This window comes from Chaetodon auriga, chromosome 9 (genome assembly GCF_051107435.1).
Source record: "Chaetodon auriga isolate fChaAug3 chromosome 9, fChaAug3.hap1, whole genome shotgun sequence".
Classification (NCBI taxonomy): Eukaryota; Metazoa; Chordata; class Actinopteri; order Chaetodontiformes; family Chaetodontidae; genus Chaetodon; species Chaetodon auriga.
Genome location: NC_135082.1, coordinates 4,079,523 through 4,201,418, shown reverse-complemented (window position 1 = coordinate 4,201,418; position 121,896 = coordinate 4,079,523). Strand labels below are relative to the sequence as shown.

Below are 121,896 nucleotides of genomic sequence, written 5' to 3'. Positions count from 1 at the left end.
TCGTTTTAGACCTTTTATTTATTTTATTTATTATTGATTCATCATTGTGTGAAGGATAAATGTTTACTCATTTACCAAATCATTATTATTTGTCTCCATATGGGTGTGGAAAACATTGTATTTTCCTTTTCAGGGAACAATGGTAATTGTAATTGTACTGACGAGTAACGGACACACGGATGTGATTTTGTTGCAATTTGAAGACTCATTGTTCACATCCCATCCCACCTAAATGACCACATCTTTGTTAACTCTCCGGGGCTGTTCTGTGACCTCATTTCTGTTTCTTTTCATGTTTTGTGAAGTACTTTGTCAACTCAGTGCCACACAAATAAAATTATTATTCTCATGAATCCACTTTGTTGATTTGTTGTTATTATTGCTTCTTACTCTAATTAGCATTTATATGTTAAAGGAGACTGTTATAGCTAATCTCAGCAAATACACTGAATAATGATTAATGTCAACATTTTGAGTGAAAATATCACATAGTTCTCATATATATCTGATCTACGGTCAAGATTACAGAATAAACTTTACATTTCATGTGTTGTCTGTGCTTTAGCAATTGCTAAAAGCGCTGGTATAATCCACTCTGTGTGCTGATGAAGATCCTGTCTTGCTGAGACTTGCAACTGGAATGCTTTTCAGGAAAGGTGGTGCATTAAAAGGTTCACATTTTTTCAAGTCTTTCTTAATACAGTACACACATTCAGTTTGATTCAATTATATTTATATAGCATCAGATCATCACAGAGGTTCACTTAGGACACATTCCATACAGAGCGGCCATCTGCCCTCATGTACATTCAAAAAGTTACTGATGTAATCATTCCATCTGCCCATACTGACTGCAGAGAGATCCTTTCCTGTAGTGATTTCAATCACCGTAATGGTAACTAAAACCACAGTCCAGTTAATATGAATGTTCAACAGTCTGAGTGAGACAAACCAATGAGTTTGGACAGGACAGTGTTTCCTTGCTGAGTCATGGTAGATGGAAAGTAACACAAAGGGGGGATTTGGTACCAAATGACAACATTTTAAACTGTCACTTTTGGAAGCGGCCCTTTAGCTTTATTACAATCAGCTGAACTATGAAATGCATATTTACCCTGAACGAGGACTGTGGATTTTGTCCCCATTCACTTCCATCAAAACTGCTTTGAGGTAGATGTCTCTGAGCCAGAATGTCCACAAGAGACAATTACAGTGAACCTAAACTCTACATGTAAAAAATGTTCATGTATCCTTTAAACATGTGCAGTGATCTGTTCAAGGCAACATAGTAATATGCAATGTTTGACAACATTTCTTTTGGTGTCTCTTTTAGAGTTGGTGACTGTCTGCCGCCCTCTATAGGCTGTCTTCACCACAGCACCACAGTGAGAGAGAGAGAAAGAGAGAGAAGAGAGGGGGAGAGAGAGAGTTGTACTTGTGCATACAGAATGTGAAAACAGTGAGGAAGCAGGAACTTGCACAATAACAGCGACAATATCGGACACTATCAGCATCCAGCCATGCAGCCACCACCCAGAAAGGTAAGGTAACACCGCGAGTCTGATGTGGAGAGAGAAATGATATTAATAGAAAGAGAGTTTACTGCTTAGTCACATTTTGAGTGTCTACTCCACGACTTCCATCAGTCTTCCTATAGACCACGTTACTTTCATTTCAGTGAAAACACTGAAGCAACAAAGACATGTCACATAGTATGCTTCCAAATATGTCTTGGAGATGGATGAGATTTCTCTACATGTCTGCAAATCTGCAAGTACTGAAAATGTATTTTTGCACATTGTGTGAATTTGCTCCATAGTACATGCGTTGATTCTTCAAGGAACTGGTTAAATTTTGATAAATGTACTAGACACGATCATTTAGCGTGTTTAAGGTATTTGGGATCTCACAGACATTTGTGACATTACATCTTGCACTCCAGTCAGAGCTGGTATGTGTTAATAAATGTAGTAGAGTAAAAAGAATATTTCCCTCTGAAAATTTAGCAGAGTAAAAGTATGAAGTAGCAGAAAATGGAAAAACTCAAGTAAAGTAGAAGTACTTCAGAATTGTAAGTAAAGTGCTTGGGCATGTTCACTAAAAGTAAATGTACCTTTTCGGTGAGCATTTAACAAGATATAACCTGTGTTTGTGTGTGTGTGTGTGTGTGTGTGTGTGTGTGTGTGTGTGTGTGTGTGTGTGTGTGTGTACATGTGTGCCCATGTGTGCGCACAGGTAAAGGAGAGCCAGCAGGTGAAACAGGTATTCTCAGAGCAGTTCAGCAAATTGCAGACCAAACAACATCAGGACACTGAGCTGCTGGAGGAGATCAGGTACTGTCCTCTCTGTGCCTCACCAGACTGTGGATATCTGCATGAAATCCTCCCATTGGATTCATCGATCTGCATAAATTACGTTCCTGCTGATGTTGTTGATGGCGTGTTTTCCTGTGTTCCAAAAGGTCCTTCAGTAAGCAGAGAGCAACGATAGAGAAAGAGTATGGTCAGGTGAGCTCACAGAAGCTATTCTAGTCCACTATTAGTCCTCTTACTGGAACCTTTCATTTTTTTTACTGGAAATGCTTTATTGATTTGAGGTCCCATCAGCGCCTGAGTGCTGTGCTGTGCTCTGTCTTGTGACACAGTTCTGTACAGTATATGTGTCAGTATGTTTAAACAGTTAGGATGTGATGCCGTCCTAATTAAGGCTTTATCTGTGTTTTTCTTCTCTTTCCACACTTTCATTTGAACTCTCTGACTAGATGTTCCATTTTCCACCTTTTCAGCAAAACTCTGGAGAGAGCTTTATGTGTTTTTTTCACCATGGTGGAGAATGTGTCACATACATGTGCATTCACACTAATGCTGACAAATGCATACCCCACCTTATGGGAGAGGAATAAAGAAAGCATCATGCTATTTCCTGCAAAGCTATAAGCTACTTTAAAATACTTAAAATACTTGCAGTGACCCAACTGAGTCATGAAAATGTCTGGCACTTTAAATCATTTACATTGATGGAAATCCATAATTTTAGATTTTATTTTTATCATTGTTACAAGCAGACAGAGCTACCCAGAGCCCACACTTTTACAAGAAGTTGGAGCCATGAGACAAAAGAGGAATATATAAGAACTTCTTTCCAGCCACACTAGTGGTTCTATGAGACTGTGCTTAGGTACAGCTGTGCTTGCTAAGTATGTAATGTATACCGAGTACAGCTTAGGCTCATGGAAACTTCACGTTCTGGTTTTTGGTCATGAACCAAAATATTGGACAAACTGAAATTTTGATGACAGAAAAACATCTTACATCATATCAAAGCAAAAACAAGGCCATTGGCGATAATGACAATACTGAGCCAAAGAAGTAGCAAATAATAATAATACTAAAAACTGGATTCTTATCATGAATGCTAATTAAGAACAGCTTAATACAAGTTTAGAAACAAAGAGGTCAGAATGAAATGACATGAAAACCAAATGTTCTCCGTAAAGAGGCATTGCAGGTACAGGAATGTTCCTAGTCACACTAAACCGGGTCTAGGCAAATGATAATGAATGAATGCAATAACCAAATAATGCCCACCTGGTCCTCAGTTAAACCTGAATTGTGTCTTCAATAAACTGCATTTGACTGTCTTTTCTCAGTTGTGATCAGTTACAAACTGCAATTTTCAGGCTCTTCAGAGATTAGCTGCCCAGTACCAGAAGAGAGACTGGCAAAGAGGAAATACAGATGCTATTGCCTCTGGGTAACTGCACACACACACTGTACACAGTCTCTTGCCTTCTGTTTCACTGTTTTGAGGGTGATTTTAATTTCCAAAATCAGCCACTTGACTTGTGTTTCTGGCTACTCCAATGTCATTTTCAGCAAGTACAGAAGGTTGCTTTAGCCAGTGTGGAGCAAGTATCATTTTAATAGTTTTGCAACGGTTGGCACTGAGTCACCAAGTTTTCCTATATTTGGATGAGCTTAAAGGAAATGATCAGTAGAGGAAATTGTATTTGATAAGCTAACTCACCTCTCTTGATCTGTAGAGTACATCGGAGACATGTTGCCATTTGGTGGCTCATAAGCAGGCTATTTACATAAAGCGCAATACGTAATTTCAGATGAAACTTGAATAGTTATTACATAAGTTGCACCACGATAGGGTTCTTCAGTGATACATTTACAGCTGAGCAATGAACAAATGCATAGTTCCCATGTAAAAATTGAGGTATACATACAGTATGTGCAGGAATATGTCTGATATATCTTGTTCTTCAGTGCATTATGGCTATTGACCTTGCAATATAATAGGAACACAATACAGCAATGTGTCTTCATAGCACGTATTAGTATTCGTATTATGTGCATGATCTGTTTCACACATATTTACAGAAAGCTGCTTGGATGTGCACTGTTAGCTTTTAGAGAGTGTAAAGTACACTTCATGAGTGATTGTCAGTGATTGGCGTGCGTTTTCAGGAGTGTGTTTGGCATGTGGCGGTCAGTGATAGATGCAACAGCTCAGTCTGCTGCATCACGAATTGCTGCTGCTGAGGAATACCGCCACCTGATTGGACAAGCCTCCAGAAGTCTTCGCAATGCAAAGGACATTCGAACTAAGAGAGTGAGAGAGCTGCACACAGTAAACACACACACAGTGGTCGCATATTTTCAGTTTCATTATTGCAACATGACCATGACCATGAAATATGAGCAAACTCTTGGCTGAATGAAGTGTCCATGTGTGTGTGTGTTTGTTTTAGGGCCTGGAGAGGCTCCAGAGGGTACAGGGGGAAGTGGTGGATGCTCTGCGAGAGCTGCACAGGCTCAAGAAGAGGTACAATCAACTCAGTCAGATTGCCAATGTTGCCAGAGAGAAAGCTGCTGATGCACAGACCAGGTCAGTGTGAGTGTGTGTGTGTGTGTGTGTGTGTGTGTGTGTATGTGTATGGAAAAGATTGGCTTCATTTACATTAAGACACATCTTGTACATAAAAGCAATACTGTATGTGTTAAAAAGGCCTGTAGATCTCAAGTCATATGTTAAGAGATCTTAGATATATAGTGAATTCTGTAGAAGATCAGGCCAAAGCCGGCTTTTCAAAACACTTCTGAAAATGTGTGGACAGAAACAAAAAAAGTAATATGGTCACTGTGTTTGGTGCTGATACATTCAGTATAATCTAGATTGGTAAACTGGGGCAAATCTTTTGACTGACGCTAGAATTGAGAGCAGGATGGTGCAGTTATCACTTAAATCTAATGAGGACATGTGAGCAGTAAAACCATTGATGGGCCCCAGTTTGTTCTGTGACGTGAACTTCCTCCTACGCAAAGGTAACATCTGATCTTAGCATCATGTTTCCACTGAAAATGTGGATGATAGGTTTCAACTAATATGTTTTTAACCCCCCTTCCCATACCAGTAAAATGAGCCTAAAATGCCTATCCGAAGAATATCCAAGTCAACTGATACCTGTTCTTAAACCATTTGCAGTTTTTCCATGTTTTTGTTCTCTAGTGATTCTGGCATTAAGTAGTAGAAGTTTGAACACACTAAAGTAGAGGGTTTCATTTCCACCTGAATTTTTTTATTTATTTATTTTATTTTATTTTATTTTTTTGCAAATATATGCCTGTAGATCTGGGACTTATTATTTAGGAAACATAATGAGACGACAGCATGAACCCATACATTAGCCAAAGTTCAGTAAAAATTGATAACAATTCCACAGAAAATGAATATTTTACACACTTTTTTCAAATGTATCTTTCAAAAGTAAGCATTTTCCAAAAAAGCTGATTTATTATTTTTATCAAAGTAAATATCAACATTTACATTCAAGTAATCTGTATTTAGGCCACCTATCCATCAAATTTTGGCATCTATATTTATATTTAGGATATATACCTTTATGTTGAGGCCATTGACTATATTCATCATTCCTGCTTTGTGCCGAATTCCTTGATTTGGCAGTAAATTACCCACTGGAACAACACATTCTCATTTTTGGAATTTCATTGGCTATGCAAAGAGCCAGTCATCTGCACAACTGGTTACAACTGGCTCGATCTTTACGCAAAAGAAGAGAACAATGCACTTCCACTCAAAGCAGACTTTTGTTGGCTATTGTCAGGTGTGAACATGACATTGTCAAGCCAAGTCATGGTCAAAATTGGTGGAGTGAGGTGTCAATCAAAGGTCAGAGCGCAGCAGGCAATTTGAGCCCAACATATAGCCTCTGTATACATTCCTACTGGAGTTAGAATGGAGAAAACATGGAAGATTAGCACATCGCTGGCTGTTTCATCATCATAAAAACAGCTTTCCATTGATTATTACATTGATTTGGACAAAATATTTTACTGGACTGGATCGTGTGGACTTTTGCCAATGTAACCTGACTGTTTTTTCTCAGTTATTGATCAGTGCATTACTATGCAACGTCATTGCTGAGTTGCCTGAATTCTATAATTAATTCTTTGTTTGTTGTTGTCTTTGATTGTACCTGCTGTTGTGATTATATCTTGAAATGGCTTGCATCAGGCGAATCACAAGAATCTTAGTTTTCCAACGGGAATGGAATGAGTGCAAAATTATACGTAGCATATGTGTCAATAGACGGGCAGACCATACTCTGGCAGCCTGTGGGCTGTTGGAGTCTTAAGAGGATTTATTCAGGGCTGACACCTTTTTTGTGACATCGATTGAAGTTGCCCATAGCCAATATTTTGACCACAAAACACTAAATACATTAAAAGCTCTGTTATATTGCTATAATAAACCATCAAACTGATGTATCAGACCCATTGTGCAATACTGACAGATTCAACTGTGGTGTGAAATGCTTTCTAAGGCAAACATTACTCAGAGTCTATACATAGAACAGAACTTTGGCATAATGTGTGGCAGTGCTCTGTATGTCTTCTGTTATCAGTATGTTTTACCTTTGTCTTCCAGAGCCAGAAAAAGTGAACATGGGATTTTCCACTTTAAAACAGGACCACATAAGATGGCTACTAAGGTATGAATCTGAAATGAACTATGTTATAATTGACTGTATAACAACATCACCCACATAACAAAAATGACAGACCAAAGAAAAGTGTTTTTGGGGGGCTTTTGTGAAACAACAAAGCCAGCTGAGCTTGCATTGCAGTGTGAAGTGTGGAGATAACATTAGTTCTGCCTATGGGAGCCTCCTACTCTGGTTATTTCGTTAGCTTCAAGTGAGGCTAAAGTTCATACAATTCCAACTTGACTGTCCCTCAATATTAAATAATCCAACATTGCTCGAGTGTGTGTGGCTACAATAGATGCCACTAGCCACATTATCTACTGAATATACTTACACCAAAATCAACTAGCAAAATAAACAGTAAACATAAAAATGGCAAAACTGAGAGCTTTTGAGATTGAAATTGGTATCAATCCATCCTTGAGCTTCTATATACATACAACTATACATACAAAGCAAATCCTGCTTTGTATGGATAGTTCTTGTTGTGCGGACATTTCCATCAAGTTAATCCACTGGATCTTCTCTTCCTCTTCTTCATGAGTCAGATACTGTAGTAAGGAAAACACTAAGTACTTGATATAACTCCAGTTCTATGAGTGCATGCATAGGTCTCTATCTGCATGTTATTGCAGTCACATTAAAGCACATTGTTTTTAATATGCTAAAACATTTCATTTAACGACAGTATTGCAAAATCCACATTGTGGCAGAATGTGACACTGGTGATGGTGACAAAACCAGTTTACTGCCCACCCATACAGTGATAGGTTTAATTACCATTGGGTGAATTTGTTTGGTAAGAGCCTGAATGTAACAGATTTATTTATAGATTAGATTTCATTTATATGGAAAATACAGCACTCCAGCTTTAAACACAAACTGCAGGCTGACAGTGTGTTTAAAAAACATGTAAACTAGACATTTGCTATGTTACGTTTGCATGTATATTGCTCATATTTCATGTTTAAGTTTGTGATGTCTGTTACATGCTTCGCCACAGCTCGGCACCAGATTGAAAGAGTGTGATGACCGTTTGACTGAAGTTCGGAATGAGTATCTGCTGGCATTAGCAGCAGTCAATGCCCACCACCAACACTACTATACTGATGACTTACCACAAATTATGGAGGTAAAACACACACACATACACACACTGTGACACATACAAATTGGAGAGAAGGAAGCTAAAAAACATTGTATCAGTGATGTATCTGATAAAACACTGGCCACATCATTTCATCTTGCAGTCTGATGAGTTTGCTCTGCACGCACGGTAGATTTTCCCCTTATCCACTCAGTCTGTGAAGTTGTGTTGCAGAAATGTAATTGCTGTCATCACCACTTCCTCTTTGATGTTTTTTTTTTTTTTTCAAACAAAAAAAATGAAATCTCACCAACATCCTCTGGTTTGTTTTCCTCATAATTCGCTGTCACCCACTAACACTGAAGTGCTCACAGGCACTGTGATAAGAAGAGGTAGAAATGTTCACAGGAGAGAGAACTGACTGATATTGATCCACCCCCTCCAAACTGAAATAAACATGCTTTTACAGTATGTCTTTATTTAGCCTTTTTTTGGGGGGGGACAGTCCCGGCCTACATGTCAGCACAGTTTACAATGAAAATAACACTCTAAAAAATATGAATTTGTTAGTTTGTACCTCTACAGTACAATTTAAACCCCTGTGTCAAAAGACAAATTGAGTTTATGTTGTGCTCATGCAGTAAATAGAAATGAATTGACAACGTAAAAAACCAGGGGCCAGGCAGTATTATCCCAGCATAGAAAAACTGGTCGTGTTTTGCATTTCTGAAGCTGTAATGTAAATGTGGGTGTTCTGAGAAGAATTGCATACTGCATTGCAAGATGGTGTCCATTCACTCCCATGAAAGTTGTTCCCTCAGTGCATACTTGCTCAGTGCATACAGCGTTTTTGGGTCCATACAGCATGTCCACTGCAGTCCCTCTCTGGCTGCGGCAGGTGAGAGCATGAGCATCCCAGACTTCTGCTGGCTGAGCTGGCTGACTTGTTCTTACTGTCCCTGCACATGAGAATGACATGAAGTCATTTTATGATTCACCTCCTCTCGACTGTCCATTATTGGACTGAATGGATCAAATTCTGATAATCACTTCATGGCTTTTGTAATGTTCAGAAAAAAGAATTCACTGTTTTACAGTCACTTTGTTTGTCATGATTGTGTATGGGACTGACTCTTGTGCTGTCCTTCCCTCATTAGCAAATGGACGGTGATGTTTACGAGGATTTGAGAGGACATTTTACCCTGCTGTGTGGGACAGAGATGAACACTTGTCTTGCCACACACAAACAGTACAGCAGCATATGGGAGAGTGTGGCTAAGGTATGTGTGAGTATGTGTATTGAGTTCTCATAACAACTGGTTTCAATGTCCAAACCACTGACAGCCACATTTGAGCTTCCTTCCAAATGTATTAGATTGGTGACAGGCCTTCAAAAATCAAGGTCTATCCAAACCTTTTGTTGGCTGAGTTTTACACATGCAAAGTGTCTCACAGTGGGGAGAGATCAGACATAAGACATTTCTCACTTTGTTCTTAGGGGGGGCGTGGGTAGGGGCAGAGGGGTTACAGGGAGGTGGACTGACAGAGAGAAAGTTGGAAATGAAGAAAGAAATGAAACAACAAAGAAAAGTCAAACAAGAAGACTATTTTTGAAAGTAAGGATAAAGAGAGATGCGAGAAAATCTTAGCCAAGATATGTGCATTGAATGGAAAAAGAATGGAGGCTCGCTGGTACAGCTAGGTCTTAGAAGGAACAGTTTCCAGACGGAAATTCAACACACAGACAAAATATCTAGACTAATGTAGCAACTGAGTGGAATCTGAGGGTGGACACTGTTTCCTTCTGAATGTGAGTGGGTAGGTCTTCATTTTGGTGATGGTACAAGGCTGGCACAGGCGAGAACACTGGGGTTTTATTCATCTGCACTTCTTTGGTGTTTTCACTGCTCACAAGAAGTTCAACCACACACCAGTGACACCATCCTGTTTGCCTTGAAACTGCACTACAGCAGACTTTGCTTTGTTTGTTCCTGGTTTACATTAATGGGTTGCTGGATTGTCAGGTGACCAGAGAGAGAAACGTTCTGCAGTTTCTTCAAGAATCTGTGTCCTTCGGCAAAACACCTGAATTCAGCTTCCAGCCAGCTCCACGTGACAAGGTGTGTGTGTGTGTGTGTGTGTGTGTGTGTGTGTGTGTGTGTGTGCGTGTGTGTGTGCGTGTGTGTGAGCTCCTGGAGCGCAGGAGCTACTTTCAAATATTGGCATGTGGAGAAACATACAATGAAATTGATTTAAAATGCTTTTTCATCTGCCTCTTATGTGATGAAAGATATTTTAAGTCAGTAAAATACAGCTAAAGGAAAAACTCACAAGACTGTTCATCATTAAGAGAAAACAAGAAATAAGCGTGTGTGCGCATGTACAGGGATGGACATGTTAATATTCTTTATATAATGCAGTCTAGTGCACAACATAACCTGTAGCTTCAAAAAAAGACTAAACAGTTGAATCAACACCTCTGTGGACACACTGTCATTAAACATTAAGCTGTTGCACTGAGTTGCATTATGCTGATGAAGATGAGATGACGCATGGAAAGCTCCAGAGTGAGAAATTGAGGACGTTTGTCTCTCTTCTGAGCAGGTGTCTGCTCTGCAGGAGGTTTGTGCTTCAGAAGCAGAGGGATGTTTGGTTAAGGAGGCCAAGAAGTGGGCTACAAAAGCTGCTAAAGACTACAAGATCATCACCCATGGAGAGAGGGTGAGACTCCTGAGCTGACACACGCTTGTAGCAGTGGAAATGTTGACACTGGTTGTATTGGTCAGTTTTGATTGAGATATTTTACATCTACATCTTGAAATGCACTGAACAATCACAGCAACAATGTTACTTCATCAGTTTCTATTCACAGATTGACCTTTTGCATTATTTTTTGTGCTGACAGTATTTAGAGAATTCACACGTGATGTGTTCTGGTATCTGCCAAATATTTAGAATCCTATCAAGACTTTCTGTGTCAATGCATTTTTGTGAATGGATCAGACAAATCTATAAGCTATGGAATGGAAAAATTAGTTATTGACATGATTTGAAGTCAGTGATGAAAGTGTTGCATGTTTAAAATGCCTCTCTAGAAAGGACTATATTGTATGCTGTATCCCCGCCATGTTACTCCCTCAGGCCCTCCAGATGTTAGAGAGTCGGCTGAAGCTTTTATCAGGGGAGACAGGGCTCAGTGTGGAGCAGAAGATAGCAGAGGTGCAGGACAGCGTCAGGAAAGCCAAGGTACTTGTTTTTGATTGGTTTTTAAATGTGCCTTGTCCCGACAGGTCAAGAAACCCAACATGTGAGTTTGACCGAGTGCCGTTTTTCTTCTTTACTTCATCTGTTATTATTCTGCTCTCAGCCTCTCCTGTCTCTAATTACAGAAGAACCCCCCCCCCCCCCCCCCCCCCCCCGAACTGGCTTTCCTTTCAGCAGATAGTCTGAAAACATGGTCACCTGCAAAAAGAAGGAAATAAAGAGTTCATATACAGTAGTGCTGGACTTGCTGGTCTACTGTTAATTTGACAGATCAAAATGGGAAACTGAGAACAAAACCTAGCTACCGCATGTCTGCCTGTGTGTCTGAGTGTCTTGTTTTTACTTCCTGTCTCAGCTCAGCAGGGTGAAGGCCGAGGCCCGTCTCACTCTGCTGTCAGACAGCGTCACAGGAACTGATCTATGGCTTCACAATGCCATGACCCAGGCAGAGGAAGAGCTGGAGAGAGAGAGACACCTCAGTGAACAGAGGAAATCTACCGAGGACTTTTCAGTATGCAAACACACACACACACACACACACACACACAAAACCAGCCCTGTAGAATTTCTTCTGAAGCTCTGGTGGCTCAGTGGCCTAAGGTGGAGCTAATCAGGGCCTGAGACCTTTGTCACATCCCACTCCCCCGCTGTGACATGGTTACCTTAGCTTCATTCTAAATGCATATGCACAGCTGCACATGCACTTTGTACATTACCAGGCCATCGGTCTCCCACCTGGTGTCAGCCAATGTAGTGATTTATAGTATATTAAAATGAGCAAATAAAGGATAAGGCTGCTGATATTCTGTATCCCTGTTATTGCCAGTGAAAGTATCCAGTCATTGGCTTTCAGCCCCAACCCCCCAACTGACAACATAAATATTTAAACAGCACAAATACATGGTTTTATTTTTTAAGAAAAGGTCAGTGATTCCCTGAAATAGCTGGTCACTGTAGTTTTCATCAAACGTTACTCAAAGAGGAGGAAATAGTCCATTTGTTGAGGACTATTTTCAGTGGTGGATTAATCCACATTTGATGCTCTGGTGAGCATTTGCAGCCGCGGGATGGTGTATGTGGGATTGAGTAAAAATAAACTACACATGTTCACTGCAGGCCTAGAATTTCATAATATTAGGTCAAGTAAGTTGGAAGAGTTGCATCATTATACAGACACCCAAGCAGCGTTCATTACAACACTCATACCACATTTGTGTTTATTGTGTGTTTTTTTAGGAGGATGAGTTTGAGCTGACTGACTTTGAGGACTATGATGATGAGAACGGAGACATCTTTGCAGATCCAGTGTCAGCATCTGGAGTGTGTGTTTACCCTGCAGCCTGCAGAGTTATCTATGGCTATCAGGTAGTGTCTTCAAAAGTATTCCAGCAAACCCTGAGCCTTGGGCTTCACATGGGAGACTTCTGAGAGTGGATTATTGAGATTTCAGCACGTTTTCCTTCAAGAAATAAGAATTTTCAAAAACAGAATTTCAGCATGCTTTTGAAAGAAACAAAATATGTGAACATGTCAGCTTGACACCTCTCTAACTGGTCTGACCATGAAATTTTTTGGGGAAGTAAAATGAAGTCACAGGCAGAAAATGTTGAAAAACCAACCATGTGTTACACACGGACAGATCAAGAAGGAGGAAGACGAAAAGTTCAAATACTGTTTGGTTGTTCGATCTGTATAAATATATCATCTAGATAAGTAGATTAAGTATTTCTGATGCTATTGAAAGCATATAGTAGAATGTTGTATTTCCAGGAAATACAACATTCTGCAAATGTACAGGTGATGTTCTCTGCTGTGTATGTACATGTAGCACTGACGCTGGATAATGTTCTCATTTCACTGAAGAATTCATCAAAATGACAAAAGGATGTTACTTCCTGTAGGCTAGCCAATCAGATGAGCTGTCAATCATGGAGGGGGAGGAACTTCAAGTGATTGAGGATGGAGACATGGAGGACTGGCTGAAGGTAACAGCTGCTCTGTTGTTTTCTGACATACAGTATCAGGATAATATCAGCCATTAAGAAAAGAAAAACCTAATTTTTATTTGGAAAAATGAATCATCTTTGATTTAAGATTGAAGCGCAGTCTGTGCTGTGTATGTTCTCCAGTGTCTCATCTGTGTCTGTGTCTGTCCAGGTGTGTAACGCCTGTGGTCAGGTGGGGTATGTTCCTGAGCGTTATGTGCAGTTCCTGTGTCTACCAGCAGTGGACGCCACTCAGCTGGACAGTTCTTTCAGCTCCACCTCGTCCACTGAGAATAAAGACAGCGCAGCAAACAGAGGTCAGCAGCGTGTGTTATTTACAGAACCACTGAATATATCAACGTACTAACTCTGTCTGAAACACGGACACATGGAGATGTGTGAAGTGTATGCACAAATGCTTCATAACAAGCTGATGATGTTAATAATGCAGTCTGACTTGAATCCTGTGTCAGGTGTCGTCAGAGCTCTGTACTCCTACCAGGCCCAGAGTGCAGAGGAGCTTTCCTTCCAGGAAGGTGCACTAATTCAGCTGATACGCTGTCGGCATGGAGAGGTGTGTATGATATGTACCAATTTCGGGGCTGAATCCCTCAGAGACTGACTGCTTTGCCTCCATGTCTTCATATAACAAAGGCAGACAGCGAGGTGGGTGGGATAGTCACCTAGGTGGAGGATGGTCACCGAGCTGGAGGTGGTGCTGTGTTACATAGTGATGTGGGCAAGTAACGGAAGAACAGACTGGACTACTGATGAGGAGTCTTGTAGTTCAGGAGCAGTGTCTGCTGGATCGTAACAGCTTCACAATGTAAACTCTTCACACTGTCCACCCAAAGTGATTCCCATTGTCCAGTCACAGGACACACTGTTGAGAAAGACAGGATTGTTAGTGATGAGCTCAGTTTGCTTATTTCTCAAACAGAACCCAAAAGCTCTGGTTTCACTGAGGCTCTCTTTGGCTGGATTTGGTCAGTCTGGGCTCCACTTTCATCAGTCTCAGCTTGATCTTTGTATTCTGGCCAGCAAGAGATGTTGTGCATTTTATTGAGAGCCCATTAAAAATCTGAGAGAACATGATGCAATAAATAATAACTACTGATGGACATTTTCAAGTGTAAACAGGAGTAGGTGTGTGAGAAACTTAACAGCTTTTTCCAGACCTTTCAAATTAACCTCCCCATCAACACCAGGAAGGCTTGTAGTTTGCTCTCAGTTGTGATGGAATTCCTTCAACTGTCATCACATGACAGAAGTACTACAACTGAGTAAACTCTGATTGCTGATGAAGACCATGAGATGTAGTTTAAAAGCACTGAAAAAGCTAGTAAGTGAACTTTGAGTTTAGATTATTTTGTGGAGGGATTAGATGAGTTCATGAGGCAGTGCTGGAATTGTTAGTTGTTTTCTTACTTTATATTTTCATTTTATGTATCTGACTGCATGATCGAAGTGATTGTTTTGCTTTGCAGGTGGATGATGGTTTTTGGGAGGGAGAACTGAATGGACGGGTCGGCGTCTTCCCATCACTGGTGGTAGAGCTCATCCACGATGAAGGGGAGGAAGAGGACGAAGAGGAGGAGGGGGAGGTGAGACGTATTCTCTGTATGGTTGTCTGAATAATCCTGATCACATCTGCCCAGCTCATCCTATTGTTCATTTGTTTTCTGAATGACCTTTCACTCCTCATGTTTATTTTTTTCTCCAGCCTCTCCCCACCCCAACCATGCCTCCTTACTTACCCCCCATCCCAAGCCCTTCGAACCCTGGCTGCAGTTCAGCAGTTAGTGCTGCTCCCTCTAGTTGTGTGGAGGGCAAACAGCAGGTCTTTCCCCCTCGGCTTGTAGACGACACAAAAGGTGAGTGGTGTCAAACTTTACTTTTCTCTTTTTGTCTGCTTCCATCGCTGTCATTTTTTCTAACATGAAATATGTTAATTAAGATGGTACGGTTGTATTTGTGTGTGTGTTGTCCCATCAGAGGCTGGAGGCAGCAGCCATAGTTCCCCAGATCTTTCCAGCACTCGACTAAGACCAGTATGTTTTCTCTATTTCTGATGATATTGTTGGGCGTAACAGCATGCCTCAGTGATAACTGATAAATGAGGATTGGGAAAGGCTAATTAGAATTGTGGAGCTGATTCTTGAACCATCAGGGATCACTGATAATAAATCCATCTCTCTCCTCACTCTGGACTGTTTCAGTGTCGGGCACCACCTCCTCCTCCAACACAGAAGCCTTCACCTCAGCCTTGAGACAAAGACTGAGTCACCGTCAAGGTTCACCACAATTAATGACTTACTGTAGCCTTAAAGAAATAACTTGTAATTGTTTGTAAATATTTGTTGATTTATCCGTTGGTCAACTTGGGTCACTTGATGTAACTTACGGCAGATAGCAAAGTCATCCATGTCACTCCAGAATAGTGGAAGTGTGGACTATGTGGACAAACTAGTTTATAAAGTGCACCAGCATTCAATGTAAGAGTGATATAACATTAAAATATAAGAAGAATTCTAATCAATTTCTAAAACATGCTGTAATTGGGGGGAAAAAATCATAAATACATCATGAATTATGACACCTAAGAAAAGTCAAGTGGTGTGAAGCTTTAGCTTTACTGGCTACTGAGCTTTTATGTTAGCTATTAGCATAAGACCCATGAGAGCAAACAGTTAAGAATGTAAAACAACATGAAATAATGCAGCTGTAGCTGGAAAGAAAATGTATTTTATTGTATATATAAATGTTTCTAGTAATGTTTCATTATATTTAATGACTTTCAATGAAGTGCTAAAAAACTGAATGAATATTGAAACATTGAATTTTTTTTACAGATGCTACCACAACTAACTGAAGAATAACGTACTGGATTGTGTTCTGCTGGTAGTAACTTTACCAGTAAAAGTACTAGTCCAAGTAAACATAGCACTGCACAGTTACATTACACTATGAGATTAGATTTTATCAAGTGACTGCAGGGAAGTCCAACGAGGATGCTTTTGTTTATATTTCATTCTGCTGAGATGTGAGTATTCATTTTCTTTTCAGTCAAATAAAACCATTTAATTTTTGAATAAAAATCATTTCATTTTGCATTTCCCTGTTTTGTTTTGCTGTTTTTGTCTTGTGTTTATCATTAGGGTTTTAAATGGCTCTTATTGGTGAGGTTCATTGTGCACTATACCGATAGTATGACTATTTCTCTAACATGTATGATGCACAGCTCAGCTATCTGGGTCACTGACTGATGCCATGTCGTGACATTATCAAGCTCATCAAAGACAAAACACACACAGGTTTGAAAAGCATAGTTCTGGTATTTTATTTCATCAGGTTAAATTATGATACATTTGCATATTTACAAGGCTCTCACATCATGTGTATTATGCTGCCATTCTGTGTGTACCAGACATTGATCACACTGTTTGATCAACGTCATAGTGATTATGGAGAATAATGACTTTAAAGGCTTTTTAGCTTTTGTGGGTTCCAGTGGTTCTTCAGTGTGCATAGTTCAATAGCTGCTGATGTGTATAATGCTTGACCTCTGACCATTATTTTTAGTAGTGCCACAAAATTTTTCCATTTATAATAAAGTGTTTTCTCTACATCGTCAGGAAGCAACATGGTGCATACAATATGCTGCACGCTGACAGAAATGTGTTTATTACTGGTCCCACTGTCAAAAAAAAGAAAAAAACAAAACATTGTGTATATTGATGGACCACGCAGTGTTGCTTTTATTTGTCAATTTGAGGTCCAAGCAATGTTTAGAAGCAGCTGACTTGGAAAGTGTAAGGAAAACAACTGGATTTGTCCTCTATTCATACAGCACGTTCACGTTGTTGCCCTCACTAACCTTTCATTTTATTTCCAGGTATGAATCTGCACTGTCAATGCCTCAGTGGAGGCATATCATTTCCTCATACTACTTTAGCCAAATTCAGTGTCAGAGGCAACTCAATAAGCCTCTGAGTTAGTTCCAAAAATGCTGAGTAAGTAACAATATCTCCTGACTACTGAGTGCCAGTTCTTTCCAAAGGACTCCATTTATTGAGATTGTGCTATTATTACACTTTGTTTAAGTACTATAATACAATATCAATTTAGCATTGTATCTTAAAATCTTGTTTTTCTATAAGAATAAGTTTTTCCAATATAAAGCAGCTTGTGGCAAACTATTTCTTATATTAAGTGAATTTAACTTAACCCTTGTGGGCCTCTCTTCATACATTGAGGAAACTGAAAAGATGAGAGGAAACTCTGCTTTCCAGACTAAAATGACTCTAGATGACCTCTGAGATGGGTAATTCAGAGTGCAGCCACCAGTTTGATTTTACATTTGCAACCTTATTACTTGATCTGGAGAGTTGCTCCATGTTGTAGCATGCTACTGGCAGGACAGGCCTTTGACCGCAGCTGCTAATTTCAACTCGGAGACAGTCAATGCAAATTTCATATCTACAGCAAACTGCTGTTTATTGGAGGGAAGAAAATACAGACCCACAGAGCTTTACATAGATCTGTGTTGACTTATGTGGTTACTGATAGCTGCACCATTAAGACATCTCATACCTTGTTTATCGACACGATTCTATGTGTGTGGTGCCATGTACATATAAGATGCATGTAATTAATTGTTATAGTTCTAAAATGGTTTTAGATATAGTTGCGAAGTACAAAACAAACAAAACAGCATGGCTTTCTTTACACACACTTATTTGAAGCAGTATAATTTACAAGATTATTATGTATGCTTCAACAGGTGAACACATGGGCACGCATGGTGTTGAAAAGTAATACAGCAGCATGTTGTTAATAGAATAAATATGCTGAAGATGACACAGCAGTTTAGGAAAATGCACTAACATGTGAAGGTGTGATGTGCGTGGTGACCAGCAGAGGGTGACACACAGTCTATCATGATCACACTTTCATTCAAAATAACAAACATGAACAGATCCTGAAAAAAGAGAAATATACTGTAAAGGTCTGGATGAGGATAATGTCCTGTACTTCCAGCTGAACAGTGTTTTAGACTTCAGTTGATGAAGACATGTCAGTTTGAGGAGAAGGAAAAGAAGGAGAACAGAGGAGGCTTGAAAGTCAAGTTTGGGGGCAGAGGAAAGACACGGAGTGAGAGGAAAGCTGAGGCAGCAGACAGGCCTCCCAGCTGGCTTCCCATAAAGACCAGGAAATGACGCTGACCTCTGACCTGAAACCTTTGAGCTGTCTGGTAAACTGCCTCTGTTTTAACCAGAAAGAGTCTCCAGGGCCAGTGGCTTGAATGTATACTGGACTGAATGCCTGCAACTGCAAATCCTAACAAATATAGATTCTCTTCAGGAGTTTAGGAACAAGAAGGATTCCCATGATCCCTGCAGATATGCATTTCTTAAAGGTTCAGTTCAATCAAAGTGTAGAAGTTACACACATATGTTCTCACTTTTAATTTTATCTGCTAAGGACATTTCATTGAACTTCACTATCCAGGTGGTGGTTAAACGTCTCCAAACCTGAGCACATAAAACCAAATCTGCGTGCATGGCCAACCACTGAGGACGTGATCGTACGTGAGTTTGTTTTGAATGGGTGAAAAGAAAGAAAAGTGAAGACATCATGAGAAGTCAGTATTACGAAAATGTGGTTTCCTCAGGAGCAGAGCGTCTTAAACTAGGTAGACTGAATTACTTCACAACTTCCTTTTTTCTTTTTTGCTGAAGGAAATGACACCACTATTATCTCTGTTTTACTTTTTCTATTTTCTTCCATCTGTTTTTGACGTGCTACTTGTCATGTACCCTTGTTGGTTATGGGAAGTCAACCAACAAATACTTTAAATGTTTTTGTTAATATCTCGGCAACCCTGAGGCGTTGAAGAGAAATTCTGGTTTCTATGGATTCAGTGGATGCTGCTGAATAGCTTGATATAGGCCCATTTACCTCAAAAGTTTCCCCATCATTCCCATGCTTTTGACTCTTTATTGGTACATATTTCATCCAGTCTTCACCAAAATTGGTACACACCTTGTTTGGACCCCCCTGAGGACGGCCCATATGTTTGACTTCATGCATCGTTTTTCCATGATTGGCTAACAGACTTTTGTGGGTGTGGTCAAATGACTTCAAACTGCTTTAACTCACAAGTGCCTCATTTGCAAACAAATTTGTCTCAAGATTACAGGCTGAGACCATAATTAAGATTAAGAAATTTACAAAAAAAAATAAAGAAAACAAAAATTGCTTAATACAATTATTACTCCAGATACTAAAGGCTCAAAACCTGGTTCCACTTTAAAAATGTCACAGCCACATTAAGCAGCAAGTAAACAGCTTGTTGACATCTGTTAAAATGAAAGTTATTCGTTTTTTAATGAGGGCAGCAGAAAAACACCAATATTTCACAAACTGTAGAAAAAAACACAGAAATGAACCTTGGCAAACAGCTGGAACATGGTGAAATAAATGCTCCACAGCTTCAAACAAGCTGCAAGAGCTTTCAGCAGTCCCACTACCTTTTCTTTAGCAAATGTACAGTCTGGTTAACTTTGCTTCCTTTATTTCTTGGTGCTGGTTTTTGTGACGTTACTCAGTGCAAAGTGTGGTCAGAGCTGTGATGTCGTCTTATGTTGAACTTTTTGTTGATTAGTAACTATGTCATCCAAACAAACAGATAATGTACAAACTTTGTGAACTGAATGGGGGCTGACATGGAAATGCTTCAGATTATTACTTATGTTGTTTTTAGTTACAATTATATTGAAAAAGGTATTGGAAAGTCAGTTTTCCCCCCTTTATCTATCAAGGGTGCTTTTGCAGCCTATTTGTTTTGTTCCATTGTTTTTACAACCTAAATCATCTTGTCTATGTAATTTTAGCCACCATTCCTATGATCCCTCTTCTATCATCTACACAAGCAGTCAGACATTCATACAGACTTTAGACAAAACCTTGTGAAACCAAATTTTGTGCAATTACTGTTTCTCTGTCTTCAGATTTTCATCATTACTTCAGTGAATAAGATTCTACCCAAACTACAAACATGAAATTGATGTTGTAAATTGTAAATTAAATTTTCCTTCAAATTTTGTCAAAATTGACAGAATTTCACACCACATGCACTCTGGATCACACCTTTCAATTGTTGCTGCAAGGTATACAATGTTATTGTCATAGAGTATAGAGAGACTGTACAGTGAAGGTGAAATGTGAAGTTGTGTATTCATATTTAATTAATGTATAATGTTATAGACCTGTAACTGTGACAGATCCACACCTCTTACTGCCTAAAACCATGGTGGAATAAGTTGATTTTTTTTTTTTTTTTTTTTTTAATCCTTCAGAGTGAATAGTTTCACAGGTATGACAGACACAAATGTTGTGTCGTAACATGTTACAACCTAGTGAGTTCTACTGTATAATCAACAGAGCGGGAAGAAAATACATATATGAATGGAGAGTTCCACTGTTGTCACGACTGTACAATCAGTCTTTTATCCAATGTGGAAGCTCTCCAAGTTAGACTTTAAAATATTCCATTATACTTCAAAATACACATCATATTTTAAAATACATTATTTTCGAAGTTTCACAGCTTTAAGGACTGGAGAGTTTATTCTGTGGAAGTTTCATGCCTCTGATGTCCGAGAGCTTATTTCACATATGAGACTCCCACACTATCTTTAGTGGTTTTGCACCCTCCTCATAAGCATTCAATTTATGTGAAACACATAATGGAATGGCATGAGCAGAAAGAAGTATTGTGAATAATAAGACTTGTAAAAAAAAAAGCCATTGTTTTACGAGATATATATTAATATCGCAAAATGACCTAGTCTGGGACTGGAGTGACTGATATACAGATAGTGTAGTATATTTACCAGTGGAACTACATGATTACATTCATATAACAACAATATGTTGTGACTACTCTACATGGACTGCTGGCACTGTGTTCGGTGGTGCCCTCCACCAGACCAATGTTCACTACAAGTGTTAGTGTTGGTATGGTGGAAAGCCAGTGCTTCACTAACAGGGAGCCTGTGCAGGACAGGGTGGATCTGTTGAGGGACCATCCACAAGGGTTACACTCTCATGATGAAGCTCTTCACTCTGCTATAAAACAAAGCACATGAGAGAAATGGCCCTACCAAATGTGGAGAAAGAAGGGGGAATTTGGAATGAAAAGGCTGTTTTATCTATCTGGCAATATACTGTACTTGCCAAATCAACTACATTGTTGGATGGGGTTAAACATAATTGCAAGAACTTGTTGCAAATGCACTACTTTGATACATCGTCATTGGCCAAGCTGCTCATAGAGCGACTGTTGCTCCTCTGTGTTTGTGCTGTTAATCTTGATTCACAATCAGGAGGATCAATAGATGAGATTAGAGGTTGCCAGCCCTTAGCACCTTTATACATTAATAAAGCATCATGACAATAAATGAATCACACACCTCAGGTTAAAGAATTGAATGTAATCAGTCTGTTAGCATGTCATCACTTTGACGTTAACTATTCAATCAGCCAGACAAGTGGTCACATATGAAACAATTATCTAAAGGAAAACTCCACCCTGCATTACTCATTTTATGGTCCATAAACAGAAAAAAGGCTGGGTTAACGACTATTCCAGTGAATAACAAGTTTTACCCTCTTAACTACAAATCATGAATACTTCACAGTTTTGCCATTTGCACAATGCATTCTGTATAGTTTTAAATTTGTGTTTTTATAGGCAACCATTTGTTTCCATTCATTTCCATATGGTATGAAAATATTAAAACTTTTTTGAGCTGTGTAATTCATGACAACATCAAGTTCTGTAATTGATTTTTAGCCATAGCTGTGCTATATTAATGGCAATGCCAGTCTGTGTTCAGTCGGTGGGTGGGCCCACCACTTTGGTCTGGACTGAAAAATCTTAAAACTGTTGAATGGATTGACAAAAGTGGTTACGGTTCGAATACAGTGTATGCCACTGATTTTGGTAAGCCCCCTAATTTTCCTGTGACGCCACCATTGGGTTGACATTTGTGGTTTTGAGTGACATATATACAACTATTTAATAGACTGACATGAAATTTGGTACAGACAGACATGATTCATTTTACTAACTTCTTCCAACTTAATTCTGACAAATGATATTCCCATCAGCCTCAGCTGTACTTTAGAGTTACTGCTAATTAGTAAATGTTAGCATCCTAACATTGTAAACTATGGTGAACGTGGATTTCATTGTCATGTTACCATACTGAAATCATTTATTAGGATTATTAATCATTGAAAGGTGGATCTTATTTAAGTCTAACCACTGCTATTCCTCAGTACAAACCCACAGTGCCTCTACCATGGCTGTAGACTCCTCGTTAGATTTTGTATTATTGTATCATGATCATGGAATCTCACAGTATTTCTAGATTCCAACATATCAGGCTTACACTTTTATTCTACTCCCTGGAAATAAATGGAAACCTGCCTGCAAAGTAGGAAAGAAAAGCCTAGGAACACAAAAGCAAGGTATGCAAACTGGTTATCCATTATGTAAAGTATATGTGACTTGTGGTGAAAGGGCTAGAACATGCAACAGCCATTGCATGATCCTTTAAATCTAGTATCTGATTTGATTCTCCATTTGTCAACCAGCTTGTCAGGTAACCAGCCAGTCCAGTCCTGCTGCAACATATCCACTGCTGTGGTTAAATGATTAAAGGCATGTTCATAATTGCTTAATTCTATTATGACTACAGTTCTTTTGCTCTTCACTTCTTTCTTTGGATTATCAGAGGAGAATTTGAACTCTCGACCATCTCGATATGAGACTTGACCTGTCAGTCATGTTTCGACTAAATGTTCACCATTTTCTCCAACTCCTCATCCACTCTCTCTGTTTCTTCCACCTGCGTCACTTTGCAGTCTCTAATATCTTCCATCTCAACCATATCATCCTTCTCTTGGCTTGCCGTTGGCCTATGTTCTGTTCCAGAAGTCTCACCACGTTGATTTTCAGCTTGTCCAACACCTGAAACAGAAATCCTTCCTCCTTGACCAACCGCTGGACTAATTCCTGCTTTTTCTTGTTCCACCTGAAGTTCAGAAGTCTCTCCTTTCTGATCTTTTATTGAGGTAGAGGACTCTTCATCTTCCATCATAGTGACAACAGAAAACTCTCGCTTGCTGTCAGGGCTGGCTTTAATGATGGTCACATGACTTACTCTGCTTCCTATAGGTGAGGAGGGGGACAGTGGACTAGAAGCAGACAGAGACAAATTGCTCAGTCTATCTTTAGAAAACTGATCAGTGGGCAGAAGGGCAGCACCTTTAGAATCTGCCTCAATTGGTGAGAGTTTAGTTGTTTTGAGGATCCCAGCCCTCTTTATTTCTGTCGTCCCTTCTGTCTTTGGGATTCCGGCTCCCTCTAGCTGTTCTTCCTTTAGAGATAATGGGCTTGAAACCAAATCCCCTTTGGTTATAGATGTTACAGACGTCACACTTTCTGACTTCAAAGTCAGACGAGGTGAACTTCCAAAGGACGAGTGTTGGCCAGCTGGAGAAAAAGAGGGGGTTTGTGGTGATACTGGCATGGTGTCAAGTTTGGGAGTAGCAGTAAGAGCAGGTGAGGGAGTTCGGGCTTGTAATGGAGTGGCACTTCCTTCAAATGATGAAGATGAAATAGGGGATTGGCTAGACATCACACTGCCTGATGGGATTTGGGGGATTGGACTGGTTTTTGTAGCCTCTGATGGTTTATTTCTAGAACTTAGTTTGGGGCTTGGTCTGACCACCAGGGGTGAGGTAGGAGTTTTTAAGGAAGAGACTGAAGATGGCGGAGATGAACCTAAGCTTATTAAAGCTCGGCTAGCACCAAAACCTGGTTCCAGATCTGGGCTGGATCTGTGGTCAGGGGGTGTTTGGGTAACTGGAAAACCTGTGCTAGAATGGAGTTCAGGTTGATCAGTAGGAATGACAGAAGTAAATCCTGGACTGGATCCACGAATGGGGGAAATGGGTGTAGAGGTCTGTAGCGGCCCAGGATCGTGTGCCTCTTTATTTTTTAACATTATATCCTCAACATCTCCTCCTTTCTCCGTTGTCTTAAAAGTCTGAGATGGAATGGGAAGAGAGGTGGGGGCAGAAGCTGCTGTACTCCCAGTGGAAGGTTTAATCAAAGGGTTCACACAAGGTTCAGGACTGAGCCCATGTTTAGAGCCATCTTCGGGTGCAGAGCTTGAGTCATGAGCCTGAATCTTACTTTGGGAAGAGAGAGAATTAACAGAACCTTTAGCCTCACGCTGAGGTGAAGTAGGTGTTTGATTCTTTGTTGGCTCAGTTTCGGGTATGATAGCAGGTTTAGTACCACGTCCAGGGACGTTCTCTGTCTGAGACAGTTCCTCCAACACTACAGGTTGCTGCTGAATAGCGAATCTAACACCTCCAGTCTCCCTACCTGTCCCCTCCCCTCCTTTAATGCCAACAGGGTCACTGCCCCGCCTCAGCCCAAATATGGTTACACTCTTCCTGCGTTTCCCCACATTTGTAGCAATCCCATTGGAGTTCTCTGACGGTGGTCGGACATCCTTGAACATGCTTCTCAGATTGTACCCGCCCTCCTTCCGGTCCTCACTGTCCTGCGATAGGTCCAGGCGGTCCCCTGAACTGACCAATGGATTAGGACCTCCATGGACCTTCTTATCATGATGCGTCACCCGGAACCTGAATAGATAATGATACATTTAGGATGAATCATTTCTTCCCCTAGATCCAAGCATGCACTCTGTACTAGTGGTTTAATTGTGTGTCTTGTTACCGGCCAACAGAGAAGACAGTCTGTTCTCCAGGTCGTTGTTTGGAGCGGGGGGTTCGGCTTTGTCGTCGGCCCTTTTTAGATCGTACCTGCGCACAGAGGTGGCAGGAGTTGTGGTCGGTGCCTGAGTGGACTGTGTGGTGATGAGGAGGAACACCACCAATGGACTCCTTACGCAACCTGGATATCAGTATTAGCATTATTATTATGAACACTGCTGTGCAATAAAACATGTACATAACAGTCTGTAAATACTATTTACAATTTTTTACAACTTTTTAGGATGACGTTTCTTTTTATTTTTTATTTAAAATTCCCACTCTTTTGTATATACTTGTTGTTTTTAATTTGCATGCACTTGTCATATTATTCTATCTGCTTTATTGATGCTGCTGTAATTTGGAATTTCCCCTCGTGGGACTAATAAAGCAATATTGAATTGAATTGAATTGAATTATTCTTATATTAGTATTTGTAATAATATGGAATGTGTACAGTCTAACGATGGAATCATGCTTCTTCAGGCTACATGCAAGCAGATGCTCAGATGTCACATGTGTGACATGTTTGCATGTGACTCTTTTCTACATGTACAGATAACATACATGTCCACTGGGAAACAGTATCAAGTTTACCATACTGCAACATAAAAATGTAATAAGGAAACAGAAATCCCTGTGTTTCATCCCTGTGACAGTCAGAGAGAGTAAACAACAGAGTAAACAACAGCCATTGCATCTGTGAACAACTCTGAATGCATTTGGATGAATCACCATAAATGACAACACAGGCAACAATCAGCAAGTGCTGTGAACAGGAATTTCTTTTTCCACCTCTGGGCTAGCAGATCATCTGTGGCAGTGCTACGCTGAAAGGTACCCCCGACTCTGAAAAAAACTTCCCAAGAGGATGTTTGCTTGCTTGACATATTGTTGAAATTGGGTGGTGTGTGTGGCAGTTGAGAGTTCGCAAAAGCTTTAACATGTATCTCTGCAGAAGCATAACTCCAGGTTAAGAGTCTAACCCTGAATGTGTCATAAAGAACTTGTCAAATTGACACATTGGGAATTTTGCTTATGTTAAATGATTTAAATCACTGGGTTTAGTTGGTCAGACTATTTAAAGTGGCAATGGAGAGGAAAAATCACATAATCAGTGTTAAAAATTCAAATTGTTCACTCTTGACATTGAAGCCATGAACATGTAAAGTCATGTAAAAGTGAATGCTGGTTTTAAAATAGCTGATTATATTGCATACAGTAGTCAGATTCAGGAAATAGTTTGGTTATGTAATATGACTGCTCTGTGTCATTCAAGCTACAAGAGAGGTAAAAATCCAACATTCATTTTAATGGATTCCACTATTTGTGGATGTCATGATTAAAATGAATATGCTGTTTTCTTGTGACATTAACATGCAGTGAATAGACAGTAAAAGTCTACATTAATACAGACTGTGTTGGATGAGCTTACCTGGGGTCATGGCGCACACAGACATTTTGGTTTCCGAACATCTCATTGAAGGCTTCCATGTTAGCTAAAGGTGACAGCAACAAACACATGTTTCAGAGTATAACTAACCAAGTACTGTCAGATCAATTTGCTGATCCATACTGATCTAATCTAATAAGAATTGAATTGCAGAGCCCTGGATATGTGTGTCATTTTTGTATTTTCTGGTATGAAAATGGTCAATGGTCTAGAAATCACATCAGCAGCTCTCATTCATGTCATGTATCCTGACAGTATAGCAGAGAACAGCACAATAGAACACAGTGACGGAGGAAAATAAACCAAAAGATAAATGATAAACTTTAACTTGAATAAAATGAAACAGAATTCAATTCAAAATACTGTTCAGTAATTCTTAAAAGTTTCACCTTCATTTTCAATAATGCATTTGAGGATCTGCTCCACTGTATCCTGATTCCCCTCATCTTCATCTGAAACAAAGCAGAACAACAAACAGATCAAATCCACCCAATTTTAATGTTGTTGTCTTTCTATTCAAACACCAAACCCAAACTGTCTGCCAACCAATACAGAATAAAGGGTTACCAGAGTTCACAGAATTTAAAAAGAGAAAAAGAGAGGTTTGGAGATACTAAAACAGAGAATGAGAAGCGAGAACTCGCTCATGATGCACATCCTGAAGTCCATCTCGTGTTGTCTTTAGTCGTCTAAGCATGAGTCTGTCTGTGTTTACAAGTGTGTGAATGCCTATATGTGTGCACAGAAAGTTTTCTGGATCAAAGTGAGTGTATGTTTGAATAAGGCTGTGTGTGAGAGCACTTGTGACACCAACTTTAAAGAAGATCACATAGGTTTGTGAGTGTTTGTGTATTTCTCTCCGAGTGTTGTGGTGAGACAAGTTCAGCAGGGAGAGAGACAGAGATGGAAAGAAATACGCATTTTTTTCTTTTAACTTACATCCAAGTCATCTTCTTTCTGCTCCTGCTCACCAGCATTATTACCACGATCATTTCAATCCACTGTTCTTGGATGTGATATGACTTTTAAAATTGAATAAACATTCAACTAACACACAAATAAGACAGCTTCCATACACAACATTAGACAATGTCACGCTATCCATTATGTCTTTTATTTCAAAGCTGCTTTATTATCACCAACTCTGCACTTCCTCTCACATCTAGGGAGTTTTTTTAGCCTCTTTTAGCTCATTGTTTTGGTTTTTTTGGTCATAAATTCAGCTCCTATGATTCTCATGTCCACAGCAGCCAGCTGTTTCTGATGTAAAACCTCTTAAAACCCACTGTGCACTTCCTGCCCAGCAGGATGCTGAACTAGATGTTTTTCTGATGGAGATCACAGTGTAGCTGAGGGAATACTGGACTTCACCTGGTGGACAGAAACATGACTACAAATGTATGCTAATGCTGCTGTGTGTCTGCTTGATGTGTAAATTGGCAGCAGTTTGCTAACATGTTCTCCATATCAAGGTAAAATATGATAACATGTCAATATTGTGTTTACAGTTTGAGCCACTGACCACAAGTGGCCAGAAACCAACACAGCTTTAATTTCTTTCTTTATTGGCCATTTCAGATTATTGCAAAGTCATAATATAGTTCATTATTTGTCTTAAAATATTTTGTCTTTAAATATTTAGTCAATGTCAATTTCACTGTGCTCTATGCTCCACTTGTTGCTGCATCATTACGATACTCAAACAGGTCACTAGATGGCGCATACAGTTGAAAGGAACCAAAAACCCCTCCGGAGCAAGTGCTGCCAGCAGAACGAAAGCCTACGTTTTCTGCCTCTGTTTTTAACTACAGGTTGGTTAATATTCCGAATGAGAAGCATATACCTCAATGTTTTGTGGATCCCTGGTAATAACATTATAAATAAAGTTAATGGTCAGTCATTTTACAGTAATATTATGAAAAAGATGTTTAGCTACACAATACACTAGTTTGTAGTATTTTCTCTCATGTTGAAGGAAAATACAGAAAAGAAAATGTCTCTCTACAGATACAGCGAATGTGGACATTTTAAATTGAAATGGGGACTTTATTTTTTATCTCCACACAGTTATTCACAGCGTCTGCACCACTGCTCTGCTGCACAGCCAGTGAACAGGCCTGTTGATGACAATGCACAGAGTGTAGCTGCTTCTTACTCTGTTCTGTTTGCCTGTATATTGTTCTCCACCTCTTCATTGATATTACATGCAAATAAAAATCAAATTTTGGCCATATGGCCCACCTCTATTTGACATGCAGGCTTTCTGCTATGAATTTGTAATCTATCTTCAAGCACAAGATAAGCCTGATGACATCACCCGGGTTATATTTGACATTATAAAGCTCCTCCAGACCCCCGAAGAATGCAATTGTTTTCACAAGCTGAACAACACTGCCCAAGACAAGTAAACCGGTCTTTTCTCAACTCACCATCTGCATTTCCTTGAAGCTTTTCTTCCTCCTCCTCCTCCTCATCGTCCATGTCTCCGGTGCGGCAGCGGTAGCCCTTCTTCTTCAGCAGGTGGCAGATGAGGAAGCCAAGGAGTCCGGTGAGGAAGAAGAGGAAGACCACCACAAAGATCATGTAGGGCGGGGGATGTTCCCCCAACCCTGAGGCTTCTAGTTCAGTCATAACGCAGATTCAAGCTGAGTCCTAAAGAGAGAGGTTAGTTTGAATAATTTAGCATTTTGAGTTACAACTCCTTCACTGCAAACACTCTGCTGATGACACTATATTGACACTATTGTTGAATTACTGTTTGGTCCTCACTCCTTTAAAGGCTACTTGGGTATAGACACAATGTTAGAATTCAGTTTAGGTGAATAAAACATTGAGTCTTTTTAACAGATATATAAACTGTGACATTAGATTGTTAAAAAAAGGATTTGTACAACTGTTTTGTAACTGTATCATCCATTTCTGTTTATGCTGTTTTGTTTGTTGTTGTTTTGGCTCAAATCCAAAAAAATGTGAGAATGTTATACAGCACCACATATTACAGACACGTTCTAATTACTGAGATACAGAAAATGGATTTCTAAACCAATTAAAGCTGCACTGATGTGAGTAATAATTAATGACAATGTTGTCTTTATGGGAAATAAAGCTGTGAGGGTTTCAGTAACTGTGAGGACAAAAGAAACAGACTATGATGAAGAGTTTTGCAAGAATGAGAAGGAAGGATTACAGCCATCTTACTTGTAGTTGCTTAAATATACTGTAACATCTCCCATCCTAAACCTCAATCAAGAGGAAGAAATACAAGTTAGACATACAGGCTTTCTGGTTGGTTCAAATCATCTTCAAGCCTTCTGATGCCAAGTGGTCAGCGGTCAGTCTGTGGGAAACAGAGAGAGGGAGGAAGAGATCCCAATCAGATTATGTAACACGGATATGTAATATGCAACATTCCTTTTGTGTTTTTGTCAAGGCAGCATTTTGGAGCTGTCATCGTAAGAGAAGCACAGACCTGATAGGCCTACCATTAATGAAGACCATTTAATTGTCCCACTGTTTCACAGTCTCAATTGATTACAACAGAATTGCGGATTAGTGACGTCACTTGCAGGGGTTCAATAAATCCATGCAAATTTTTAAAATCAAGTTCAGCTTTTGGTGAACTTTGACCTGCAAATTTGCTCGGTTGACAAAAGAAAGTTGTCTTGACAGTGCTGACCTGTGAGGGAATGGACAGCTGAGAAGTCCAAAGTGGAGGAAACTATTGTAGCTTATTACGTAGATTTAAATTTACTGATTGAATATTATCTGTCATAAATGCCAATAGACGAATACATTTTTAGTGTTCTATTTGCTGCAATACCTGTAATACCACCACACCCCCATCGCCACCCCCGATACACAACAGTAACATATCTCTAAAATACAGTTTTGGAGACTTGATCCAATAAGCTAAATTACCCAGTGAGCTACATTAGCGTAATACTGAATGACTCTCAAGGGTGTTAATGTAGAAACTTCACATGGTAATATTTGGTACCTCAAGTTAATGTTTCAGAATTCAGCCATGCCTATTTATTTTTCTTTTCTTTTTTCATTGGGTTTTTTTTTTCCTTTTTTTTTTTTTTTTTAATATTCTGATGTACTTCTACCCCTTCTGCACTTGGAATAACATATTTTTACTATGGAAATAAATCTAATTTTTATGAATTAACAGTTTTGTACATAACAAGCCACCATAACTTAGTAAGGTAAAATAGGCTAGACTGCTTTAAATGCAAAAGGTTAGTTGGGACATCGATCATCCCAAAGCTCTGCTAACTAGCTGTCTGTGTTCAAAAGATGGAAAAGCCTCCCCAGGTTCCTCTGTGGCTGCAGTCAGATCCTGCTGAACCAGTGCTGCACGTCATGGATCATCCTGTATGAGTTAAACAGTTTCAGGGTCTGTAGCTGAGCGGCAGACAAGGACAGAAACAAAACTGCACATCGAATTCTATGTCTGACTGACTCTCAAACACATGCTCACAGCAATGTTAGAAACACAGTGTGGTCAAGACCAGATTCCTGACTCCAGACCAACAGAATCCCTGAAACCCAAGATTCACTGTGTGTCAGTGCTTTGTGGGAGTCTGATTAACCTTAAGTTTGTTTTGGAATATACACCGCTCAGGGACATTATCCACTGAAATGATAAGGGGCTTAGGACAGAGCCTTGTTTATTACCTAACATCATGGATCTGTGTCAAAATGTCATTTTAAGACCTTCCTTGTGGTGCATATTCCTAAATAAACATGCTGCATTATATTACAACAAACTGATTTGACACACAGTAAATCCATGTACAGGTATTGCTCCAGTACGACTACTGGCTCAGCAATATACTGTACAACAAAGCTGGCTTATATAGTCTGTTGTAGCCATTATGGGCACTTGCAGGTGACAGGGTGTGCAACTGCAAAACTTCATTGTAATTGTTGTCACACAGAGCTGTAGGCGTTCATTCAACCATACCGTACATAATAGATGGTCCACCATATTCTGGTGAAAGGATGTTTCTGTGAAGAAGGTAAAGTTAAGGATTTGTAAAAGTATGCAGCTAGCTACTTATTTACAGTATACAGAGGTAATAACTTCTCAGGAGCTAAGACATGTTACTGATGGTAATGTTACTTCACCTTACTGTTGAACATAATCAATGGATTGCTATTTCTAGACTCACTCATTCATTTTAATTTGACCTTTATTTATACAACTGGTATGCCACAGCCACGGCTTTCACCAGCAGGGAAAGCATGGCCATGCATCGATCATGCTTTGGGCTTGTGTTGCAGCCAGTAGCACAGGAAACTTTCACTGGTGGAGGGACAGCATGATTCAATTTAATACCTGGAAGCAAACACCACACTGTCTGTGCGAAAAGAGGATGGATTCTAGAACAGGATAATGATCTGTGGATAGAGCTCAAAAGAGCACTCAAGATAGCTCAAGACTGAGAAGCCTTTTGAAAGGAAGGAAGCATGAAAATCTCCCAAACAAGAATAGAAAGACTCCTGCTTTCTGTGTTCCTGTTTTGTTATTTTGAAACACTGGGGAGAAAAATTAATCTTTCTGAAAATAATATATGTGTTTACTCACATAGTTACTGACAGAAGTTTTGACCAGGGGTGCTCAAAGTTTTTCATGCCACTGCAAGTATGGATACACCTGTGTAGCCCATTTAGCCATAATCATACTGGCCTGTACTGACTTTAGAAACTGGTTTTAACCTTGCCGAAGCTATAATCTTTCCAAAAAAAAAAATGCACAAGCATTGCGAAATACAGTATCCTTGTAACATCTTTCTTTATGCCTGATAACTGACAAATAGATCATTCTTACCATTTTCCTGCATGTCAACAGTGGACACATCCAAACATGTCAGCATGGTCAATTTTAAGTGTGCCAGCAAGAACACGAAAAACAGCTGTTGACATTTGGTTGATAAACCATCGAAAAATATGTGCGTAGGATAAGACGCTAAAGCGAGTGTGTGCCCCTCCTAAACACTATGGGTCCCCCTTAGCCCCACCTTTCTGTCTATCTACAGAGGATGGAGGCTCAGAGTGTGAGCAGGAAAAGACAACAAGACAAAACGAGGACACTCATCTTCACTGGTTTAACAATGAAAAAACACACATTAACATGCCTAAAAACACGACACTGGCTTACTGCTGTAATACATTTTCTCCATTACTTGAAGGTACTGTACATACTAGATGATACAGATGTTTATATGTACATAATTATGTGTATATGTGACATAACATGTCCTGAATGTGCATAAATATGTAAATATACACATGTATGCACACACGCAGTGTAGACTAAGTTCACTAGTTCACATACATCACTTATCAGTGTTGGCCTCCCGCTGGCTTATCAGCGTCCATTAGCGACACCCTCACACACACACACACACACACACGCACACGTACACACACACACACACACACACACACACTTATCAGCACTTGTTCCCTCTGAAACGTTTTTAGGGTGGTTAAGCATTGATAGTACATATCATCACCACTCACCACTGAAAATTTTAAAAACATCTCATTTTTATTTCATTATCTTTCTGCATTCAAATATTTTTTGATGATATTTCATAATAAGTAAAATGACTAACTGAATGGTCAGCTCCATCCATGCACTGAATGTACAGAATGTCCGTAGTATGCATAGGTCATGTAACATGGTACACAACTTGAGCTGATACACACAGCTGTACAGTACAGTTATATAATTGTCAAGGAGGGAGGGACTTTTTCAGTTTCCCACCTATTTATACAAAACTTAGTACAAAAGCATAATTTTTCAGGAAAATTATTCTTCCAACTTGCAACACCAAGGGTGCAGATTTATTTTTGTGGGGGGCATAAGCCAAAAAAGATAATGTTGTATTTGCATTATCACTAAAATGAACTCCATCTCATGCTGTCTGTCTTTGTCTGATGTTCAATTCTTAACTCTTCAGTATGTCTTTAGTATCAAAATTTCAAAAAAGTCATGGAAATGTTTAGAAGAGGGGGAGAAAAAATTCCCACCAAAATCATTCAGCGAATCTAATTTTGTCAGCCCTGTGCAGTGTCTGCAGTTTGTCCTCTCAGGCTGCTTTCGGCGCCAACAACTCCCACCAATCAGAGGGTTAGTGTCCATGTGTCCCCAGAGGCACAACCCAAGACAAAAAAAGAGCAGTGACTGCTGGTGGAGTTTATGCTGTGAGTCACAGTAAAGGCAACAGAGGTGAGTGACTGAAATGTCTCAACAAATATTTGATGGATTTCTCTAAAATTTCATACACACATTCATGGCTCCCCAGGGATGAATCCTAAAGACAGAGGTGATCTCCTGACTTTTCATCTAGCACTACCAGCAGTTTTGCCATTTTTGGCCTGTTGTGAAAGATCCTCACAAACAGTCAGATGGATTGACATGAAATCTAATGCAGACATCCATGGTCCCAAGAGGATGAACCATCCTGACTCTGCTCATCCCGTTTGTTTAGTGCCACCATGAGGTTGACGTGGTTTTAAGTGAAATGTCTCAGTCATTATTGGATTGGTTGACATGAAATTTGGTCCACGTTATCATGGCCTCTTCGGTATACATTACCTGCAAAAGTAATGACATTCCCACCAGCCTTAGCTGTAAGCATGCTAACCGAACCTGCTAAACATCAGGTTACTGACATTCTCAGTGTGAGCAGCCTGCCCTGTTAAGCATTTAGCTCAAAGTGCTGAGTCGAATCCACTCGCATGGCTATAGACTCTTAATCTCGTTATCAACTCGGAGCTCCTCACATCTGGAGTATGAAAACACTATCTAAAAACATTTTAGTAAACTGAAACTGTAAATGCTGGCAGGAACAAATGAAGGATCCACTGTAGAAAATACACCCTTGAACAACAACGTCATCTGCTCCAGTTAAAATGCATTATTATTAATCAATTAATCAAAACATGTATCTTTGATTAACTCTTATGTTAATGGTCTTAACCAAGGCACTAAGCTTAGAGCAGGAATTGGTCCCCAGACACTGCAAAGTGATTGGCTCTTATGAGACACAGAGGGATCAGCATTTCTGCAGCAGTTTTTTTTTTTTTTTTTTTCCATGAATCCATAGGGGACCATTAAGGCCATAACCATAAACAATGATATATATCTGACATAAGATCACCATTACCTGCAGTGTACATGGCCAGATAATCTAATGTCTGTGATTGCTCAGGTGCTATGAAATTCACAGAGCTATAAAGTAATCCCATGACAATGAACACAACAAATTGCTTTCTTAAAGCTGCTACACTCAACAATTTAATATATAAACAACGGATCAGATGACTACGTGTAATGTGAAAGATGTTGCATGCAATGACGACCCAGCAGAGCATCATCATCTGACTGTGCATTTCTTCTCAGCTCCACTGAGCCGTTTAGTGTCTTTTGGTCTTTGTTTCACTCGTATGACTCTCACCAAGCTCGTTTCCAGCAGCAGCAGGCAGCTGTTTGCAGTGAAAAAGCTCTAATAAATCCACTGTGCACTTCCTGCTCAGCAAACAGGCAGAGAGACTCACTGGTAAACACAGAGGAACATTTAGTTGTTAAAGAGACAGATATTTTCTCAGAGGTTGGTGGAAACCAAAAGCTGAGCTAAAAGCAGAGCGAATATTGGACTTAAATTCAACATGTAGACACAAACACGACACCACATCAATGAAAACGCTGCTGTGTGTCTGCTGACTGAGCTTCTGTTTTTTACTAACATGCCATATGTAAATGCTTACAGTTTTTATTCGGCCATCAAAAATAGTATTGGTCAAAAATAAATGAAAACAACACATTCAAGAACACAGACGCTGCTGTTCAGGCCGGTGGTTGCAGACGGAATAAAAGATATTTTGTCGATGTTTTCCCGGGCCAGTGTAGAGGTGACCTGATTACAGTAACTGGCCTGATTAGTTATGCAGGAGAGTTTTGTTTTGTGTTCAGTGGTGAGAGTGTACCTGGATGAAGGTGAGCATAGAGTCAGTTGATTTCCTAAATGTATGAGAGTTAAAATGTCCTCACTGACATTAAAGGTCCTGAGCTTCCTCAGCAGATGGAGGTGCTGCCAGGCTTTCTTATACAGAGTCAGTGTGGTAGCGAAAGGACACACAATCTGTTGTTGGAAAATCCTTTATTCTCTCCCAAACCTCATTTTTATTATCAATTCCATCTCTGTCCCGCCCCTCTTACTCCCCTTCTCATGTAAGCTTTGTTTTTCAGACTGAGCACCCCTGGGAGTCGTGAGAGGATGAATGAGAGTGACGCAAAACATTTTATCTCTTTTATTTGTCTCATTCATCATATCGCTGAGTTGTTTTTTTTTCTCTTTTATGGGAAAATATTTTCTTATTTTTTTGATATAGATGTAAGATAATTCTGGTAGTTTGACAATAATTAATTAGTACAGTGGAAAGTTCTCAAGCTTGGAGATAAATTACCCTCTAGTCTAATCCAAGTCCCAGCTCACAAGTTTTCCACAGACAGTTTGCATCTTCTTATCTAACCATGACCAAAACCTTCACCTGATCTTAACAATATTGTTCTAACCTCGCTAGTCAAGCTTCACTGCCACCTTCTTGATCACATGACGTACATGCAGACATGCCTCGGGTTGCCATTGTCACGTGGTTTTCGTCTCAGAGGAATCTAACGTACACATTATCCACAACATTTCAAATGTATGGCCATGTTTTTTAAGACTGCACTAAATATTCAGTACAGATATGTTATGCATGAGCTGCCATGGTCAACCACAATTTCCTGTTTTCTTTATGAGAGTAAGGGGTCACTCACTCACACACACACACACACACACTCACACACACACACACACGCACGCACGCACGCACACACACACACACACACACACACACACACACAAACAGCCATATGAATGAGCTGCTCTCAGTTTAACAGCAGCTCACACATGCATACACTGCATAGTCTCCTTTAAGACTGTAAAGATTCCTGACTTCTTCGACCTCCTATTTACTGATAGCAAGAGTGCAGAACACCAGAGATTTTGGACTACTAGTATTGAGTTTTCCTTTAAGCATTGAGTACATTTACTTTCAAAGATAATGCTTAAAAACTACTGGGTAATGTAAATGTACATTAGCCAGCAGCATTTCCAACAGTTGAGTGAGTCATGGCAAGCACTGTTTTCATCTATACTGTAACTGAAGGAGGATCCACACTAAACCTAAACCATCCGTGAAGCAAAAGCAACACGTCAGAGGAACAAAAGCAACCGCAGTCCCCTGTCGGTGTCACACTGGCTCTGTTCAGCTCAGTTTAAAAATACATTAAGGTTGTTAAAGGTCTGTGTAGACAGCTGTACTCATCAAGACTGAAGCATATCTGTGTCTGCTTCTGAAGCACATCTGCATAGACAGGATGGTCCATAGCAACCACTAGAGAGGGCACTTTTCCCTACACTCTACAATACCGTTGGACAACTTCTGCTGTAACACAATGCAACGTCACCATGCAGGCATGGTACTGCTTTGGCCAATCAAATGCAAGCACACATTCCTGGTCAAGTACCAAAAGTCCCGATGAAAAAGCATTTCGAGAGCATCTAGCTTCCATATTCGAGTGAAGCAGGCAGGCGGGACTTCATGTTGGGAGGAATTTGATTTGAACATTGAAAAGAGAGCATGTCATAGGTTGTTTGCAGATGACATCACATAACTCTTTCGTTGTGGCGCGAACTGCAGATGGAGGGCCAGAAGTGATTTTCTTCATACAAAGCACTATAACAGGCACTCAAAAAGCCGATGTTTTGTGTCATTTACAGTTGCTCAGATTGATCAAATCAAGAAACCACCAGGAGCTTTTATTGAGTACCAAAAGTTGTTGTTCATAAGGGTGAAAAATGCAAGAAATGGACCGAAAAACCACTGGAAATAAATGTCTTGTTTACTGTCTGTGATCTGGAGGAGCCAAGCTGGCTAATGGTGGAAATGGTGTAACATTAGCTATTGTTTTAAATCTATGGTGATAGAATAAAGTTATAGCTACAAGCAACACAACACTTGTTAAATCAGCCTTAACAGTTTCACATAAGACAGGTGAATGGAGATAATGTACCCTGTCCTCTTTCGAGATGATCCACATCTTTAGGAACGTTTCACTGGACCTTTGAGAGTGGTTAACCTAGCAAACAACCGTAATGTAAACGTCATCATTCAGCACCGCGGCACTGAAAGTTTGCTGCTCGGTTAATCCACTGGAAAATAAAAGCTACTCACCCTAGAAAAAAAAAAAAAAAAACGACAGTCATCCCGGAGCACTTTGGTACCAAGGTTGTGGACCCACCCGCTAACAAGAAAGTTGTTTGTCTCCATACTTTTGTCTGCTTTCATTTGCTTTCTTAAGTAGAACGACGTCTGAAGGAAAGAAGCGTAGTTTGTTATATCTACTGGCTCAGTAGCAGGCAAATATTCTAGTTCAGTTAAAAAATCATTTTGTGACCCAACAAATGTTCAGATTTTCCGTGTGTACCTTTCTCTTATAATTTCATCTAAATTAGCCCAGTAAGTACTTTCCTTCATCTCATCCATTGCAGTTCTCACTTCTGGCCCTCTGTCTGAATCTAACAGCCTCTTGCTCTGTCAGTCAAACAGCATTGTCACACCAGAAACAAGAGTAGTATCAACCTCTTTGTTAACAGGGCAAACACTAAATCAGTAAAAAAGGTCCAAACCAGCATGGAGGAGACATTTATTCTCAATAAAACCTCTGACATTTTTTAATTCTATGTTTCCAAGGTCTTATACAGCAACTATTATATATGTGGATAGTAACACTTCCTGTTATACCCACTTGATGGAATATGTCTGATGCTGAGAGGTAGCTGATGTATGCCCACTCACACAGTCTCTCGCTTACACACACTCACCGCTTTAAGAGGCAAAGAGCTGAAAAAAGCAGAGAGATGACTCAGCATCAACATGACCTCGAAAGAATTACCTCCAGTGACGCGCGCGTGTGTGTGTGCAGTGTTCGAAGGAGGGATGGGGATGTGTGGTGTGCGTGTGAAGGGGTGGGTATGCTTGGTTGCAGTCATTACGTCAGAGAACTCTGACGTCACAGGGATTTAGAATAGTTTACGTACATGTTGACAGAGAGGAGAGAGGGTGGGGCGGAACGCCATTTACTGTAGCGATGCAGTAAAACCCGACAGGATGTGTATGGTCAGACTGACAAGTTGATTAAACTTGAGTTTATGATTCATTACGGCATTCCCTTCATTGTGTGTTAAGTTCAAAATGTTGAACGTGTAACATTATACAAAAAAACTATTTTCTATTCTTTAAATGTGTCCTTTGTGTGCTAGAAAAGGTCACATAAACTATGAATAGTACAATGGCTATTAATAGTTTGGTCGTGCAACTCAGCAGTAGTATTGATTGCTTCACACAGGTGAATTGTGAGTTGCTATCGTGTTCTTTCTCTGTTTTGTGGAAACAGAAAAAAAACTCATATCAATCATTTTTTGTCTTTCAGTCCAAAAGTCTACATGTATTACACAGACTACAACAATTCTTTAACAAGAAAGGATGCATGAAAACCCCAATCTGCAACCTGTCATAGTTTGTGGATGTGTGTTCTTAGTTGTTTTTGGTTAGTGTGATGAAGCAAAGCAACGTTGAATCATATAAAACCATGAGCTGCTACTCTTGTCCCAAACGCTCACATATCTGCCCAGTCAACCCCAACAGATAATCAGAATCAAATGAAATTTACTGCTCATCAACCTCGCTTTTGCACACGTACTGGCGAAAAAATATAGTTGAGGTGAAGTAAACACTTCAGCTTGCAGAAACACCTATGAGGCACAGCTGAAACGTGAGCATGACTGGTGCTGGTACAGACAGCTGCACAGATTGAAATGAGAGCATATCTGTTGCCTGACGTGCAAGAAGGCAAAAATGCAACTGATAAAGTCTGTCAGCAAAACTCCTGTCAAAACCAATTGTACAGGGACCAGGTTATGCTGAGGCTGGCTATAGTAGCTATTGCATTATTATTACAAACCATAATATAGCTGTAATGTATAGTGATGTTGCACCACCATGTTTCTACATTAGCCCAGAACAAACAAACCAAACACTGATTCTAAAGAGTAAGTTGGTTGCAATCTGCAAACTCACCACATTAATTCCTACACAGGTCCATGAACGAGGGATGCAACTGCTTGGATTGGGAAGAAATGTGAACGTAGAGTCGGTGACTAACAAATCTTTAAATCTTTGAATCTTTGAACTTAAGTGAACAAAGTGATAAAGACTTGCTAACGCTTCATCATTGTCAGCTGAAATGAGGTTAGAGCAACTGTGTAAGACAACTGGATAGTGCATATGGATGGACACTAGCTCTATGTTCCCTCAACTTAGGTGACTACTGCATGTCCTCCAATGCTAAATGGTAGTCAAATAATGCCCGGTGGCACGGTCAAATGAAGGGTTTCTGTCTCTGAAAAGTTAGAGGGCTTTTAATTTGAAACAGATACAGGTGTTGTTTGTACTGATGTAAAGCAGTAACTTTAACAGGGCAAACAGGAGCGGGCTTTGTACTAAAATATGATCAATTCAACTTATCAAACAGAGGGAATTAGAAATAAAGGCCTGACTCTAATGTAAGCCTGCTGCAAATAAAGGCCCTGGTCACTATTTGAGAAATTATGATGCTTGTCTTTATGGATATCAATCAACACTGTAACATTACACGTCATTTCTAATAAATGCTTTGACTTCAGGATTTGGTGTGTGTGACATGTCTTTAAATTGGCCAAGGCTGTATAAAGGGGTTAAATATGCAGGAGGTGCTACATGTGTGAATCCTTGCATTTGTTTATAATCTAGATTTAGACTGATAAAGCCACCAAGCCACTATAACAGCTGATATTATCTTATCATAGACATATCCCCCTCTGCATTAATGCATTAGTGCCTCCAGTACATTGTTTGTCCACAAGAGAGCACTGGCAGTAATTTGTGCCACTAAAAATGCTTTTTGTTTAATAATCAAATTTAGGGTATCTTTTGTAAAAGAGCTGTTTATGTTATGTGTTTATGGAAAAATTATATTGGCTGATTGTTTTTTTTTTTAAACTTGTAAATATGGATGTCAGCACTGGCTTCAAAATCTAGTATCCGTCTGGCATTATGATGTTCATTATTTGCCTATAAGCTGTTTAATTTACTGCTTGTCATTCAAATTTCAACTTTCAAAAATATCTGAAATCAATGCACAACCGTATACAACATGTATAGATAATTTATGCCAACGATATTTGTCACTCTGGAGCAAGCACTGATGCTAGTTTATAGTTCATTTAAAACACACAAAAAATGACAACGCTACTTTGTTATTATTACGTGAACATCACCCATCACCATCGTCAGCCATACTTTCATTCCATTTCACCATATTTCTCATTTACAGTGACACAACACTTGTGATCGAAATAAAAAAGAAAACTCTTGGATTCAAAGGAAGAAGAGAAACCGTTCCAGCAAACCCAACTATCCCTTTAAATATTCACCTGAATATTTTGCACTTAAAAAGAGTGAATCACCTACTCAATGCATAGGATTAGGGTATTCTAGACATAGCACAAGCAAGCCTCCAGACCACCCACACTCAAACAGGAGTAAGCAGGTTTGATGGAATGATGGATAAACAGAAATAAACAGTAATTATTCTCATATGTATTTGTTTTACTGGTCAAACAAATCCACAAGCAATAACAGGAAAAATGTACACAATCCCTCTCTGAATGAGGTTATGAGCATTGGCTTTCTCAGACTCACACAGTGCAAACGTGAAGATTTTTCTATTAAATACGTGCAGATGGGTTGGAAGCCCTAACTGCGTATGACAAGTCAGTTATATGTCAAGAGTATGTGCTGTATGCAGGCTTTGCTCTTTCCTTCCTCCTAAATGATGTATACGCTCGACCATATTATGTGTTCATGTCTTGATGTGTTCATGCTCATTTTTTGAGTTATTCCTTTCATTTTAAAGGGGAAGCTTGTTGTGGAGGGGCTCCTTCCATGAGTAAAATGTGAGGGGACTTTTCTACACATTAAAGAATGATGATCACTTTTTCCACACACACACACACACACACACACACACACACACACACATACACACACACACACACACACTACGTTTTCATCACTTGTGGGGACATTACATAGACTTACATTCATTCCCTGGATACTTACACTAACCATAACCGCTAATTGCCTTACCTTAACCTGAACCTAAATCTAAGCCTAACCTTAACTCAAATCTGCATCCTGAAATGTAAAGATTTGCGTTATGGGGCACAGAGAAGCGCACAAACACCCACATCAAATAAACAACTGGTGACAGAAATTGTTCCAGCAACATTTCTGCGCATGAATTCTGCCTTCCAGCATGCACTACATCTGAAATAACACCAGTGCTCTGATAAATATTTGACTAACTTCCTGTGGGAAGACTGGGAACTTTGTAGTTTCGACCCTCGGCTACATTCCAGAACAAGCGAAATTCATCCAAACTGTCCACAACCGTCCGCGGTCCAATCACTGAAGACTTCCAACGAAAAACCACAACCTTATCCAAAGCGCTTTTGTGGGCCCACTATACCCCACTTTGACGACCCTCGCCATCAACAGCTTTTCTAAACTGCTACTGGTCTTTAAGAAGCTTTACAGCGCCGTTGTGCGTCAGGTCAGGCTGTCGTACTGTTGAACAGTCCGTAGAATCACTCACACCAGACGTCATTCGAAAATGTTCCAACCTTCCTCGGTTGCACTTGTCGGCAGCGACAGAGCTCTTAAAAAAAAACATCTGAACACCTGAATCACATGGGGTGCTCTTAAAATTCGGCTCACACAAAATCCGTTAATCACCTTTTCTTACTTTATCTCACCTTTCACACGTTGAAACTGGCCGAGCGAGGCGCGTTTTTTTTTTTTGGAAGACTTCACATAACGTGCGAAACATTTCTAAAGTTTAGGACACTGACATTAGTTGATTTTGGATATCAAATGCCGAATTTTGCAGTCGTCCCAATATATTTTTTCAAAGTACCTTTCGTTGTGGTTTATTCTGTGAAAGCACATTCCAATAGCAGAAAACCATCAAGTGGGAGAAAATTCAATGGAGTTTGGTGTGTCATTTTCCATGCAGGGTACAAGACGGTGTATATCGAGTCCATACTACACCACCACGCTTATTCACTGCATCATCTTCCCCACCCAGTCAATAACACCCAAGCCACACCGTCCATCACCATCTCTGTAGACACGATCACCCAAAGCAAAGCGGCTCTTTCACTGAGCCAGCACGGAGCTACGGTGAGACCTTATCTGCATCCTGAAGGTTAAACATCTAATGAGTCAGTATGTTAAGACCACTGGTCCTCAGGCATCACAAACCAGAGACATGCAGCCGAGATATTCACCTTCAATCAGGCAGGGACACGCGGTCCGCTCCAGTGTTCCTGCTGGCGCACTGCTGTCCCATGGCTGCAGCCTCCTCCGTGTCCTCTGGCTGGAGCAGGAGGATGCGACTGTCTGCTGAGGAGGGCAGAATGACAGGAAGCTGGGAGGCATCTGTCTGTCTGCACCATGGGCTGCTCCTGATGCAAGTTTGCATGTAACCTTTGTTTATCCAGAGAAAGTGAAATATGCTGTGCTGATCTGTTCTATTTATAGGTTTCACCCTCCACCCATGCAGCACACACCCTATTTTACAATGTCTGTATTATTAAAGCAAATGATTATCCATGAGGTTACTACAGTGTAAATAAATAACTAAATAAATAAAAATTAATTATAATTACATTTGCAGTTCATCAGCTAAACTGATTAATTGCTTCAGAAAAAAGTAACCAGGTCTCACTGAACCCTTTATAAACTGATAAAAACTAAGAAAAACTGAACTATCTATGGGAATGATATCCTCCCTCCAAAACTATCCTGATGACCCTGAGGTTTGTGTGTTGATATCAATAATGATTAGTATATAAATAATGGGATCAGTGATTGAATACCCATTTATTTCAGAGGTGGAGACAGTGAGTGCTCTAATGTAATTCGAGACAACAAATCATCACAGATAACAACACTGTGAGAGGAGCTCTTAAAAAGTTTTAGCTTGAATCTGTCGCCACTATGTGGCTGTGGCAACTCACCATGTCCTCTCTATTTCACAGTATTATATCTATTCTGTTCTGTCCTCATGCACTGTCACACACACAGGAAACCCGTTTTTAGTAGGGGTTTTTTTTGTTTTGTTTTTTTCACAATTACTTCTGTACATTTGGAAAGCATTTGTATTTGGCCTTTGCCACCTGCATACAACTGATGACTATAAGTAACTTTTCCTTTTTTGCATTTGTCATCAAGTTTCCATCCTGGCTCACTCTCCTTATGATTACACTCTTGTTTTCATGTGTGTTTGAGTCCTGAAGCTCTTGGGATTTTCTAAACCTATTTAACCTTATTTCTTTGTTTAAGTTAAGATCTTCACCTGCCACTCTTTCTTAACCTTTATTTAAGAGACTAATCCTGAGCCATTTCTACTTTTGTTGTTTAAAAACAACTTCTCATTTTCCATCCATTTGTGCCTGCAAAACACCGTTGCTGCCACTCTTCAATGCCATTCATTCAGAAGTAAAAGGAACCTGCAGCACCTGAGTTGTTGTATCGACTGAGATGTTGCTGCTGTAATTCACGAAAAGCTTTATTTGTAACTGTGCCTTTTGCTCCAAATCTCATCCCCGGAGAGCTCATCACATCATTATCTGTTGAGGCACTGTTCCCAAGCTCCACTGTTTCTCAGCTCCAGGCTGGCGGAGATCCCCTGTTGCTCCTATTCATTAATAATGTGCTGTGTTCTGCTCACAGGGATAAACAGAGCATGGTAGTGTGCGCTTTACCTGTCAAGGTGTCATTGGTAATAATGTTATCAGCCAATGCAACCTCTCATTTTATCTAAAATGATAAGTCTCATTAGAACTTTTTTGTTAGTTGCAATATTAACACAACATTACACTGTTATCATATAGAAGTCTCATATTAGATTTTTTTTTACTTCACCTTCTCATTGCACATGATATTTCCTCACTTACAGCACCAAGGATGTGCCACAACAGGTATCAAGGCTGAATAAAAAGTCATAGATAAGAAATCCAGGTGAGTTTGTTGCTACTGTAATACATCATAGAGTACAGGCCTATGAATGTTGACATGGCATCCTTAGAAAACAGATTGCTTTGTATTATTTTAGGAGGCTTTGTGGAGAGACAAGGTTTTTATCGGTATGATCATCATTATTATTAACATTCTATTTTCCTCACTTGCCTTGTTTGCTAAAAATATTTTTTGCAGTCACTGGCACGTAATATAGTTTGTGACGTTGCACTTTCATTTTGAAAAGCCGAACCGGATGTGATATTCAAGTTCTGCCACAAGTAGCAAAGTAGCTAGTTTGTCGCTGCAGCAACAGCTGCGAAATTAGCTATTATTTTCTGCTTTTCTCGAGTTTGACACACCGGTGATTAGCTGTATGGATGTTGAGCAGCGCTAAAACTTGGCAAAAACGAAGCCAGGAAGCCTAAAACTAAAAGTGCACTCTCGTTTTTGCTAGTTACTAGCTACATTTACAACCTCGCCCACTAGCATAGCTAACAGTTAACCTTGGTAGACATCACCATTGGACTGCTGACAGTCTTTGAAGTGTGGCTAGCTAATTCGGCCAAGCTAGCTGTACCTAGCACCTTTAACAATTAAGTGGAAGTGATGCAACTAAGGTATGTTGTCGTTTAATGTATCCATGGGTTCACAAATATATTACAACGAATATGTTGAGGATGCTAACCGGACAGCAGCAATGCCAGTGTCGTTAGCCGAGTTAAGGTTATCTCACTTCCGCTTTTGTCTTAACGGGCTCTGTATTAAGGTATTTACAATAATTATGATTAGAATGTGTCACCAGGTTGTTGAATGTACAGTAGATGTTTATATTATTTTACTGGCACAGATCTTCTTGTCAAGAAATCCGTAAATCCCAGCGGGGGCTCAACAGTCGAATCCAGTCTGTAACGTTAAGATGTAAACAACTTATGTTAGCAGCAACTTAGCTCAGCTGTGCTTAGCTAGTGCTAGCCTGCAAGTCTTGTGACTGCTAAGTTGTTATTCACAATGGCTCTGACTGCTCGTGCTCGGTGAGTCGATGAAGGTTCTGTGTTGTAATTCTCAATGATGCCGTGCTGGTTTTCTGCACGATATTAGTATTAAGTCGAGAAATGCATTTTAGTCAATGTAGATACAAATACACCTTGTTCATTTTTGACCCCAAAATGTTGACAGGAATCCTCAAAGCATTGTTGCTCATGTACAGTGCATGATAACCCTTCTGTCCCAGGATATTTTGCACAGAATCAGAATCTGAGGAAATACTTTCTCTGTAAAAATGCTTTTCTGTTGCAGTGACGTTGTTCTGTTTTGTGTAGGTGTATCCATTGATGAACCATCATGACGGCAGGTTCCCAGTGGGAGCTTCCTCCAGAGCTATGCTGTCGGCCCATGGCCTTTGTGGCCTTAACTGGTCTAGATGTGGTGTATAATGCCGTGCACCGGGCCATTTGGGATGCCTTCTGCGCCAACCGGCGAGCTGACAGAGTTCCTATCTCTTTCAAAGTCCTCCCAGGAGACCACGAGTATCCCAAGTGTCGCACTAAGGTGAGCAATGAGTAGAAAGATCTAGAAGTTCATCAACAAACAAAGACACTATAATGTCCCAATAAACCCCAACCTATGGCATGGAATTGGAACATAAATTCATTTTGTGTTTGCTCACTTGCAGATTACTACATCAGTGCTAAATGGAAAATACCCTCAAAAAAGAGCTGTGAAGTCAGTGTCTCTAAACAGTTTATCTTCCCTGTCTGCCTGTCTAGCGAACATCCTATGAGTGGTACATCCCTAAAGGCATCCTGAAAACAGGCTGGATGAATAAGCATCTCAACCTGGTACCAGCTCTGGTTGTTCTCTTCTACGAACTGGACTGGGACGACCCACAGTGGAAAGAGAAACAGTCTGAATGTGCAACTAAAGTGGAGATTGTCAGGTTGGTGTACCTTTAATTCGCCTTCACAAAGAGTTTAATAGGTGATTAAGAATGATAGAGCAGGTAGATGCTTTAGGTTTTTGTTTTATCACGACCAACTGGTAGATTTTCTAAACTGGTTTTATGTACTGTATATGTGTGGGTCTGTTCTACGCAGAGGAATCCTTGATGGTTCCAGTTTCTGCTGGTTGGCTTTTGTCATCTGACACAACTTGGTCACATGGATTCTCAGCATTCCAGTTATCCATTTTGAAAAGAATAACTCTTTTAAATGCTACTGCGAGAAGGCTGTCGTCTCATAGTCAAAAATGTTTATTCAGTCCTTTTTCCTGTTATATTTGTACTGATAGCATTTTTGACGGCTGTTATACTTTGAATAAACATGAAATAAGTGGGAATGGAGTGGGATGTGTATAACTGATAGTATCCTGCAGATCAGGAGTGCAGAACCTTTACCATTTAAATTTTTATAAGGTCCTTTGAGGCCCACACTAAATTATTGAACACATATATCACACTAACCTCTACTGCGAAGGCTGGAACTGCTTCTTTTATTTGAGGCGCCTGATGTCAGATTGTAGTGATGATGATGACCCATCAACCCATCTGGTTTTGCAGGTTCGGGCCAGTCAGTCTTGAGCAAAACTGAGTCTTTGCAAGAGTCAGTTTTGAAAAGAACTGCTCTCAGTAGTACAGTGTTTCCTCTACATTCATTTAGGAGTGGCGGGCCACCATTCCTAAATCCTAGCCGCCGCTCCTTCAAATTTCTTTTTTTTTTGTATTGTCGCAAATACACCACCACCGCATGTCTCCAGCTTCACAGCAGAGTCCGATGTTCATTACTCGTGAGAGCGCAGCCTTGAAGTGACATCACGTCAAGCACCCAGACACCAGGTCAGAGAGTCAGAGAAGAGTCGTCTTGGAAAATAGGGCAGCGACTTACCGGAGAAAAGGTTGACTTATTAGCTTAAGATAACTCATAATAGATTTTACAAGTTAAATAGACATTCGCAAAATATTGATGGCCAGCTAACTTTACGTAACATATCGGTAGCTTAAGTTATTTGGGCCTGGTGCCAACTCAGTGTCACTAATGTGAGTAAAATAGTTGATAGCATTAAGCTAATATCTACACGCCATGATGTAACTGCTGGCTGCATTTTCAGATGAGCTTGTTGAAATATTTCTCTAAGAAGAGAAAGACAGCTGATGAAGATGACACTAGTCAGGTATTATTAGCCTTTTACTGACTCATAAATGATGATGGTTAGGTAAAAAAATGTGTCCACACTTGTAATCAGATGTGATGTGAGTGTAAATTATCTAACGTTAATGTTTTGTGTAATTGTATAAGACAAGTAACATTAGACAGGGAGGAGCAGTGGAACAAAGTGAAGGAGAGCAGAGTACAGCAGGGGGAGAGCTGAGTGAAGGAGCAGGAGAGCAAAGTGATGGTGCAGCCTCTGAGCCTTAGAGCTCTTCTATAAAAAACCCAGAAAAATTAATTTTATTTTTTATTTTTACATTCAACCTTTAAAAAGCAATTTTAATCTGGCCATTCAATAAATAGGTTGTAAAAGTAAAATCTGCAGTCAAGTGTCACTTGTTTAGAGCGCCTGCCCCCGCTGCTGAAAAAAATCCTAGAGGAAACACTGCAGTACGTTGTCCCAAACAGACATGTAGACTTCTGTGCATCCTCAGGCCATACATACAGTTTGTAGAACACAAACACAGGGGGGTTGTTGTACGTAGCTTTGAGCTCACCGTTACTTTGCAGCGCGCTGATGTGTTGTAGGCAGGGTGGGAAGTTAGCACCAACCACCAGCCAAATGCTGGTTAAAACATGAAATTGGCAGGTAAATTGTGTGCCTGGTGAACTTGAACATTTGGGTGCCAGTGGCTGGTGTTTTAAAAAGCAAATGTCCTACCCTGGTTGTAGGTTGTCAGGTACATCAGCTGATTCCCCATTAAACGACATACCAAATATGCTCCTTGTGTTTACTTTTCATGTCCTGAAATCTCTTGTCAAATGCACCCCTCTCCAGTTGGACTAGCCACAACTCAATTTTACTTTGTCCAGTTTTAGCAGCTCCACAGCAGCAACAAGACACTCCTTCATAAATTCTCCTTCTGAATGAGGTTTCAGCTTCTTAGCTGTTAGCTCGCTCACCACAAAACTCGCTGCATTAACACAGTCTGTCATACCCAGACTCTGCTGAAGTCTTAACTTCATCCAAGCACACTCACTTTTGCTGTTCATCCAGGTTAACATGTTTCGAACTGTAATGACACTCAAGGTTTTGTCATTACTGCAAGCTTGTCCCCACAAACTAACTTTGGGACATCGGCTTGCCTTTTATGTCAACAAAAAAATTATTGTTTGTCCATTTCTCTTGGAAAATATGACACTCTGCATCTACTATTCTTTTCTTGACAGTCACCATGATGCATGTTATCGAGTACATGCATCTGCTACGTAGGACCACCTACGTAGGATGTGTTATTCTGCTATCTTATGTTATTTTCTGTTACTGCAGGAAAAAAGTAATTGATGTCTTTGGATTTTTTTTGGTATTTTTGTATTTCTAAATATTGTCATGGACTGGATCAACCTGTCTCACGGGCCACATATGGCCTAGAGGCCGGACATACCCTGCCCCACTGTAGATCAGCCATGGACACCCCGATCATAACTGTAAATGCAGTGAATTTCATCTGCAGTCATCTGTGTTGTGTTTGTTTGACTGTAGGACCAGTCTTCAGGGCAGGAATACCAAGGTGGCTGTGGTGCTCATCCAGAAGAAAACTCCTCTACCTCCAGGTAAAGATCTCTACTGAGTCACATTAGGTTATGCACATGTGTCACATCTCGTCCATGCAAGTTTCACTGTGTATCTCCAGTATATCCCAGTCTCTCTTTGTGACTGGCAGAAGTATAAAATTCTGTTGTACACTTTATAAACCAGGATCCCATGTGTGCTGGAAAACCTAAAGAACATTTCAGCAGTTTTATAATTATCTCAAATTCATAAAGGTCCAGTGTGTACGGTTTAGTGGCATCTAGTGGTGAGGTTGAAGATCACAACCAACTCACCGTCACCTTCCAAGTGTGTAGGAGAACCCACGGTAGATAAGAAGCTTATTGAAAATGCAAAAGTTTCTCTCTCGAGTCAGTGTTTGAACTGTCCATTCTTGGCTACTATAGAAACATGGACCCGCTCCCTCTGCAGATATAATGCGCTCATTCTCAGGTAACGAAAACTCAACCATATTTTCAGGTGATTCCTGTGAAGAGGTATTTATGAATATTATATTCCATCTCTGCCACTAGATGCCCCTGAATCCTACAGAATGGACCCTTTTAAAGGTGAATTTAGAACTGTCATCCTGTGGTCCAAAGCCAGACTAGCAGAAGACATTATGCAACAACATTACATCTACTGTTTAACACAACATAAACAATCTGGTCTGTCTGTCTTTAGTTGGTTTTACCTGCCAAAACATCACTGAGCTCTTCTTGTTTGTACAGGAGAGGACCTGGTGGCATCAGAGAGAGCAGCAGCTCTTTGTAACGCCTGTGATCTGTCTGGCAAGAGTCTCTTTGTACTGCCACACACCGACCACTTAGTGGGCTACATTATACGGTAGTTACCATTTCACTAATGCTGTATCGATAAACATTTTACAGAGATGTTTTGAATTTGTGTGTGTGTGTGTGTGTGTGTGTATTATTAACAGTGTGATATTGACAGCCGTTCAACTATGTTGTTCTAATGTGGTGCAGTCTTCACACTCTGAATTTAATCAAAGGCATGTCTAACAGTCACGGCAGGTAAATATCTGAAATCTCTCCCAAACGGTGTATGTTTATTAAATTGTATTCTGCCCTGTGATTGTCTAGGTTGGAGAATGCTTTCTATGAACATGCTCAGACATACTACTACACTGAGATCCGTCGAGTGAAATCACACAAAGAGTTCCTCAACAAGACAACACATCAGGTAGGAAGGCACACACACACACACACACACACACACGCTGTTGTGTGAGTGCAACCATTGGGTGTACAAATAAAGCTGCTTGGGATGTAAGGTAAACTTGTGGGTAACTTTAAAATGCCTCCTCCTCACACCTGACCTCACCTCCTCCTCCTCTTCATCTCTTCTCTGCTTTGTGATTCTGTTCCCAGCTGCTGTTTGTTAGACACCAGTTTAAAATTGCCTTCTTCAGTGAGCTGAAACAGGACACCCAGAATGCTCTCAAGTAAGTCTGAGCCCATCCATTCATAATGGACATAATGATACTTTCTTGTTTGTTGTGATCAGCTCTGATTTGGACTTTATGAGATTGAATGTTTTCAGCAGCAGTGTTTTTCTACCAGTAGACTGAAGGAAATGAATACTGTCAGACCTCAAGAAAAATGTATGCAAAGGAAGACCAGAAAGTCTTTGAAAATGTCTGGACACAGGGATCTTGTTGCTCTTTAGCTATTGTCAGCTATGGTGCTTCTTACCAAAGCACACCGTTTTAAAAGTTGCTCGTTGTTTAGACACATATTTCTCTTAATTAAGTCCTTTTTTGTGTGTGTAGGTACTACAGAACTGCATACAGTCTTGTCCATGAGCTCAGAGCCCATGAGACCAACATGTTGGAGATCAAAACTATGGCTGGATTCATCAACTATAAGGTACATCTCTGCCTGTATGTTTGTAGCTGTGAGGTGAAAATGTTCTGATCAGTGACATGGTATCTCAAACACTAATGGATCGGTCAGTTGAGGGGCTGCTGACAGGGCTGTTGTAGTTCAGCTAACGTTGCTGCATTCAACACAGGAGCAGTCCCTCTGTCTCTGTTTTTATTGCAGTTAGTTTCGGAGTTGGGTCATTTTGAGACACAACTTTGTTTAAGTTTACAGACTTACAGGCTGCCATGCTGTTATCCTGCATTTTCTGTGTACAGTGGCACAGCTAAAAACAAGGTGCAGTGATTTGACTGAGAAAATGATGTGACTCTGATGTTTCAAATCATTGGTGTTTAGGAGGCAGCCGAAACCGGACATGTCTCTCGTCTTTCTCTCTTCATGTGTCTCCCCTTTTTTGTCTCTTTAGATCTGTCGTCTGTGTTTCCAGCATAACACTCCTCTCGATGCTATAGCCCAGTTCAGGAAGCACATTGACCTGTGCAAGAAGAAGATAGGCAGTGCTGAGCTGGCCTTCGAGCATGCCGCATGGATGTCTAAACAGTGAGAGACGCACCCTTTATGAATACACATAAAATCACACATATGCAATGTGTAGTCATGAATGCAGACCTATCACACCCTGTATGTTACATGTTGAGGTAACTTAACCTTTATTAAGAATACATACACAGGAGTCATTCAATGTTTTCGAGGTTGCCAGGCTTGTTCTGTTGACATGATAGACCTGTGCACCAGCAGCACCAGCGGCGTTCTTCTCCGCTGTTGCTCCTGAAACCTCCTGCTTCAACAATGGAAGCTTTTTCTTCACATAGGTTTTTATTATTGACAAACCTGTGTGTTGTTGTAGTCAGCCCAATGTAGCCATCATTTGTCTTCATTTTCACCTGTGCAAAATGCTCATACACTTCCAGAAAGGAAAGTTGAGACAGATCAATAAATAAAAAGCTGAGTTGGGAGACTTTGTGAAGAGACTTTGAGCAAAGCGCTTTTTTAAACACAGTTGTCCAAATACTAGGTGATGTCAGAGCAATTTAGTTCTTGAAATGAATCATTATCCCTGACTAAGGTGAACATGTACATCTACTGTGCAATGCCCATATATGATGAGCCCAAACTCCAACTCCAACAGGTTCCAGTCGTTTGGCGAGCTGTTTGATGAAGCCATAAAGTTGGGTCTAACTGCCATCCAGACCCAGAACCCTGGTTTCTACTACCAGCAAGCTGCCTGCTACAGCCAGGACAGGAAACAACAGGCACAGCAGCTTTGTCAGGTGACAACGCTACAGCTACTGTTCACATCTCTCTGAGGGACATCTTATGCTAGACAAGAAGTGGTTCATGCAACGTGTTGTCAGACCACCTCAGAAATCTAAAGGCTTTGTACCTGACACATGAAGGTGGAGTGAAGAGCCAGACACTAGAGAGGAGGAGACACACCATGATGTTGCTCTTACTGCTGGAACTGCTGCTCCACCTAACACCTTCAACGCTAATACTAGAGTTCAACTTTCTCTGGCTTAAAAACAAGCAGCAAAAGCTGCAAATATTCCATTTGGATTGTATCTAGTGTATACATTTATACAGTTTTCTATCTGGTGTTGTATTGTCAGTAATGCAGTAGTGTAAAAAATACCCAATGGGGATAGGTGGGAGAGGTGACCACGCCCACTTAGGTGACAGGAAGTGTACAGCATTTCATGCCATTGGTGCAGCTTGTAATGGCTAATCTTTTGTCATAGAGCGTTATTGTTACAGTCTTACCCAGAAAACACCAGTTCGTGGTTTGATTTTCATGAGTTTGTCGTTCTAGGCTGGAGTGAGTTATCCCTCCCCCGAACCACTGGACACCCAGAGTGGAGGACTGGACTTCTATGGCCAGAGACCCTGGAGACAAGGACACCAGAGTAAATTCATACACGAACAGTTTGTCTCATGTCTAATTAAGAAGTGTTTGATGACATTGTTCTGTCCATTAATGAGTCTCTGACATGGTGTTGGGTAAAAGAGGACTTCTTTATTGTTGTCTGCGCAGGTATTGATCCTCCAGATGCTGAGAAGGAGAAGGCCGGGATTCTGGCCCTGCAGATTAAGGAGAGAGATGTACCTCACTCTGTAAGAACACACACACACACACACACACACACACACACACACACACACACACACACACACAGAAAACACAAATGTGGCCATAGTGGTGCTCCCTGTTTCATTGTACCATTTTAGGCAGCCATTATTAAACTTGCTGCTTACTATGAGTGTTTAATTGATATGTGATTTTTAACACCTATCAAGTTATTCTGATGAGTTTTATTCATTGAAAAATGAGGTAATCCCTGTGAAAATGTGTGCAGTTTCTGTGTGATGGTTTGCATTGTTGTCTGCCATCATGCAAGCACAGCAGCATAGCAGCAGTGTTTTCAATTGAGAGAGATAAGCTGTTTGAAGCACCTGCAGTGCAAAATGCTTCACAGCGTTCAGAAAGATGCACCTCCTGCTGTTAGATATTGATTCTTTTTCATCACAGCCCCACATTCATAAATGTCCCAGTGTGTACTCCGTCTAGCTATCGTCTGGATGTGTTGTCCTGCTGACATGCTTCTCTCTGTCTCTGCCCCTACAGGAGCTGATAATAGCACTTCTCAGTAACGCTGTCGCTCAGTTTAAGAAGTACAAGTGCCCTCGAATGAAGAGTCACCTCAGTGAGTATCATTGTGCTCGCTTAGTGTCCTTTTTAAACACTTTATTTTTTCCATGTAGAACCACTTTCCGACGCACTTAAAGGTCCAGTGTGTAAGATTTAGTGGCATCTATCACTGAAGTTGAAGATCGCAACCTACTGAATGCCCTTCACCTCACCCTCTCTTTCCAAGTGTCTAAGAGAGCCTACGATGGCCACGAACCTCACAAAAAGCAAATAGCACTCTCTAAAGCCAATGTTTGAAAACATGCTAATTGATACTATATTCCATTTCTGCCTTATTCTGCCAAAAGATCCTCCCAAATCTTACGTACTGGTCCTTTAAGATTGTATTTGCCCCTGTTGTGTTTAACCTCATCACACTCAGTATTTGTCTCATTCTCTGTCTCCTTCACAGTGGTGCAGATGGGAGAGGAGTACTACCATGCTAAAGACTACACCAAAGCCCTAAAGTAAGGACAAGTCCACCCTCTGACTAGATGCTGAGGAAAGACTTCACCTTAAAGTGATACTGCACCTGAAATCTTTGAAACTATCAAACATGCACACGACACAGTTTGTCCTGCAAGAGGAAAATCCAAACTTTCAGTCAGATTAATAGAACCTATAAATGGAATGTGTCCACCCTGTGTGGAAATTGGATGTAATGGATGATGAGCCGTCAGTCTGTTGTTAAACAGCACCGTTTATGTCTGCCCGTAGAATTGTTCCCTTAATCTCTGTTTGTTAGCAAGTTGTCTAAGTATTTATATATGTGTTGTGTTTTCAGGCTGTTGGACTATGTGATGTGTGACTACCGTACGGAGCGATGGTGGGGCCTCCTGACGGCCATATTGACAACAGCTCTGCGCTGTGCTTATCTGATGGCCAGTGTTAAAGACTACATCATATACTGCATGGAGCTGCTGGGCAGAGGTAAGCAAGAAGGTTACACTGAGTCATTATTAGGAAATCAGTGTCGTCCTCCTCTGGCACGATGGAGGCAACACAGTGTTTTATTGATTATACAGACCTTTCAGCTTTTCATTTCACTTCAACTTCAATTGTTTCCTGTGACATTTTTCATATCATAGTACATGTTAGAGGAGGTAATGGTTCAGTCATTTTTGTCTTCTAGCTTCAACCTTGAAGGAGGAACAGAAGTCGAGAATTGAGAAGAATCTCATCCGAGTCCTGATGGTGAGTGGAAGGATGACACTCAGCTCAACACAGCGTGTTCACCAGATCAATCAGCCAGCCAGAGGACTCAACACCACAACATCTGAGATTCAAATCAAAGAGCTGATGGCCTCAAAACCAGTCTCAATACTGAGCGATGTCAGACAGTTACCGTGTGCACTGAGAGTCTGATTTAAATGCATGAACTGTGGGCTTCTTTTGACAGGGTACCAATACCTGACAGTAATAAGGAAAAGGCTCTTGGGGAATGTTGCAGCTCTTTCTATTGAAGGTGTTATGGGTGACCCACAGCTCAACCAGGTCACACCCCAGGAAATATTTGAATTCATTCGTGTGCATTTACATTGTCTTTGTGTTTTCAGAATGAGGTCCCTGACGCTGAGCCGGAGTGTGACGCGTCCTCTGTTAGTGCAGCCAGGTCTCTGTGGAGTGACCGCATGGCTTTGGCTGGATCAAATGAGTTGACTATAGAAGTGCAGGACTACATCCCATTCAGTGAGTAAACACACTTAAGCTCAACGATCCACTCAAAGGAATTGTTCACATTTCAAGTCAGTTTTACCCTCCTTCATGTCATTGGCTTTCAGAGGAAACCAATGTCATAAAAATTGGGCACTTGAAATAAAAACCTCCTCAAGCATTTTAAGCTTCAAGCATGAGGCTCATAATTCATCTCAAAGAAATGTGTTATACTTCCTGTTCTATATACGAGTATGTTTCCGCTCTGACTTCTCCTCTCTCACTCCAGTCCAGTGTAAGGCCAAGTTCCAGTCTCCCAGTTTCCACGTAGACCAGCCCATCCAGCTCCAGGTTTTCCTCCGAGCCGACTGTCCTCATCCTGTATCATTCAACAAGCTGGCTGTCAGCCTCAGTAACCAGGTAACTACACAAATGTTATAACAGGCAGAAACGTTTCTTTACTCCAGCATCAGGCACACTGACTGGTTATAAGATTTTCATTGCACAGGAAGACAAAGTGCCAAGGAAAACTGTTTCAAACAGCTTTTAGTTAGCAGAGATCGTAATGTTCGCCTCTTACATTACTGCCTCTGCAGAATTACAATATCATTAAAGCTAATAACAAGTCCAGCTACTGAAGACAACAAAATGTGTGTGTGTGTGTGTGTGTGTGTGTGTGCAGGAGTACAACCAGTGGTGTGTGGTGGAGTCCTCAGGCCAGGAGAATATGAGCCTGTTGCCAGGAAAAAACAAATGCTTCAACTTCAGTTTTGTAGCGAAGACCGAAGACGTTGGCAAGAAGATAGAGGTGAGGCTGTGTGTGTGTGTGTGTGTGTGTGTGTGTGTGTGTGTGTAAGACAGAGAGGAGGAAAGATTGTCTGCGTGTGTGTGCATGTGTGTAAGCAAGAGAGGAAGATTGTTACTGACTGTGTAACTAACTGTGTTCCTGGGTTTGCTCATTAGATGACAGGTATTGAGGTGATGCTGGGCAGCGACAGTGGCCGCTGTGTATTTGTGAGCTGGCGCGGGTCGGGTGGAGATGCGGCGTCTACCCACGAAGCCTTACAGGCCAGCAGGTCATCTCGTCGATGGGGTCGGTGCATGGAGGCACGTCAAGAGCTGGACTGGGACAGCGTGACAATGCAGCACAGCACCATGTAAGGCTCGGTTCAGACACAGCACCGTCCCCCTCTGAGATATCATCCATACTGCATCCTGACATGTTTACTTTGTTTGTTCCTGCTTGTTGTTCAGGATCATCTCCAGAGTCCCAAAGATCTCTGTTCAGCTGAGCCACCAGCCTCCTGCACTCAACAATGAAATGTACTGCATCAGCCTAACTGTCCAATCACAGGAGGAGGGTGTGGCAAAGGACGTCAAACTGACCGCTGGTCTCAAACCAGGTACACTGAGCTTTTATATTTGTGTATGTGCATGGATTAAACAAACGAGAGATGACATTGTATGTTGTGGCCTTTAGGTTGTGGGTGCTCTACTTCTACCAAGCTGTTTCCCTCTACCTTTAGTCTTTATACTAAACTAGGCTAACCATGTCTTGGCTCAAGCTCTGTGCCTAACATAGAGACATCAGTCGTCTTGATTTAAATGATGTTGACTGCTGTTACTTCAAATGTATTTCGCAGCATCAGTGCATAGTTCATCGTTTTGCATTTGTTGTCTTGATTGGTCTGTGCAGGCCAGGATGCCAATCTAGGCCAGACCACGCACGTGACACTGGACGGCTCAAAGGTTTGTGACGACGCTGCACCTGCCCTGCTCCCTGATGTACCTCTAGGAGATCTGAAACCTGGCGAAAAGGTATACACACACGTTCAGAAAGAATGGGAATTTGCAGAGAAACTCATGTAACACGACATTTTCTGTGTTGTAAGGTCCTTAAATACATGTTTGTCCACATTTTCAGCTTGCCCGCAGTGAAAAGTAGTAATTCCAGTATCTTTGCATGTGTGTTCATCTGTAGTTGGAGAGATGCGTTTATGTGAAGTGTCTGTCAACTGGACCGAGGGTCTTCCTGTTCCATGTGGCCTACAGCATCGATACCACAGTGGAAGGACGACAGATTGTCTGCAAATGTCACAAGGTAAAGAATCCTGTCTGCTCTGCAGACACAGCTCATCACCTGAGAATCTTTCACATATTCTTATTGTGTGAGCTGACCTGTCATGCTGTATTCATTTGTATGCACTCTGTCCATTGGCCATGTTAAATGAGTGCTTGTCATCTTGTGTTGTTCGTGTTAAAATTCCAGATGCTCAGCTCTTTTTTTCTCTTTTCTCATCTGGTTTGCTCCTCTCTTGTTCTGTTGTCTTCCAGGACGAGACAGTTGCTATTGAGACAGTGGTCCCATTTGAGGTGTCTGTCAAGTTTGTGTCCACTAAGGTCTGTAGCTACTACTTTATCGATTTATCAATAAAGCAGGTGTGCCAGTGGTAGTAGTTTTTATCCATTTTTGTGCCTCTGCAACAGCTATGACTGGAGACATTATGTCTTTGGATTGTCCCTCTGTCTGTCTGTCTAGATTGTTGGTTTACAGAGGGAGCCTTGATTGTGGTGGTGCTTCACTGGGCATTGTGACTGCTGAGAGTTTATGAAGTCTGTGCCTCTCTGTGTGTTTGCAGTTTGAGCCTCTGGACCGGGTTGCCGTTGACATCCCCTTCTTGTTGATGACAGACATCCTCTCATCGTCTCCCTGGCCTCTTCTGCTGGTCACCTCCTCTCTGCAGCTACTTACAATGACCAGCAACACACCACAGCTTCAGTCACAGCTGCAGGAAGGTACCTGTCCAGTTTTAACAGTCACTGTGAAGGAAGTTTTTTAGATTCATGGACGTGATTAAAAAGTGCAAGTCCCATGACTATAACATATTGTGTGTGTGTGTGTGTGTGTCTGTGTCTGTGTGTGTCTGTGTGTGTCTGTTTGTGTATGTGATCAGTGGTTCTGCAGACAGGTGAGTGTGCCAGCGAGTGTTTCTGTCTCCGCTGCCCATCACTGACCAACAGCAATAGCACTGTAGCTACAGGACAGTACCTGATATCATGGAGGAGGTACGTACGCACACACACACACACACACACACTTAAAGAGGATGTTGAAGACTGATGAGTGGCTTTGAACAGGCTTTTAAAGCTCTTAACCCTGTTTTAACTGTTTTGTACAGAAAGTCCTCCAGTGCAGACAGTCCTCTCATCCAAACTACAGTCACTCTACCTCATGTCATCCTGGAGTCTGTCCCCCTTTACATCCACGCTGGTCAGTCAACCACATACACACAACACACACTCTCTACATGTTAAGGCACATGGTGCTTTATGTTAATGGATCAGATTTTACATTTATCATTTAGAATTTGTCTCAAATCAATCAGTGGTGTTACAAGTAGACATTTTATTTTTGTCTTTTGTCTTTGTTTTTTGGTGTAGATTTGCCATCATTCGGGCGAGTTAGAGAGTCTCTTTCAGTTCGTTACCACATAGAGAACAGAACAGCTCTGGTGCAGGAGGTGGAGATGGCTGTTGAACCTTCTGATGCCTTCATGTTCTCTGGACTCAAACAGGTACAACTGTGCTCACTTTTAAATAAAGATAATTTAATATTAAAGACAGTGTAGCTGCATTTCCATCAGCTTTTCATTCCATGAATCACAATGAAAAGTTAGAAACAGGATGAAAATGAGACGTTTTCTGCAGTTGTGTTGCAGAGGGACAGTCAGTGTTTGGCCTACATTTCACTGGCTGGATGAGGAACTGAGGAAATACATTGATGTATATATGAAGTAGAACACAAGAAAACCACATCACTGTTTTACCTGCTTTTCACTTTCATACGGTTCAGAGCATTTAAATGCTGACTCATGAACAGGTTCCTAATTTGAGACCAGAGACTAGTTACAGGTTTTGAATTTTATTGCAGTTTTGATACTATTACTGTTTAACTGTTTAACACAAACCCGTATTCACTGTCAGAATGGAAAATATATACTTGAGAGATTAATAAGTGAACATGGATTTACTGTGTGTGTGTGTGTGTGTGTGTGTGTGTGTGTGTGTGTGTGTGTGTGTGTGTGTGTGTGTGTGTGTGTGCAGGTGCGTCTGCGAATCCTTCCTGGCTCAGAGCAGCAGATGCTGTATAACTTCTACCCACTGATGGCTGGTTACCAAACACTACCACAGCTCAACATCAGCCTGCCGCGCTGCCCAAACACCAACACACAGACACTCAGACGCTTCCTGCCCCAACGCATCTTTGTCAAGGTAAACAGTCAGTGAAATGCATATGTACATCGACATTGTTATCAGACTGTGAAGCTGTTCAGCATTCAAAAGCAACACGTTGTGTTTTCTTTCTCCTCAGCCTCAGGGTCGACAGCTGGACGATGCCTCCATTGCTGCAGCTTGAGAAGAACACACAAACTGTTTACTGTAAATATGAAAACAAAGCAACATTGTGTAGGTTGTTGTAGATGTATGATTCCTCACAGATGACAATATTAACACTATTTGTTGTGTAAAAAGGCACCAGGAAACCCATCTGTTGACCAAACATGAGGAGACCTTTATTTCCAGTGTTTCTGTTCAGAGTGAATGTGATGACATGATGAGCATGATAGACGGCTGGTGAATGGACTCATTGAACAGTGAAATCATGGATGAATCTGAGGCGAACTATATGGAAATTTGGAAAGAGTGATATACATGAAAATTGAATGTGATGAAATTTTAATTAAATTGACATGATGTAAACTAGTTGTGTTCCATGTGCATGTTCTACAAAGACTGGTGACAGAGTTCCAGTATGTGTTCTATTTCTACTGGTCATGTGACAAAATGTAGACTCAAAATTTGGCCCACAATGCTTTGCATCACAGAAATGTAGGAGCTCGAGATGGGCAGACGGAGCCGGAGCTCTGAAGCTTGTTTCCCTCCTGTGAAGTCAGTGGTTCAGGACGTTGTGTCGGACTGTGTGTCAAATGAAGAAAAACACGTAACTGATGATATCTGAAGCTTCAGATGTCACCAGTGCTTCAGAGAGAGCTTCAGTTTGACAGTTCTCAACGTTTTGCATTCAATAAATGTAGTAGACACATTAGTGGGATAAGAAGAGAGGACAATAACTGAGAAATATACGGAGTTACACAAGAAAGATATAATCCTGCTGTCAGTATGAGAACATTTCCACCTGATGCCAAGTGCTGTCATAATGTCACAAGTAACACCCTAATGAATATCACATCACATTGTGACTGAAGTGTAAATATTAACCAAGAAATTAAAACGGGCGTGCATGAGCCCACATGTGCTCAGTGGGTAAATTAAACTAGATTTGATCTCTGGAGTTTTCAGACAGTGCATTGGCTTCAGTAACATGTTACAGAACAGCATCTACATTTGATGCAGCACCTCTGAACCAAAGTATCACAGATTTAATAATAACACAGGCTTCTTGAACTTTTACTGTATGCGTTCGAGACTAAAACTTGGTGGTGCTCTGATGGGAGCTCCAAAAACAAAATGTACCAGTGAATGATCACATCTTCTCAGTTGTAATCAATCAGTTTACGCTACCATGCAGTTTAACATGTACAGATGTGCTGCGTTAAGGTTTGTATTAGCTGTGAGGTTTTGCATAATATGCTGTGCACCACAATGATTTAAAAATCAAATTGAGTTTTGTGTGTGTGTGTGTAAAGTCCACATAATGTTTTCTATAGCAAATTAAAATATTAAAAGTGAGACGTATTTTTTTAAGCTCTTACATACCAACTGTTACAGAATGTAATAAGAAATAAACAGGACATCCAGAAATACTGTGTGTATATCTATTGTGTGTCCAGGCCTTAATTGCAACTGAAATTTGATTGAAAAAAAAAAAAAAAAGAAAAGTCATCCAGAAAGCCTTTATTTGAATTTAAGGGGAAATGGCTGATGGTAGTCTAGCATAGCCAAACCCTTCTCCATAGTGCTGCTGACAAACTAATTGGAAGACGTCCTGTGTTGAAGTAGAACAGTAGAGGACATCAGTGAACACCATCGTTCAAGGTTCTCAGGAGGAGAGATTGAAACCACTGCTGTGACACACAACCAATATGTAGGTTCCAAAAACCTGAGATGAAACAGATGGCGGTTCATCATATTATTGTATGTCCAGAGAAATAAATCATCTGAAAGGGAGTCCTGTAAGTCGTGTTTGTTTTACCTACCGCTTTTTAGGGATTCACAGAGGTGGCATGATCTGCATTTGTTGTCAGTAGTTTGTTCAGTCCACCTCTTAGATGCAGACTGAGATGTCTCAACACTTTGGGATGGATTGCCATGAAGTTTTGTACAAACATTCATGCTCCCTAGAGGATGAATCCGAAGGATTTTGGTGATTCTTTGACTTTTCCTCCAACTCTGAGGTTGACATTTCTTTGAGTTAAACATGCTCACATCCACAGGGACAGGTAAAGAAGTATGTGCAATGCCTTTGTTGCAGGTTTATAGTGTTCTGGGAATGGACCTTTTTTTAAAAAAAACAAAACAAAACAAAACGTAATTTTAACCAAACCAATTAACGAAAGTCAAATCTTTAGAGATGCATTGTCTACAACAAAACTCATAAAGGAGGCCCCCAAATCACGTCCCTCCACTCACAGTCTTTCATTTCTGTGATATCAGTAACATAAACTATCATTTGCAAAAATCTTTTTAAAGCATTCACCTGATTTTGTCCAGAATCACTGATGGACGTAAGCTTTTATTTGAAAACAGCTGCTTCCCCTTACCGCTTTTCATGTCTTTTAACGCAGCATGAAGGAGCTATTTCAGGTTTGCGAATAAAGTTGAAATAATAAAGTCGTAATTCTTCCCTCTGTTGTTTTAGAAGAGATATCAGAGCAAGATAAGAGCAATTAAAATAAAGGGTCGCGTTGTGGAGAACCTTGTCAACTTGTACTTCACACACATTAACCATAAATGACCTTACGTTGGCCCTCTGGAAGCAGCCATAAATCACAAGTAACTTCACTGTATCTCAAACCCTGAGCAACACCGTTCAATCAACGTTTAACGTACAACATGTTGACCATGATGTTGACTGTGTGACGGCACGATGCTGGACCCACGTGTTGGTGGGGGGGCTGTCCATGCTGTTGCCTGTTTTGTTTACTTTCGTTGTTGGACAGGTACCCAAAGCTCCTTTTCTCCTAAAATTAAGACTTAATTCTCATAATATTATGACTTTATTCTAATAGTATTCCAAATTTTTCCTCATAATAGTACAACTTTATTTTTTCTGCTCAATGTGGCCCTGAAACTCCGTCGTACAGTCCTCTGTCCTCCTCTGTAAAAACAGGTGAAGACAGCATGTTTCTCAGTGGAAATCATTCACTGGACTCACACATGTCAATATAGTGAGACCTTTCATTTCACCCCAAAAGACACTTAATACCTTTTTATTAATTTTATCTTCTTATTATTATTATAATTCGTCAAGGTCTTCACAGTCTGGACAGCCATGGACATAAATGTGTTACACCCCTGATAATTATAATAATGATAATTACGGTGTTTCCTCAACAAGTGTTTTCCTGGAATAACTTCACATAACAACTTCCAAACAATACATCTACAGGTAAGTAGAAAGGTAGACAGTACACACCTCATTTAAACGTCAATGATATTCACAGCATTTACCTGAGATTATTCTCACTCTTCTCCCTAGCACTTCGAGCAATAGATTAAATTCAGTGAACTCCCTGACAATTCACCAAAATTACACTAAAGTGCATTAAACATTTTACAAAAAATAACAATACAACTGATATAACATGGGTACCTGTGGATTCACAGTATCGCCACTAGGTGGCGTATGCGCTCGACAGGATGACAAGCTGCTTTGTTTCAGCACAAAATATTCTCCACAAAACCTTGGTTTAACTCACTCAAACGTCACAGCAACAACCTCTGAACACTTTTAAGATGTCACTGACGACATGTTTACACTGTTTACAACCCACATCATACCTGAAAAGGGATAAAATACATGAATATGTCATTTTTAACTTCACAAATGCAGACTGGTTGGCAGAGGCACGGTGCGTGGTGCTAGTTTCATTCTGGAATAATCTGATTCTTCTCACCATTAATGCCATTAATGCATTGATTGCTTTGTAAAAATTCTGCAAATAGTGAGAAATGGCATCACAATATATACTGTATATATATATATATATATATATGTGTGTGTGTGTGTGTGTGTTCAAAAATAAAAAAAAAATAAAGAGATGAAGCTCTTGAGCCAAGAGTGTTTGACTTTGCGCTTTTCTTATTTGTTGAGGAGAAAACATACAAAAATTAGAAAATCTTCAAGTTTTGAAATGTGGGCAATTAAGAGAAGTTAGAGGACTTAGAGTTTAAGTTAACTTAAACACAACACTGAATCGTGAAAGATTAAATACTTTTGTGCTGACACCATTGGCACTGATGCCAATAGAGATTCTTATTCATCTGAAGCTAAATTTCCCAAAAATAGTGTCATAAAAATACTATTCTACTTCACTTTACTGCTATCATGCAACTTTAAGTAAAATGTGTCATGAACATTTTTTTTTTACCTGTCATAAGCAGTCACTGTGGATATCCTGATGACTGGTTTTACATAACTCATCATTATTATGAAGGATCACCTGCGAGAGCACAAAAACACTCTGCACTGTCTAACAAAGGGTGTCCACAAAAACGGGAAAAACAAAAGGCGAGAGCAAAAAACACGCTCTGATCCAACTGAGCTCCAACTCCTCTCACAACCGAGGCTGGGCTGGGCTGAGGGCTTATCCACAGGGCCAAGGCTCCTGGAAGAAAGGAAGGCAGAACACAGGTCAGTGTGGACCGGACAGGCACAGAGGATCAGTCGACTGGCAGAGGAACGGCAGAGTACGACTGAGGTAAACAGACGATCTGATGAATACCGGAGGAAAGAGCCGGGGTTAAATGCAGCTGCTGATTAGGTGGTGATGAGGTGATGATTTGCAGGTGTGAGAGGAGGCGGGCAGGAGGAGCTTGGTTGGCAGGTGCAGCCTCACCGCACGGACCTAGACAGACAGGGGAAGACAGACAAGACCGCAAGGGGGCAAGGAAAACACAGGGAAAAAGAGGAAGACAGAGCCCTGCCTGACAGAGTGACAGTTTAAACAGCTTGTCATCAGCCGTTAAACGGGAAAATACTCTGAGAAGTGATTTTCACAGTAAGTCCTGCTGTGGAGTGAACTGTGTTTAAAAAAAAAATAAATTCACTTGACATTTTAATCCAGGCTTTAATTAATCCAATCATGTGATTCTTTCCATTTAGACGAGCTGCACCTGTCGGGACCAACCCTTGTGATGACAGTTACAAACCTGAGGAACGTCCTCTGGACATGATGAACGCGTTCTCCATAACCAAGTTCATCCTCAGCTTGTACCACAACCTTGTCACAGGCTCCAAGGACTTCCCTTTTTTCAGTTCAGAGGTTCCTTCAGCACATCGCACATTGTCGCACCTTTTGGCATACTCTTTGAGCTTGAGAGGGAGAACACCTCGCGCTCTACTTTAATGTATTCACCAACAGGTGTGAAGGTTCCTCCTGCAGCCTTCAGCTCCTCTTTCGCAAACATGCTGACCCCAGTCCTTCCTGAGAAGGCAGACCTGGCAGCCCTGAAGGTCGACTCCAGAAACAGGGTCTTCAAGATGGAGTTTGAAGGCACTAACTTCACCAGAGTCATCTCCACTGTGTACCACCCTGACAGCACAGAGCTGACCAACCGCTGGAGAGTGACCCACTACAGTACAGACGGTCACCTTCTCATGTCAGTCTTCTGTCAGTTTGACAGACAGTTTGCAAGGTATGCAGTGATGCCCGTGCAGAGGAAGAGGAGGGATGCAGAGGAAGACAGCAGCAGCCAGTCTCCACCAAAGAAATGTTTGAGACTGCGATCATCATTTGTTTTGCTGCAGCCTGGTAGCATCTTGGACCGGGGCCCATAGACATGTACTGCCCCATAAGAAAAATATGGTTGGCTGAGGGGTTAATACTGTACATTTGTATATAGTTTGTTTCGGTCCACAGGTCAGTGCAGTGCGTCTTGCACTGGTGCATCATGCACCTTTCTTTATTTCTTGCTGCTGGCCTGTGTGTCCGACAGTGGCAGCTTCAAGGGAGCTCTGAAGAACTCTGATTTAAGAGCTCTCTCTAAAGAGTCTCATCTTCTCCAGACATTTTGATCCCAGTTCTTCCTGAGAAGACAGAACTGGGAGGCCTGAAATCCAACCCCAGGAACAGGCTCTTCAAGATGGAGTTTGAAGGCACTAACTCCACCAGAGTCATCTCCACTGTGTACCGCACTGACAGCACAGAGCTGACCAACCGCTGGAGAGAGACCCACTACAGTACAGACGGTCACCTTCTCATGTCAGTCCTCTGTCAGTTTGACAGACAGTCTGCAAGGTATGCAGTGACTCCAGTGCAGAGGAAGAGGAGGGATGCAGAGGAAGACAGCAGCAGCCAGTCTCCACCAAAGAAACGTTTGAGCATGCACTGTGAACCCTCTTCTCAAAATGGTAAATATATATTGTCAGATCTATTCTGATCACTTGTTCTTCTTTTGACACAGTTTTGATGAAATTAGTAACTGCAATTCACTCTTATGTGCAATTTGTCCTTCAGAGAAGAGGATTCCGGGCAAGTGGAGACAGAATCATCCAGCATGCACTGTGAAACCACTCATTTAAAAAGGTAAATATATGTTTATGTCATGCTGTCATCAGAGTTCATATATTGATGAATACTCTGTTTGTTGGGTTGATGAGGTTAGTAACTGTTATTGCACCTTGTCTGTCTGTCCATTTTCAGTGAGGACAAGCGGCTCCAGACATCAGTTTACTGTCCTGAAAATGATCAGAGTTACAGCTACACTTGTTTCGTCATGTTTCCTAGTTACACTGTGGCATTGTGTGTCATTGTAAAGTACTGCATTTTGTCTCATAAACTAAGTTTAACAGGACAAGTTACAGTGTGTGTTTGCATTGTAGTCATATGAAAAATAAACTGATTCCATACTGTACATTTCTGCCAGGGTATGTGTTCTGTAAAACCAGTCATCAGAATATCCACACTCACTGCATATGACAAGTAAAAAAGGTTCATGGCACATCTTATTTAAAGTTACATGATAGCAGTAAGGTGAAGTTGAATAGAATTTTTTTTACACTGTCTTTGGGAAATTTAGCATCAGATGAACATATTAAAGATTTTTTTCTCACACAATGAAATGCAACTGTAGCCCCCTCCATGCTACACACTCAGGAAATGTCAAGTAACTAGTTCCATTTACCTTTTTTCATAAAATAAACGAGTGCATCTCTGGTTGTATACTAGTTCTGTCATATGGTCTGTATAACATGCATGGTGATATCATTATATTTAATATAGTTGTGTAGCAGTTCCATTGTGTAATGGTTTACACTCTGGACTTTGAATCCAGTGATTTGAGTTCAAATCTCAATGTAACTTAAAGCAGGTGACACATAAAAGAGTTCAGATAAACAAAACTCAACAAAATGACACCAAAATTCCAGTGTAAGGAACTGATAAATGTATTTAAATGTTAATTAAACACCAGAAAAAACTGCACAGGACAGCAATAGGTATTTATGTTCCACAACTATAAGGTAACAAATGGTGTTAACATGACAAAGTTATTACCAGGAGTGGGCACTTGCACGTATGGCCAGCACAGCGCTTTACTGGACGTTGCATTGCAGTTGAGCTATATCATGGCAAAGTGTCCTATAATGTAGTATCTCATGACATATTTAATGTTCTATGAAAAATATCATGACATAGTACATGTGAAAAAGACACATAGATAACAAACTGTACATCAACTATGTTTAGTTTGTGTTTGCCTCAGGAAGTGAAATAAATGAGTTAAAGCTGCATTCATTGAATTCTGGTCACGAAGGGGCAAAAGAACTCCTGTTTGCAGACGACGTCACGTCACTCTTTTGTTGTGGCATGAACTGCAGATGGAGGGCCGGAAGTGAATTTCAAGCCTCCGAATCCTCCCTGGGTTGGGTACGATGCATGATGAGATGACTACACGTATCTTCCGCCCAAGGAAGCCCCAGCACCCCAGCAAACTCCAATAAGCTAAATGCCTGTAACGACTGAGAAAAATGAACATTATGTTAGTCAACAGGTTCTATAATGTCATCATCTGTATTCACATCACTCATATTCACATTTTTCTAATTTGGATTCAGTGAATCCTTCACTTGTACTGTATTTCCATGTACAAATATTCATGACTGTGGTCAATAAATTTTTACTGTATATCTGTAAAATGTTTCATGTGAGTAAGAGTGTAATATACAGTTGCTGAGGAAAAACTTGGCTATATGTTCAAGAAAAAGTACGATCTGAATTTGTGGCTTTGGCTTTGGCTGACTATATTTAGTTTATTATGGTGTATGAACAGTAAAGTTAAGTAGGTTATTATAGATGAAACTCACTGCTCTATCCCCCATAGCTGTATTCAGCCCTGTAAGTGTTGTATGTGTTCTGCAGCGAGAACACATTTAGGCAAACAGGTTCAAACCTGGATGGTCGATCATGCATGGAGACCTTTTGTCCAGGTGCTGCAGCCGTCTTGTAACCTATTATGCATAACGTAAGGTGGGTATCTGCAGTCTGCAGTGGCATGTTATCTGCAATCATACACTGTGTTCATAAGTGTAGGTAAAAATAATGTGACCTGTGGCACCTCCTGGCAGCATATGTTCTCAGACTCTGACTGCATTGTTGCACAATTTCCAGATGTGCTCCTTTCAAACAGAGAAAGTAAATTAACAATTCATGCATGTATAAAGCTAAAGCCATAAGAAACCTTGAATACCAGTATTTGCAATCAGTAATAGCACCCACGTTTTAGATTTGAATGTGAGTGCTTTGGCTAGCTACTTTTTCTCAGCCTGAGGTGAATGGCCAGTAGTGCTGGTCAGCAGTGTCCTCTGTGTGCGCTCTGCTCATTCATGTGTAAATGAGAAGGAGAGCTGAAACTAGCGCAGTTAGACCGGTCAATCGCTGTGTCCCAATTCAGCGGCTGCATCCTTCGGAGGACCCGACCTACGTGGTCTCCAGAGGCAACGGCTTCGGAGGCTCCTCCGTCAGCCGCATCAACTATGGGACGGTCTTGCCTTCGGAGCATTTCCTGATTGCGTCACGACGTCATAACTTCTTCCCTCCTACCCCGGGAAAAACACACGTACGGAGACAAAAATTTAACAGACGTTAGACGACACAACAGAAACGTAACAGACAGACGACAGACGACAATGGAGCCAGAGGTTTTGATTTTGTTTTTTTTTTTTAATATATTTTTTGTTGGAGGAAGAGGAGAGGCGGCTCCGGCAACAGCGACACCGGCGGCTCGTTTATCTCCGGCTGGGAGAGCGCCGTGGGGAGGTAACCTGCTATTTTAACTCATATTGATGTTCATACATGGCTAGCATAGTTCGTGGTAATTAATAAACGATACCGTTTAGCGACAAACGCTAGCCATATAAACTATGGACTGAGATATGTCATTTAACCATAAGTCTTGATACAGGGTTCTGTATGCTGTAATTTTAATGCTATGTTTTCAAGATCTGAAAAGTTGCAAGGTGTGGGAGCCCAGCGCTTTAACAGCCATCATTCCAGGGCATGCTCCATCATAGAGCTTGCCTGTTGAATGATGAAGACGAGGTTTAGAGCCATCTTCCTCCAAGCGCTGGAGGTGCACCACACCTTTGTGCGTCATTACACAACAGAATTTTGATTATTGTTAAATGGTGAGCACCAGTGAATTAAGTTAATTAAAATTTAATTTCAATTACATTCAATTTATCTTTTTTTTTTCTTCTTTTCTACAGGTCATAACCAGGGTTCTAAATTAACACCCGCCAACCCGCCAAATGCGGGTTAAAATTCATATTGGCGGGTGTAAATAAAAACTTACTAGCCAATTTGGCTGGTAATGCATTAGGCAATCATGTCAGTCAGAGCCGCTCTACAGTTCTTGGTCATTTGTCTCCCGGACAGTCCGTCCTACATTTCCCATGAACACGGTCGTAATGCTACGTGATGACGTACAAGATGCCCATTGGCTGTGCGCAGGCACACTATAGTTTGTAGTGCAATCGGAGAAAGGAGAGGTCATGTCCAGTGTTTGTAAAACAAATAGAGTGAAAGCTCGATGCCAGCTCCTCAGTATTCCATCATACAGAGGCTTTAGAATTACCCTTGGAGAAACCAACAAAAAAGTGGAGAACAGAGCTGGAGAGGAGGAGTTAAGCATGCGACAGCCTTGAGGAGGAACGCACAATTTAAGTGGACACTAAGTGGGGATGTCAAATAAGACTGCCATGTGGTCAGAAAAAACAGCGTCACAAATGTCCGAATTAGAAACACGCAGACCGTGCGAGAGCACTAAGTCAAGTGTGTGCCCGAGTTCGTGGGTAAGACCAGACATAGACTGCGTGAAATTAAAAGAGTCAATAATATTTAAAAAGTTCCTGGAGATCAGCTCATCTGGGCAACAGATGTGAACAAATGTGGATATTAAAATCACCAATAATAAGGACACGATCGTATTTAGGCAGAAATTCTGCCAGAAATTCAGAAAAGTCACTTATAAAGTCCTTATTGGTCGATAGATGACAGCACACAAGATGGCATGGGAGAGGCCCAGTTCAAATAAACAAAGTTCAAAGCTTCTGAAGGAGGATCGCAGGCAGATCTGCCAGCATTTAAAGCCACTTTTAAAAACGACTGCTATTCCTCCTCCTTTTTGACCCGACGACCGCGGGGAATTAAAATAGCAGCAATCGGGTGGCAAGAGTTCAATAAGGGGGGTGGACTCACCAGCCTTCAGCCACATCTCCGTTACACATAGGAAATCCAGTCCATGTGACATAGAAAAGTCCCTTAGAATACAAGTTTTATTTGCCAGTGATCTTGCTTTGCTGAGGCCGAACATGGCAGGGACCAGCACGTCCGAGGCATCAGCTGTTCGTGGAGCTCGACATGGTCCGCAGATGGTGAGGATTCACCCCATGCCAGCGGAGACAGGGAGAGCAGGGGCCATGGGGGCAGATTTCCTCATCCGAGCCGACGACAGGTACCAGCCAGGTGTCGGTAGGGTCCAGTGAACATGGGGGAGCCATAGGGAATCGTGCCGAAAGAGCCTTAAGCTTTACCAGCTCATCGCTGCGTTTACCCCGGCGGCGTCGACGTTTACGCTGAGGAAGTGGAGGGAGGGTGCGCCAAAGGTGAGTAGGTATCCCAGAGAAGTGAAGCGACTGAAACATTGTATGACCGTCATGATTATGGTCGATTTTCGCCAAATCCTTGGCAGAGGGGTGAAGATCCAGCAGTGTTTGGTGGTCATACACAAGCAGTGAGCTGACATTATGTCACAGTCCAGCATAGCACTTACCTGTGCTGCAGCTCTTCAGCCACGCCCCATACCTGCCTATCTGCACACCTAGCCAATGAGAGTCATCAGGAGGGTATTTAAGCCACGCTGTCATTCTTCCCTGTTGCCAGATTGTCTTTGTGCCATGCCAGACTGTCCAGCATTCTTGTCCAGACTGATCTTGCCTGTTCCCGACTACTCCTTCTGTCCTAGCCCTGTGTCTGCGGGTGTGCAGATCTTACCGCCTCGGTGGTTTCAAAGAGCATTTTCCTCCTCCGAGAGTGGTTTCAACCACGCCGAAATCTGTCTGTGATTTTCACGTTCGATCCGCTCTCTTCACACTAACTCCCTCTGAGCCGGCTCTCTGCTCAGTACGGCACATTGTTGCTCCGGTTGTCCGTTTCCCCGTATTCCCTGTAAATCGGCTGGTACTGCAATTGGGTCCTCCACTAGCCCGTTACACATTAGAGATAACAATCGACACAAATAGCACCAACACAAACAGTATTGACAGCGAGAGACGGCAAGCCACAAACACTGCCACCATCTTGAAACCAGTCGCACAGTTTTCTATATATGGCACAAAACAGCCACAATAAGAGGCGTAGCAATTATTTCAAGCTCGACATAGGAGCCAATGCATATGTGCTTCCCATGCACATGTACCGGTAGCTACCAGGTCCCATTCAGCTGCAGCCGACAGAGACTGTGCTAATTACTTTTGGTGGAACACACCTGCCCGCAGATTATGTTGCATCTCTAGAATGCAGGACAACCAAATGCAATGCTGTGCTGGACTTCCATGTGACTAGCCCCATGTGGGGCCAGTTCGGCTTCCTCAGATTCCAATTCAGGATCAAATCTAACAATGAAGTGTTCCAACAGAAGAACTGTGAGACCTTCAGTGACATCCCAGGTGTGTACGTCATAGCAGATGACATTATCATCGCAGCGTCATCAGAGTGGGAGCATGATGAAATCCTGCAGAAAGTAATGGAGAGAGCAAAGACCGCAAATGTGAAGTTTAACAAAGACAAGATCCAGTTTAAAGTTGATACAGTGAAGTCTATGGGACCATCACAGCAGCAGGACAGAGGGCCGATGACACAAAGATCAAAGCAATAGTTGGCATGCCAATCCCAGAAGACAAACAGTCTCCAGTGTCTGCTGGGAATGACAAAATTCCTGGCGCAGTACATACCAAATGAAGCCTCACTCATGGCACCCTGCAGACAGCTGTTTAAGAAGGATGTAGCATGGCAGTGGTGCCTACACCAAAGTGTCGCACTACAGACGCTGAAGTCTACCCTCACACAAGCCCCAGTGCTGAGGTATTATGATCACAAGAAGCCACTGGCTCTACAAGCTGATTCCTCAAAAGATGGACTGGGAGTCTGTGCTGCAGAATGGCCGCCCAGTGTGCTATGCCTCACGAGCACTCAATGACACAGAAAAGAGATATGCACAAATAGAGAACGAGTTGCTTGCCATAGTGTTCACTGCTAAGAGATTCCACCAGTATGTCTACGACAGACCAGTAACTGTGCAGTCCAATCATAAGCCTCTGGAAGCCATCATGCACAAGCCACTGAGCAAAGTGCCCGCGTGGCTGCAAGGAATGCTTCTACAACTGCAGAGGTATGATCTAAACGTGACATATACACCAGGCAAGCACATGTGCATTGCCAACACACACTCTCGCACCAGAGAGTGAGAAGATGACAATTTTAACGACACCCCTTGTGATGAGGGAGTTATGTATGCCTTAAAGGCCACAGATGCCCTGAGTGAGGAAACACTCATCCAACTAAAAAAGGCGACAGCAGCAGGGTGTTACAAGCTGTGTGTGAGAAACGCATGAAAGGCTGGCCCGTGAAAAAGAAACATCTGGACAGGAAACTACATGGCTACTGGCCAGTGAAGGACAATATCAGCATAGAGAATTTTCATGGTTGGAGACAAAATCATCATACCCCAGAACTTCAGGAGCACGATTTTGGAGAAGCTTCATCTTGCTCACCAAGGAGTACAGCATACAAAAGCCAAAGCAAGAAAAGTCCTGTGCTGGCCTGGCATGGCACGAGCCATAGAGACAATGGTGGAGAAGTGCATGCAGTGCCAGCAGCTACAGCCAAAACTCCAGGCTGAGCCACTCATACCACATCAGGTTCCAGAACTGCCATGGATGAAAGTCAGAGCTGACATCGTCAAGCTACATGGTCAGTCGTACCTGTTGTTAGTTGATTACCTGACCAAATATCCTGAAGTGCTCAACCTGTCTGATAAAACAGCTTACACAGTGATTCAGAAGATGAAGTCTGTTTTTGCTAGGCACGGGATTCCTAGGGAGATAGTAAGCGATCATGTCCCATTCACCAGCTATGAGATGAAGTCATTTGCAGCTTCATGGGATTTGCTCACATATTCTAGCCCAGGTTTTCCCTTCTCAAATAGAATGGCTGAGTGGGCCATAAAGACTGTAAAACATATGCTGAAGAAAGCAACGCAAACTGGCACTGACCCACATCTGGTCTTGGTGTCACTGATAAACACACAGGGGACAGGACTGAACGAGTCACCTGCACAAATGTTGATGGGAAGAGTTCTACGGAGCACACTTCCATGTTCCAGTGCCGTGCTGACACAGTCAGCCCCACAGCATATTCACAGCAAAATACAGGACCAACAGTCCCACCAAAAGCAACACTACGACCAGTGTGCAAAGCCACTGCCAGTGTTGACACCAGGAGATACCGTACACATGCAGACACAGCGTGGCTGGGAGCCTGCGGTTGTCATCCGACAGCGAGATGAACCACACTCCTTCACTGTGCAGACACCGGCAAGGAGGATGTGAAGGAGGAACAGGCAACATCTGAGGAAGATACACCTGAGCTTGTTCAAAGACATTGATCTTGATGAACATTTGGACTCAGAGGTGCAACCCTCTCAGACACCTGTGTCAGTGGGCTCACCACCCCAAGACCCGCCACCACACAACCCTCCTCCCATGACTATGGGCAGCACACCCACATGCTACACCAGGAGCAGCAGAGCAGGTACAGTGACGGATCTCATGGACATTTTATGTCATCATTCACTAAGTGTGTCTTAAAATTAAAAAATAAAAAAAAACAAATGGAACAAGACAACACTTAAAAGAAAAGGAGAGAAAAAGGAGTGCTTAACTTGAAATGTTGTAAAAATGTTGAATGTTCAAAATGTTTACATGTTTTATCCAACAGAATGCTTAACAGGAAAGTGGTTTGTGGTGATTAATGAAAGCCATTTGTTAATTGAAAACATGTTTTATTGATCATTGAAATATGCAAGTAGAAAAGGCTTGATCAGTGTTGATGCCCTAGAGCAGTGGTTCCCAACCTGTGGTCCGAACCCCCCTCTGGGGGGCGCCAGAGGTCAGAGGGGGTGCGCACATTTTTGTCTGTGCTGAGGTTGTGAGGCTACCAAAATTATATTTGTGCACATTAAATTTGTAAAATCCCAATAACACACCCAATTGGATAATCAAAAATCTGTATAATCCAATTAAAACACGTTTTTGGTCCAGATTTAAATACATTAAGCTATTTATTACCTCTAATTAGTGGCACGGTGGAACTCGACTTGGACTCGTGTTTTGGGACTCGTGAACAATCATTATGTTTTCTTTTTTCCTTTCTTTTCTTTGTTTTTTGGCATATTAATGTAATATTGTACAAAAAGTTGTGCATTTGTTTGTCTGTGTCCCTCCGTCTGTTTATTTTATAGTGCGCATGGCGATTGTGGCAGGTGTGTGTGGCACGCCCCTTACCGGCATCTGTAGTGCCGGCGCGGCATTGGCTGCTAATGCGGGCCGGTTCATAAACCCCCCGCTGTGTGGATAGTTGCTCTCTCTCCTCCGAAGCGGGTGGTGACCGTGGTGCAGCTCCGTTGAGCCAGGGCATTCCGGTGTGGTATGTACATTGGATTGTTTACCGGGTTGGCGTGTTGAGCGTGTGTGTGTGTGTGTGCGTGTCCCTTCCGGTTCGCTGCTAGCGGCTGCAGTGTTGTGTGCAGGCTACCGCTAATGCAGTTGACCGGTGCTGCACTCATCTATTGCCACTAACTGCTGGTATCGTTTCTTTTAAAGCTTGCCCAGCGTTAGGCTGCTGTTGCCCTGCCTTGCCTCCTCCTCTTGTTTTTTTTTGTGTGCCTCTCGCCTCGTGGTAGCTGCTCTGCTGTTCCTGTGGTGGTATAGACGTCTCTTTTTATGCCGTGGTGTGGTTTTACAAGTACTCAGCCTATTAAGGTGTTGAACTCAGGATTCAGGTCCTTGTCACAGCTGTTGTAGGTAGGGGCCTGCTGACCTCCTGCATGTGCATGTCTTTTGTGTTTTTTTCTCTTCTTTTGGTTTGATTTGAGTTACTAGTTAATTTGTATATAGATATCTTGTTTGGTGTCTTTAATTTTTTTTTGTGATTGTTTGAGGGTGCAGGGACCTCTGCCACAACTAGCTGTGGCCTGCCTTTTCCTCCTAGCTAAATCTGTGGGTTATTGCACTAGCTGAACATCATCCACTGTAGGAATAAAGAGAGCTACACCAACGTTTTTTTACAAAAGAAACGTAATTATTTAAAGGAAATATTTTAATGTGAATAATAAATAAAGACTGTACAAAATGTGCTACATCGTGCCTGTTTTCATTTGTGCACTTACCTGTGCATGGGCTGTGTTGGGAAACCCTCTCAGAAAAATTAAACATGAGCATACTCTTTAGGTGCAAGTCCTAAGGTGGCGTTGTCAGTGTTCATAAAGGTTCCGGAGATCTGCCACTCGCAGTTCAGCTGTTGCTGTCTCAGCTTCCCCGCCACATTAACATTGGGGAAACCGTGAAACGTCTGACTAGCTTAATGTCATTCCGTCCTTTCTGACATGGTAACCATGGTAACTATATTACGCATCGGGTGCACAGCTCGTGGCCCCACGCATTAGTACCTCAGATGGCACTACGGCGACGACACACCGTCAGCTGCTGCTGTACCCTTTGTAATTACGTTTGGTTATTAAAACTTCAAACCCCGAATCAGAATCAGAATCAGAAAAAGCTTCATTGCCAAGTACGCTTTTACACATACGAGGAATTTGTTGTGGTGCAATTGGTGCATGACACATCTATTAAAATAAGAGCACAAAATATAACAATTTAAATATATATACACAAGTCTGTTTTTTGTTGTTTGCTATTTCCGGAAACACAGTCTGTTTTTCAGAAAGAAGTCCAAGTTGAGCGTTAATGTAACGCATAGAGTTATATTAATATCAATGCAATGAGTCTGAGGTGGAATGTGAAGAGTGTCGGGGGGGTTCCGGGCCTTGTTGATAAGGCTGACAGCAGACGGGAAAAAACTGTTCTTGTGGCGTGAGGTTTTGGTCCTGATGGACCGCAGCCTCCTGCCAGAGGGGAGTGACTCAAAGAGTTTGTGTCCGGGGTGAGAGGGATCAGCCACAATCTTTTCTGCACGCCTCAGGGTCCTGGAGGCGTACAGGTCCTGAAGAGATGGGAGATTGCAGCCAATCACCTTCTCTGCAGACCGAATGACACGCTGCAGTCTGCCCTTGTCCTTGGCGGTGGCAGCACCGTACCAGACAGTGACGGAGGAGGTGAGGATGGACTCAATGATGGCTGTGTAGAAGTGCACCATCATTGTCTTTGGCAGGCTGAATTTCTTCAGCTGCCGTAGGAAGTACATCCTTTGCTGTGCTTTCCTGATGAGGGAGCTGATGTTCGGCTCCCACTTGAGGTCCTGGGAGATGATAGTTCCCAGGAAGCGGAAAGACTCCACAGTGTCAATAGTGGAGTCACAGAGGGTGATGGGGGCAGGTGAGGCTGAGTTCTTCCTGTTGTCCACAACCATCTCCACTGTCTTTAGAGCATTGAGCTCCAGGTTGTTCTGGTTGCACCAGGTCACCAGATAGTCAACCTCCCACCTGTAGGCGGACTCGTCGCCATCAGAGATGAGTCCGATGAGGGTGGTGTCATCCGCAAACTTCAGGAGCTTGACAGACTGGTGACTGGAGGTGCAGCTGTTTGTGTACAGGGAGAAGAGCAGAGGAGAAAGAACACAGCCCTGGGGGGATCCGGTGCTGATGGTCTTAGCGTCGGAGACGTGTTTCCCCAGCTTCACGCGCTGTTTCCTGTCAGACAGAAAGTCTGTAATCCACCTGCAGGTGGAGTCAGACACGCTCAGCTGGGAGAGCTTCTCCTGAAGCAGAGTTGGGATGATGGTGTTGAAGACAGGGCTGAAATCCACAAACAGGATCCTAGCGTAGGTTCTTGCGGAGTCCAGGTGCTGGAGGATGAAGTGAAGGATGGCCAAGTTGACTGCATCGTCTACAGACCTGTTGGCTCTGTAGGCAAACTGCAGGGGGTCCAGGAGAGGGTCAGTGATGTCTCTGAGGTGTGAGAGCACAAGGTGCTCAAAGGACTTCTTGACCACAGAGGTCAGTGACTGGAGCTGGAGCTGTTGGGAGGTGTCGTGGGGGATGGTTGCTGGACTGTCCCTTTGTCTTTCAAAGCGGCAGTAGAACTGGTTCAGGTCGTTGGCTAGGCGTCGATCGTTGATGGAGTGGGGGGCTTTAGGCTTGTTGTTAGTGATCTGCCTGAGCCCTTTCCAGACAGATGCAGAGTCGTTAGCTGAGAATTGGTGTTGGAGCTTCTCAGAGTACAGTCGTTTAGCCTCTTTCACCGCCTTGCTAAACTTGTACTTCGACTCTTTGTATCTGTCTTTGTCCCCACTCCTGAAGGCACCAACAAGATTAAGGACGCTGGATCAACCACATCAAATTTTATCAGGCACCTAAAACTCACCCGGATAGGTCTGTCACATTAGCGCATATGGACGGTTAGTAAACATGTTTAGCTCAGCATCAGCTATGTTTAACTTAGCTTGCTACCAGCTTTGTAACTGAATATTTGAATAGATGAGTGAATGTTAGTTTGTTTGTCACACTTATTTGCATGGAGCGGCGTTAACATGACATTTATTGGGTAATGTTATTCATCTATGTTCCTACAATGCCTTTGACTGGGTGAGGTGTAACATTTTCTATATCTTTGTTCTTATTATGGTCCGACTGAGCCTGCACAATAGGGGGCAAGATATAATGTAACTGTATGTTCATGTTGGAAGAATACAGTCTCCTTTAAAGGAAATCATTCATTGTGTGTTTTCTTCATATTGCATTGCAGTACCCTGTTTAGAGTGATCATATAACAAACAAGTAATCAGCACTGATACTTTATGCTAATAGATAAAGGAGGGATAATAATACAGTAGATGCTTTGAATTTCTTAGATATAGCTGCGCAGTATTCTTAGTAGACCAAAGAGCAGCAGATGATAGAAGGCTCATTAAAACAAGAGACATGAGAGATTTATTTTTTAGAGACTTGAGACTTGACTTGGACTTGTGACCAAAGACTTGAGACTTAACTTGGACTTGCAAAAAAAGACTTGTGAACATCTCTGCTGTCACTACTACTCAGTTCAGTGATCGACTTTGTGTCTCGTGGGTTGTATGATTCGAGTGACAGTAAAGTTCAGGCTTGTACTGTGTCCTTGCCTCCATGTCTGGAAATGATTAGCAGTGATTAAGTAAGTAACCCATCGTAGCACTACAATAGTCTACATGGCATAAAGCTACAACATTGGGGATAATAAATACAAGTGGTACCCACATAAATCTGATCCACAGCACAGAAGGCTATCACTGTCACATATGTCTGTGTTTGTGTGTGCGTGTGTTTTAGGGGTTACCACCAAGAAGGAAGGTAGTGCTGATGTGAATACTCAGATTTCCCCTGAGAAAATACAGGGCAAAGCCTCTGCTTCTCTGTCTCTGTCTCTCGCACATGCACACACACACACACACACACACACACACACACACACACACACATACACACACACACACACACACAGAGCTGTCCAGTCTCTTCAAGGATTAATGTCGCAAGCCAAGTCACATCACAATGCCAGCCCAGCTGAATGACAAGCCACAACAGCTGTGTGCATGTGTGTGTTTGAGTTTGTGTGTTGGCAAAGCTACTTTAAAAAAGCCATCAATAATAGATATTATGTCACAGCCTGCCAGCTCCTTACCTGCTGCCACTCTCTCCCTCATCTGCACACCTGCTCAGCTAGCACCCTTCACCACTCAGCCATGCCCACCTGCCAATCGCCTGAGCACACACCTGAGACTCATCTCCAATCAGTGCAGCACTTAAACAGTTCTCATACTCTCACCCATTGCCACATTGTTCTTTGCCCTCATGCAAGACTCTCCAGCAATTATTTTTTGGACTGCCTTCTCAGCATCAACCCTACCTACCTCTGATTTCATCTGCTCCTCTGCCCTCTGGTCACTACCTCAGCATTCTGTACCTGACTACATTTATTGCATTGCCACTCCTGGATCTGTTACTAAGTGGGACTACCAATTGTTTGTCTTACCAAACAATTCCTAAAACTATCGCTTTTTTCCAAGGTTTGAAAATGCAGTCCTAATATTTGCTGATGAGGGCACCGTGACAAACCATGCCGTTAGGTCAGTTTTCATTGTGTTTATCCTGGCTACAATACATAAAAAGTAAGGCATAACTTCATACAAAGTGGTGTCATTAAAGAAATGACATGCTGGGTAATATGGGTGATTTATTTTGACTTTTTCATTCTGAAATTTATTTTTGTTGTAATACGTCATGGCCACTTTAATCAATCCATCAATACTAGATTTAATGCATTGACTGAGCCCAATGTCATACGAATCCATTCCAATGATTATGAGATATGAACTTTTCACATTTATGGCTCCCCCTGATGACTGACTGGAGCCAAATTTTCCAACATTCCATCTTGCGAAGTTACTGAGCCTGAGTTTTGTGTTAAAGTGATTGTTGATGAGAAATGCAACTCTTCCTGTTTTGACTGCATGCTACAGAAAATTATTTCATAACATGCATTTTTTTGCATTATGAAAATTCTTTCAATATCAGTTTATCCATAGATTTTATGTACAAAGTTCATGAAGATAGGTTTGAAAAAGCAGTTTTCACAATATTTGCAAAAGCCCCTCTAGGCTTGGACCTCTAAAAATAATAATAAACAGACACAAACACAATGGGGTCCGTCAGTGCTTCAGCCCTAAACAGCAGTCAGCCTATATACATTATTCTTTTTCAGCTCAACAAAGCATTGAGCATTCAGCAACTGAATTATAGCAGCATCCCAATTAGAAATCAATCGTAAACATTTTTGGTGGTTCCAATAACTTCTATCGACTTTGTAGAATGCCACAATATATGACTGGCTGCTGTAAGGAATGAGACTTGCTATGAGTTGCTAAATGCTGTCGTTGTTATCATCGCAGTTATTTTGGAAGACACTTGTTTTGCGGTGTTGAAGGAACAACACCCTATACGTGCCTTGTCTAAGGCCTTATACATGAATCTTGACATCACTCTGCATGTCACAGATGCACTTGGCTGTACACAGGTCTTAATCTGCAATGGGGCATCAGCTGAATGAATGGAAAAGTGGAAGATGGCAGCAGGATGACTATAACGCCTGTCCAGAGACTTCAGATATACTATTACTATTACTACTAGAACTAATCTTTTGGTTAGGTCAACATATCTCGAGTTTTCACCTCTATTATGAACCAAGCTCCAAAATCACTGGTTGCTACCCTTTCCACAAACAAACTGTGGAAACAGTGTTTCCTCTACCACTGCCTGGCCTTGGTTACTTTGCGATTTTACAATAAAATGTATTTATTGTACCACTGTAATATCAGTGAAGATATATAAGATAATAAGGTTTTGAAACTAGCTTTGCAAAGTGTTAAGCTAACTGGCTAGTCTAGTTAGCTTGCCCTGTATTACTATGAATACACAGTTAACATGGTTTCAGTGTGATATTGTAGGAATAGTGGTTACTGCAACAGGTTATTTCGTATTCACAAAGCCACAGGCCCAACCACTTGACCCAAAGAAGTCAACCTAGGAGAAACACTGATGTGTTCAATCAGGGAAGTTCCCTGTCAGTCCAAATGTATTTATAAGATAAGATAAGATAAGATAAGATAGACTTTATTTATCCCACAATGGGGGGAAATTCACATGTTACAGCAGCAACAAGACAGAGTGCAAGAAGTCAGAGGACAAGAAGACAAGAAAATATTGCACAAGTGTTATATACCCTATGGTAATTTACAATATATACAATACATACACCCTTATTGACTTATATGTACTACTCATTTAAAAATGACGATTGCACATGAAATGTGAGATGTGATCAGTACAACTTGCATTTGAGTTGATGTGCACTGTCATATAGTCTGATGGCTGTGGGCAGGAATGACCTGCGGTAGCGCTCCTTCCTGCACTGGGGATGTAAAAGTGAAGGAAGTGAAGGAGCTGTTCAAGGTCCTCACAGTGTGGTGCAGGGGGTGGGAGGAGTTGTCCATGATGGATGTCAGCTTGGCTAACATCCTTCTGTCCGCCACCTCCTCAATGGAGTCCAGTGGGCAGCCCAGGACAGAGCTGGCTCTCTTAACCAGTTTGTTCGGTCTCTTCCTGTCTCTGTCCTTGCTGCCCCCTCCCCAGCATACTATGGCATAAAACACTGCAGAGGCCACCACAGTGTCATAGAAAGTTTGGAGTAGAGCCCAGCACACACCAAAGGACCTCAGTCTCCTCAGCAGGTGTAGGCGACTCTGGCCCTTCCTGTACAGGGCGTTAGTATTGTCTGTCCAGTCCAGTTTATTGTTGAGGTGAACACTCAGGTACTTAAATGAGTCCACCATGTCAATGTCCGAGCCCTGGATGTTCACCGATGTGTGAGGGGAAGGTTTCCGTTGGAAATCAATAATCATTTCCTTGGTCTTGCTGGTGTTTAGGAGTCCACCACCTTTTTTCTTACCACTCTCTGCCACTTTCCGGTCTACACGGACTAGGGTAAATCCATCTAAGGAGACAACAGAGTTCGGTGTGTCCTGGTTCAGCCATGTCTCTGAAAAACACATAAGACTGCTCTCCCTGTACTCCCGCTGCAGCCTTACTAGCGCCGATAGTTCGTCCATCTTGTTGGAGAGAGAGCGGACATTTCCCATTTTAGCCGTGTAACTATTCTGTCTGCTACAGTAGTAGACACATACTGTTGGACATACAGTATCTAACATGTTAATGTCGTACTCCTCAATCTTTTCTATGTAGGAGTGAACACCCAGTGAGCCAGTTTCTCATCAGCTCGAACAGAACATGACACCAGTGGAAAAACATGACCCCAGTGTAGGGGAACTACCTCTAAATTAATGTTGCATTCGTTAGTAAGAGTCGGGCACCAACCTTCCTCAGCTAAGAAGGATTTTGTATATCGTGTCTTGTAATGCTGATGTAGTGAACGAATGAACCAACAGTAGATCAGTCTGATAATCTAAGGTGTAAACTCTCAGTACAGGGATTGCTTATATCCAGCTCAAAAGGACACCGTCTGACAACGACTTGTATGCAAAAGATTATTTATTAAACACAATAATGAAATGAATATGAATCATGGATAATGCGATAGATTATATGGATGAGGTAGATTAACACAAACACTGCACAGAGGAACTTATGGCGAGAGAATGGTAAAATGAGTTTGGCGATAGTGAGAAGTAGGTTTTTAAAGGGGAAAGGGTGACGCGAATATGAAGTTAATTTCTTGATGAATGAATGAACGATTTAGAGAATTTAAACAAATTGACAATATCTCAACCTCACGGACCAACTCTTATTCAAAACCTTATTCAAAGTATGCCTACTTTGTCAGCGACGTTCCTGTAGAGGTCTGCCGCGAACTGACACGAAGAGGCTCTGCGTCGTCGTCCGTCACTCTGATCTGCACAGCGGTCTGCCGGACGAATCAAGTGAACCACTGATGAGAGCTGGTGCTGGACAGGGATGTCTCAGGAGCTGAGGATCTTCGGTGTCTGTTACAGACAAGGAACGGCTTCTGATGGTTATTTAACCCGGACCAGCGTGTCAGCAGCAGGCTACAGGTCTTCGGTGTGGTCAGTTAGTTGTCGGCCGTTTGGCAAGGCTTTTGATTACTAATAATAAGATTGAGAAACTCTTCGATGGCCGGTCGAAAATGTCTTCAAAATTATTATTACGTGACTAGATTTTAACAACAAAAATAGGAATTATGCGGCTTGGTGTGGCAAGCAAAAATGAAAGTTTCACAAAGAAGATTAGAAAAGTGCGTTTTCTGCAGAATTAAATCAGGCCATTCTGCGTAGTAGCAACAAAAAGACTGAGAAAACGACGGAGCGGAAAAATACTTGAAAACTAAAGACAAAGAACTTACAGAAACTAACGAACGAACTACTACACAGAACAGAACTTAACACAAACTAAGACAGAACTAGACAAAAGAAAAAACTGAACTAACTGAAGTCTGTTGCGCGCGACTAACTTTATCATCGCTCCAGGGCGTGTCTAACCCATAGGTCGTTACGCATGTGGGATGGTTCGCAGACGCGCAACGTGATTTCATCCTATGGAGCGGGAATTAATTCATGATTCATACGAGGGACTCATCTGCTTCTCACTATGGTCAATCGAATATATATTTTAAATGATCAATTTTCAATAGCACTTCAACAACAACATGCGTGTTCACTACATGCGTTGGACAATTCTTATGAATAATGACAACATTAAACAATAAACATGGTAACATTTTCTAATACTAATCCTAATAAAAAGGATGACTAAGGGTATAACTACTTTAATATGATGAAGAAATAAAGAAGGGCAGACTATATTTGCCGAAATGATTATCGCTATTATGGTTACTTATTAATAAATGTCTCCCGCTAAGCACATTCAACCTAACTGCTATGAACCTCTAGATGGCAGTGTGGTTACATGGTAGAAACTCAGAGAATACCTTTGAAATAGTTAAATTCACAGTTTCGTCATCCTGTAAGTTAGAAACACCAGGAAAGCATTGTTATTGTACAGATCACGAGCTTAGCAATGTAATAACATCTACAGTTAAATCAAACATTGAGATTTGGTTACTTTGGTAGGTTAAGCAAAAAGGCACACAGACATACAGCACAGTTTGCTTCAGGAATGTCTAAATTACAACCCATCAGCATTATCTGGTTTGAGATTCCTTTGAGACATGGCATTCGTCCATCCAGGCAGTTTTATTGTCCTTAACTCCCATGGGCTATCAAGAGTTAGCACCTCCATGAGAACGTCCTGAGCAGATGTAAATTTGAAGGGAAGTCAGTGACTCTTGTTGCCCTGAAAGAAGGTGAAAAGTTGTTCTCCAACCAGACATCTTGTCTCTGCCTGAGTTCACACCTTCCTGTGAACCTTCCAGATGGTCAATAACTCTTAAAAGTCTGATTGTTTTATCACTACACTTCTCCTGAGAAATGCAAAGAGGGGAGAAGAGGGTCAGTTACAGACCAGTTCTGCTACACCAGTCATTGCTGCATTAAGGAAATGAGACCTGATGGGAGTAAAGTGACTTTTTCTTCATAGTCAAATGCTTAATTAGGAGGCCCTGCCTTGTTTCATGCTGCCATTGTGCTAGCAGGCAGCGAGACCTCAGGCCAGGCTGTGAAGTGGCAGAGGTATTGAAATGTAATTGGCCTGTATGTTATGCAGTTTGATTTGAATGAGACATTTGGTCAGACTCGGTGGAAGCATGTTGCTTCAGGTACCAGGGAGATGATGAACCAGAAAGTTCTGTATCAGTAAGAGATCCATGGGTTTGAAGGCTTCTAAATGAGATTATGTTAGTGTGAAGAAGGATTTTACAACTCTGGAAAGCTGTCATGCCAACAATCATTTTATCCTCCATCACAACGGAAAAATCGAGCCAGGGCCCTGAAATTTGTTTGCTGGCACCCCTTCCGCATCATCTCAGTAGTCTCAATCTTGAATTGGATTAGTGGACTGTGCTTTGTCTCACAGTGCTGTTCTTTGTCTGATTAAGCTATAAGAGTCTCCAGCTATGTTAGCTGCTATACTTGCTGCTATACTTGCTATACTTGGGGGCAGCAGTGCTTTGAGCTAAAAGATTAGACCAGCATGCTATAACATGCTCACAATGACAGTGCTAACATGCTGATGTTTAGCAGGTGCAGTATAATTTTACCATGTTCATCATCTTAGTTTAGCATACTCACATGTTGGCACTTATTTATTAGCACTAAACACATAGTACAGCTGAGGCTGATGGGAATGTGCTGGTCTTTGGTCATAAAGTCAGTGGAATGCAAAACTTAATAAATTTATCCGTATGGGTGCAAGAACATTTGAACAAACTTTCATGACAATCCATTCAACATTTGTCGAGATATTTCTCGAGAAAAAATGTCAAAGTCATAGTGGCACTAAATAGGGGATTGCTTAATTCATTAGGATTCATCCTCGGGGGGAGTATGGATGTCTGTACTGACAAAAGAATGATCTTTTGGGAGGCTTTACTTGTTTCTTTTTTATTTAGCCACATTGTTTCCACTCTATTTGAAGACAGCTCCCTTATATGGGGGTGGAGAAGTATTTCTTTGAGTTTTACCTTCTTTTTTTTTCTTGCTATGTAAACAGATAACAGATAATGCCAACCCCGGCCACAACCACTAAATATGTATTGATGTTAACAATATTGCTTTTCACAGTGATTGTGTTGTGTGGTGTATGTCTGTTTCATGTCATCACTGAATGCACTTCCACAGTGCTCCAGCAATTACACTTTGCATCATGTAACCTCTGTGACAAAGATGACATGAGTGCACTGAATGCACATTTACAAACTCCCAGTTCTTGAAGAGTCACTCAAGTTTTCTGTGTTCCTGAATCCCTGGAGCTTCGACAATACAGCTCTTGCCCAACCATGCTATTGTAGCAGCATAGAAATATTGTTTATTTATCTATGCACTGCTGCACGTAATGAGCCGGGTGATGGCCAATCAGGGAAACGAGCGGCGTATAAAAGCGACAGCTCGTTCCCCGGGTCCGTCCTCTCTGCACTTCACCTGACGCGTCATTTCCGGGTCAGAGCTGTCGGTCCTCAACAGGTATGGCTGCTCACTGCTCCTTTTTGCTGGCTGGTAGGCTATTCTGATTGCTCACCATGCTCATGGTAATGGTGTGCTCCGTAGATTGCTGTGCGCCGCTTCGTGCCTCCCTGAGTTTACTCCTGTGCGTGGCCTTTGTGTGGTGAGTATCCTCTCTCTCTGTGCTGGCGTTATGGTACTTGCTATAACGTGGCTAATGCCAGTATGGTCGCAGGTTGAGAGCTCTGGTGACTGTCTGCAGCCCTCTCGCTTCCCTTGTGTGTGTGCGTATGCCCATCTTCAACAGGTGAGCACGTAATCTCATCCATAGCCGCATCATCATCACTTTCTTGGCCTAGCAATGCTAACGCTGTTTTGAACAGGTTAAACGGCGATCAGGCCGCGATAATCAGCTGACTGGGGCCACTGCTGTTTTGTCTCCACAAGAAGTTTCCTCCGCGTTGCTCTGGCGGAGCGAGTGGTCTTGCCACGGCGGCTCGGCCCGCGAGTTTAATAAACCTTTTTAACCGGGGTTGCGTCCCTCTTTCTTAACCGGATGCATGCGTGTTTCCTACTCTCCCTGTCCCTGTGTTATTTACATTAGGTTTATTTGGTTGTATTTTGTTTATTTCGATTTTGTATTCTTTCTTTCATCCCATTCATTTAGTTATTTGACTTAGTTTGATTTCAATTGTCTCCTTTGTTTCTTATGTTTGCTGGGTTAATTTGAGGGGTTTGTCCCTTGGTATTGTTTGTTATAAGTTCTAATTTAAACGATTTATTTTTGTATATTTTTGGTTTGTTTGAACTTTGGTTTGATTTTGAATGATTTTGTTGGTTTCTCTTCTGTTGTTGCCCCCGTCCCACTAATTTGTTTTCCCCCTTTTCAGCTGCTGGAGGCCGGTGGTGGTGACGGTACCGGTGAAAGGTGGTGGTGTCCTCCGGTTTGTGTGCTGTGCTCCCCTGGGATTTGGTCACTTCACTGTCCATCACGTGTGTGTGTGTGGGTGTTTTAAGTTGGTATTACTTTTTCATATTTGTTTGGCTCACTCCCCCTTCACTAGCACTCGCCCACCCCGATGCCTCAGCTCCTGATCAGGTCCCCCTTTTTCCTCCCTGTGTGAATGGTTTGCTTTTAAAAATACAATTTAATAAACTTGTCCTTTAACCCTTGGAACCACGTCTCTGCCCATCAGTAGAAACGGACCTGTGTGTCTATTTCCCTGGGTGAAATTCCCGGGGTGGCGTTGTCGTGCAACAGTTAGTGTGTACAAGCATACATACAGTACTCTGATCAATCACTTCCTCCTACTCTCCCTCGCCACACTATCTTGATTGCCACAGTAACAGCTTCTCTCCCTGAGGACCAATCAGATAGATTCTTTGCCAATAAAGCAGACTGTTTTCTCCTGCCTGGCTGAACTGACCCTTAGCAAATTGCTGCTTGACCCATGTCACAGTGCAGACAAGAACACACACACAAGTGGCAAAGAAGACCTACTGTCAGCCAACACAACTACCATCCAGCCAACACAGCTGCCAGGTGAGGGGAGGAAGAGGCAAACATTTGCCTGTGTTTCTTTTTTAAACTTTCATTTACCCAGGCTTTTTCCAGGGAACCCTCTGCTTCACACTGATTCATTTAAACACTGTGGTTGTAACACAGTCTTCCTGCATCTTCATAGTAGAGGGTTCAGGGAAATCCTGGTATATTACAACTTAAATGCCATTTTGTGCTTTTGTACATCATTTCTATAGGTTATATTATTGTTGTATTTACCAAGCTAATTGCTAAATTCTAGGAACACAGTGACATCATTAAAACAAATCACACAGGGCAAGAAACCTGTCTGATCCTCTGACTGGTCAGTCTTCAGCATCCTAAAAATGAAGTACTTGTCAGATGGGAAAATTGGGGAGTTTGCAGACAACTCGACAATGCTGGGCACATTTTGTGCAGCAATTGGCCAGATGTGTGGAGGTGTGAAAGTGGGCAGGATATGAGCTTCTTTGTCAAGCTCTCTGTTTCCATTCTATACACAACTTGTAAATGCAGTCGTTTTTGAGTTTATTTTGAAATACTTTTGAAATACATGCCTTTGTTTTGAAATTAGTAAAACAGGAAGTAGCATCTGTTAGCAACACAAGCTTCGCCAGAGACCGAGGAGCACCTCTAGTGGTGATGTCCGCAAGTCCGTCTCCCTGCTTTTTGTTTAGCACCTCATGCTTTTCAAACAATGCATAAAGTTTAAGAGAAGTTCCTGATAAAGAACATATTTCGACTGTGAAGACTGGCACCGAGAATGACTCTGCCATTGGTTGAGGAGCAGGCTAAAGTGGTTAGTGTTTGATATGTTTTATCGATATGAGCTACGATGCTAAGTCAAGTTATTTGACTGATGTCTTTTATTTTGTATATTTAAACATATAGTTCTACAGTGTTGAAGTAATAAACATCTGTGAAAGTAACCGGAGTCTTCCTGCAATCAATGGGCTGTATACAACTACTTCCGTCACTTTGCATGTGTACAACCAAGTGTAACACCAAAAAATGTCTAAAAGATCAGCTGTTTTTGTTGATTGGAGGGAGGGGGATACAGCCACGAAAAGGCTGGGAGGATAAGCCAGGAAGATGGCAGGCTTTTTGCTCTGTTTTCCTAATCCAAACATAGTGTAAGAGACTACATATGGCTATGCATTAATAATTTCCCTGGACCAGCAAACGACAGCATTCACCAGCAAACTAATCTAATGTAAAGTTCTCGTAAGAACATTAACATTACTATGGGCAAGGACAAGGAGTCCAGTAGTGTCAGTTCAAATCTTTGACAAGCTGTCACCAGCTTCACTGCCCAGGGGTTTCACACTGTACATGTTACAGTCTATGCGCGTCATTTCAGCTTAACATAGCATAACTTTTCGCTCACCTTCTTGAATATCTCACTATCCTGGTACTTTCTACCATCTACAAAAGACATGATATTCATGTCTTTGTCCTCCGTTTCATCATGTTTTCAACAAGTAGTTCCTGCACTCAAAAGACCAAGATTCCTTGCGAATAGAACATGCGCAGAACACAAATTAATGTTCCGTTCAATGGGGATATTCCAATAGGTGTATATATGACCAGATATTCGGGTTAGAAAAGGAGTAACCCAGGGGTCATTTTTCGGGTTTTTAAAAACCGGAATATGAGCATATTCCGGTTATTCAAGGTGTTTACATGGCCGTGCGCAACCGGGTTACTGCTGATATTCTGTTTATGAAAAGGTTTTTGACTGCATGTAAACGTAGTCACTGAATCCAGTGATGAGTAGAAGTTGGGCCAGAATTGATATATTGCCAGCCTGATAAACTGATGGACAACAGGTGGGCAGGTTCCACAAGTGGGCCTCATCAGCAGCTTGAGAGTGACAGCAGGATTTGCCATGCCCACACCACAGACACAGGAAAAGCCACAGACAAGAGCCCAGAAGACACATGAGTCGTTTCTCAATACCAAGTACGCCAAGTTCGGACTTACGAACTTGGCAGTTCGGACTTAGCAAGTTCGACCTGGGAGTACAGTCTCTCCAGGACGGGAGGACGCAGGACGGTCATTCTGCAATAGGGACGGCAATAGGGACGTACTTGATGACGTCACCATCGCAGCTCGTCTGACGGTTATCTCCGAAAACTTTGGAGCAAATTTTAAACTACGCGCTATCGTGATGAATCGACCACAGATTTTAAGTTTTAACATCCACTTTCTCACATAAAATAATCTTAAAACCACATTCCGTACTACTAAAACAGTAGTATTTTTAAACTTGTAAATTTACAGTTGTGAGTCCTCTCCTTCGCGATCGTTGCTACGAAATGCATTCTGGGATACGTGGCTGCCCCAAGTCCACACAAGTCACCACCCGATGCATCCTCGATAAAATGGGAGGGGCAAGAACACATCCGGGTATTTGACTGTACTTGGCGAGACGCGAGCTGTGTCCCAATTCAGGGGCTGCATCCTTCGGAGGATGGATTTGAAGGCCGCTTACGTCATAACGCTGCGCGAAGGCTGTCCCAATTCGTCCAAATTCGAAGGATCCTCCAAATGCAGCCGACAAATGCGTCCTCCTTTTCCCTGTATTTGGAGGATGCGTCGCTACTATCCTTCACGGCCTCCCATATCCCAAGAGGCTTTGCGCACCGATTGTTTTTTTTTTAATAATGGCTACCTGTTGATATGAGGAGCTCAGTTAACAGTTAGCCTTATTAAAACTCTTCACTTACAAATGTTACAAGCTCGCATGTCAACTAATATCTTATTTTGGGTGAATACTCGATTGTGATTGGCTGCAGGGTCTCCGTTAAAAAGAGTTGTAGGACAACTATAAAAACGTTCCGGTCAAATAGCCTGATTGTTCTTAATTATTGCGCTGGCTCAAACGCTGGTTGGTAACCGTGGCAACAGAAACTCAGAACATACGTTATTTCACAGTTTATTTGTCACAACGGCAAGACAGTAGACAACATGAGTGATTTTATAGTTTCCTTTAACCACATTTAATGATCAGAGTGAATGGTGGATAAGATTTCTTGCAATAAAAATGATTTAGGAAACTATCTGTGGACTTTGAGTCTTTGAAACAAAATTTGGCATCATCCTCTGGACACACACAAGCGGTAAGAGGTGCACTTGCCCTCTGAAACGATACTTTGTATCACGTAACATAACGTTAAGCAATCATGTCACTTCCCTCCTCTGATTAGGTCTAATATAACAGTTGCGCCGTCCGACGCGAAGCTGTGAAGATATTCACATCAGGTGAATTTGTAAGTTGTATAATAGGCTACATTTCGCGCCTCTTACAAGCGATAGGAGCTGTACGGGCGCATCTCTGCACCCCATACGTGTGTTTTTCCCGGGTTAGGAGGGAAGAAGTTATGACGTCGTGACGCAATCAGGACACGCTCCGAAGGCTAGACCGTCCCATTTACTGATAGTTGATGCGGCCGACGGAGGATCCTCCGCAGGACCCAGCCTCCAGAGACCGCGTAGGCTGGGTCCTCCGAAGGATGCAGCCCCTGAATTGGGACACACCTGCGGACTTTTGAATTGGAACAGTTCTTGGGCTCAGACTGATGACGTTTCTCAAGTACACAAGAACACAAGTACAGAGAAGAACGCATATTGAGAAAGGCCTATGGAATGTAGAAACAAATGGAGAAAATGGGAAAAAACTGGAACACAACTGTAGCCATGACAGTAAAAACTCTTAGAAAGAGAATATTCATTAAATTGCAGAGATAAACCTGGAGTAGCAACTATATTAGAAGTCCAATGAGAGGGAGAATAAACCTACATCAATGTATCTTTCATGAGCTTAGCACCTTGGTCCCAAAGCCCTCCAGCAGCCTGGCTGGCCAGCTGGCAAGCTGGCTGCCTCCACGTTGCTCTTGGATTTCCCACTGTTATCCCCATGCAGCATATCTGGGGCAGAACTGTCAAGCATCCCGTTTTTCCTCGGATTTTCTTGTATTTTACCATTCTGTCCCATTGGCCTCTTGTTTAAAAATGTACCATATTTTGTAACCTTTCTAAAAAACAAACAAAAAAAAGTTGGCTGTAATGTCAACAGGGGCATAACCCCCTATTTCATGTTTGCTACATCACCCTCTGGTACAGTAGGTGGCATTAAGTAGACCATTAGCTGTACCATCTATTGACGAGAAGTCATTTAAATGCCACCCACCAATAAAACAATTATAATGAGAAGAAGCGAAAGGATGAAGTGCTGAATTTACGTGCCCTTTTGCTTTTTCATTTATATAATGCAGAGATCTCTTTGATTCTGACCACCTAATTGTAGTCAATTAATGTAGGAACTAGTTAACCTAATCCTCATGGTGATTTTAAGATTCACTGTGTGTACCCTTGTGTAAATGTAAGGGTTATGTGGACAGTGGTAATGGCAGGCAGGGCACCACAAAATTTCCCTTATTTTGAAAACCTGTTATCGATCTGGGGCTTGGAAGAGCTCTGACTTTCATATGCTGAATGCTCGGAAAATAAAATCTCCTTCACAGCCTCTTAATAAACACACCACCACCCTGGAGTGAACAACAAAGACAGGTGTGTGTATGTATGCATTGTGCGTATGTCTACATCCACAGCATTTCAATGCATGTTTGTGTGGATTGGCATGTGCAAAGTAAAGGGTTCAGTGTGTCACACCCGGAAAGAGTCTGCTATCAGTCTTAATTACTCCTCAGTTATTCTCCTTCTAATCCCTCTATTGACAGGAGAATGGCTACTCAGTACCTGCCCATGTTAAAATATGGATGACCAAGAGAGCCTAATTGTATCTTAATTGTTAATTAACTGACATTCAACATGACAATCAAAGGACAGGAAAGGCTTAAACAACTAGAGTAGATTAATTCAAATGCATTTGATACAACTAATACTTAGGTAAATGAATATACACAAATAGTTTGGCAACAGAGGATTTAACAGTTTTCACTGTCTGTATTTACAGGCTTATTGTCAGTCAGTATATGCCTGCCATATATTGGGGTTTTCCAAACCAGTAAGGCTACTAAGAAATGCCATTGTTTGGCATGTCAGTAATACAAACTGTTTATGTCCACAGGTTTTCAACGTAAATAAATGTGGAGTATATACTTTATGAATCAATCGTGTTAGCATTAAAGATGACACAATTCTTTTAATATTTTAAGTGGGATTACTTTTTCTTTCCATCTTTCACAGTTTAAAAATAGCAAAAATGGAAAAGTGTCTGAAGAGAAGTTTCAACTCTCATCCAAGAGGCTTCTTCAGTTCTAACTGACTGTTGGGGACTCCCAGGCATTTCTCCTCTTGCAGGATCATTGACCCACCCAGCTATTGTGTTAGTCATTATGGGACTCACATGAGTCATGGTGTTAACAGGTCAGTGGATGTTAATGGTCGAGTCATGGTGTGGATGGGTGGGTCATTGACCGAACTGGCCATCATGTGACTCATTACAGTCATGTAAATCCTAGTGTGAATGTCTGTTGAGCTGCCGAGGGAGGGATCTCAGGGCTGCATTATAAGTGGCTGATAAACTGTGTCATAGACCACCTTCTCTGCTCAGCGATGGTCATTCCAGTTTGACATGGATGGCTTCTTTCAATGTGTATGTAGCTTTAGACGCAGCAGTTGGGTCTGTCTGACTGCAAGATCCCAAAATATGTAATGAGTGTCCCTTGTCCTTAAGGTGTCGGTGGACTGCTGAGTTTTGACCTAAGGGTTTGGCTCTCCTGTGTTGTGCCAAACACTTTTGAAGCTGTTGTTTTATTTCTCACATGTACAAGTCTGTGCATTCCTCACTACATTGCACTGCATACACTACTGTTGATGAAGGCCCGGTCTGGGTAACCACATGTTCTAAGAGCTTCCTTGATGTGTTTCTAGGATTTGATGAGCCAGGTCAACTTTCTTCAGTCTCCCCAGGAAATACAGGCGCTGTTGAGCCTTCTTTATCAGGGCGCCGGAGTTGAGGGGGTGTGACGGCAGCTTTTAGTTTTTCTGTAGTCCACGATGAGCTTCTTGGTCTTCTTGGTGTTGAGGGTCAGGTTGTTGTCGGCGCACCACATCACCAGCTGCTAAACCTCATCCCTGTAGGCTGACCAGTCATTGTTTTTAATCAGGCCTGTCATCGTGGTGTTGTCTGTGAACTTGATGATGGAGTTGGAACCATGCACAGGCACACAATCGTGGGTGAAGAAGGAGTAGAGAAGAGGGCTCAGCACACAGCCCTGTGGGACACTGGTGTTCAGGGTAAGGGTGGCGGAGGTGTGGTTGTCTAACCCAACAGACTGGAGTCTGTTGGTCAGGAAGTCTAGGGTCCAGTTGCAGAGGGAGGTGCCGATGCAGAGGTCACTGAGTTTGTTGACCAGCTTGGAGGGGATGACTGTGTTGAATGCTGGGCTGAAGTTGATGAACAGCATCATCGCCTAGGTGTTGTTGTTCAGGTGCATCAAGGTTGAGTGCAGTGCCGTGGAGATGGCATCCTCTGTCGACCTGTTTGGTCGCTAGGCAAACTGATGGGGTTCTAGTGTCGGGGGAAGACCGGCCTCTTGATGCACTTGGTGATGATGGGGGTGAGTGCAACAGGTCATTAAGTCCCACTGTAGCTGACTGCTTTGGTACCTGCATGATGATGGTGGTCTTGAGGCATGTGGGAACTTCTGCCTTGGCCAGTGACAGGTTGAAGTCAGTGAAGACCCCAATCAGCTGTTCTACACAGGCCTTGAGCACGCAGCCAGGTATGCCGTCAGGGCCAACAGCCTTATGAACGTTCATCCTGCTGAGTGCAGAACACACATCATAAGTGGAGAGTGTAAGGGGCTGGGGGGGGGGGGTGGCTTTGTAACCCTTGGGAATGTTTGTATAAACATGATACAGGGTTTTGTCTCCTCTGGTAGGGCAGGATACATTCTGGTAATATTTGGTCAGTCCTCAGGTTGGAGTGGTTGAAGTCTCCAGCAACAATAAAGGCTCCATCAGGGTGTGCAGTTTGTTGTTTGTGGATAGCAGCATACAGTTCTTTCATTGCTAGTTTAGCATTAGCATATATACTGCAGTTATCACAGTGGATGTAAACTCTCTAGGCAGATTAAAAGGCCTGCACTTGATCATTAGATATTCCAGATGACCAGAACAGTGGCTCCCAGTGATAAATGTGTACACCAAGTTTGTATACACAGTCCTCCCCTTACCGGAGTGTTCCGCCGTCAGTCAATGGCTTTGTCCTTTTCCAGTTTTTGTAAGCAGTTGATTACCTTCTGATTATAGCTGCTGGTGGGATCTCGCCTCAGTGTCTCATAGATGGCTATGTTGCTGAGTAGACACGATGGCAAATTTGCCTTTCTGTCAATGGTACCGTTCTTTCAGAAAGGTTTCTCCCTGTTAACTTCTTTTTCTTAATTACTATAGTCAGAAGACACAACAGTGGCAGCTGTGGCTCAGTAGGTAGAGCAGTTGTCCACTGATCAGGAGGTTGGTGCTTCCATCCCTGGCCTTGGCAGTCCACATTCGAAGTATCCGAAGTATCCTTGGGCAAGATACTGAACCCCCAAACTGCCCCCCGATGCTGTGCCACAGGTGCATGAATTCATATGTATGTCGCTTTGGATAAAAGCGTCTGCCATGAATTGTATTTGTAATTGTAATTCTAACTATTTGACAACACTTTTCTATCATTTTTAGCCTTGTCCTGCTTTACAGGCATCAACTAATTTAATGCTGGGCATGCTAGGCAGCTGCTTATTGGAGCCTGTGGCTGCTGATTGTTCGGACAAGGTTTGAGGAGATGTGTGCAGTGAAAAGTGCTTTTTTTTTTCAAGCGTCTTCTTCAGGTGTACAGGAAGGCAGCAGCACACATCACAGCGATGTCATCCAAATCCATGATGAGTCCATATGAGTTTGACCATGCCGCCGTGTTAATGACCATGTTAATGATATAATAATAACAATTATGAGCGGGAGTTAATTTAATGTCATAACCGCCTAACCCCATTTTTCCCCGTTCTTCCAAAAAAGTAAAACGCTCTCTGGCCACAAGATTGTTATGTTTTCCGGCTAATTTTCTTTAGGCCTATAGAACACACACACACACACACACACACACACACACACACACACACATTTGGTGTTCCACAACTGCCCATCCATTGAAGGGCACTACCTCACTGGACATAACATGGCACCAAGGCACTTGAACATTTATGCTTTGTAACATTTTTTTAATGTCCTTACAAAATATGAACAATGATAGGGAATGTTCCTCGTGCCGCCGATGGGGATCCAGGAGTAGATGTCGCTCGTGCCGCCGATGGGGATCCAGGAGTAGATGTCGCTCGTGCCGCCGATGGGGATCCAGGAGTAGATGTCGCTCACGCTGTCGATGGGGAACCAGGCGCTGATGTCTTCGGTCCAATGTTGGTGACCATCCTCGGCCCTCCTGCCAGACTTCCCAACCCTTTCCTTTCGAAGTGCCCCCAGTCTCTAACCTGCTGCCATTCCTTTCATCTGTTCACCTGCTCAGCCAGTACTTTTCCAATCTCACTCTCGTTGCCAGCCACGCCCACCTGTCCACTCACCTGATCCTCATTCCCAGTCAGCCCAGTATTTAAGCTGCTCTCTCACACTCACTCATGGCCACATTGTACTTTGTATCCATGCAAGACTCTCCAGCATTCACTGTTGGCTTGGCCACTTGTTACCGAACCTGCCTGCCTTCGACTACGTTTGATCTCCTGTTACCTGGTAAATACCTGAGTCTTCTGTCTCTGACCACAAGTTTTGCTGTGCACTTCCTGTTTTTTTGTCTGCCTGTACTTGTTTGGCGTGTGCTTCAAACACTTCAAAAGAGTGAAAATCAGTGTTTTGCAGCATCGATGTATATATATATATATATATATAGAGAGAGAGAAACATCATATCCAAACTGTACTTTAGAGTAGTGTTGCTGCTCATGTGTCTCTGAGTCTGAGATTAACGTCAGTAAAAGCAATCTGTGTACTGGTGGCACTGCATTTGGGTCCGAAGATCACATGTTACAGTCCAATGTGGCCCGTCATGGATCCAGCAAGTTCCACATCACCACAGAGTTGCTTGGAGAGGGTTGAGGGCATCTTCCAGGAGGAGGTTGACTGGTGGTGACTGGACTGGAAATGGGCCCCAGAACCACCCACTGGGTCAGGATGACAGTTAGCTGCCTGACTAAGTCATCTAACACCAGCTCCCGAGGTACTGCCAACTGGCTGGCTGCAGTAGCGGTGGACGTCAGAGCCTCATGTCACTGGAGGACGCCCATAAGCCTCTTGAAGCCAGTCCGTGGTAAGGTGGAACTTGGTGTTTCCATGTTGGGCCAGATGGTACTGTAACAGGTGCATTTAGGACCCAAATGCAGTACCAGCAGTACAGAGATGGCTTTTACTGACTTTAATCTCAGACTCAGAGACAGAAGCAGCAACACACACAAATGTACAGTTTGGATATAATGTCTCTCTATATATTCAATGCTGCACAACACCAAGTCTCTTGAAATATATGGTGAAGTGCACACACACCAAGCAAGTACAGGCAGATGGAAAAACCAGGAAGTGCAGGGCAAAAGTTGTGGTCAGAGACAGAGAACTGACATATGTACCAGGGAACAGGAGATCAGATCAGATCAGATCGAAGGCGGGCAGGTTTGGTAACAAGAGGTCAGTCCAACAGTGAATACTGTGAGAGCAAGAGCAATGTGGCCATGAGTGAGTGTGAGAGAGCAGCTTAAATACTGGGCTGATTGGGAATGAGGATCAGGTGAGTGGACAGGTGGGCGTGGCTGGCAACGAGAGTGAGAGTGGAAAAGTACTGGCTGAGCAGGTGAAAAGATGAAAGGAATGGCAGCAGACAAGTGACTGAAGGCAGTATAACTTGTGCTCGTCCATCCTCTGCTGGGTGTGCTGGTAGACTGTCTCCACCTCCATGTTCACCTCCACCCTGTAGCAAAGATGACACAGAGTTAAAACAGCACTTACCTTGTCACACCCCAGGGTTGGTCCTTTGAAATCTTTTGTGTTGGGAAGCCTGGCAGGTCATTTGCTGAGTTCAGTCCAGCTAAAACAGAAACAAACTTACAGTAAGTTCAATGTTTTTGTGTTTTTGTGTTTTTTTTTTTGTATTTTTTCTTTCAAAATCAAAATTTCTCTTCTCAACTGTAAACAGTCCGAAGAGCTATCTGAGCAAATCAGTGTTTGTTGTGTCTCTCACATTTCCTTCACGTGTTTCACATCAGTGCACGTGTGTGGCGTTTTCCACTTACGTGTCTTTTGTAAAAGAGGATGTAGGAGCTTTGAATCCGCTGCTCACATGCAGAAGCACCAGTTGTTTCCGTGACCCGAGCATCATCGTACGTGAACCAGCGGTCATTCGGGTCCGACTCTCCAACATGTCGATCCAGGCCATCAGAGGAGAAGTGTCCTAAAAGGAGAGGAGTCACTGTTAGGTGGGCTGTCACAGGAATAAAAGGTTCATATTTGTGTCGGACAAATTTCTCAATGAGAGAAAAAAAAACAAAAAACAGGTGCATAAGATAAAATGATTTACAACTTGTATTTTCATACAGTGATTGACAGCAACAGCAGCTAATAACTGAATTAAGAAAGTTGCTGGTTAGCAGAAACAACAAAACAAAAAGAGTTCTACTAATGTTCAATGTGAGTAAAATAATACTTTATCTTACCACTTTCTACCCCTGAACCACGATGACTGATTATGCTGACCAAACTGTAGCAGCCACCACCCTGAGACAGAGCACAGATGTCAGAATTAGTACACAGTCCACACGTTGACTTACATCCACAGTCCAGTTATTTATTTATTCTTTTTTTTTTTTTTTTTTTTTTTTGCTATCAGGTCATTCAGTCTTTCCGTACCTGGTTAGAGGATATCACGAGGTCTCTGCAGAGGGCCACGGGCTGATGGACCTTTTGGAACTGGAACGTCTCCGTGAACCTGAAGCGCTTCAGGTGCAGAATGAGCACTCTGTATACAGAAAGAAGACATATGAGCACCAGGTGATCGAGAAAAAATAATGAACGTGGCACTACTAACTCTTTCTATTTCAGTTCCTTCTGAGGGTCAGTGAAGCCCAGTTTGACACCACTGGATTGACCAGTATCATCACTGTGCATCGTGGTCAGGAATGATGGATGTGATGTTACTTACTTTGGCAGGTTCACAAATGATGAGCGCTGGCTTGACGTGGTGGCACCACACTCACAGAGATACTCCAACTCCTCCTCCTGCAGAACAGCACAGAACACACATGTTTTCACTTCCATACTGGATTTACATGCACAAAAGCAAGACAACTACATATCCCTCCACACAGCAACATAAGCATATACACATGTGCGTTTGCACATAAGTTCTGGGATTGAAATGTGTTTTCTACATCGTATTATCACATTATATCAGTTGGTTGTAATGGGAATGATGAGGAGACGTGTTTCATACCTTCTGCAGCATGTCCATCACTGTTCCACATCCAGGTGACAGGTTCAGGGACAGGTTTGTAAAGTCCTCCTGTCTGATGGATTCTGCACCACAGCTACACATTCAAAAGACAACAGAGTGATAAAACAGCTGCAGAGGTCATGACAAGACTTTCAGTCCCATTCAATGATGTGACCTAGTTGAATATCTAAACATCTTCTTACTGTTTGCATATTTGCAGGTTGATACGTCTGATAGTTGTGATTTAATTAAAACAAAATTTTAAGAGATGAGTGTCAGGAAGTGGTCACCAATAGAAATATTTACCCCGCCTTTACATTTACTCAAGTACCTTACTACTTATGTACAAATCTGTATTTTCTTCTCATGGTACTTTATACCTCGACCCCTCTACAATTCCGAGAACAATATTGTACTTTCTTCTTCACTACATTTATTGACAGTTTTTAGTGACTAGTTACTTTACACATTTAGATTTTTACATGAAACACATGAAGAGTACATGAACTATAATGTTTGGTTTTAAAATAAACTTCTGTACCTTACAATACATACATTAAGAGCTCAAATGACTAATATTTTCAGAATGGTTTAAGTTATTTTTCATGTAAAAATGTCTGACATTTCATGGTTCAGGTGACTCAAATGTAAGGGGTTTGCTGCTTTCCTTGAAATTAATTTAATTATTTCAATTTATTTTTGAAGATTTTTTGATTGTTGTTTGATTGTTTGGATAAAACAAACATTGTGAAAGCGTCACTATTTTCTGAAATTTTACAAACCAAACAACAAAATTAATCAACTACTCAAGAAAAAAAAAAAAGAACAATTTATAAGGAAAATAATTACTTGCAGTCCAATATAAAATAGTTAAAAATCAGCTCCACCTCAACCAACTACACTGTAAAACACTTCTTTGACGTTAGTCATAATAAAAATCTAATGATACATAATAGTATTACAAGTTTCTGCATTCTGAGTTCTTTCACTTTTGACACTTTTTGTTAATTTTATATTATACTTAGATGCTTTTACTTGAGTAGACTTTCACTTTTACAGTGTGGTATTAGTACTTTTACTTCAGCAAAGGATCTGAATACTTCCTCCACCATTGCACATGAATGTGTGTGACTGTGTAGTCATACCTCTTGCAGGTCCTGGTGCTCTGCATCTTAAACATCAGGAGATCTTCCACTGGACATCTGTAGGTCATGCCCATGCTGGCTGCTTTCACCTGAAGCTTCGTGCCCAAAGATCTGATCTGGTCCAGCATGGTGGTGAGGAACTCATGAGCATCCTGCAGATATACACACACAATCATACAAAGAAGTTTATACACAGAGGAGAAGCTGTCAGGAAATGGTGACACAACAAACCATAAAACCAGCTTACGTACTTTCTGTTTGAAATCAGCGAACTCTGGATTCCAGACAGAGATGTCCTCCCTGAGGTGCATGAGGTGGCTAAACTTACGAAGAAACTCAGTGGAGAAGTGGGATTCTTCGATCCTCATAAATGATCTGGAGAGGGAGACAAAATGGTTAGAGGCTTGGTCTTTATTGTTGTTGTTCACGGTATAACTTGAGAAAAAAAATGAGTGGTTGTTAGTTAAGGGTGCTGTACCTAATGAGTGCAGCCTCAGGGAGCAAACTCCAAACCTGCCTCTGAGAACTGATGGCTTTAACAAAGTCCTCCAGTGTCAGGAGGCTCTGCAGGCAGGAGTTCATGTAGCAGAAGTTTAACGGGTTGGGAAACCTGAAACACAAACAAGTCAAACACATCTCAGTATCATTGATCCTGGTTTACTTTGATGGACACGTGTCTCTAAGGTGTGTGTGTGTGCGTGCGTGCATATGCAGATGTACTTACCCAAGACTGGTAAAACTCCCGGGCTTTACAGTGGAGACGGTATCTTTTTTCTTCTTTTTTTCATCTGGAAGGGGCAGGGGGCTGCTCTTCTCCTTTGGGATCTCTTCTTGAGTCACTGGTACAACCTGCCAGAAATGATATTGGGTTAAGGAAACACTCATACAAAGACACACTCATCAACTCATAAATGTCTGCTTCATGTTGAGTGCTGCACTTAGTGCCACACATACATACCTTCCCCGACCTCCAAAACCTCTTTGTCTTTTTCTGTGACTTGGTGGTTTTGTCACGTGAAGTCTTTCCCAGAAGGCGACCAAAGAATTGATACCACCACGGGATGCTTTCAGACTTCTTGCTGTAGGTATCAGGAGCTTCTGGGACAGAGACACTGTTGATAAAGAGAAATACAGTTAATTTTTCTGTTGCGTAATCATACTCAAAACTGAGTCACTGTCATGTGTGACAGGAGACAGGTCCAGCTGTCCATTCTCAGCTGTGCTACTAACAGGAGCAGGAGAAAGGTTTGTGTTTCCTGACACTGTACACACACACACACACACACACACACACACACACACACACACACACACTTTGTGTGAAGAAGCTCATCAGCCAGACCATGTGCAGTAGATTGAGAAAATAGCCATGTAAAAACATTTTGTTTGTTTACACTCTGATTTTGTATTTGGTTACTGACAGTTTATGTAGCTTTATTTTGAAGGAGCTAAAGCTTCCTGTGATGATGCGTTGCTGGTCTCGTTCAATACAGAGCTAAATGAGAGCAATAAAGTGTCGTAGTCTCTTTAATACTATCTGCCCTTTTACAGGTAAATAAGTGTTCAAAAGCACCGTTGTGATTTCACATAGTTTATACATATTATTAAGCACATGTAAATGATAATTACATGCAGCGGAAGTTGTTAGAAAGTTACTTAGCAAAGTGAGGCTAGCCGTCTTCTGTTAGCTAGCTAGCGCCCTCTGTATGACGCGATATTGGCTGAGCTACGTTCGGCTAAGGCGGGAGACCGAGCGGTTGTCCCCGAAGATAGTGTTATAATGTGTGTTATTTACTATTTCATTGATATGCTGAAACAGTAGACAACCGCAGTTTAATGCTGATGTCTTGCTGCAGTCATTTCAGAGTTTGGAGATTAGTACGTGTATATATATTAATATGGTAAAATGGAACATGCAGGACAATACTGATAGTTACGGATTTCCTTACCTTCTCTGAGAGTCGGCTGTCTGTGTGGTCTCTGGTGCCACAACGCAAGAATATTTTGATTTCTGTACAGAAAAATAAACAGGATTAAAAATGTGATGAAACATAAAGTATTTACACAGCAGACAAAGTGTCACAGAAGGTATCTATGAACAGTGTGAACTGTGAAGCTGAAATAGTCAAAGTCACATTAACAATAGAAAATGTGTAGTATATCTAGAAGACAAACCTTTACGAATGAGCGTAATAATCCACGCATCTTTGTAACTTTGTAAATCCTGTCTTGTCTTGAATTGAAGGATTGCCTGACTGGAAACTGCTGGTTGGTCCTATGTAGACTGGTTTGGTATGACTTGTGCTAGTCCCAGTTCTGTTGCTATGCACGGATGCTGTACGACATTCAAATGTAAACATGTGTATTTTCATATCTGCTTGTATGTTAGTTACATATTTGTTATGTTTTAAACTTTTAGAAACACATCTTGAAAAACCCAAACTACAAATAAGTGAAAGAAGCTGATCTTTGAAAATTGTTTATCTACAGAAACACATATTATAACCTGCTGCACTTAAGCAGAAATACATATCAGAATTAACTCAGTACATGCAGAAATACATTTTGAATCCCTACAAAGTATTATTATTACTACTTTTTGACAATTAATTAATTGTTTTGACAATTAACATTCAGAGCTGATCATCACTGAATTTTTGGGCCTTGATGAAGCTCATTATTTTGTTCTCACCTACCTAGAAACACTTGAACAAATATATGTGTGCACTGTTAAAACAGTAATAATAATACTTTATTTCTATGTGATGTGGTCTTTTCTGTTTGAATTTGTTCCAAGCAGAGCAACAGCATTTTGCATTAACTCAAGGTGAAGACAGATTTTGGGTTAATCATCGAGACAGTGACTAATAATTGATAATAACCATGATGCAATTGTAGAAAAGCATGTAGGATCTTACAGTTTACACTGTACTTCAAGTGTTAGCTGGTAAGATGCAGTATGACGCACATGACACCATATACAGTGTGTTACATGCATGTGTAAATACATATTTTCATTTATGTGCACATATTCATACAATCACATAAGATTGCCATTATATTAAACAAAATGTAATGGCAGTACAATCAGCTAAGAGCATCCTGGATTAATATCAAACCTCAATGTAAAGATATATGGCCAAAATATAGGTATAAATACCCACACAAAATGGCCAAAATTTCGATTTCATGAATATTAACACAGATATTTATGTGGATAAATATATAGTAAATTGCCGTTTTTTGGAGAACACCTAAATACACCAATAGAGAAAACACATCAGATCATGGTGAATGTACTGTTCAAGTTGAAAGTCTTTCATGACATGTATAATTTGTTGATATCAAAATGATGTAACAACGGTCAATGGAAGAAAAAAAAAAACATCAACCCATTAAGGGCAGGGCTGATCTAACCTGCATGAATTTCATCACAGCAACTCATAATGTGACTCAGTGGTGTGTATAGCCCTCATGCCACCCTCATGCAGTCTGTTTCTGACGGTTTGGTCAGAAACATGCACACCAGTAACCTGCTGGAGATCATTTTGTCGGGCTCTGGCAGTGCTCCTCCTGTTCCCCTTTGCACAAAGGAGCAGATAGCAGCCCTGCTGCTGGGTTGATGCCCTTCTACCACCCTGGCCAGCTCTCCTTGTGTAACGGCCGGTCTCCTGCTATCTCCTCCATGCTCTTGAGACTGTGCTGGGAGACAGCAAACCTTCCTGCCACTGCACATATGGATGTGCCATCCTGGAGGAGCTGGACTACCTGTGGAACCTGACTGGGCTGCAGGTACCGCCTCATGCTACAAGTAGTGACAAGGACACTAACAGAACTCAAGATTAGAGGAGAATCAGTCAGGAAGGATAAGGAGAGAGCAACTGTCTGTGGCCACCACATGCAAAATCTTTCCCTTTTCTGGGGGTTGTATTGATTTTGCCTCTCCATTGCACCTGTTGCCACATTCATTTGCACCACAACAGGTGTAATTGAGTCACAATCACTTGTGCTTCCTCAATGGACAGATTGATATCCCTGAAGTTTAACTTACTTGGTGTTGTACTGTGATGATTAAGTATTCCCGTAAGTTTTTGAGCAGTGTTTGATTAGATTAGATTCACCTTCATTGTCATCGTCAGAGTGCAGCACATAGACAATGAAATGCAGTTTAGCATAAGTGTAGGTAAAGATAATGTGACCTGTGGCACCTCCTGGCAGCATATGTTCTCAGGCTCTGACTGCATTGTTGCACAATTTCCACATGTAAACTAATACAAACAAATAAAAAAATGCATGTATAAAGCTAAAGAAATAAGAAACCTTGCATACCAGCATTTTCAACCAATAACAGCACCCATGTTTTACATTAATGTGTGTGCTCTAGCTAGCTACTTTTTCTCAGCCTGAGAAGAATGGCCAGTAGTGCTGGTCAGCAGTATATCTGTGTGCGCTCTGCCCATTCATATGTAAATGACAAGGAGCACTGGAACTAACTGTGCGTTCAGACCAAAAGAGGCAAGGACGCCCGAGGCTGCACGAGAAACAGGACAGCTTCCAAAGGGGCAAAATATTTTAGCCGCGTTGGAAGCTGGTCGCTCTTCACGTGACTGACGTCAAAGTTAAATCGAGCTAGTCATTTAAAGGAGCCGCAAAGCAGACTTCTTGACAGCGGCATAGTGCTGCTTGCTGTTGTTCACCTTCAGTTTAAAGCATGCCTAGTTGCATAGGAGGTTTTGTGTGTCATTAAATACAGAAAAAAAAATCTCAGAGCATGAACATAAATCAAAATCACCATCTAGTCACGAGCGGATTGACGTATTGAGGAGGAAGCAATTAACAAAGGGCATTATGATTTACCCACCACAACATCAAACTTTTACAACTTTGAAATATACTAAAATTCTGTGGCAAAGACGTACCCTGGGCATGCAAGCCTTTCTTGCTTCATCTGAATGAGATGACACATTGCACAACAAAGCATTTTATCAACTAACTGACATTTAAATAGAGCAAAAATATCTTGATGTGTGCAGTGAAAAGTGCTTTTTTTTTTTCAAGCGTCTTCTTCGGGTGTACAGGCAGGCAGCAGCACACATCACAGTGATGTCATCCAAATCCATGATGAGTCCATATGAGTTTGACCATGCCGCCGTGTTAATGACCATGTTAATGATATAATAATAACAATTATGGGCGGGAGTTAATTTAATGTCATAACCGCCTAACCCCATTTTTTCCCCGTTCTTCCAAAAAAGTAAAACGCTCTCTGGCCACAAGATTGTTATGTTTTCCGGCTCCGGGGTAATTTTCTTTAGGCCTATAGAACACACACACACACACACACACACACACACACACACACACACGGGTGCAAATGCGCGCTCCTTACGTCTCAGCTGCAGCATCTCTGTGCACAATTACGTATGTGGTGCTGTCTGCTTGTCTTTTGTTTGGTGTCATACAAGTTAATGAAGTTCGTGTGTGTGTGTGTGTGTGTGTGTGTGTGTGTGTGTGTGTGTGTGTTCTATACCAACCACCTCCGCGACACGATCCCAGGCAACATTTTTTTTATTTTGGTCCCGGTAGCCAAAAAGGCTGACATTGTAGAGGATGGGATGAGCCCGCACACAAGTGATCAATTTCTCGGCATCCATGACGGAACTAGGAACCAAAGTTACATGCGTTGTTCTTTGGGGCCCGCTGGAGCAAAGGACACCTCTACTCTGATTGGTTGCTGCTGAACCGCGTCATAGCTAATTACCATAAAGTTAACTGAGGTTCAACTTTTCATCTGGGGACGCTCTAGACGCGCGGCTGACGGCTGCTGACGCTTTGGCCGCTCAGGACGCCGGGCTCTCATTGAAAATGTATTAACTTCCGGCGTCCTTGCCTCTTTTGCCTCTTTTGGTCTGAACGTACAGTTAGACTTGGTGCTTCCTAGCGTGAGCATTGACCGCCTGAACTGCGGGCCTCTCACCTGCCCCCTGTACAGGCGGCGTTCCTATTGAAGAGAAAAAGATAGAAAGACGTTTTTAGACTAACCAATCAGAAGCGTCCTGCTGAATTCTCTGGGGTTCTGTAGGAGCCTTCCCTCCTTCAGGATCCGATTCAGGTTCGAACATGTACGATTAAACTACTGAGGAACGTTCACTACCGCCATGTCCGCTACTTTCACAGGGGCAGTGCTACGTGAGTCTATGCTCTCCCCGTTACCACGGTAACATGGGTGGGACAGCAGCAGCTCATTTGCATTAAAAGGTACAGACACCAGAAACGGCACATTCTCAAAGGGACTGAAACGAGGGAAATAGAGGGGGGCGAGAATCTATTCCTAAAAGCTATTTCTAGCAATCAGCTTCAAAAACATGTTTTATGGAAATCATAGACCCATTTAACTTATTGAAAAAGCTTCATAACATGTGGTATGCTTTGGATAGGCATTTAAGGCTCATTTTTACTGGGATGGTAAGGGACTGCAATGAAACAAGAGCAATGGATTAGCAGCCGATTACTGCAAAATTAATAGTTTCCATAAAGGAGATAAATTTAGAGCTGTTAAAAGCAAAAGAGTGCACTGTGGTGCAAATCGACAGAAGAAGAAACAGCAGATCTTTAATATAGCAAGTTGTTTCATTTCAAATGAGTTGAATCTGGTTGATTTGAGTTGTGTGTAAAGTTTCATGGGACATTTGAGTAGAAAAGCCTTTTAGAGGCAGCAGTTGTTGAGCTTTTTTCCTCCCTCTCCAGTGAGACCACAGATGGACACACACGTTGGATTATTGATAAAACTACTCAGTGGATTACGCTGGAGAGCTTTATACTTTTACTTGTTTTCTTCAAGAATATAAATTGTTTGTTGGAGAAATTCCATTTTTGTGGTGGACAGACAGTGATTCTGTCATGTTTTTTCCAAGCTAGGACCCAAAATGCTGCACACAGACACTGAGACAGGGAGGTTTGAAAGGAGCAAAGTCTTAAATTAAACAACTCCCACTCTTGAAATGTGCAACACACGAATCAGATAGTCCAACAGTTATCTTGAACAGAGAACGAGCAGGCAAATGAAGACTCCAGAGAGCTGAAGGATTCACTCAAAACTTCACTAAAACCGGGACCGAGCCCAGTTACATGTTCATTTAGCATGTTCCAGCACTCAGGCAGCTGTTTCTTTCTCTGCCTTTGTCAGAATGTCAAACCGAGGGACAGAGGGTTTATCTTGGAGCGGTATGGTACTTTTACACCTTTCTTTACTCCCTCTCTCTCTCTCTCTCTCACTCACACACACACACACACACACACACACACACACACATTTGGTGTTCCACAACTGCCCATCCATTGAAGGGCACTACCTCACTGGACATAACATGGCACCAAGGCACTTGAACATTTATGCTTTGTAACATTTTTTTAATGTCCTTACAAAATATGAACAATGATAGGGAATGTTCCTCGTGCTGCCGATGGGGATTCAGGAGTAGATGTCGCTCGTGCCGCCGATGGGGATCCAGGAGTAGATGTCGCTCGTGCCGCCGATGGGGATCCAGGAGTAGATGTCGCTCACGCTGTCGATGGGGAACCAGGCGCTGATGTCTTCGGTCCAATGTTGGTGACCATCCTCGGCCCTCCTGCCAGACTTCCCAACCCATTCCTTTCGAAGTGCCCCCAGTCTCTAACCTGCTGCCATTCCTTTCATCTGTTCACTTGCTCAGCCAGTACTTTTCCAATCTCACTCTCGTTGCCAGCCACGCCCACCTGTCCACTCACCTGATCCTCATTCCCAGTCAGCCCAGTATTGAAGCTGCTCTCTCACACTCACTCATGGCCACATTGTACTTTGTATCCATGCAAGACTCTCCAGCATTCACTGTTGGCTTGGCCACTTGTTACAGAACCTGCCTGCCTTCGACTACGTTTGATCTCCTGTTCCCTGGTAAATACCTGAGTCTTCTGTCTCTGACCACAAGTTTTGCTGTGCACTTCCTGGTTTTTTGTCTGCCTGTACTTGTTTGGTGTGTGCTTCAAACACTTCAAAAGAGTGAAAATCAGTGTTTTGCAGCATCGATATATATATATATAGAGAGAGAGAGAGAGAGAAACATCATATCCAAACTGTACTTTAGAGTAGTGTTGCTGCTCATGTGTCTCTGAGTCTGAGATTAACGTCAGTAAAAGCAATCTGTGTACTGGTGGCACTGCATTTGGGTCCGAAGATCACATGTTACAGTCCAATGTGGCCCGTCATGGATCCAGCAAGTTCCACATCACCACAGAGTTGCTTGGAGAGGGTTGAGGGCATCTTCCAGGAGGAGGTTGACTGGTGGTGACTGGACTGGAAATGGGCTCCAGAACCACCCACTGGGTCAGGATGACAGTTAGCTGCCTGACTAAGTCATCTAACACCAGCTCCCGAGGTACTGCCAACTGGCTGGCTGCAGTAGCGGTGGACGTCAGAGCCTCATGTCACTGGAGGACGCCCTTAAGCCTCTTGAAGCCAGTCCGTGGTAAGGTGGAACTTGGTGTTTCCATGTTGGGCCAGATGGTACTGTAACAGGTGCATTTAGGACCCAAATGCAGTACCAGCAGTACAGAGATGGCTTTTACTGACTTTAATCTCAGACTCAGAGACAGAAGCAGCAACACACTCAAATGTACAGTTTGGATATAATGTCTCTCTATATATTCAATGCTGCACAACACCAAGTCTCTTGAAATATATGGTGAAGTGCACACACACCAAGCAAGTACAGGCAGATGGAAAAACCAGGAAGTGCAGGGCAAAAGTTGTGGTCAGAGACAGAGAACTGACATATGTACCAGGGAACAGGAGATCAGATCAGATCAGATCGAAGGCGGGCAGGTTTGGTAACAAGAGGTCAGTCCAACAGTGAATACTGTGAGAGCAAGAGCAATGTGGCCATGAGTGAGTGTGAGAGAGCAGCTTAAATACTGGGCTGATTGGGAATGAGGATCAGGTGAGTGGACAGGTGGGCGTGGCTGGCAACGAGAGTGAGAGTGGAAAAGTACTGGCTGAGCAGGTGAAAAGATGAAAGGAATGGCAGCAGACAAGTGACTGAAGGCAGTATAACTTGTGCTCGTCCATCCTCTGCTGGGTGTGCTGGTAGACTGTCTCCACCTCCATGTTCACCTCCACCCTGTAGCAAAGATGACACAGAGTTAAAACAGCACTTACCTTGTCACACCCCAGGGTTGGTCCTTTGAAATCTTTTGTGTTGGGAAGCCTGGCAGGTCATTTGCTGAGTTCAGTCCAGCTAAAACAGAAACAAACTTACAGTAAGTTCAATGTTTTTGTGTTTTTGTGTTTTTTTTTTTGTATTTTTTCTTTCAAAATCAAAATTTCTCTTCTCAACTGTAAACAGTCTGAAGAGCTGTCTGAGGAAATCAGTGTTTGTTGTGTCTCTCACATTTCCTTCACGTGTTTCACATCAGTGCACGTGTGTGGCGTTTTCCACTTACGTGTCTTTTGTAAAAGAGGATGTAGGAGCTTTGAATCCGCTGCTCACACGCAGAAGCACCAGTTGTTTCCGTGACCCGAGCATCATCGTACGTGAACCAGCGGTCATTCGGGTCCGACTCTCCAACATGTCGATCCAGGCCGTCAGAGGAGAAGTGTCCTAAAAGGAGAGGAGTCACTGTTAGGTGGGCTGTCACAGGAATAAAAGGTTCATATTTGTGTCGGACAAATTTCTCAATGAGAGAAAAAAAAAAAAAAAAACAGGTGCATAAGATAAAATGATTTACAACTTGTATTTTCATACAGTGATTGACAGCAACAGCAGCTAATAACTGAATTAAGAAAGTTGCTGGTTAGCAAAAACAACAAAACAAAAAGAGTTCTACTAATGTTCAATGTGAGTAAAATAATACTTTATCTTACCACTTTCTACCCCTGAACCATGATGACTGATTATGCTGACCAAACTGTAGCAGCCACCACCCTGAGACAGAGCACAGATGTCAGAGTTAGTACACACAGTCCACACGTTGACTTACATCCACAGTCCGGTTATTTATTTATTCTTTTTTTTTTTTTTTTTTTTTGCTGTCAGGTCATTCAGTCTTTCCTTACCTGGTTAGAGGATATCACGAGGTCTCTGCAGAGGGCCACGGGCTGATGGACCTTTTGGAACTGGAACGTCTCCGTGAACCTGAAGCGCTTCAGGTGCAGAATGAGCACTCTGTATACAGAAAGAAGACATATGAGCACCAGGTGATCGAGAAAAAATAATGAACGTGGCACTACTAACTCTTTCTATTTCAGTTCCTTCTGAGGGTCAGTGAAGCCCAGTTTGACACCACTGGATTGACCAGTATCATCACTGTGCATCGTGGTCAGGAATGATGGATGTGATGTTACTTACTTTGGCAGGTTCACAAATGATGAGCGCTGGCTTGACGTGGTGGCACCACACTCACAGAGATACTCCAACTCCTCCTCCTGCAGAACAGCACAGAACACACATGTTTTCACTTCCATACTGGATTTACATGCACAACAGCAAGACAACTACATATCCCTCCACACAGCAACATAAGCATATACACATGTGCGTTTGCACATAAGTTCTGGGATTGAAATGTGTTTTCTACATTGTATTATCACATTATATCAGTTGGTTGTAATGGGAATGATGAGGAGACGTGTTTCATACCTTCTGCAGCATGTCCATCACTGTTCCACATCCAGGTGACAGGTTCAGGGACAGGTTTGTAAAGTCCTCCTGTCTGATGGATTCTGCACCACAGCTACACATTCAAAAGACAACAGAGTGATAAAACAGCTGCAGAGGTCATGACAAGACTTTCAGTCCCATTCAATGATGTGACCTAGTTGAATATCTAAACATCTTCTTACTGTTTGCATATTTGCAGGTTGATACGTCTGATAGTTGTGATTTAATTAAAACAAAATTTTAAGAGATGAGTGTCAGGAAGTGGTCACCAATAGAAATATTTACCCCGCCTTTACATTTACTCAAGTACCTTACTACTTATGTACAAATCTGTATTTTCTTCTCATGGTACTTTATACCTCGACCCCTCTACAATTCCGAGAACAATATTGTACTTTCTTCTTCACTACATTTATTGACAGTTTTTAGTGACTAGTTACTTTACACATTTAGATTTTTACATGAAACACATGAAGAGTACATGAACTATAATGTTTGGTTTTAAAATAAACTTCTGTACCTTACAATACATACATTAAGAGCTCAAATGACTAATACTTTCATAATGGTTTAAGTTATTTTTCATGTAAAAATGTCTGACATTTCATGGTTCAGGTGACTCAAATGTAAGGGGTTTGCTGCTTTCCTTGAAATTAATTTAATTATTTCAATTTATTTTTGAAGATTTTTTGATAGTTGTTTGATTGTTTGGATAAAACAAACATTGTGAAAGCGTCACTATTTTCTGAAATTTTACAAACCAAACAACAAAATTAATCAACTACTCAAGAAAACAAACAGAACAATTTATAAGGGAAATAATTACTTGCAGTCCAATATAAAATAGTTAAAAATCAGCTCCACCTCAACCAACTACACTGTAAAACACTTCTTTGACGTTAGTCATAATAAAAATCTAATGATACATAATAGTATTACAAGTTTCTGCATTCTGAGCTCTTTCACTTTTGACACTTTTTGTTAATTTTATATTATACTTAGATGCTTTTACTTGAGTAGACTTTCACTTTTACAGTGTGGTATTAGTACTTTTACTTCAGCAAAGGATCTGAATACTTCCTCCACCATTGCACATGAATGTGTGTGACTGTGTAGTCATACCTCTTGCAGGTCCTGGTGCTCTGCATCTTAAACATCAGGAGATCTTCCACTGGACATCTGTAGGTCATGCCCATGCTGGCTGCTTTCACCTGAAGCTTCGTGCCCAAAGATCTGATCTGGTCCAGCATGGTGGTGAGGAACTCATGAGCATCCTGCAGATATACACACACAATCATACAAAGAAGTTTATACACAGAGGAGAAGCTGTCAGGAAATGGTGACACAACAAACCATAAAACCAGCTTACGTACTTTCTGTTTGAAATCAGCGAACTCTGGATTCCAGACAGAGATGTCCTCCCTGAGGTGCATGAGGTGGCTAAACTTACGAAGAAACTCAGTGGAGAAGTGGGATTCTTCGATCCTCATAAATGATCTGGAGAGGGAGACAAAATGGTTAGAGGCTTGGTCTCTATTGTTGTTGTTCACGGTATAACTTGAGAAAAAAAATGAGTGGTTGTTAGTTAAGGGTGCTGTACCTAATGAGTGCAGCCTCAGGGAGCAAACTCCAAACCTGCCTCTGAGAACTGATGGCTGTAACTAAGTCCTCCAGTGTCAGGAGGCTCTGCAGGCAGGAGTTCATGTAGCAGAAGTTTAACGGGTTGGGAAACCTGAAACACAAACAAGTCAAACACATCTCAGTATCATTGATCCTGGTTTACTTTGATGGACACGTGTCTCTAAGGTGTGTGTGTGTGCGTGCGTGCATATGCAGATGTACTTACCCAAGACTGGTAAAACTCCCGGGCTTTACAGTGGAGACGGTATCTTGTTTCTTCATTTTTTCATCTGGAAGGGGCAGGGGGCTGCTCTTCTCCTTTGGGATCTCTTCTTGAGTCACTGGTACAACCTGCCAGAAATGATATTGGGGTAAGGAAACACTCATACAAAGACACACTCATCAACTCATAAATGTCTGCTTCATGTTGAGTGCTGCACTTAGTGCCACACATACATACCTTCCCCGACCTCCAAAACCTCTTTGTCTTTTTCTGTGACTTGGTGGTTTTGTCACGTGAAGTCTTTCCCAGAAGGTGACCAAAGAATTGATACCACCACGGGATGCTTTCAGACTTCTTGCTGTAGGTATCAGGAGCTTCTGGGACAGAGACACTGTTGATAAAGAGAAATACAGTTAATTTTTCTGTTGCGTAATCATACTCAAAACTGAGTCACTGTCATGTGTGACAGGAGACAGGTCCAGCTGTCCATTCTCAGCTGTGCTACTAACAGGAGCAGGAGAAAGGTTTGTGTTTCCTGACACTGTACACACACACACACACACACACACACACACACACACTTTGTGTGAAGAAGCTCATCAGCCAGACCATGTGCAGTAGATTGAGAAAATAGCCATGTAAAAACATTTTGTTTGTTTACACTCTGATTTTGTATTTGGTTACTGACAGTTTATGTAGCTTTATTTTGAAGGAGCTAAAGCTTCCTGTGATGATGCGTTGCTGGTCTCGTTCAATACAGAGCTAAATGAGAGCAATAAAGTGTCGTAGTCTCTTTAATACTATCTGCCCTTTTACAGGTAAATAAGTGTTCAAAAGCACCGTTGTGATTTCACATAGTTTATACATATTATTAAGCACATGTAAATGATAATTACATGCAGCGGAAGTTGTTAGAAAGTTACTTAGCAAAGTGAGGCTAGCCGTCTTCTGTTAGCTAGCTAGCGCCCTCTGTATGACGCGATATTGGCTGAGCTACGTTCGGCTAAGGCGGGAGACCGAGCGGTTGTCCCCGAAGATAGTGTTATAATGTGTGTTATTTACTATTTCATTGATATGCTGAAACAGTAGACAACCGCAGTTTAATGCTGATGTCTTGCTGCAGTCATTTCAGAGTTTGGAGATTAGTACGTGTATATATATTAATATGGTAAAATGGAACATGCAGGACAATACTGATAGTTACGGATTTCCTTACCTTCTCTGAGAGTCGGCTGTCTGTGTGGTCTCTGGTGCCACAACGCAAGAATATTTTGATTTCTGTACAGAAAAATAAACAGGATTAAAAATGTGATGAAACATAAAGTATTTACACAGCAGACAAAGTGTCACAGAAAGTATCTATGAACAGTGTGAACTGTGAAGCTGAAATAGTCAAAGTCACGTTAACAATAGAAAATGTGTAGTATATCTAGAAGACAAACCTTTACGAATGAGCGTAATAATCCACGCATCTTTGTAACTTTGTAAATCCTGTCTTGTCTTGAATTGAAGGATTGCCTGACTGGAAACTGCTGGTTGGTCCTATGTAGACTGGTTTGGTATGACTTGTGCTAGTCCCAGTTCTGTTGCTATGCACGGATGCTGTACGACATTCAAATGTAAACATGTGTACTTTCATATCTGCTTGTATGTTAGTTACATATTTGTTATGTTTTAAACTTTTATAAACACATCTTGAAAAACCCAAACTACAAATAAGTGAAAGAAGCTGATCTTTGAAAATTGTTTATCTACAGAAACACATATTATAACCTGCTGCACTTAAGCAGAAACACATATCAGAATTAACTCAGTACATGCAGAAATACATTTTGAATCCCTACAAAGTATTATTATTACTACTTTTTGACAATTAATTAATTGTTTTGACAATTAACATTCAGAGCTGATCATCACTGAATTTTTGGGCCTTGATGAAGCTCATTATTTTGTTCTCACCTACCTAGAAACACTTGAACAAATATATGTGTGCACTGTTAAAACAGTAATAATAATACTTTATTTCTATGTGATGTGGTCTTTTCTGTTTGAATTTGTTCCAAGCAGAGCAACAGCATTTTGCATTAACTCAAGGTGAAGACAGATTTTGGGTTAATCATCGAGACAGTGACTAATAATTGATAATAACCATGATGCAATTGTAGAAAAGCATGTAGGATCTTACAGTTTACACTGTACTTCAAGTGTTAGCTGGTAAGATGCAGTATGACGCACATGACACCATATACAGTGTGTTACATGCATGTGTAAATACATATTTTCATTTATGTGCACATATTCATACAATCACATAAGATTGCCATTATATTAAACAAAATGTAATGGCAGTACAATCAGCTAAGAGCATCCTGGATTAATATCAAACCTCAATGTAAAGATATATGGCCAAAATATAGGTATAAATACCCACACAAAATGGCCAAAATTTTGATTTCATGAATATTAACACAGATATTTATGTGGATAAATATATAGTAAATTGCCGTTTTTTGGAGAACACCTAAATACACCAATAGAGAAAACACATCAGATCATGGTGAATGTACTGTTCAAGTTGAAAGTCTTTCATGACATGTATAATTTGTTGATTTCAAAATGATGTAACAACGGTCAATGGAAGAAAAAACATCAACCCATTAAGGGCAGGGCTGATCCAACCTGCATGAATTTCATCACAGCAACTCATAATGTGACTCAGTGGTGTGTATAGCCCTCATGCCACCCTCATGCAGTCTGTTTCTGACGGTTTGGTCAGAAACATGCACACCAGTAACCTGCTGGAGATCATTTTGTCGGGCTCTGGCAGTGCTCCTCCTGTTCCCCTTTGCACAAAGGAGCAGATAGTGGTCCTGCTGCTGGGTTGATGCCCTTCTACCACCCTGGCCAGCTCTCCTTGTGTAACGGCCGGTCTCCTGCTATCTCCTCCATGCTCTTGAGACTGTGCTGGGAGACAGCAAACCTTCCTGCCACTGCACATATGGATGTGCCATCCTGGAGGAGCTGGACTACCTGTGGAACCTGACTGGGCTGCAGGTACCGCCTCATGCTACAAGTAGTGACAAGGACACCAACAGAACTCAAGATTAGAGAAGAATCAGTCAGGAAGGATAAGGAGAGAGCAACTGTCTGTGGCCACCACATGCAAAATCTTTCCCTTTTCTGGGGGTTGTATTGATTTTGCCTCTCCATTGCACCTGTTGCCACATTCATTTGCACCACAACAGGTGTAATTGAGTCACAATCACTTGTGCTTCCTCAATGGACAGATTGATATCCCTGAAGTTTAACTTACTTGGTGTTGTACTGTGATGATTAAGTATTCCCGTAAGTTTTTGAGCAGTGTTTGATTAGATTAGATTCACCTTCATTGTCATCGTCAGAGTGCAGCACATAGACAATGAAATGCAGTTTAGCATAAGTGTAGGTAAAGATAATATGACCTGTGGCACCTCCTGGCAGCATATGTTCTCAGGCTCTGACTGCACAATTTCCACGTGTAAACTAATACAGACAAATAAAAAAAAATGCATGTATAAATCTAAAGAAATAAGAAACCTTGCATACCAGCATTTTCAACCAATAACAGCACCCATGTTTTACATTAATGTGTGTGCTCTAGCTAGCTACTTTTTCTCAGCCTGAGGTGAATGGCCAGTAGTGCTGGTCAGCAGTATATCTGTGTGCGCTCTGCCCATTCATATGTAAATGACAAGGAGCACTGGAACTACAGCGCAGTCAGACCGGGCAATGTCTCAGCAACCCAGTGATTGCTAGAAACCCCCTACTCTTTATGTAAACAGCCAGGACCTTCGGACTCTGCTTTCATATGATACCAGGCTAGTGTGGTTTGCCTGACGTGGTGAACTAAGTGCACATACGCTATTTCCGTGTTGTCGTTACATGCGCATATAATTTCTTGGGGTATGAATTATGTTTTGTTTTTGTGGCAATGCTTGGTAGAGGCTTTTCGCTGAGTTGCTCCCCGTCATTCTGGTATGCTACAAGTTACTGTGCGTTCAGACCAAAAGAGGCAAGGACGCCCGAGGCTGCGCGAGAAACAGGACAGCTTCCAAAGCGGCAAAATATTTTAGCCGCGTTGGAAGCTGGTCGCTCTTCACGTGACTGATGTCAAAGTTAAATCGAGCTAGTCATTTAAAGGAGCCGCAAAGCAGACTTCTTGACAGCGGCATAGTGCTGCTTGCTGTTGTTCACCTTCAGTTTAAAGCATGCCTAGTTGCATAGGAGGTTTTGTGTGTCATTAAATACAGAAAAATAATTCTCAGAGCATGAACATAAATCAAAATCACCATCTAGTCACGAGCAGATTGACGTATTGAGGAGGAAGCAATTAACAAAGGGCATTATGATTTACCCACCACAACATCAAACTTTTACAACTTTGAAATATACTAAAATTCTGTGGCAAAGACGTACCCTGGGCATGCAAGCCTTTCTTGCTTCATCTGAATGAGATGACACATTGCACAACAAAGCATTTTATCAACTAACTGACATTTAAATAGAGCAAAAATATCTTGATGTGTGCAGTGAAAAGTGCTTTTTTTTTTTCAAGCGTCTTCTTCGGGTGTACAGGCAGGCAGCAGCACACATCACAGTGATGTCATCCAAATCCATGATGAGTCCATATGAGTTTGACCATGCCGCCGTGTTAATGACCATGTTAATGATATAATAATAACAATTATGGGCGGGAGTTAATTTAATGTCATAACCGCCTAACCCCATTTTCCCCCGTTCTTCCAAAAAAGTAAAACGCTCTCTGGCCACAAGATTGTTATGTTTTCCGGCTCCGGGGTAATTTTCTTTAGGCCTATAGAACACACACACACACACACACACACACACACACACATACACACACACACACACACACACGAACTTGATTAACTTGTATGACACGTCTCAGCTGCAGCATCTCTGTGCACAATCACGCATGTGGTGTTGTCTGCTTGTCTTTGGTTTGGTGTCATACAAGTTAATCAAGTTTGTGTGTGTGTGTGTGTGTGTGTGTGTGTGTGTGTGTGTGTGTGTGTGTGTTCTATACCAACCACCTCCGCGACACGATCCCAGGCAACATTTTTTTATTTTGGTCCCGGTAGCCAAAAAGGCTGACATTGTAGAGGATGGGATGAGCCCGCACACAAGTGATCAATTTCTCGGCATCCATGACGGAACTAGGAACCAAAGTTACATGCGTTGTTCTTTGGGGCCCGCTCGAGCGAAGGACACCTCTACTCTGATTGGTTGCTGCTGAACCGTGTCATAGCTAATTACCATAAAGTTAACCGAGGTTCAACTTTTCATCTGGTGCCGCTTTGGACGCTTTAGCCGCTTTGGACGCTCTAGACGCGCGGCTGACGCCGGCTGACACTTTGGCCGCTCAGGACGCCGGGCTCTCATTGAAAATGTATTAACTTCCGGCGTCCTTGCCTCTTTTACCTCTTTTGGTCTGAACGTACAGTTACTATGTGTTTGACCATGCCATCAGGCTGTTAAAGGAAGTGGCATGGCATCTGTCAAATTTCTGATGGATATCTGCGTGATGATGTCTGTGGTTACTGTTTAATAGTTCACCAATTTGACTAAACTTCAGTCAGCAGCTTTCATTAACCTGAATAGGTGATTCTTCTTGAGGCTGGGTCCCTGTAGAAAGAGATGGCGGTGGAGAGAGGGAAGAGGGGTGTTTGACTGGGACAGAGACATCCTCTGGATGCCTTGGTTGATGTGAATCAGAAGGTCAGGTGAGCCTTTCTGCCTTTGCAGGCGGACCCTAGCACTCTGTGAATTCTTGTTTTGGTACAGCATGCCAATGACATGACGCAGAGCAGTCTGCAACCACTGATGTTTGGATGTACTCCATCAGGCCTAAAGCATTCTTTACAATTCCAAAAGATATAAACCCGATCCCATGATTAAAGCATTCCGATGTCAGCCATGTATTGAGGGCAAGCAGTCTGCTGAAAGATTTGATGTCTTTCCCCAGTGTTAGAATGGGACCCAATGTGAATACATGTTTTGATTGACAATCGATCGGTTTCTCACTTGCAGGCAAAAGTCTTTTTTCAGGACGTTAGAGCTAGCTTTTTTTTTTTTCTTTTTTTTTTTCAGAATGTCAAAAGATCCAATGTGAAAAATAATTTTCCATTCACTTGGATGTGTAGAGAGGATGACTGGTAACAGCTCTGTTAGCTCTGTGACAGATGTGTCATTCATGGTGAGATTTTCAGTCTTTGCCATTATCACATGCCTGGTTATAGAGTCCCCAACCAGAATGGTGTCTGGCTTTTGAGGTGTGGGTTCACCAGTATTATTTCTAACCCTTGTCAGATGGGGAGGGAGCAATATTTCTCCTGGGCTGGGGCCTTGTAGTGGTCTTGGGGCTGTTTCTTGGGTTTCTGAAACCCAAGCAGCCTTACTGCTTGTGGTGTGATTAGTTTCCCTGGCCTCAACATAGTTAGTATTATCACACTTTTTGTCAGTCAGAGTCAGGGGTTCATACCTGTTTTACATTGAGAGCTCAAGTGGTCGATAGACCGTTGGTGCCTTTTTACTTAAATTCTTGTTGGATTTGCCATTACATCAGATCAAGCTTTGGCTGGAGTGGTTGCTCTTCGTCTGGTGCTGGTGCTGTGCCAGTAAGAAGCACCATTAGGTGTGGCTAAATTGGGAGCCTCGACAGCTGATCCAGTGACGTTAGGACATGTCCAGGGCAGTGAGTCAGCCAAATCTTTACCAGGATGCTCCACAGCTAAGGTAATCCCATGTAAAGAAGTTTGTCCATTATCAGCGACAGGTATAGAGGCTGCTCTTTGATGCAGCGTTTCAATCTTCTTTTCAAGCTGTGCAATTCTCTCCGTCAGTCCAGTCAGTTGCTCACAGTCTGTGCAGCTCACAGATTTTTCCATATTCAAGAATCTACTTTCAAAAACTTTTGGCAGAGAAAAACAAGATTATCAGCAAAAGAATGTATGCAAAGCAGGGAGCAAGCAGGAGAAGTGTCTGCTCTGTAAGAGAGCAGGAAGAAGTCTTTTATCTTGATAAAGTAAGAAGGGCAGGAGCAGGGGCAGGAGCCACCCCACCCTCTACACATCAGACTTCAGACATAACACAGACAGCTGCCACATCCAGATGTTCTCCAAAGATCCAGACATTGCTGGACACATATCACAGGGGAACAAATTGGAATACAGGGAGGCTGTAACCAAGATGGAGATGGTAATTGATTTCCAAAGGAGTGTACCACAGACTACACCAGTGAACATCCAGGGCTTGGACATTGAGACTGTGGGGGATTACAAATACCTAGGCCTTCACCTCAAGAAACTGGACTGGAAAAATAACACAGATGCACTGCACAGGAGGGGCCAAAGTCACCTGCACCTGCTAAGAAGACTGAGGTCCTTTGGAGTATGCAGGACACAGTTAAAAACTTGTTATGACTCTGTGGTGGCATCTGCAGTTTTCTATGCAGTGGTCTACTGGGGCTGTGGGAGCTCTGATAGGGACAGGAAAAGACTTACCAAACTGGTCAGGAGAGCTGGCTCTGTCCTGAACTGCCCTCTGGACACCATCAAGGAGGTGGTTAAGAGGAGGATGTTAGCCAAGCGACACTGATCATGGAAAAGCCATCCCACCCCCTACAGGAGATGGTGGGGGGCTTAAGCAGCTCCTTCAGTAACAGACTGCTGCATCCAGCCTGTAAGAAAGAACGCTAGCGCAATTCCTTCATTCCTACATCATTAAGACTATTTAACCCTAGCATCACGTAATGTAGCACCGTATTGATGCTGTCTTTCTCAACTCTACATCATAAACCCGCTTTTGATTTGCACTACTGTTATCAAGGCTAGTATCTGCTCTAATTCTAATATATGCTCACATTTATCCATTTCACCTGGTGCAATTTCGAAATTTCTAAGTTGCATATTTCTCTCAACTGTACAATAACACTATTTATTATCCATATTGGCCACTGTTTTTATAAATACATCTTACAATATAATCTTGTATACTTTCACGTTTTGATTTTGACCTCTTTATGCCACTGTGCTTGCTTTTTGTAACTTGCTGGCTGTAACAACTAAAATTCCCCGGTGTGGGATCAATGAAGTCTTATCTTATCTTATCTTATCTTATCTTATCTTATCTTATGACATTCATGGAATTTTTGCAATCAGAATTTATTCACCCCAAACATCCAACGGACCAACTTTACAGATGTTAGCTACTGCATGTCTGAATACTCATTGATGCTGTGTCGATAAGAGTCAAAGAATTAAAGTTGATATTAATTTCTTAATGGAATATCTACTTTTAGATATTAAAATTGCTTTTAAAATCTTAAGATTCATTTGCTCAGTTCCACATTTTGTTATAGGTCCCAAACTCTCAAAATATTTTTCCAATGTGTTGCCGTAGAGGCATGACCTTGTGGCTACCACTGCTCAGTGTGGCCATAGGGATGTGGAGCTGAAAGGCAGAGCTTTGCCACTAGCACATTTATGGCTCTAAGCAATTTAGTGCTTAACTGGAATTTTGGGGATTTTGGGGTATTTCTGGGAGCTAAATCAAATAACCAAACAAAATCAAATAATTATGTTGTGTAAGGGATAAAAAAAAAAAGCATCATTTAATTAATTTATCACTAG

The 121,896-nt window shown here is 41.7% G+C and overlaps 3 protein-coding genes across 5 annotated transcripts; 2 read left to right on the top strand and 1 right to left on the bottom strand.

Moving 5' to 3' along the window:
- The first annotated feature begins 1,451 nt into the window (after nucleotides 1-1,451).
- On the top strand, nucleotides 1,452-15,908 carry LOC143326115 (F-BAR and double SH3 domains protein 1-like). Its single transcript, XM_076739604.1, has 21 exons — nucleotides 1,452-1,541; nucleotides 2,236-2,333; nucleotides 2,462-2,507; nucleotides 3,680-3,753; nucleotides 4,476-4,620; nucleotides 4,760-4,896; nucleotides 6,958-7,021; nucleotides 8,019-8,147; nucleotides 9,260-9,382; nucleotides 10,127-10,222; nucleotides 10,707-10,823; nucleotides 11,244-11,348; nucleotides 11,722-11,877; nucleotides 12,603-12,731; nucleotides 13,268-13,351; nucleotides 13,524-13,668; nucleotides 13,825-13,925; nucleotides 14,839-14,955; nucleotides 15,075-15,225; nucleotides 15,347-15,402; nucleotides 15,571-15,908. The coding sequence occupies exons 1-21, from the start codon at nucleotides 1,521-1,523 to the stop codon at nucleotides 15,619-15,621; spliced, it is 2,145 nt and encodes a 714-aa protein (XP_076595719.1). The 5' UTR covers nucleotides 1,452-1,520; the 3' UTR covers nucleotides 15,622-15,908.
- Nucleotides 15,909-20,702: 4,794 nt separating this feature from the next.
- rell2 (RELT like 2) lies at nucleotides 20,703-43,290 on the bottom strand. Of its 3 annotated transcripts, none has more exons than XM_076739429.1 (7): nucleotides 43,181-43,290; nucleotides 29,942-30,003; nucleotides 29,096-29,318; nucleotides 27,056-27,118; nucleotides 26,649-26,712; nucleotides 25,179-25,355; nucleotides 20,703-25,084 (listed from the first exon to the last, which is right to left on the bottom strand). In XM_076739429.1, exons 3-7 carry the CDS (start codon nucleotides 29,295-29,297, stop codon nucleotides 23,218-23,220), a joined length of 2,373 nt encoding a protein of 790 aa, XP_076595544.1. In that variant the 5' UTR covers nucleotides 29,298-29,318; nucleotides 29,942-30,003; nucleotides 43,181-43,290; the 3' UTR covers nucleotides 20,703-23,217. The 3 variants fall into 3 exon arrangements, with proteins under 3 accessions (XP_076595544.1, XP_076595543.1, XP_076595545.1); XM_076739428.1 differs by lacking the exon at nucleotides 43,181-43,290 and adding an exon at nucleotides 32,503-32,639; XM_076739430.1 differs by lacking the exon at nucleotides 43,181-43,290 and having other exon boundaries at nucleotides 29,865-29,985.
- A 1,880-nt stretch (nucleotides 43,291-45,170) lies between these two features.
- Nucleotides 45,171-61,724, top strand: trappc11 (trafficking protein particle complex subunit 11). The gene is made up of 30 exons (XM_076739151.1): nucleotides 45,171-45,532; nucleotides 46,235-46,463; nucleotides 46,682-46,851; nucleotides 49,602-49,672; nucleotides 50,381-50,495; nucleotides 50,753-50,852; nucleotides 51,041-51,114; nucleotides 51,442-51,538; nucleotides 51,960-52,093; nucleotides 52,683-52,824; nucleotides 53,364-53,457; nucleotides 53,586-53,665; nucleotides 54,177-54,255; nucleotides 54,652-54,706; nucleotides 55,024-55,169; nucleotides 55,372-55,433; nucleotides 55,796-55,928; nucleotides 56,182-56,312; nucleotides 56,575-56,700; nucleotides 56,856-57,049; nucleotides 57,147-57,295; nucleotides 57,589-57,710; nucleotides 57,874-57,993; nucleotides 58,227-58,292; nucleotides 58,532-58,688; nucleotides 58,847-58,958; nucleotides 59,072-59,163; nucleotides 59,334-59,467; nucleotides 59,997-60,164; nucleotides 60,265-61,724. Exons 2-30 carry the CDS (start codon nucleotides 46,257-46,259, stop codon nucleotides 60,307-60,309), a joined length of 3,375 nt encoding a protein of 1,124 aa, XP_076595266.1. The 5' UTR covers nucleotides 45,171-45,532; nucleotides 46,235-46,256; the 3' UTR covers nucleotides 60,310-61,724.
- Nucleotides 61,725-121,896: the final 60,172 nt, after the last annotated feature.

Bases quoted from the DNA above. Each gene is read 5' to 3' on its own strand.
- rell2 (XM_076739429.1), bottom strand. From the start codon at position 29,297: ATGACTGAACTAGAAGCCTCAGGGTTGGGGGAACATCCCCCGCCCTAC. The intron at 26,713-27,055 runs GTGAAACTTTTA...TGTCACCTTTAG, and splicing joins ATGCATTATTGAAAATGAAG to CTAACATGGAAGCCTTCAAT. The intron at 25,356-26,648 runs GTAAGCTCATCC...ACTGATATCCAG, and splicing joins TGTGTGCGCCATGACCCCAG to GTTGCGTAAGGAGTCCATTG.
- LOC143326115 (XM_076739604.1), top strand. From the start codon at position 1,521: ATGCAGCCACCACCCAGAAAG. The intron at 4,621-4,759 runs GTGAGAGAGCTG...TGTTTGTTTTAG, and splicing joins AGGACATTCGAACTAAGAGA to GGCCTGGAGAGGCTCCAGAG. The intron at 13,352-13,523 runs GTAACAGCTGCT...GTGTCTGTCCAG, and splicing joins ACATGGAGGACTGGCTGAAG to GTGTGTAACGCCTGTGGTCA.
- trappc11 (XM_076739151.1), top strand. From the start codon at position 46,257: ATGACGGCAGGTTCCCAGTGGGAGCTTCCTCCAGAGCTATGCTGTCGG. The intron at 55,434-55,795 runs GTGAGTGGAAGG...TTGTGTTTTCAG, and splicing joins ATCTCATCCGAGTCCTGATG to AATGAGGTCCCTGACGCTGA. The intron at 56,313-56,574 runs GTAACTACACAA...GTGTGTGTGCAG, and splicing joins CTGTCAGCCTCAGTAACCAG to GAGTACAACCAGTGGTGTGT.